This window comes from Ursus americanus, chromosome 2 (genome assembly GCF_024610735.1).
Source record: "Ursus americanus isolate L20-20 chromosome 2, mUrsAme1.1.p, whole genome shotgun sequence".
Taxonomy (NCBI): domain Eukaryota; kingdom Metazoa; phylum Chordata; class Mammalia; order Carnivora; family Ursidae; genus Ursus; species Ursus americanus.
Genome location: NC_142128.1, coordinates 52,803,320 through 52,947,498, shown reverse-complemented (window position 1 = coordinate 52,947,498; position 144,179 = coordinate 52,803,320). Strand labels below are relative to the sequence as shown.

Below are 144,179 nucleotides of genomic sequence, written 5' to 3'. Positions count from 1 at the left end.
ATAATGGCTGCTTCAGGGTCAATGATGGCATTTTTTTTTTTTTTTTTTTTAGTTTCACTTGGATTATTCATTCTTCCTTGGAGCTGTGTTTATTTTCTGGTTTTGTATGGGTAGCAAAATAGATTTTGATGGAAATGTTTGAGTCAGAGACTCCATGTAGATACTCTCACCTTTGATTGTAAACAGAATTTTTTTTTCTCACTTTGTGAATTGAGAGTATTTTAAAATGTTAAATTCTTGGAGAGAAGTAGGGGACAAAATGGTTGCCTACAGTATGTACTGGAAATAGAATAGCCAATGTCCTTTAATTATACACACCTACAGCAAAAAGGGCAAAAAGATGTCAAATGCAACATGCTTACCAACACTACCCTATATTCGCTAGCACATAAGTATGATCCATGATAATAACAAAAGAAATAAAACAAAGAAAAGACCATTTGCCTTAGTTTAGACAAAGCAACCTGACATTTGGGATGGATGCTAATTAAAGAAATAGATAAAATTCAGTCAAACTTGACAACTATATAAAGCAGCACGGGTTTCCTTTAAACAAAAAGGGAGGTGGCTTGAAATTAATACTGGGCTTAGCTCATCGCCTCTCTCTTGTGTGAATTATCTAGTACAAATACAATGCATGTGAAGAGCTTCTAGGAGTCCATTATCACTTGCTATTGGAATCTCTGCATGCGCACTTGATGAAAACTTTCCAGATCATCTCATGAAACTCAATCTTTCCAAACTTCCTTTCTAGTGGAAGGTCTCCTTGCCTTATTATATCACCTGGTCAAGATTTTGAAGTAGCCACAAACTTTTATTCTCAGTAACCTTAGCCTCCCTATCTGGGAACATAGCGAGCTCCTTTGCTCTTGCCTATGGGACCAAGATCTTTATACATCTACTTATCCCTCATTTCATATGTATCACCTGATTTCATTCATGCTGAGAAGAAAACAACTGACAGCTTAAGGGTCAATATTTTATCAGGCACTAACAGAGCCAAGTCTTAAAAAGATGGTGGTTCAGAGTATCACCCAATGCATCAAAGGATTTTAATATGGGTTTAGGAGAAAGATGGATACATATATAAAGAATGCATCTCTCCATTTACATGTGACGCTGAATGTGTAGGTAAAAGGACACATGTAATGCAACTGCCTTTTCAAAAAGTCTTAAGTCACATCTTTTTAAGAATAAATAATTCATAAAGGAACAAATTAACATTTCCCTATTTCTGCCTCCCATTGTCACAGACTCAATTCAAATCATTACTACATAGCTTATAATAAGGCAAAAGCCTCCGGATGAGATTCTAAGTTTTCAGGCCTTCCATATCACCTCCAGATGCATCTTTCAAAAATAAGTGTTATGTTTGGTTACTTCTCAAAATTCTACAAAGTTTCCCAGTTACCCGTATAAAGCCCAGATTTCTTATGATGACATAGCAAACTCTTTCATCAATATAAATCACAGCCTATTCAGCTCCTACTCAGCCATAGTTCCTAAGAATTTTTTACTTCACATACTCAGCCCTGACCAGGTTTGGAATTAATCCTGGATGAGTCAGTTATAGCTTTTTCAGGGGATCAGACCCTTAGGAACTAATCTTGCTGTCCTAAGATTGGCAACAGGTATTGGGGCGCCTGGGTGGCACAGCGGTTAAGCGTCTGCCTTCGGCTCAGGGCGTGATCCCAGCGTTATGGGATCGAGCCCCACATCAGGCTCCTCCGCTATGAGCCTGCTTCTTCCTCTCCCACTCCCCCTGCTTGTGTTCCCTCTCTCACTGGCTCTCTCTCTGTCAAATAAATAAATAAAATCTTTAAAAAAAAAAAAAAAAAAAAAGATTGGCAACAGGTATATCCTAGTTTAACCTTCAACATGCACAAGCCCAACAAGATTCAGCCTTCTCACTAACCTTCCAATATTTATCTCTTCCTTATTACTGTGTTTAGATTTTAATTTCCTAGTTTACCCCCCAATTCTATCACCAGGACTCCAGCCTTATCCAAAAGGCCAGCTTAATTGGATAGGTCCATAGAACCCCATAAGCCCAGGGCAAAAGCCATATGACTGGATTTTCACCACTGGCTGGAGATCTGACCCATCCTAGATAGTCACCTACAAGACACCTTGTTATTACTATCACCTTGAGATTCTTGTTGCCACATTCTGTTCAATAGGCTAGATTTTTTTAGCACATCACTGCCAACCCAGATAGCACCAAATGAGCCTTCTAAAGCCTGTATTTCCTGAATCCTAGCCCTACCTGTTCCGGATTACTCCATCTTTACTAGTTTGTACTTAAGAGGTCCCAAAATGCTTTTGGCACATTCCATGTAAGTTACGGCTGTAAATCTAGCCCCTGATTCTTGAATGCAACATGATGCTCTTTTTACATCAGTCCTGGCCCATGTTATTTGCTCTTCTTGGACTTTCCTTACCTTTTTCCAATTGACTAACTTACCAATCCTTCAAATGCCATGCTTATGAAGTCTTCATTAAAACTCTAAAACTTGCTCCCACTTGACATATGCCTTGATTATACAACTACTCAGATTGCATTGTAATTTTTTTGTTCTCACATATGTTTACCCCAAAAAAGACTGAGACCTCCTTAAGGACTAGCTGAGCCCTTAACAGCTCCTTCCTCACTCACAGCTGAGACCATATGTGCCCTATAAAAATGTCCCTGGGGCTACTCCAACATTTCATGGAGTATGTCCAGGATTCACTCCCACTCTTTTGTCCAAATCCCGTTTTAGTCTAGTACTCACTTGCCTCATATCCAAATGCCTTCTTCTTGGATAAATGGTGGGTTCTGCCCCTCTGCTTTGCCTCTTAAGTTTGAGCCCTTAAACTGTATTCCTGGCTTTCGATTTTGGTTCCATCCTTGGATCTACTCGAGCAACGTGCTCTTATATCCACCGGCCAGAAACACTCCAGTCTGCGTGCAGCCTTGCCTCTGGGGACCCTAACATAGGTCCTGTTTGTACAGGCATAGAGTTTGGACAAAATAAATAAACATATTTGAGATTTGTGAAGCTTTTCCTAATGAAAGAGAACAAGACTTCTCCTTCATAAGGAATAGTTATTGATTTATGTCTTAAAAAGTAGGATGATAAGATATCTGCTCCACAGCCCATGATTTCAAGCCAAGCCAAGGGCTTTAGAGTTGCACAGATGAAACCCAAAGTGACATAGGGTAAAAATGAAGACTATTTCATGTATTAATTTATTTAGTGAAAAAGACCACAATATGAATAATAGAAATACTGGAATCATCATTTCAACCCTCATACTTCCCACCCCTTCATACTGACCTCTCTATGTTCCTCAAATGTGACATGGTTTTCTCGTACTATTGAGCCTACTATAAACACCTCACACAGTCTGGCTTCTACTGTTTTTTTCTTCCCCCCTGATCAGATCACTTTCATCTTTCAGATTTCAGGTAAATACCATTTTTTTTTCTTGGAATACCTTTTGACTTCCTTCTTGTACACGGTACTTCTCTCACTAAACACATTTCTTCTTAATTTACTTGCAACTCTTACTAGACTTTAAACACAGTTAGGACAGGGATTATGAGTCCAGATATCAGAATATCTGGTACAGGGTGTGGCATTTAGTTCATGTTCAATAAATATTTGTTGAGTGAATGAATGGACAACAATCATTGCTATCTCTTAAGTATGATGTGGCTAGTCACAGGAGGAATGACAGCATGTGTACAGATGGAGCTCAAGTGACTGGATGTGTTTACTTTTGAGGAGGAACAATGGGAAAGTGGGGGAGAACAGACAAAGACTATTGATCCAGTGAGACACTGAGCAGAGACTGTGATGACTGGTAGAAGATGTCATGGCCAGAAGAAACTGTTGGTATCAAAAGATATAGCTGAGATCACAGAAGATACTGTAGATGAGAATGAAATAATAAAGAAACTTTGATTTGCCAATGTTTACTAAGAGTCAGGTAGTGAACTTCAGAGGTATCTCTGGGAAAGCAACTAGTGCATAGTAACAAAAATGGAAAGTCAGTGCAACATTTCAATTATCCCATAAGCCCACAGTTGTGATAGAGAAAGCCTGGGGAACTGCACAGTTCAGCAATGTCTGTGTACAGTAATGGAAGGGGGAAGGGCAAATATCCAGTTATAAGAATCATGCCACAAAATAATGACTTCATGTCAAGAGCAAGTTAGAAGTCCGGTTATTATGTTATATAGAGGCAGTGGCATGGAAACTCATCTTCCAGCTTTTTCTCTTTCCTTGGTCAGTATCTACTAGATACAGAAGCCTTGGCTGTCCCTTTAAAATGTAAATCAGATTCCATTACTTTCCTGGCTAAATTCCTTTAATGGCTTCCCATCACACCTAAAACAAAGTCCAAAACTTATGGCTACAAGAACCCAACTGGTTCTGGCTACTGTCTGCTTCTCTAGTTTTACCCTGTAATGCACTTTTTCCTACAATCTCAGCTCCAGTTATTCTATCTTCTTCCACACCTCAGACACACCAAGTTTGTCCCAGTCTCAGGGCCTTTTAGATATGCTGTTTTCTCTATCTAAAATCCTTTCCTTCAACAATTTAGATGACTTCAAGTCAAGTCTTAGGCAAATGTCATCTTATCAGAAAGAGCCTAGCTAAACTAAATGTCATGGCGTCATGGCATTACCTACTTTACTCTTTATCCCCTACTGGGCTTCATTTTTATAGTCCTAGCATACCCTAACATCACACTATGTATTTATTTTATATCAGTTCTCCAAGAAGAACATAAGCCAATGAGGGCACAAGCCTTGTCTGTCTAGCTGATGACTCTATCTTCAGTGCCTTGTGCACTGTAGGTACAGGGTAAGTATTTATTAAACAAGAATATAAGTTTTCCTACTTCTTTCATTGCCAATTTGTTTTCCTTTTCTTTCAATGCTGCATCTGGAATGGGGCAACCACAACAATTCTTTTAAAAATGCTTTTCATTGTTAAATGTGTTAAAGAAGAGAGGAAGTTGTTGGAGACAAAGGTAGAATCCAGGGGGGGAAAAATCATTGCTATAGGAAGAATAACGATCACTATGTATTAAACTACAGGTCTGGATTTGGCAATGGATAACACCAACTGTAGGGAGGCATCTTGAAAGAGAGCAAGACTCAGAGGGAGCAGCCCTGCAGATGCAGTGCTTCTAGGGGATAAGGACATGAAGACAGAGGGTCATTACCTCTCTACAAGCAGCAGTAAGAGGAAAAGAAGGGAGTAAGAAGAAAATCCAGGATCCTATAGAACAAAATCAAGTCACAAAATATGCCAACCTATACCCATTCCTACCACCGATATCATCCATTATGGAAATTAGGCTTCACTGTTGTGAGAGAAAGATTGCTACTAAACTAGAACTTCAATCTACAATATTATTGTAAATAGAAAAAGGCAATCAAATTTCCATGTAAGGCTACTTTTTGGAAAAAGCAGAGGTTGAGAACCAAATTATTTTGCTGAATGAAAATTTCTAGAACAAATATGAATTACTGTAATACAGCACTCCAAACTGAATTTAATAAATGAAAACAAATAATTAAGGACTTAAAAATTGGACATTTAAAAACTAATGTCAAAATGGACAAAAACATTAGGGAAAATGGAATGTGTCAATTGATCGACACCCTAAAGGATATTAAGGTAAAAGACAAAACCATTTCAGAAATTTATAATAATTTTTAAGGTACCAAAGGAAAATCTAAATGAAATTTGAATGAAATTATAACAAGAGGCATTGAAGAAAACCAAAGCAAAAACAAGAGAATGAAAATGAAGTAAAAAGTAAACATAACTCAGTTTACAAGTGTTGAAATGAAAGAGAATAAACACACATGTAATAAAACCATGGAACAGAGCTAACAATTAGTGCAATAATATCAGAAAACTCTCCAGAAATAAAAGAGAGAACCTAAATCCATATATTGAAAGGCTTAACCATGAGAATATCAGGAAAAATGACCTAGAATGATCCATTTTGAGACAGTATAGTTATATAGTAAAACTATACAACTTTAAAGAAAAAAGAAATTCTTCAAGACCTTCAGGCAAAAAAAAAAAAAAAACAAATTACAAGGACAATAAAATTAGATTGGCATAAGGCTTCTCTAAAGCAACATCAAAAAGCATAATAGTGATACAGCATTTTTAAGAAATTCAAGAAAAGAAAATATGAACCAAAGATATTTTTATGTACAATAGAACTCTTCTAGTTTCACAGAGATAGAAATATGTAAGAGCTAAGGTAATATTGTTTTCACAAACTCTTTCTGAGAAATCTATAAGAAAAGGGACTTTATCTCACCAAAAGATGACTGGAGAGACTTTGGCAAAAGGACTGAAAGTGAACATTTAGTATGTGTAATTGCAGATCCATAATGAAAACAACGATGAGTCTATGAGTCCAAGAATAGTATAAAACTGTTATATGTTCCAATAAATAGAAAATAGAATATGATCATTGATTTTTCCACAAGTACTGAGAGTCAAAAGATCAAAACTAAAATTTATAAACCAGAGTGAAAATGATAAAACGGGGATTAAAGGAACTATATAAAAGATATGGATCCAAAACGAACCATTAGGACAACAAAACAAAAATCCTTTTTATTTTTATTTATTTTGTTTGTTTTTTAAAAACTTAAGCTTTATTGTGGTAAAATTGATACATAAAATTCTAAGATATTTAAAGTGTACATCATGGTGATCTGATATACCTATACATTGTGAAGGGATTCCCCTCGACTAGTTAATAAACACATCCATCACTTTATTTATTTATTTATTTATTTATTTATTTATTTATTTATTTATTTATTTATTTATTTATTTTTGGTGAGAACATTTAGGTTCTACTCTTAGCAAATCTCAATTTTTAATTGTTATCAACTATAATCAACATGTTTTACATTAGATCCTTAGACCTCATTCATCTTATAGGTGAAAGTCTGTACATTCAGTTTCTCTGCCCATTTTTTAATTTTTTTTCCCTGTGGAATCACATCAGTCCTTTATATATTTTGGTTATTAACCCTATATCAGATATATTTTCTCCCACTACAAAGGTTGTCTTTTCATTTTGGGGCACCAGACATGTGGCACGCTTTTTAAAAAGAATTTTTTTAAGAGAGATAAGAGATATACCTCATAAAGAAAGAAACATAGTATATGTTAAATTAAAGCAAAATTATACCATACAATAGGAGTCAAGACTAAACGATATCAGTAAAATCAGTAAATATGAAAAAGATTAACTCACCAAAAGAAAAAATGTTTTCAATTTGACTCATTAAGTAAAACCAAACTCTATGATAGATGAAAGTGACACTTAAAATGATTCCAAAAGGCAAGGAAATGAGCAAATTGCAAAAGATGCAAGTAGAGATGAAAGAAACACACAAATCATAGTAGATTTTAATACATCAGTCCTAGGACATGACAGGTCAGGTGAACACAAAATAAGAAATTTAAACAACATAATTAATAAGGTAGAGTTTACTAGATTTTACTGCTATATAAAGAATATATCTTCTTCTACACCACAATAATACAAATATCCTTTTTTATCAATGGCACAAGGAATATTTACAAAAATTGAACATGTATTAGATCACAAAGAAAACACCTATAAATTCATAAAATAAACATATCATTAACGACACTCTAACCATAATGAAATAAAAAAATTAGAAATAAATTCAAAATCAAAGGACTTTCGCCTTGAAATTTTAAAACCTATTATGAAAGACTTTTGAGTAGGAGGGGAAATACAAACAGAAATTATCAAGTTTCTGAAAAACAATGAGGATAAAATTACAACATATTAGAATCTATAGGATATGATTTAAAAAGTGATGAGAGCAAAATGTATCACCTTAAACATCTATAACAACAGAATAAAAGAATGCAAATTAGTGAAATAAACTTAACTCAAAAGGGGAGGCCAAGATAAAGTCAACAAAGAAAGTTCAAGAAGGAAATGATAATGATAAAGCAGAAATTAAAGAGATAAAGAAGTGGAAAAATTAAGTTAATGAATCAAAATCCTGGTTCTTTGGAATTCAACAAAATACAGAAATCACTAGCTAAATGGATTGAGGTAAAAGGGAAGAGCGCACAAAAATGTAAGAAATTACATTGGGAAAAAACTATTGACAAAGAGGAATGTTTAGAAGTCATGGCAAACTATTATTTACATCTCTATGAAAATAATTTGGAAAAACTAGATGAAATGGATAACTTCTTAGGAAAATACAGTTTATGAAAATTATCTCCAGGACAGAAAGTAAGCTTAGTAAGATCAATTTGCATAGAAGAAATAGATAAAATTATCAAAAATAACTCCACAAAAATGTAAGAAGACCAGATGGTTTCCTAGGAAAATTCTACCATACATTCATAGAACAGTATTGGGAGAATGAATCTGTCATGGATCCTGAGCTTCCCTGCACATTCTTGCTAGGTATGCCAAGGATGCAAGACCCTGACCATTTCTGACTTGAGCCATTTCTCTGGATTATGTTTCCAGTGACCAGCTTTGATGAATCAAGTAACTTCTCCCACACAAAGAACTGGTTTGTTTTTGATTACTATAAAAGCAGTGATTCTCTTAAGCTCAGTGCTCCTCTCCTGTAACGCAACCTACTGTTATTGTAGGCAACCATTTAAGCCCACCAGCATTGCCCCTGTGGGATTTATAGAGATTGATGGGGAAATGAAGCTCTGGCTGACGCTTTTGCCAATAAAGTTGTCTCTGACCCAATAATTTCATGTCTTCTACTAACACCCATGAGACAGGAATAGGCTAACTCGTTAGCTTATGCATAGGGAAAAATTACAGACCTGTATAGCTGACAACCAGATAGTCCCAATCCTATATAAAATATCTCAGAGCATGAAAAATGAAAGAAAACTTCTAAATTATTTTTACAAAAAAAGTAACATCAATATCTAAGCCTAATAAATATAGCACAAAAATGAAAATTACAGACCAATACACTTATTAATATCAATGTAAAAATAATACATGAAATTTTTACCAAGACTCTAAAACCATGTTAAAAATTCAAAATGATCAATTGATGGGATTTATATCAGAAGTGTAAGAATTATTCAATATTAGGAAATCTAATAATGTAATCAACTACATTGATAGATATAAAGAGAACGTAATAAAATTATCTACATAAATGCTAATAAAGCCTTTAATACCATTCAATATCCATTCCTATTAAACCTACCAAAGGCTTCTTCCTTAATATGAAAGAACATATATGCCTCTTTCCTAAACCCAGTTTATTGCTTAAAAGGGAGTGTGTGACTGGGATACCACCTTACGCCAGTTAGAATGGCAAAAATAGACAAGGCAAGAGACAACAATTGTTGGAGAGGATGTGGGGGAAGGGGATCCCTCCTACATTGTTGGTGGGAATGCAAGTTGGTACAGCCACTTTGGAAAACAGTGTGGAGGTCCCTTAAAAAGTTAAAAATTGAGCTACCCTATGATCCAGCCATTGCACTACTGGGTGTTTACCCCAAAGATACAGACGTAGTGAAGAGAAGGGCCATATGCACCCCAATGCTCATAGCAGCATTGTCCACAATAGCTAAATCGTGGAAGGAGCCGAGGTGCCCCTCAACAGATGACTGGATTAAGAAGTTGTGGTCCATATATACAATGGAATATTACTCAGCTATCAGAAAGAACGAGTTCTCAACATTTGCTACAACATGGACGGCACTGGAGGATATAGTGCTAAGTGAAATAAGTCAAGCAGAGAAAGACAACTATCATATGATTTCTCTCATCTATGGAACATAAGAACTAGGATGATCAGTAGGGGAAGAAAGGGATAAAGAAGGGGGGGTAATCAGAAGGGGGAATGAAACATGAGAGACTTTGGACTATGAGAAACAAACTGAGGGCCTCAGAGGGGAGGGGGTGGGGGAATGGGATAGACCGGTGATGGGTAGTAAGGAGGACACGTATTGCATGGTGCACTGGCTGTTATACACAACTAATGAATCATCGAGCTTTATATCGGAAACCGGGGATGTACTGTATGGTGACTAACATAATATAATAAAAAATCATTTAAAAAAATAAAAAATAAAAAAAATAAAAGGGAGTGTGTGTGTGTGTGTGTGTGTGTGCATGTGTGTGTGTGAAAGGGAACTACAGGCATTGCCGTTAAGGAGAGAAATAAGGCGAGAATACCCACCAGCTCCACTACTATTTAACAGTTGAACCAAAAGTATTAACCAATGTAATTAGATAAGAAAAAATAACGAGAGTTATAAAACTTAGAGAAAAACTATTTGGAGATAACTGACTATAGCTAGAAAATGTAGAAAATGAATAATAAAATGAGGTAAAACAATAAAAGAATTCAGTTACACAGTAAAATATAAACACACAAACAGTAAAAGATTTATTGTACATGAATAACAAACAGAAGATATAATGAAAGAGAAAATTCCACTTGCAACATCTTCATTAAAATGAATAGAATAGTCAGGAATGAACCTACAAGAAATGTACAAAACTAACATGAAGAAAACTATAAAACACTACTGGAAAACCAAAAGTAGTTGTGAACAAATAGAAGGATCTCCCTTGTTCTTAAATAGTACATCATCAATTATATCAGTTATCTCAAAGTTAATTCAAAAATTAAATATAATCCCAATAAAATACTAATAAATTTTTTCCTTGAGCTAGGAAATAGGTGAGATTAAAATTCATTCTAAAAATAAACATACAAGAATAGCCAGGAAAACACTAAAAAGGAAGAGAGAAGAGAGGTAACTACCAGACCTTAGAACATACCACAAAGCCTCTTTAACAGCACTATCCAATATAGTAGTCATTAGCCACATGTGACTAAATGGAAATTTTCTATATCCACACTGTCCAATATGGTAGCCACTAACCTCATGGGGCTAAATGAACTTAAAATGCAGCTAATGCAACTAAAGAACTAAATTTTTAATTTTATTTAGTTATACTAAATTTAAATAGCCTTATGTGGCTAATGACTACTGTATTAAATAAGGAAGCCTTATCATTAGGTAAGAATGGTACTGCAGGGCACGTGGGTGGCTCAGTCAGTTAGGTGTCTCCCTTGGCTTGGGTCATGATCTCAGGGTCCTGGGATCGAGCCCCTCATTGGGCTCCCTGCTCAGTGGGGAGTCTGCTCCTCCCTCTCTTTCTGCCCCTCCCCCTCTCTCTGCCCCTCCCCATTGCTAATGCTCTCTCTCTCTAAAATAAATAAAATCTAAAAAAGAAGGAAAAAAAAAAAAGAATGGCACTGGTGCATAAACAGACCAACTAAGTGGAATATCATGTCTAGAAATAGATTCTCATATAATATGAACACAATATGAATTTGAATAATATGAATATCTATCTATTTATATATATATTAAAATTTGCCATGTGAAAGGTATCATTGCAAATCAATGGGAAAAAGAACTTTGTAAAAAATGATGCTGATACAACTGGATAGTCATTTAGTAAAAGGAAAAACTAGATTTATTCCTTATGCCATAATCAAGAATAAACTCCAAATATATCAGTAATGTAAATGTAATAAATGAAACCATACAAGTATTAGAAGGAAACATGAATGAATTCCTTTTTATTAACCTTGGGATAAAGGAAAACTTTCTATTTATCAAAATTCGGAAGCAATAAAACACTGATAAATTTGACTATATAAAAATTTAAAACTTTCGGGGCGCCTGGGTGGCACGGCGGTTAGGCGTCTGTCTTCGGCTCAGGGCGTGATCCCGGCGTTATAGTATTGAGCCCCATATCAGGCTCTTCTGCTATGAGCCTGCTTCTTTCTCTCCCACTCCCCCTGCTTGTGTTCCCTCTCTCTCTGTTCAATAAATAAATAAAATCTTTAAAAAAAAATTTAAAACTTTAAAATGGCAAATCAAAATATCCTCATAACCAAATCAAAGACAAACAACAGAAAAAAATCAGAAGAAATATTATTTGTAACAAATATCAGAGTAAAATATTAATATCTCTCAAATATAAAAAGCTTTGAAAAATTGAGAAGAAAAGATTTTATAAATGCTATGGGAAATGAGCACAACTATAAAAATATAATTGACCAAAAAGTGTCATTATTTTTAAATACATAAGATGTATTTAAAATACATAAAGATGTTTTTAAATACATAAGATGTTCTATTTTAAATACATAAAGATGTTCTTTTTTACTCAAAGGAAGAGAAATACACATTAAATTTCACTGAGATAACTATTTTCATCCATTGTACTGACAACAAAAACCTCAAAAGCTTACATGCGTAATTGTCAAGACCTGCTCACATATTGCTGATGGGAAGGCAAAATGTCACAACTCTTGGGGGGGGGGGATTTAACAGTATTTAACAAAATTCTATATGCAGTTGTCTTTTAATGCAGTAATTCCACTTTCTGAAATTTATACTAAACAGCATGAAAATACATGCAAGAGGTTAATATGCTTCATTATTTGTAATTGCAAAATACTGGAAACTACCTAAATGTTCAAACATAGGAGATTGGTTGAATATACTACATTACATGCACACAATGTAGCAGAGATTCTTTTTATTTTTATTTAAATTTAATTAACTCACATATAGTATATTATTAGTTTCAGAGATAGAGTTCAGTTGCATACAACTCCCAGTGCTCATTACATCAAGTGCCCTCCTTAATGCCCATCACCCAGTTACCCCATTCCCCCACCTACCTCACCTCCAGCAGCCCTCAGTTTGTTTCCCACAGTCAAGAGTCTCTTTGTCTTATTTTCCCTCCCTTCCCCTATGATCCTCTGCTTTGTTTCTTAAACTCCACATGAGTGAAATCATATAATTGTCTTTCTCTGATTGACTTATTTCACTTAGCATAATACCCTCTAGTTCCACCCATATAATTACAAATGGTAAGATTTCATTTTTTCCCTGATGGCTGAGTAATATTGCTTGTATATGTATATACCACATCTCCTTTATCCATTCTGTCAATGCATATCTGGGCTCTTTCCATAGTTTGGCTATTGTGGACATTTCTGTTATAAACATTAGGGTGCAGGTGCCCCTTCAGATCACTATGTTTGTAACCTTTGGGTAAATCCCTCATAGTGCAATTGCTAGGTCATAGGGTAGCTCTATTTTTAACTTTCTGAGGAACCTCCATACTGTTTCCAGAGTGGCTGCACCAGCTTACATTCCCACCAACAGTGTAAGGGTTCCCCTTTTTCTGCATCCTCACCAACATCTGTCATTTCCTGACTTGTTAATTTTAGCCATTCTGACTGGCGTGAGGTGGTATCTCATCTAGGTTTTGATTTGTATTTCCCTGATGATGAGGGATGTTGAGCATTTTTTCATTGTGTCTGTTAGCCATTTGTCTGTCTTCTTTGGAAAAATGTCTGTTCATGTCTTCTGCCCATTTCTTGACTGGATTTTTTGTTTTTTGAGTGTTGAGTTGGTAAGTTCTTTATAAATTTTGGATACTAGCTCTTTATCTGTTAAGCATTTGCAAATATCTTCTCCAATTTAGTAGGCTGTCTTTTGATTTTGTTGACTATTTCCTTTGCTGTGCAAAAGCTTTTTATCTTGATGAAGTCCCAATAGTTCATTTTTGCTTTTGTTTCCCTTGCCTTTGAAGATGTGTCTAGCAAGAAATTGCTGTGGCTGAGGTCACAGAGGATACTGCCTGTGTTCTCTAGGATTTTGGTAGATTCCTGTCTCACATTTAGGTCTTTCACCCATTTTGAGTTTATTTTTGGGTATAGTGTAATAAAATAGTCTAGTTTCATTCTTTGGCACATGGCTGTCCACTTTTCTCAACACCATTTGTTGAAAAGACTATCTTTTTTCCATTGGATATTCTTTCCTGTTTAGTGGACCATAGAGCTGAGGGTCTATTTCTGGGTTCTCTATTCTGTTCCATTGATTTATGTGTCTGTTTTTGTGTCAGTACCATACTGTCTTGATGACTACAGCTTTGTAATACAACTTGAAGTCCATAATTATAATGTCACTAACTTTGGTTTTCTTTTTCAACATTCCTTTGGCTATTCGGGGTCTTTTTTGGTTCCATACAAAATTTAGGATTATTTTTTCCAGCTCAGTGAAAAATGTTGATGGTATTTTGATAGGGATTGCATTGATGTGTACATTGCTCTAGGTAGCATAGACATTTTAAGAATATTTGTTCTTCCAATTCATAGACATGGAATGTTTTTCCATTTCTTTGTGTCTTCCTCAATTTCTTTCATAACTGTTCTATAGTTTTCAGAGTACAGATCCTTTACCTCTTTGGTTAGGTTTTTTTCCTAGGTATCTTCTGGTTTTTGGTGCAATTGTAAATGGGATCAATGCCTTAATTTCTCTTTCTTCTGTCTCATTGTTAGTGTATAGAAATTCAACTGATTTCTGTGCATTGATTTTATATCCTGCCACATTGCTGAATCCCTGTATGAGTGCCAGCAATTTGAGGGTGGAGTCTTTGGGTTTTCAACATAGAGTATCATGTCATCTGTGAAGGGGGAAAGTTTGACTTCTTCTTTGCTGATTTGGATGCCTTTTATGCCTTTTTGTTGTCTGATTGCTGAGGCTAGGACTTCTAGTACTATGTTGAACAACAGTGGACATCCCTGTCATGTTCCTGACCTGAGGGGAAAAGCTCTCAGTTTTTCCCCACTGAGAATGATATTCACTGTGGGCTTTTCATATACGGTTTTTATGATATTGACATATGTTCCCTCTATCCCTACACTGCGGAGAGTTTTAATCAAGAAAGAATGCTTTATTTTGTCAAATGCTTTTTCTGCATCTATTGAGAGGGTCATATGTTTCTTGTCCTTTCTTTTATTAATGTGGTGTATCACATTGATTGATTTGCAGATGTTAAACCACCCTTGCAGCCCAGGAGTAAATTCCACTTGGTCGTGGTGAATAATCCTTTTAATGTACTGTTGGATCCTATTGGCTAGTATCTTGGTGAAAATTTTTGCATCCATGTTCATCAGGGATATTGGTCTGTAATTCTCCATTTCGGTGGGGTCTTTGTCTGATTTTGGGATCAAAGTAATGCTGGACTCATAGAATGTGTTTTCCTTTCATGTCTATTTTTTGAAACAGCTTCAGAAAGATAGGCATTAATTCTTCTTTAAATGTTTCGTAGAATTCCGCTGGGAGGCCATTTGGTCCTGGACTCTTGTTTGTTGGGAGAGTTTTGATTACTGCATCAAGTTCTTTGCTGGTTTTGGTCTGTTCAGGTTTTCTATTTCTTCCAGTTTCAGGTTTGGTAGTTTATATGTTTCTAGGAATGCATCCATGATGGGTGTGTGTCTATAAAAGACTCAAGACATAAGAATATAAGTATAAGATACAGATAGTGACCAGATTGACTTCAGCACCACATGACAAAGAGTGGAATGGGTAACCACTTAGAACTAAGAGAGCAGATTGCAACCCTTTCCCTTGGCAGGCCCAGCCAGGGGAGAAAGAAGATGAGGGAAGTCCAGAAGGAGAAATGGCCATTCATTCTTCCATTTGATGCGTATTCATTACCATAAGAAAGTGCTTATTTTTAAACATGTCTAGAAAGTATATCCTCAAATTATTAATAAACACCTCTTTCACAATTCCCATATACTCAGTTGTCTATATGCCAATGCACCTGTAAATTATTTTAATTAAATAACTGTTCACTCAACAAATATTTATGAAATACCTAAGAAATGCCAAATATTACTCTGTCCACTAGGAATATAAGCAGAAAAAAAAAAAAAAAAAGAAAAGGCAAAGACAAAATCTCTATCATCAGGAGTTTCCATTCTAGTAGGGAGTGATAAAACTGAAGGACATATCTAAGTCTCTGTGTGTGTGTGTGTATCTTTTTTTTTTTTATTTTATTTTTAAGTAATCTCTTTACACAATGTGGTGCTCGAACTCACCAGCCTAAAAATCAAGAGTTATATGCTCTACTGACTGAGCTACCTAGGCACCCAGATGTATTTAAGTATTAAACATGGTGTCCTGGTGGTGGTAAAGAGTGCAGAGAAAAATTAAGTATGAGGAGGAGAGGAAGGGTTAAGGCAGCTGCAATTTTAATTAAGGTTTTCAGGAAAGTTTCAATGAGAAGGTATTTGAGAAAAGACTTGAAGGATGTGAGGGATGAGTCATATAGAGAGCCAAGAAAATGTGTCTGGAAAGGAAGAAGGGAGTGCCCAGCACTGACCTGGTGTGTCCACAGACAGCAAGGAAGGCAAGCAGAAGAGTAGTTGAAAGAGTCAGCAAGGAGCCTGAGCATGAATCTTGACCATTTTAGGTAAGGATGAGGGCATTTATTCTGTGTAAACTGAGGAGCCAAGAAGGATTCTGAGTAAAAGAATGACAACATGACTTATGTTTTAGAAAAATCACTCTGGTGGCCATATAGAGAATAGATCACAGGGAAGCAAAATAAGGAGCAAGAAGACCAGTAAGGAGGTTACTAAAATAATCCATGAAGGAGATGATGCTGTCTAGGTAAAGGGACATGCAGTGAAGTGGATGTATTTTGAAAGTAGACAGAGAATTTTTGTAATCAATTTGCTTTCCTCTTAGAAGAAATATTTACATTAAGGGAATAGGTTTTCTATGAAGCACCTGAAAGGAAGGAATGTGTGGATATAGGGTAAAAAAAGGCCCAGGCTGCCTAAAAGACACAAAAGGAGCACCTAGAAGGGAAGAATGGATACAGAAAGGTAGGAGCACTTCAAAGAGAAATTGACAGGGGCGCCTGGGTGGCTCAGTCGGTTAAGCGTCTGCCTTCAGCTCAGGTCATGAACCCAGGGTCCTGGTATGGAGCCCCATGTTGCGCTCCCTGCTCAGTGGGGAATCTGCTTCTCCTTCTCCCTGCGCACCGCCCCCCCCCAGCTTGTGCGCTCCCTCTCTCACTATCTCACTGTTTCTCTGTCAAATAAATAATAAAATCTTTTTAAAAAAATTTTAAAAAGAGAGAGAAATTGACCACTTTGTAGTTTTTCCTAGGGACTGTGTGACAGCAATACCTATTAGGCCACTGGGTTTTCCCCCAGTTTTTGGCAGATAGCACTCCCTCTTAACCCCAGTTTAACGCCTCTGGGAGAGCATTATTAGGTCTGTCACTAGGAGTCTTCATCAAAGTGATCAGGGAAGGAGTAAAAAGAGAGAGAACTGAAGAGAAAAACAAAGAAGAAATCCAGAGAAAAGGAATAGAAAGAGGGGTGAGAAGGAAAGAAAAAGCTTCAAGAGGAAAAGAAAGAGAAGCATGGATACTCTTCTAATAGTGTCACAAGCAATTGCTTCAGCTGCTGCTCGGCGGCACTCATGGTTCCAGCAGCCAGTGTCTGATGGAGGGCATGCAAGAGTGTGGTTAAGCAAGGAGAAAAAGATTTCTGCCTACACCGATTTGACAAACTTTGTGCATCTAGGTAGGACAGACTATCTGGTTCTATATCAAATGTAATCATTGACTTTTTTTTTTTGTAATAGCAGAATAAAGATTAAAATGCTTTATACTATCACTAAATTAACTCAAATTGTTTTAATTCCCTTTGATTGTACTGTTATTTTCAGCTACAGATGTGGAAAATAATTGAATATAGAAATCAGAACTGGATGAAATTCAAACCAAAACTTCACTGGAATTTGGTTAATCCAATCAATTTAGACAGCTAAACTAGATAATTCAAGCTTCCAAGTGGATTTTTTGAATCAAGTAATCATACAAAAATGAGAAATCCAGTTTGGCTGTCAGAATTCATCAAGCAAACTGGATAATTGCAAAATTTCTCCCTTATTTGTGCTGTATAGATACAGTTCAATTGTAGAAAGGTAGCTCTGAGAAAACCTAATGGAATTACATTGGCCATGGAGTTTTTAATTCTCAGCTCTTCTCTTAATGGCTTGTTTAAACAGAAATGTGGTTTGCAATCCAGGGTTAAGGACAAATGGTGCTGGAGTGTTTATTATTATTTTGTGGGTTCTTTCAGCTTTTTATCACAGTTCATGTCCCTGTCATGATCCTAACACAGGTTGCTAGGTCATTACTTTTCTTCCTCCTCTTCCTGACACACATCTGGAAGCTCACCAGCCTTTTTTCCTATCCAACCGCTGAGTAGGCCTATTTAGAAAGTCAGTGCCAAGTGGCAATTGTGAGTAACCGCCCTTCTCCCTGCTCTTGAACTTCTCCCCTTTTTCTCCCCCTGCACAAGCTCTGCACTCCTCTACCTGGTTCTACTTTGGGACTGACACAAGGGAAAGACACCAAGGCAATGCAAAGCAGTGTCAGGAACAATGGTGCCTCTACACATCTGCCTATATTACACTCTCACCCTCTACCACCTCTTTTCTATCTCTTATGGGCCATAGGCCCTAAAACCCATTTGTTTCCTGCTCCCCATTATATAGTTGCCTTGTTTAATAGCCAGCACATCAGTGCTTAATAAGAGCCAGGTACTGTTTTAGCCACAATATACATATTATATATATTAGCTCATTTGATCCTCATTCAAGTACTGTGCAATAGACACTATTATTGGCCAACTTTTATTGATGAGAGAACAGAAGTACCATTAAATAACTTGCCCAAAGTCACACTGCTCACAAGTAGGAACACAAGGCCCCATGATCTGGCTGCAAATTCCATGCTTTTCACTATTCTTCCTCAACTACATCTCAGCAGATCCTACTACAGCTTTGTGCACATCTCCTGGCCTGGCAAACAACTGAGTGGTTTTTCTCTGCTGGTTCTCCTCTAGGAGTACAAGAAGCATTCCTCCAATGCATGCAGAGAACTTGGACACTTCCTCTCTTCCCAGGGCCTGGGGGTCACAAATGTACCCCATGCCGCCGTGAGAGTAGAATCAGGACCAGCACTGACATTGCTGGAGCCCCTGCTTTCCCTAAGTTCCCCTTCCCACTCTTCTGAAAGGCTGTGAAAGCAATGGAGGAACTAATGAGCCATTATAAACTGCTGAATTCCCATTCTGGTGGCCAAAAAAGTCACAGGTTAATGTGTAGATGTAGATTCCAAGGTCTAGCTAAAAGGAAGCCCACAGAGCTGTGGAGTCACTCCACCACACTTACTAATGTGCCAGGCACTAGACCAGCTGTTGGTGTTCTCTGTACCCTTGTCGGTTTCATTCCATGATAATCATTAGCCCTTCTTTCTTTCACTCACCTTGTTTTATTCACTCATTAATTCATGTGGCTTTTTTAAAGACCTATTGGGTAGCATCAGATAATGTGCTAAGGTGGAGAATACAAAGTTGAAATGTAATCTCTGGACTGCAGTTCCTCATAACAGCTGAGGAGTCATTGCATGGTGACTCATACCATACTTGATATCCTTTCTGGCTGTAGTGCATGTGTCTTCATTCATACAGGCTCAAAAAAATAACTCCCTGAGTACCAAACCCTTGACCATTAAGAAGCCCTTTTAATACTAAACTACATCCAATACCTGCAAGTCAGAATGGCTAAAGTTAGCAAGTTTAGGGCTTTCATTTCTCTGATCTTTGCAGAATTCTCCATTTAAAAATGTTTGTTGTTATTGAAGCAGAAGAGAGGATAGAGGCTATGGGTCAATATATATGTCTCAGTAATTGTCCCAAACCAGTTTCTAACTGAATCAGTTTGAGAAATTAATCTTTGAAGTCTTAATTTTCTCATTTGTAAAATGGGATAAGAATGTCTAATTTGAACATTATAGTGAAGATTAAATGAAATAATGTGCATAAGATGCCTTATAATGGATACTAAAATGGCAGTGGAGAGGGGCGCCTGGATGCCTCAGTTGGTTAAATGTCTGCCTATGGCTCAGGGACCTGGGATTAAGACCCTTGGAATTGCACTCTCTGCTCAGTGGGGAGACTGCTTCTCTCTCTCCCTCTGCCCCTCCCCCACTCATTCTCTCTCTCTCTCTCTCTCTCTCTCAAATAAATAAAATCTTTTTTAAAAAATGGCAGTGGAGAAAGAGGAAAGGAAAAGGAGAGAATTTATGCCATGTGATTTTTGCAGGAGTAAACATACTGTGATAGAGTAACCTCTATGATCAGTGAAGTATCAGGATGATGACTTTCATAAAGAAACAAAGGGCTTTTTGGTTGGTTGGTTGTTTGTTTAACTTTGGAGATATTTTTGTCAAAGTACAAGAATCTTTTCTATATTTTAAGTGCTTTAATTATACTCTTTCTTGGCTTTCTGTTCTCTCTTAGCCTAAATCTGATCCCCCACATTATTTGGGAAATTTTCTGTAGTCCCTATTCTTCCAATCCCTCACAGGAATACAGTGCTTTATTTTAGCATGTGGTGCTTTTTTCTCTTCATTTTAAAATACTTCTGGGACAAGAGATGAGCCCACATATTTCTTTTTAATAAAACAGCAGTTCAGAAAGTCATGGTGACAAGTAGATTAAGAAAATGCAAGATTCCTGGTTTCAAAGGTCCACTTTTATATTAAGCAAAAAGTATTTGAGACCAAGAAACCACAAAGAAAAAGGGAAAGAAACATAAATATATTTTATCCACTTTTAGGAAAATATACATAAGATGAGTAAACATGAGTTCAATAGCCAGCTCAGAACATGATAGGAATAATTAGAGAGCTAGAAAGACTAAAGCATTCTGACCTGGTTTTCTCGGGCTCCTGGGAAGCTTACTATAAGAGATGAAATATATTTAAGAAACTGCTAAAGATCCAGCAATTGAAAATGTTTCAAGTTAAAACCAACCAGAGTAAGAATAATACAGGCCACTACAGTAAAGTGGGGAAAGGGATATAAAACTTTTATATGCAGAAAGCCTTCAAAAATATATATAGAAATCTAGTACAAGGGGCTTGGAGGTGCCATATGTAAAAATAAGTAGAACCAAGGCCAGAGATTTTAGCTTTAGCAATGACTGAAAGGATTATATGCCAAACCACAGGAAAATATTTCAGTGGAAAATAATGGGCTCTTGAACTATATTTTCATAATAAAGGAGCAAAGGTAAAAGCTGTTCTCCTGACAAAATATAATGAGGAACTGAAGACGGGGGGGGGGGGGTGACATGAACAGTAGTAACCCCAGCGATTGTTACTTCCTTGAGAAGGAGTACCAAGAGAAGGGGAGCTGGAGTACCAAGAGAAGGGGAGCTGGCCAGCACTGGGAACCCATTTCCTGGAATTACTGGGAAAATGTTTTAAAGCAAAGTAGTAGAAATCAAAACCACAGTGAAAAGGCAGAAAACTGATAAGGCAAATATACACCAGGTCTTAATAATATATCATTATTATTAGATTGATAGCATATTCTTCCACTATATCAAAACCTTTTGTAGTAAAGGGATCATGTAAAAGGATCAATAAAACAACTCTTTAAAACAATAAAGCAAACATATTCCATATGTTTTAGAGGAAATGAAGAAAAAATTAGTTAAGATTTAAGCCTATTTAGGTCTCTTTTGCCAGGTTAGATTAGTAAAAATTCAAAACAGAAGTAAACATTATTTTTCTAAAGATTGGGAATTTAAAATCAAAGGAGGAGCCCAGGCAATATGTACTGAAGATCTGGCAGTTTTCTGGTTAATTTGTTTAAAGTGGATAGCCTCCAAATCTTTTTTTTTTTTTAACTTGTACTATTAAAAATTATCTTTCTATAATATTAACTATGTATTGCCAAGTTTCCACTTTGTGCTTTATGAATAAAACGTGGGATTTTTTTCAGCAATATTTGCACCAATAAATTATGTAATAAATCCACATTATACAAATATTATATATTAAATTCTGTAGATATAATGAACAAGGGAAAATACTTACAAATCTAAACCCTTTCCATATATATTAACTTATTTATTCCTTATGAAAAGCCTCTAAAGTAAATTCTATTATCATCCCTATCTTACAAGTGAGAACACAAAGTTTCCAAGATTAGAGTGAATTGCCCAAAATCACAGAGCCTGTAGCTTCGATTTGAATCTAGGTTGTCTGGTGTCCATCGTCTCCTACCCACTGTTATGCAGCTATCAAATAAACAGGGAGATACATATATTTATGAAATCTCTTTGTTGAAAGTATGAAAACCATGGTATGAGGGGAAAGGAAGGCATAGCTTACTGTGTGGTGGGAGGGAAGCAGGGTTAGGAAAGTCTTCGAAAGTTTAGTAGGAAATCACTTAGGTAGTAAGTTGGAGAACGACATTTCTTGCAAACGTAAACACATGGTCTGACAGAGCATGTATTTTGGGGAAAGGGAGATTACAAATACTTAAATGTCACTAGTGTACAAACAGAAGCGTGTATATTCACTATTTTTTTTTTTTGCAAATGCACTGCAAAGTGAGTTTTCATATGCAAAATGTATCCTCCTTAACCAGAAGCCAAAAATGTATCCCCCTCAAGTGAAGCAGACTTACATATTAATTCTAAGTGATTATAACTGACTGGTGTGCTGGAGGTAGATTAAACTTCTTCAGGATGGCTGATCACTTCAAACTCCAAATATTTTGATTTTACCAAAAAACAAAAAGATAAAATACTTGACCAGTCTAAACTGCACAGAGACAGAGATTCAAAAATTCAGGTTTCTTCTATATTCTCTCTGTGTAATCCAGCCTTAAGAATATTCTATCTTCTTAGTGAAAACAGTTCTCTGTTTCCTTTAGCATGTCTGCTCTTATAGTCTCTGTTTTTAAGTTATTTGAGCATTTACAAAATACCATACTGTGGTCTATTTTCTAACAGAATCTTTAATGAAATAAATATGAATACAAATACAGAACACAATATAATGAAGTAACTTGGTATTATTAAAATGGATTAGGCTGTTGACTTTTAAATCTTTCTATTAGCCCTCCCATACTTAAAATCACTGCAGTCCTTTTTCTTTACTTCTTAGGAAATGAATCATATTTTCAATGAAATAGGTTTCTTGAAATGCCTTAGAGTTTTCTCTTAAAAAAAAAGGAGTTAATGTTTAATGTTCTAGTGCATAACCTGTGTCCCAAATAAACAGAACTGGACAATTAGTTTTGAGATTGACCAAACTGCATGAAAAGCATGGTTTGAGGGCAAAGGAAGTCATATCTAAGTGTGTGTTGGGACAGGGAGAGGGTTAGGAAATTATGTCACTTCTGTACATATTCTCCCCATTTCTTGGGGGGGGTAACAGACTCTTCTCCACTTAAGAAGAGTCACTTTATGAAGAAATCCTATAAAATTGCTTTAAGCTGTGTAGTAAGGAACACCAAACCTCTGAGTTTATAATAATTTAACACAGGCTAAGTTGAAGTCTTGTAATACTCCATGAGAGCATGACCCATGTCTGTTTTATTTATTTTTTTACATCTGCCTGCCCCCAAACACCTAGGGACACTACTTTAAGCAATACTAAATATTGATGATAAACTAAAAGAGTTCATGTATTTGAAAGGATTTAAATTCAATATAACGCCAATTTCACCATGTCACAATTTAAGCTTCTTTGTAGGTGGTCCAAGTTCCCTATAGTTTTTAATACATTTGAATTATGTCTAACTATGGTATCATTAGCTGAGATAAAGTTCATTACTTGGTATTAATATAACGAGTGAGATTGGTAAATTCATTGTCATATATTATATTTATTTATGGATCTATCACATCCCATAGAAAGGTAAGTTTAAAGCAACAGAGAAAACACACTATTAAAGGAGAATAAACTGGAATAGACACACTAGAAAATGTTAAACTTTTTTGGTGGATTTTGGTTTTGTTGAATTCTTAAATATGTTTGGCCTAACACATTTCCCTTTAATTCCCTTAATATACCCTGTGGATTTCCACAGAAATGTGAACCGTATGTTTCTGATTCATTTATACTTAACTCATCAACATGTTTGGTAAAAAATGATTTGAAGCACAAAGCCCCACGAACAGTTTTTGTGGGCTCTTTTATTCTAGTTAGTAAACAACTGGAATGTGAACCCAGAAATCTTGGGGCTTCGTGTCATACTCAAATTCTATAAAGAATGAGGGAGTTCTTAACTGGATCAGGCATACTTTGCCTTTGACGGCACCTTGCTCCAAATCTTGCAGCTGGGAGGAATTATTTTGATGGTTTACTCTATTTCTTGTCACTTTTATTTTGGAGAATATAAGCCTTTGATGGTGCAAAACGTGTTTGAGTTCACGACTAGATGACACCCCATCAGCTGTGCTTGTTTATGCAGACCTAGGTAAGCACTGTAAGTGCCCTGGGAGCCTGCTAGCCAAGGGAGTCTGAAGAAAGGAAGGCTTTTGTCTCTCGGTAGAAAATTAAGAGTAGCAAGCAGTGTAATTCTGTAATTTCTCAGGACCCACCCACTACGATTTGTTTATTTATGTAGGGAGAGAAAGAGACAGAAATTTGTACCTGACCCTCTTCAGGATGCGAGGGAACAAGTATAAAACCATCTATTTAATAACTATTGTTATCAAGCTAATTATTCATTGGTTTTCTAGACTAACCCCAGCATCTTTGATAAAGCATAGGGACACAACCATTTACTCTCTCCCAGCTTGGGAAAACATACACAAAAGGTCTATGTCTGAGTATTTAATGAAAAATGGTTAGTCTCAACATTCTGGCTAGCTGCTCTCTGCCATTAGTCTATCACCCTGTGGGGGTTTATTTTTCTCATTAAAATGGCTGACATCTTGTTTTTTTGGAAATTAACAACCACACCTCCTGTTCCTTCTCCTTCTTCACAGGCATTCCTCCAAGAGTTGTCAGATCCCAGTTACCCTGTGGTTTGTATTTATAAAGACCTTAACATTCTGTAAAACATTAGAGATAATCTGCTTATACTGATGTCTACTTTCCCTCCACCCACCCCCACTACCCCATTATCCAACCCCACACCTTCCCTGTTACTTCTAAGGACTCCTTGGGAAACAAGATCTTAGGTCTAGAAGCATTCCTTTCCTTCTGCTACTCATTGCAAACTAGAGAAAAAAAATCCTCTGGCTATGAGATATATGTAATTTCTGTAGAAGAAACTTAAAAACAGAGGATTAGCGTACTGAAATCAGAATAATCCGGAGGAAATGCCTAAGGAGAAAAACAGCTCCCTTTCATCAGCTCACTTTGGAATTAGAGATAGATGAAACAGATACGTGTGGTATTTGCAGAAAAAAAGAGTGCTTTTCAACACGGGGCATAAAATCTACCTTCTAAATTTCATAAGCAAAGGTTCTGATCATTTATCAAACTAGAGTGGTTTAACTTATCAGGAAAAAAAAATACAGTGAAAGAAAACTGTGGGGAAATGGGTCCTGAGCCACTCATTTAGAAACATTTCTGGCCCAAGGTACTGTAGAAAACAAGGCATTAGATGGAAGTGTGTTGCCCATCACCTATAATCATTAAGGACTTTTTATTCCCCTATTTGCATAGATCATTCTGCCCTACGAAAATAAAAAGTCTGAACGGCCTCACTTTCCAGTTGGGGAGAGGGAGAAATTCCTAGTACATATATATAAATATGTACTATTACATATTATATATATATGTATATATAAAAATTATATATAATTATATAAATATATATTACTTATAATGTATATATTTATAATATATAATATATAAAATTTATAATATATAAGTAATTTATATATGTATATATAATTTACATAGAGAGATTATAGTTTTAATATATTTTATATATTTTATTTTTAACTCTGTCTTCCAAAATTTTCTTTTAAAATGTATTGTATAATGTGAAGAATACACTAGTTGTGTAGTACATATATACATTTAACAGATAAATACACAGATATTGAAAGAACAGGATCAAAATGCCCTTTGTTTTGTTTTGTTCAACTAACAGGGAGGCATACTCAAAACTACGTTTGGAGCTGACTGACATAAAAACAAATCTTGGACTGGTCATTCTGGATCTGAAGCATAGGTCCAGACCTGTTACCACTTAGGTGTTTTTCCCTGGACAACTCACTTAGGTCTCTCCAAATCTCCATGTGAAATTTCAATATTAAATTAGATACTGCCTAAGGTCCCTACTGGCAAACTGCTAGTCACATGTTGTACACATGCTGGTTAAAACCAGTAACTTAAAACTCATAGTGACTTGCAACTGAACATGTTATAGATGTGAACAAGACAGTCGTCAAAGAGCTGGGAGTATACCAGTAGAAAAAAACTAAAAATCTTCTATTCTAGCCTTAATGAGGAGGCCACCAGGAACAGCTCCATTCTACTGTACTAGATGGTTGCATGTTGGATTCAACACAGTCTCTGTCTCAGGACTTTGGTGGTGAGTTTATGGGCATAGCTTATGCACACAGCATAGGGAAAGCTCTTAATAGTCATAAATTGGGAGAAAATGAAGGCTTACCTGTTAAAGATAAAGAAAGAAAACAGGTAACAAAATTTAGAGCCAGCTTTGGTAAGTATTCTCCTACGCCTTCATTGTTTGCATCCTCATATTTCTATTGTAGAGAATTTTTTGGACTTTATGGTATATTCAAAGCCATTTTCTTAAATTCTTATAATTCATGTCCTTAAATTGAGATTTTTTGGATGTATTTCTTGTGAGTTCAGGAAGTCAGTTCTTATGTTCACTCAACTGATCAAAGTCTACCCTCTAAATTACATTGATCAACTATGAATCATAAGAAGTACATTTCACTCATTTCCTTTTAAAATTCAAAGATATATATGTGACATATTTCCCTTATTACATCTTTGATTTCTTGAAAAGAAAAGTCAGTGTTTAATTCACTTTGGATCCTCCAAAGCACCAAGCGTGATATTTTTCACAGAGCAGGCACTCACAACATATACTGAATGAGTAAATGAATGTGCAAGAGGAGAGCAGTATCTTTCCAAAATCTAGAAGAGCTTTCCCAAAATGTAATCTGTGGACCATCTGAATCATTCTCTCTTTGAGACCTTGTGTAAATGTACTTTATTGGGCTCTGCTTCAAACCTATTGAGTCTCTCAGTAATAAGCTCACCAAGAGATTCCGGGCATGCAACCTTTTGGGAACCACTGACCAAGAGCAATGTCAATGTGGTAATCTGAAACCAGGGATTTTTACCGTAATGGTGCAGGGCTATGGGGTCAATTGAAAGTAGACTGTAATAATGGCTACAATGTATTGAGTATTTATGACATGTCAGGCTTTGTTTTAAGCATGTTTCATATAGATTTATTTATTCAATCTTCATATTGACCCCTATTTATAAAGTACTGTTAGTAGGTCCGTTTCAAGAAAACAGAGGCACAAAAAAGGATAAGTAATTTGCCCATGGTCACATAATTAGTAAATGGTAGAGCCGGGATTCAAATCCAGGCAATGTGGTTCTAACATCCACACACTTAATCACTAGGTTAACTCCCTGGCAAGAGAAGGTGGGAAAGAACAAAGTTCTAAGGAGTACAAGGGAGAAAGAGATCACTGTGTTGCCATAAAAAGACTTCTTGAGAAAAAATTAATGATGTGCTTCAGTGACTGTGAGCTACTAAAAGCCATTGTGAAGATATGACTTGATAGCCTTTGCCTGAACAGCAGTTGCTTGGCTGCTCATACACCCACGACAGCCCGATCACAAATGTCATTCTTCGAGTTGATGGCTCTAGCTGATCTTTGTATGAGCTGTCACCCAGGGGACCTGGGTTCTTAGTGTGGGGGAAAGTTTAAGAGTTATAGGGAAGTTTAGACAAAAGATAAGATACCTAAGTGGAATTAAGGATTCCATATACAGCATAAATAAAAATGTAATTTTAGAAAGACATATTCTTCACTGTGGACACTTACAGAGTGGGAACAAGAACTTCCTACATGCCTTGATGCTGGCCCACATTATGAGATTTATCAAAATGAAAGGAATGTGGAAATAGAGACTCCAGACTAAATCATTTTCACCAGCCCGAACAAAATGCAGTTTCCTGGGGGTTGGAAAAAGTCACTTACTTGGGTTTAGGGTAGCTGTACAGACGGAGGAGGTGCTGATAGGCACTTCACACTTCAGTCCTCTTGGAATAGGAAGGGCTGAGATCCATTCGCTTTCCTTTCTGTCTAGCTGTGAGACCCAATTGTCATCAACAAGAGGGATATAATGTCAAATATGTCCTTCTGAGGCAGCTTCCTGATGCTTTGCTTAGTTTCAATAAGATATGAGGAACTTTTATCTCAGTAGTCAAGTGGTACAGGTTTAGAAGAGAACTAAGACCCAGAATTATCAGTGTCATTGAGATGGACACACACATCTAGTCATCAAGTTTTTTGAATGCCTGCTATATGCCAGGCATAATGCTGGTCTCAGTGGGAGAATTTCCTGCAAATCACATAAAAAGTATCGAATAGGACAAGAAGTAATGGGAATAAGCCAGATTCTGGTCACTAGATCTGGTGAAAAAACACAGGAGAGCACATAAAGTAGATCATTCTTCTCAGGGATGCCCTTGACCAGATTAAAGTCCCATGGTAAGGTTTAAAAAAAGAGAGAGAAGAAAAGTAGTGTTCTCTTTCCCTCAACAAGGTAGGATGATTTTCAAAAAGCAAATACTAAACATAAACTTGACAAAGGGGAAAGGTCTTTGAAAAAATATGCACCAAAAAGTAGCTTTCAGCATGAATATTTCAATATAACTCAGCATGCATTCAAAATGAAATGTGAATTATTCACCATCAAGAAAGTTCAAAGCCCTCCAACTGAATTTGTTTGACCTGTTTGGCAGCAAAATAAATATGATGGGTGGTCTGATTCAGGCACCTGTCCAAGTCCAATCCCATTTTCATAGTATCAACATTTAAAAGGCCCATTCCCGCTGCATCAACAACAGCACATGGGATCATCTCCTGAACACATGGCAACCAACACATTATACAAACACGTTTGCTCCACAAGTCAGAGTGTAGTTTTCCAGAAAATGCAAACTCAGCAAATGAAGAAGGGATTTTCATGTTACAACTCAGAGCTCTACCACTTGAAATACATCACATGGATTTGAGGAGTTAGGATTCACCTCATTAATAGTATACTTTGCAAAAGCATGGACATCATTTTCCAGCTCAAATGGCAGAGAAGAGGCTAAAACACAGGTTTTCTGACTTTTAAATCAGGCTATTTTCTATTACACAGGATGCTTCTCAGTTCAGTTTTCTGTATCACTGAAGCCTGGTATAGAGCTACTATCTACCAACTTTTCCCCTCTCCTTTAACGCATAAGGTGTAGCCTATAGGTCAAGTAACCCAGATTTGAGTGCATAACTCTGCGATTAATTCTGTGTACCCAAATAAGTCTCCTAAGTTCTCTTAAATCCATTTTTTTCTAGCCTAACTATATTGACTAAATTGAAGAGGTTTTGAAAGGACTGTATGAAGACTCTCGAAAATTATAAGCACCGTGCAAGTATGTTAGTATTAATAATAATAATAATCTTTCTGAGGTTAAGGATTATATACACACTTGTTCAACTGAAATATTCTGTGTATAATAGTAATAATAACTCAACATTATTAAATGCCTGCTATGCATCAGGCACTGTTCTAAACTTGTGTAAACTGATTTAATCTTTATCACAAGCTTATGAAAGAGTTGCTATTATTATTCCCATTCTACATACAAATGTCTGAGGCTCAGAGAGGTCAACAGAGGAACTAAGATTTGAGGCCTAGAGGCCCCACTGCATGGTCACTATTACATAAGGTGTATGATATAATTAATAGCACCGGACGAGTAGTCACCAAACCTCCCCTCTGTTTCTGGTTTGAAGGACCTTCTAGCCAGAGCCTAGAACCAAACACACATTCACGAAACACTTGCCAAACTCACTGATGAGCAGCATGTTCTTTCACATGTCTCTGAACCCTACTTTACCCACCGACCTCAATGATGTGTGTGAGGCTCAGTGAGAAAACACTTTTTGTACAGATGTAATGGGCTATTAGTGGTGTCTGCTAAGAAACAAATGCCTCGAATTAACAGCTAGACTGGTTTGTTCCACTCTTGCTTTATGCCTTCTGTGGTCTAGTCCAGCAGGCGGTGATTCACTTTTGATATCAAGGTAGAACCTGCTGATTCTGTTCCCATGCATGTATAAGTCAGGAGATGCGGCCAGACATGCAAGGCCGTAAGACTGCTGCAGGTCCGTCCAATGATTCTGCCATGCCATGCAAGGTTCAAGGAATGGCTCCACTGACAGATCACTTCCTGCACCATATCCTGAGGTCTCCACAATTTTAGCCAATCACCCCAGTAGGCCCTCCCCTTTACAACTGGTCTGACTGACAACTTTTAAGGCATGAAATAATGCAAGCCTGAGACATTATCATGACCACTTGTAGCGGGTTGAATATTGTCCTCCCAGTACATAACTTTACTTGGAAATAGGATCTGTACAGATGTAATTTATTAAAAATTTTGAGATAAAATGAAACCCAACGATGGTGCTCCTTATCAAAGAAAGGACAGGGAGATTTGGGCACAGAGATACCTAGGCAGAGAGGAGACAAGGATATAGGAAAGAATGCCAGGGGAAGATGGAGGCAGAGATTGGAGTGAAGCAGAACAAACCAAGAAACACTCAGGATTGCCAGGAGCCGCCAGGCGCTGGAAGAATCTCGGAAGAATACTTCCCTAAGGCGTTGGGAGGGAGGATGGCTCCCACTTTGATTTCAGACTCTGGCATTCAAATCTACGAAGAATAAACTTTGTCTTTTTAAATATCCCAGTTTGTGGTAATTTGTTACAGCGGCCCTAAGGAATTAATGTACCACTCCTACTGCTTATTCTATAAAGATTTATAAAAGGTATTTCAATGACTTTAGAGTTCACCAAAGAATCAGAGATTCTAAATACAGGACTCAGTTTAAAATTCTGTAAATCATACTCTGCCTGGGGAAAAAAATTATGTTAATCATGCTTCACATACAGAAAACACAAGCCATTACTGGCAACATTTCTTTTCACTTTTGATGGTCCAATAATGAGAACAAAATCTATTTACAGTCAAGAGACTTTTTTCCCTTGTGTAGCATACTTCTACATAATTATAACACAGCATGCTCTTAAAAAACACATCCTACAAAAATAAACTTAAAGGAAATATTTTAGAAAAAATTAATTCCAAGAATATAATAAAATACTGTCATATTTCTGCCATCAAACAACCATTTCAAGACATATTTTCATTACTTTTGGTTACTACTATCTAGCCCAGTTTTCAATCTATTACACAGTAAAGTTCATTTAAAATATTAAATATTAAATATTCACTAATCCACATTTTTCCACAACCTAAATAACCAAGAACCATCAAAGATGATTTTTTAAACACATTTTAACTGGGTCCATTTATGCATTTTGGACTATTTTGTCCTGGATTATTACCCAAATGAAACATAGACGAGACACCAAATTTTCACTTATTAGGGAAAAAAAGCCTGTAAAAATTTTATGCTTTGCAATCAAAGGTAGTGCTCCCAGCATGGTGCCTGCTACCCATGTGCAGCTGTGAATGAAAAAAATCAAGGTGTGATTAAACGGTCTTTTTCATATTATCCTCCCTTAAAGGTTTTTAAATTGGAACACAGCCATCATTAACAGAGCCTGTTCACCAGAAGTCTTTGCTCCAAGTGACGAAAGGAGCCACCCAACTTCTGACTTCTTGCCAGGCCGGTGCCTGCTACTGACATCTCTCAACAGTGTACCCATGTCAGTTTTAATAAAGGAAATAACACAAAAATAACTCTGTTTATAAGCTTTTGACATCCTGTGGCTTCATAAGAAATTTCATTTTCACAGCACAAACAGGAAGCACTAGAGTAGATCTTCTCTCCTCTGTACAGACACCGCTCTCTCCCAACCCCACTCTGTCCCTCCTTTCCCGTCTCCCCCGTTCCTTAGTAGTAGGACTGTGTTCTCGGGCCTGGCCTGAAAACTTCAGAACCGCTTTTGTGCTTCCTTCTGTGTGTTCCCTGCATCTAATTTGTCGTCAAAACATCCCTTAACTGAAGCTGTGCCCATTTGTGTCACGGCTTGAGCTCTCAGGTCTCCCATTTCCTCTCACCTGAGTCTTCTCCAAGACACCCTTGGGCAGGCAGACTCCTCCCTGATGGAATCCCTGCCACAGCTTCCTTCTAGGCAAATATGCCTAAAACATTACTTTCTTCATGGCATTTCTCTGCTTAATATTTTGTTCTGGTTGCCAATTGTCCACTAGATAAAAGCACCAATCCCACAATGGGTTTTCAGATCCCTCCACAATGTCGCTCAATACATGTGTCCATCTTTCTTTTTCTTGTAAACTCCAACACACCTACTGTTCCAGACAGGTCAGTGTCCACACTACTTCCTTTCTAGTTCCACCTCCTCCTTCTCCAGGCCTCATAATTACTCTTTCCACCTGTCCTGGGTTCCCCTTTGAATTTGGGCAGAGAATGTCCTTCCTCTTACCCACCATCAAAACTACCAACTCTTAAAATCCTGCTCAGTCCTACTTCCTCAGGCAATCTTCTCACACTACTCTACGTAATAATTTTCCACCTCTGAAATAATTAACCCCTGTCCTTTTTTTATATGTATCTTCCTGTCTTCCCTCATGCTCAACTAAATTGGGTCAGACACCTGGCTGGAGACCTGCAGGCTTTATCCTCTCATTATTTTTCCAGTTTACCTGCCCTTTCTTGGCTTAATTCTTTCCATGTTCAGCGTATATAGTATCACATTCTCATCAATCTGATCCATAGTCCCATCTCACCTTGATCTTCAACCTTGCTATCTCTAATACTGATTAAATTGTTTATTTCTTCTGTTTCTTTTCAGTGGCTACTGGTACAATTTGATGGCAATGTAGATTAGCTCCTTCAAATTTCTTTAGGTATTTCTGTCTATTTACCAAACCTTTCCTGCTCTTAACTTCCTTTTCTTTTAAGCCTTTATAGAGTTTCTTAAGTGCTTAACCTGTTCGCTTTTCCTTTCATTCTTAGCAAATGGCCATCAGGAGGTATAATCTTGTTCAGTGTCACTATCGTCACATTCAGATTTGCCTATATTTCTTCCTAGTCTTAGAGGAAAAATGCCCCTACTATCCACAGCTGCCACTCCCTTCCCCTTCCATCTTCTTTGGGTTCCACTGTTCTAGTTCACCCTCCTCTCCCTTTGCTTCTTTTACCAATTTATAACATGCTCAAAGCATCCCTGTATTTTTTTTAAAAGATTTATTTATTTATTTTAGAAAAAGAGAAAGAGAGAGAGAGAGAGAGAGAGAGAGAGAGAGCATGGGTAGGAGGAGGGGCAGAGGAAGAGGGAGAGAGAGAATCTCTCTCAGATTTCTTGCCGAGCATGGAGCCTCATGTGGAGCTCAATCTCATGACCCATGAGATCATGACCTGAGCTGAAATCAAGAGTTGGACACCTAACGGACTGAGCCACCCAGGCACCCCAGGATCTCCATATTTTAAAATGTCCCTGTCTCCTTCTTGGCTTTACAAGTAAACTTGTTAAAGGAATAGCCATGTTCACTTTTTCACTCTTGATTCTCAACCTGAGCCACTGCAATCTGACTCCTACCCCACTGCTGTACTGAAACTACTCTCAGAAACATACATATGTACACAATGGAATGCTATAAAGCCATAAAAAAGGAAAGAAATCCTGCTATTTGCAACAACATGGATGGGCCCTGAGGGCATTATGCTAAGTGAAATAAGTCAGCCAGAGAAAAACAAATACTGCATGATCTTACTTACATGCGGAATCTGAACAACAAACTCATGGAAAAGGAGATTAGATTTGTGATTACCAGAGGAGGGGGGTGGGGGAATTGGATGAAATGATCAAAAGGTACAAACTTCCAGTTGTAAGATAAATAAGTACTGGGGATGGAATGTATGACATGATGACTATATGGTATATTTGAAAGTTGCTAAGAGAGTAAATTCTAAAAGTTCTCAGCACAAAAAAAAAGGGGGGGGGTTGTACCTATATGAGATGATGGATGTTAACTAAACTTAACTGTGGCAATCATTTCACAATCTATGTCAAGTCATTATGCTGTACACCTTAAACTTACACGATGTTGTAAGTCAATTATATCTCCATAACACTAAAAGAAAAAAAAATTCCTAGTCACCCACCTCCTACCTGCCAAATCCAATGGCCTCATTCCATCCTCATACAACACTCCACAGTTTTTTGCCTACATCTTCATTTTCATGATATAGCTCCATCTTTCCTTCTACCTTCATGATTCCTCCTGAGAGTTTTTCAGTGATTTCTCTTCCTTGGCCTAAACTTTAAATGTGGGTCTTTGAAAAAATTATTCCTAGGCTTTCTTCCTATGATTAATTTTCTCTCAAAATGATTTCTTTGATTCCTATGGTTTTATCTGACTCTTATGGGCTGACTACTCTCAAAATTTACTTCCATCCCCAAACTTTAGACCCACATTTCTAGCAGTCACCAAATTTCTGCTAACACCTCAAATAGCCTACAGAAAGTTGACCTCATTGTTTTCACATGACATTTGCTCCTTCCTCTGTATTCTTTACCCTTGTCAATAGCTTCACCAGAATACTTGGGAGATAGTCATTTGAGACTACTTCCTATACCACACCTCCAAGTCCCATGGGTAACCAAGTCTTTACCCATTCTACCTTTCCAATCTGCCCTTACCCCATCCTGAAAACCTAAATTCAGGTAAATCTTGAATCTCCCTAGTCTACTGAAAAAGACATCTAATGAGTCCCTCCTTCAAAAGAGTCCCTCTTTCAATCTACTAAATATGTCACCCCCAAAGTTATTTGTGTTGCTAGAGCTACCTTGTTACATACATGACCATGTCACTTTTTTATTTAAGAAAATAAACTCTGATCTGAAATATGTTTCTAAAAGCTAGTCTGTCTTTTATCTTCCGAAGGTAAAATAAGGTCTACCCATAAAGCCTGGTTGAGAAGACCAGTGTATAACGTTTGCCCGCGTGGTTTTTATTTGAGAGATGGTTCCTATTTTCTTCTATTATTCAAAGTACCAGGTGCCATCTGTGAAACCATTTTTTCCTCTTTCCAGATGCAATTCCCTCTACTCCAAAAAGGATCTCTACTCATCAGTGGTTACATACTTGCCTCATTTGCCTGCTGTGACAGTTGGGTTGTATCTCACAGCCATGGTTAAAAGATGGCATTTAGGCTTCAGTGAGCTCTCTTAAAGATGTCATATTTATTTCTACAGGAAAAGTATTTTCACGTGGCCATAAAATCAGTGTCACTTTTAAAATACCTGCTGGATATCTAATGTCCTGGCTTTCCAACTGGATAAGATGATAAGGATTAAAGGAATTCACCTAATTGAAGACGGCCCTGGATTTTCAGGGTTATTTTGGAAGATTTGCAATTGTTACTTTGCATTTTACATGTGCAAACAAAACCATCAAGCCAATTAAAGCTGCTTCCAGTTTACTCTGACAGCGCATGAAGGTGCTTATTCACTGTCCCTGCCAGCCTGGGCATCCTGCAAGTCTTAACACATGGATCTCCCCTCCCACCATGGCTGGGAGAATTATGATTTTTTTCAAACCTTGTTTAAGATGTGTAAAGGCTGTTCTTCCACTCTACCTTCCAATGGAAAGCCCTACTTAGTAGAAGACTGAAAGCCCGATTTTGTGTTGACTTTTAAGCCTTTCACACAACATAAATAGCAAAAGCTTTATCTGGGTTTACTCGTGCTGTCTCATTCAAGATGGATCTTAAAAATGCTTTAAGAATCTCCCCCTGGTTTGTCATGTGTTAGGGTGTGTGTGAGAGCAGGAAAGAAGCAGCCAAGGATTGAGGTTGTTTATCTTAAAATTTTTAGCTTGTAGTCAATCATTTCGTTTTAATGTGCTACATCATACCACAGTAATTATTTTAACCCATTTCTGCCACTCATACCAAACTGTCTGTGGAATCAACTTACTTTGTCTTTTTGAAACTGCTTTCCAGAAAACAAGGGAAATAAAGATCTGAAGTGATTGTATGAATAATGACATCAAAAACCCCCTATTTAAGTAGAGTTTGAGCTTGTATTTCTCTGTATTGACTCAAAATTTCAAGCATATTTGTCATGCAAGGCCCTGAGCTATCTATATTTTGCAGGATATAAAAACAATCAATTCATTAACTAATTAATTAAGTTTTAATTAATTAACTTTCTGCTTCACTTGTCCTCTAACTATATAGCTGTTAACATTTGTGTAAGGGAGCCAAATATGATATACTGGTAGTCATTTTCATAAGCCATTCTTCCATGTTACAGAAGTTTGGGAATATAAAATCATACAACTATAATGTCCTTTTAAAAAAAAAAAAGACACCCTTCCCCCATGCTAAAGAAAAGCTATAAATTTAGGCCAATATAAACTTGTCAGAGTTCTCCCTCTCAATTTCACACCAGGGCGTGGTGCTACACAGCTGGGGAGCTGAGCTAATAAGTGTTGAAAAATGAAAAATGCTGCTTTATGGCATCACATAAACTGGCAAAAAGATTACTTTTACCTCCACCCCATTTTTGACAAACAAATGCCAAAATGTAGATGCTGTAAGAATGAGACTTTATGGTTTTAGACCCCTGGGGCAAACAGAATTGTCTTGTGGGATTTTCTTTTTATTGAATACTATATGTAATAAGAAGTGGCATAACATTTATAAAATCTAATCACTTTTTGTTCCTTTTTGAACCTCAAAGGGGTCATTTCTAGGAAAGCTGTTGGAAACACTGCATAATGATCTATTTATCCAGTAGTGAAACAGGATTATCCCTCCTACAAGGAGACTGAGCTTTCCCCAACAGTACAAATACCATAATATGAATGCACAAAATGAGTATTTTGAGGAACATCGCATTCAACACATATTTATTAAGTAACTATAATAAAGTTCAGAGAGTGACGCTAAATGTGCTTTTGTAATTTACATTAAATAATATAACCAGGATCGAGCTGTTTTTCTTGGGCTGGTTTGTTTCCTAGCTGATGGCCATTCACTTACTCACTCGTCCCTCACTAGCCGTTCATTCAGCACTCAGTCAGCGAACATCTACTGCAGATTTACCATTTCCAAGTCAAATAGGCCTACTAAATCATGAGACTCAGCCATTACAACAGATATCCCAAATTTACCATAAGAAGAAACCCCTTTACTCAAGGGCTAGAAATCAACCTGATAGAACCAGAACAAGGTAAGCAAAAAAAAAAAAAAAAAAAAAAAGAGACGCAAAAGGGTACTTTGTGAGGAACATTCCTTCCCTGTAGAGACACATATTGAACCTCAGTGAAAGGGGGAGGAGAGAGCAGCTCAAGGCCCTATCCTCAGGCTTCTGTGTGTTGTTAAGGGTCCAGTGGCTGTGAATTTCTGATTATAATATTTAGAGAACTGTGGTTGTCTATTCTACCTATGCCTTCCTGATCTTCCATACCTAGAAACATACTCTTTCTCCTCTGAACTTGCTAAAATTTTACCTATAACCTTTTTATGGTTATTAGTACTTACCTTGTAAGTATGTACACCTTCTATCTCTCTACTAAATGTAAACTCCTTAAGGGTAGGACGTTTTATGTATCTGTCATTCACCAACAGCATTTAGCATAGCACATTATGAATATTCTATATAATCAAATACTCATAGCATCAGATAATACTTATTGTAATCATAAGTAAAGACAAAAAGTACTAATTGAGAAAACTAAAAAGCATGCCTCACATTTGGGAAAAGTACCATTTGAGTAGTCTAAATCATATGCTGATTAATAAATAATAGGATAAAATGAGGGAATTCTGATTACAGCTTTTAAAATGTGTAATTACATGAAGAAGCCACTGAAAAGCGACCTTCAAATTCCCAAAAGTATTTGAGTATATTTTATAGGAGAAATTGAAGCCTACAATTACATGAGCAGAGTCATTTTACCATTTTTATGTTCCATCATTTAATAAAAAGCATCACTGGAGTATTTTCCTTGCAAACAAACGCAAATTCTGCAAACGGCAGGTGGTTCTCCAGAATGAATCTATTCCCTGTCATTATTACTGCTGAGTTACTACTCAGTTCACAATTACATACACCAAAATGGTAAGAACAAGAAGGATTTTGGTTAATGTAATAGGTTCTAACAATTAAGCAGATAGCCGTAACGTGTGTTGTGTATTTTTTTCCTCATCATCCTGCTGCTATATGCTCTGAGCTACAAAAAGGAAAACATAAGGTTTTTAAGAATACAGACTTGTCCATCTATCAGTGCTATTAACATTTTACCTAATTTGGTTAAGTTTAATGAAAAGTTTCTACTACCAATCCTTAGGTAATAGCTAACTCCTGTCGAACTTTCAGGATGACTAAAAATGCAGAGGAGGTCACCACATCTCCACATCTAGGAAAGTGGCACCGATTCCTGATTTCACTCTGGAAGAGAGGATTATTACAGGTTTCTTTTCTTTTCTTTCTAAAGATTCGGACTGTTTAAATTTGGAAAGTGGTGAATTTTGGACGATTTTCTATTAACATGAGACGTCTGGATATGTGAGTAATCACCAATTTTGTATCACTTACAATGAGATTTTTTTCATTCACTCGAATTCAAATGATGATCACGGTACAGCTTCACTAGGCTAGGCACAAAATACCCAAAGGCTTATGTGAGCTTAAAGTGAGTCAACCACAAACAGCAGGGCCTGACAGAAACACTCTTAAGAGAGGCAAGAAAGCACTTCTTCAAACAACGTGGGAGGTGGGCAAGAAACTTCAGCAGAACAACTTGGAATGTAGTAATGTGGAATGTGGGGACATCTTTCGAGGAAAGGATTTAGTCAACCACAGGTCAAAAAAGACAGTAATTATAAACAATGACAACCTCTGAGAACAACAGCCATGGCCACAAATTGAAGTTCTGTCTTCAAAGGGCTTCATTTTAAGTTTCAGTTCCCAAAATAATTCCCATGATTAGCATGACCTTTGAATGTAAAGAATGCTCTTTTTTTTCTAACTTGTGATGTAATTTAAAAGAAAAAAAGTATTTGGTTCTTTACAGTATTTCTGTGCTGTCTTTTGGTTTTTGTTCTTGTTTTTTTATTCTTTTGAGCTCCTATGAATCCTTTAAATGAAGTCCTTAGAGAAGTTTCTTCGACTGACCCTATTGGAAATACCTCAGAGATCTGCAGAACACGGTTAAGAAATGGTTGTTGTTGAGTACAAAGAGTGTGGCTGAACTTTAAATATCACGCTCTGTATTTTCCTTCTCCTTCTTTTTTCCTTAATCAAAATGAACAAGTCCCCCCTTTTTAAAGATCTTATTTATTTATTTGAGAGAGAGTGAGTGAACGAGAGGAGGGGGGAGCCGACTCCCCGCTGAGCAGGACTCTGGGATCTTGAGCTGGAGGCAGACGCTTCACTGACTGAGCCACCCAAGCGCCCCCAAACAAGTCCCCTTAATGAGAGAAACTTGGGGCTTTTCGCAAAGCACAATTTGGAAAAAAATGCATGCTCCTTGTGTTTATGGCCAGGGACACAGGTCAAAATCAAAAGCATGTCCCACGTGAACTGAAATAATCAAAAGATTTCATTTGCTGTGCATTTTTATGTTTTCTGGAAGTTTGCTTTAAGAAGAACATATTTATTGATACTTCGGTCTTCACATTGGTCTGTTGAATGGCTTCAGACAATAAGGAGATTGGAGTCAATGTGTGTGTGTCAAAGGAAACCTGGGATTTGCCTTCTCTACCTCCATTCTGGTATGACGTCTCTGAACAGGCAACAAATTGGTGGTAGCTATTACCCCGAGTGGCTTCCAGATGCTAACCATGTGACTAAACAGAACTCCTCTCTGATGAGACGGGCAAGAGAGTGAAACTTAGTCTCTGCAATGATTTTACTAACAATGAAACGTACTTTTTTGTCTATAAGCTCCACCTGTATGATGTAAAAAACCTACATAAATGGGATACTTTTTTTGTGGGGAAGAGGAAGATTTAAATCTGTATAGCATATGTGAATCTACTCATTTTTTAAAAAGAAGAAATAGCTGACTAAATGAAAGCTGATTATTATTTCTTTTTTTAATGTTTTACTTTTTTTTTTTTAGATTTTCATGCTTTATAGAAAGGGATACACATTCTTACAATCTCTTAAGTTACGGCAAACCCTTTTAATGTTTTACATTGTCTAAGTAAAAATTTGCTGTTAAATTGTTTTCAGCTAAAGTTGAACATGATGCACTTTACATTTCTCCTGTCTAAAGAAAAATAAATAATTCGCACTTTTGCAAGTGAAGTATGTACTTCTGGCTTTCTTGAAATTATATTATTACTAGAAGCAAGTGCCAGCAGGCTTCATGGGTGGCATTTCTCACTGAGAAGCAAGACATGAACCAATATTTTTATTAGAGTCAACCCACTTGTCTTCATAAACAAAATATTATTAATGTTTTTCCATTTAGACGTCAATGCTAGTAAGAAGAATATACAAATTGTTAGAAGAGAGAAGTAAACTACCCTGGTAAACAGTTTTTCAAAGATCGTCATTGGTGCAAACTGAAGCAAGAAGTTGAGATTGTCAGTTAAAAAGTTTCAAGAGCTGATGTTTAATGTGTTTTTTTTTTAAAAATGTAAAGTATCAAGTAGATTGCTTATTCATCTCGTAGGCTCCCTATTGACACAACTGTAGTTAATGAGATTTTTGAACATCCTTTGTCTATTATGCATTCTATAATGACCATGTAAATATAAACTAGTGGAGAATATGGGAAAAAATTAAGTGAAAATTCTTTCTACACACACACACACACACACACACACACACACACACACACACCCCTACAGCCTGCCTTCAAGTGAGAGAATAATTACAAAGAACATAGCCTAGTGGCAGCATTAAATGGAAGCTCTTTATTTTGGTTAGTACTATTTTTTAGGGTCACAGTTTAGGAGTGGGAAGAGGGAAAGATAGAAAAGTAAAGGGTTAGATTTGCAAATGCTAGGTTAGTGGTGGCTGAGCTTACTGTAGGAGCAGGTATGAAGGGCATTTGGGCTCAATGAAGATAATCAGAGGAAGAGAAGATAGACTTCAGTTTTGAAGGACAAGTAGGCAAGTAAAGAATGGGAGAGGGGAGAGCTACTGGCCAAGAGATCAGAACGGTCAAAGCCACAGGGGCAAGAAGCAGCACAACACATCTGAAGAATTCTCTGAGTTCAACATGATGAAAGAACAGAATAGGACGAACAAACAAACACAGAGACAAACAAAAAACCAGACTCTTAAATACAGAGAACAGGCCGGTGGTTGCCAGGGGCGATGGGTGAAATAGAGGGGATTGAGAATGCACTTATCTTGATGAGCCCTGAAAAATGTATAGAATTGTTGAATCATTATATCATATACCTGAAACTAATATAACCTGTATGTTTATTATAGTTCAATAAAAAAGGAAAAACAATTTTTAAAAAGCCAAAAAAAAAAAAAATAGGAGACTAGCTGTCTTGGGAAATAAACAGGGTACCGAAGAGTTTTTTGAAAGCTGGTTTTGTAAAAATCAAACCTTATATTAGATATTTTAAAAATCTTTAAAAAAGTCAACTCTGTGAAGAATCCATTTATAAATAGTCTAGGTACTGGGAACATAAAGATGAAAAAAATCCAGTTTGTCTTCAAGAAGGTAAAAGAAATAGACACTCACTGAAATATAAATTATACCATATTTCATTTACCTTGTAAATTTAGACTTGGACATGTATATCATGCTTTCTTAAAATGAGGCATTACCATTAAGATAACTCCGTTTGCTTGTTATTTCCGTGCGTGGATTTGCAAGAATCATCCTAAAGAACAGTATTTTCTAAATAGGTTAACTTTACCTCAAGAGTGTACAAGACAAGACAATCCTGTCTTTTTGGAACATGGAAAGAAAATATTGAAACTTCTTGATACCTTATTTTTATTCCATGCTTTTAAATTTCTACTTTTGTTTGTTTTGTATGTATAGAATATATCACTGAATAGTGCATTCATATAACTTATTAATAAATAAATATACACATATAAGAAATGTGATAAAAACATTTCACTAATGGGGCAATATAGAGGAAAAATTTTGGAGACAATTACTACAGAAGTTAATTATTTTTCTCTTGCCAACTACACTGGCTGACATGGTAGCTAGACCAGATAAATAGCAGTGCTTTGGTTTGGTTGAGGGTTTAAGGCAAAGGGGCCTCCAAAAGCCTTACTTGTTGGGAATTGGAATGAATCCGTGGCCAATAATCATATGTGTTTTTGCTTTCAAAACTATAGAGGCCTGAAGCAGGGTCATGCCTGAGATCCACACATTTCTAGGAGTCCTTTGGTGACTTCACAATACCTCTAAAGTACATTGGAAATGGTGTGTGGGTGTGTGTGTGTTAGTGTCTGACCCTTTCTCTTAAGATGGCCCATAACTTTAAGCAGAATCTTAAGACACCATGAACATGCCCTCACCACCCTCACTACCATAACATCAATAGATTTACCACGGGACAACATCCTCTCTTCATGGGATGGCTGACTTCAGTGCTCCAATCACACATGCCACAGTTTAAGCAACTGGTCTTCCTGGATTATGGCTCTTTCTTTTCCTTGTCCTTTATGACCTCATTTTTCTTTTCACTCAGCGTCATGTCCTAGTTTTGTCTGATTCTCACCACAAGATTTCTTGACAATGGGCTTCATGTTTTTCAAAGAATTCTGCTTCCCAAGTGAAGATGGAAACCAGTCCTAATCTTGTGATCCTGCCCTGGCCCCGTCTGGTTTTCTCCAAGTCTTGGCCAGTCCACCTCCAGCTACTGCCAATATGGCCGATGACAAGCAGGTGCATGAAGGAGTGTAGAGTTTCACTCTTCATTCATTCTTTCTCTTCAAAATATAACTCAATTAAAAGCATACTTTAATTCCAACAAGTAATATTTATAATTCTGTTGTAGGTATTTCAAGAGAATACAAAGATAAATAAAACAGTTCCTGCCCTTAAGAAAGTACAACTTATGAGATCACAGAGCCAGCAGGATAAGTATTCACACTTAGGTTCCCTACCTCAAATCTACTGCACCTGTCACCCCAGAACACTGACAATTTTTTCTATAATTAGTTAGGTATCGTTTGTGGGATTTCAGATTTTCAACACGGTTTAATAAAGATCTTTATTTTCACTTACATTCTTTTACTCTGTTAACCTCTGTAAAGACAAATGAAACTAATGTACACAAATAAAAATGTATAAAAAATGCTAAATTAACATTCTAAATAATCCACTGCTTGAAACTCCTATTTTGTCATTTGCACCCATTTATCTATTGGGATAGAAAGCATTTAACACAAAATTTACCATCTTAACCATTTGTAAGTGTACCATTCAGCAGTGTTAAATACGGTCACATTGTTGTAAAACAGAACATTTTCTTCTCTTAAATATGAAACTCTATCTGAAACTCTGTATTCACTAAATAACTCCTCCCCTTCCCCCTGGTAACCACCTTTCTACTTTCTCTTTCTATAAACTTGCCTACTCTATATACGTCATATAAGCAGAATCATATAGTATCTATCCTTTTAAGACTGGCTTATTTTACTTAGCATAATGTTCTCAAGGTTCATTCATGTTTTAGCATGTGACAAAATTTCCTTGCTTTTTAAAGCTGGATAATATTCCACTGTATGTTTATACCACACTTTGTCTATCTGTCCGCTCATCTCTTGATCGACATTTGGGTTGCTTCTATCGCTTGGCTATTACAAATAACACTACTATAAACATGGATGTGCAAATATCTCTCAAGACCCTGCTTTCAATTATTTTGTATATATACACTTGCATCCATTTTTAACCTATATAAAGAAAATTTGCTCTTAAAGACTGACATTTTGCCAGAATTTTATAAGAAAGTAAATTATCTGAAAGTATAATACTACAAAGGAATGCTATATGTTTTTAGAATGTAAATTAAGGAGAATTTTACAAAGCTCCTTTATTTTCTTAATAAAACACAGATATGACAATAGAAAATCCTTTGTCCTACTTTACATAAAATAATTTCCGTTGGTCAATGATAGAAAGAGACAGATATACACACTTGCATTTATACATATATATTCTGAAAAGAATCCACTTTGGAATAAATTATACTTACTTTTTAAATTGCAAAGATTGATTTGTATTATCTGGTTATTTTTTTTTTAAAGATCCTTTTTAACTCTTTTGTGCCCACTGGCTTTTACTAACCAACTGGGAAAGAGTAAGAAGAGAGAGTAAGGGTGCTAAAGTCAGTCACGCAAGGAAGAAGGATAATTGCTGATCTTTCTGATACTACCAAATAGGAGTTTGTGCAATACAATTAAGGGTGTTGAGCCATAATTTTATGAGCAGAATTAAATATCAGAGGTACATTTATAAAAACACCAAGTGTTCCATTTTTAGACTTTCATGATCCTAGAATCATAGAATTTGTAAGCTTATCAAGCCCTACTCCCTTATTTCACAGTTGGAGAAACATATTCAAGAAACTAATGGCCCATCTAATGTCAGCTTGTAATTCCTGGAGCTGGAACAGGAACTCGTTAGTATCATTTCAAAAGTCTTCTTATTGGATACTATTACAATTACATATATATTTCATCTCCTTTTAACCGAACGTAGCAAGACATGGATGTTCAAACTGTATTGGCAGGGGAATTATATTTTTTGCTTTTCTTCCTCTTCTTTGTAATAGATGTATGGAATGCAATAGAGTGCCCTCAGCAAATGGGAGGGTTTGAAGATTTAACCTTCACTGCCCTCAAGGAAACGGGATCTGGTCAGGAGTTGCCAATAGTTATTGCTGTGAACTTGAAGAGCTATCGAGGTCTGTGGTAGGAGAGCAAAGAATGGATTCTAGAGTATATAGGCAATATGAAGATCAATGGAGAGACCCCAAGACTACTACGAGGACTTAGGGAAAATGGAATAAGAGAGTACCTTGGGAATATGAGAACTGGTCATGGGAGGTCCTCAAAGGGGAGACAATCCCTTTCCTAAAGAAGAGTCATGTGACAATGCAGAGAACACATGCAGGCGTCCAGGTATTTACACTGACACCCAGCCTATGTACAAAGGAGGAACTTCCGCAATCTTCATCCACGGCCTGAACACTGCTCTGGTGGGAATTACTCTGTCAACAGTGCAGCAGAAGTGATAAATACCCATGCTCCAAAACTGTATTTGGTCTTTATCTAAGAGTCTCATGTGCCCACTTCCCCAGTGCTGCCTCAGCCCAGCTCACAATGCCCACGTCACATAGGTGACCTATGACCATCTGCTCTAAAAGACCCCATCTAGTAGAAGCCATGCATATCTAGTGGAAGTAGATCTGTACCTAGAAGGACTGTGTCTAGAGTAACAAATGCAAGTTTAAGCTCCCTAGAACTGAAGCAAGGGCTATATTAAAGTCTAAAAACGCATACAACTGTTCCTTTCTAAAGAGTTCAGTTTTAGTGTTTTGTAAGAATTCAGGACCTTTAAATTTTTTCTAGTTTTTCTTTCAGAAATGGATAAGGGGAAGATACAAAGGACCTTACTTTGTTAATTTATAAAATTTTTAAAATTACCTAATGCTGAGACATTTTGTCTAATGTGTATGCATTATTTACATTCACGTGTTTCTCTGTCCTTTTAAATAATTCAACAGATAAAAACCAACGAGTGAAGAGGATACAATTTGATGCTCAGGAACCAGGAAAACAAGCTGCATAACTGTGCACTGTCTGTATGACGAATGAAACTTCATTTAACTGATATCATTTTAAAGTACCAAACATACTGCTGTCAATGACTAGTCTTTCAATCAATTTTTTTAAGCCAACAACTGTGCCCTCAAGAGTTTCTAAACACACAGTGGAAGAACAAACTAGATTCTGACCTTGCCTTTATATCTTTAGATTTCAATAGATATTAAAACCCTACAGAAAGGGAGAATTTTTTTTTTTACTTTTATTTTGTTCACTAGCTTTTCTTAGTTTAGACACTGAAGTTACCAAAAGTGGAATACATCAATAATGAGCATAGAGGCTGTCTCAAAGCAAATGAGTAACAACAAAAAAAAATTAAGAGATACACAAAGAGTGAAAGAATGCATGAATAAAAATCTACCAGGGAGAATTTTTCCCCCAGTTCAATAGGGCAAAAGATCCACCACAAAAGAAGCAAACAACCATTCTGAAACTTAATTACATTTCAAAGTAATGTAGTTACATGAAAGGAACAAAACATTTTTGTTCAATAGTTTGCCTACCAGATGGCACTTCTAAATATAGTAATCTAAAACCTTCTGTTTGTTCTATAAATAAAGATGAAAGGAATAGCAATAATAGCTAAGCATTTAAATCACTGGAAATAAAAGAGCACTTTGATTAGGTTTGGGAAAATCTGGTTTATCCTAATAAGGATCCTGAATCTGGGAAGACTCAAGTTCTAGATGAAACTCAGAATCCCAACCTTCCGGGACTGCTCTTCTATCTGCTCAAAATGGTTTTCATTCAGATAAAGAAACAAACCAGGAACAAATACCAGGAGATGGGGGGGGGGGGGGGATCTGAAGCAACATAACTCCTAATCAGTAGAGACTCTAAAGGACTACAGTCCAAATACCAGAAGTATTTGGAGGGTTTGGGCGTTTTGGTTTCGTTTTGCTTTTGAAATGAAATAGTTGGGGCCTGCCCTGTCTTATTTTTGTGAGCTCATGTGTAAATGTGTAACAGTTAAGGACCTGGACTTTGGAGTCAGGCCCAATACGTGAGCCCAGGATCTACAAATGGCTGGCAGGATGCTCTTCCGCCAAGTTCCTTACCTCTTTGAGTTTCACTGGCAACACAGAAAGCAATAGGACAGAGTTTTATGGGATTTTACTTATGACAACACTTGGCACCTACTAAGTCCCAATAAATTTCAGCTGTGTAGTATCGCTAGTAACAATACATTTTTAGCTATAATACATTATCAAATAATTATGTTTCAGATTTTCTGCTGTCACAAAGCATGGGATGATGTGCAGCCTGGTTCTCTGGCAGTAATGGAGTTCTAAGAGCAGAACTTAAAGCCTTACCTGGCGTATCTCCACGTGGTTTCTCCTAGTATAACGCTGCCCTCTTCTCACCTGGCTCTTGACAGTTACCAAGAATTCATGCGTGGAAGCCAGGCCTACAGATAGAAGTATTTTTTAAGAATTGGTTATCAGAGGTCAGTCCACCCCAGTCTGTCCTCTAGAATGACTTCATGCTCAGTACTCTCAGCTGAAGATCTAGAGGCTTTAGTGAAATGACTCAGAGTTCCTTTTGGATCTGGTGAACTAAAGGCATGGAGGACCATTCCCATAGACAGCATTGGTCCAACACTGTGATAGCATAGAGCTTATCTTGGCAACTGACCCATGATGTTAAGCAACTTAGTCACTTGGGAGTAGGGTGAGTACCACAAACAAATAAAAGATAAGTTGGAATTGCTTAAACATGATGCAAACTACAATGAATGGAAGACTGGTGTTTAATGGCATTTAAACTTCTACTCAGTTGTTTGATGAATTTTACAGGAGGAAACTGTCATTTGGGTCTACCAGCCCTCAGCATTAAAAGATGTCTATGGTTAGGTTTTTATTTAGACGGTAATTCCACTTCTTTTTAGTAGTTTAAAAATTGTGATAAAATGTACATAACAAAAAGTTTACCATTTTAACCATTTTTAAGTGTAGCATTCAATAACACTAAGTACATTCCCAGTGTTGTATAACCATCATCACTATTTCCAGAAATTTTTCATCATCAAACAGAAACTCTATGCCTGTTAAACAACATCTCCCCATTCTCCCTTCCCCTTTGCTTTTGGTTAATTGCTATTCTATTTTCTGTCTTTAGGAATCTGCCTAGTCTAGGTATCTCATCTAAGTGGAATCATACAATATTTATCCTTCTGTGTCTGGCTTAATCCACTTGGCATACTGTTTTCAAGGTTCACGTATGTTACAGCATGTATGAAAATTTCATTCCTTTTTAAGGCTGAATAATACTCTGTCGTACATATATACATTTTGTTTTCCATTCATCCACTGATGGCCGATTGGGTGGTTTCTACCTTTTGGCTATTGTGAACACTGAACACTGGAGTACAAATACCTGTTTGAGTCCCTGCTTTCACTTCTTCATATATAACTAAAAGTAGAATTGCTAGATCATATGGTAACCATTTAACTTTTTGAGGAACAACTAAACTGTTTCCACAGCTGCTGCACCATTTTACATTCCCATCAGCAGTGCACAAGGCTTCCAATTTCTCCACGTCATCACCAACATTTATTTTGTTTTTCTAAGTAATGGGTGTGAAATGGTGTCTCCTTAGCTATGCTGTGTAAACTATTTTTTTAAAACTACAGTTATTATATAATTTTCTTATTTTGTACATAAAAAGCTACAAACATCCTGCTCAAGGCCCAAAGTGGAACGTAAAATATGATTACATCTGTTAAATTTTGAACATAAAAATACCAATATTTCTCCAAATAAAAAGGCAATCCTGAATTTTGGGATTGCTGCTAAAAATCCGATAGCAAATAAACAGACCCCTTAGGCTTACCGAAGCTGTCACCTGCACAAAACCACCCTCTGCAAAACCAAACTCTCAGGGCAGCAAAAACTGCCTCAGACTTGACCCAGAGGCGGGACCGCACCAGCCCTACCGCGCACGCGCGTCTCCACGCGCGCCCCCTGCGTGCCGACGTGCGCGGGCCCGCGAGGCGGCGGAGGGGCGGGGCCCACGAAACTCGTCGGGCGGCAGCGATGGCGGCTGCGTCGGGTTCAGTTCGTTTGCAGCGTTGTATGGTGTCGCCGGCTGGGAGGCACAGCGCCTCTCTGATCTTCTTGCACGGCTCAGGTGGATTACGGTTTTACGTCCTAGTTTTCTGCTTGGGAATCGTCCTCCCCTCGCGTCCCTTAGAGTTGCCCTAGTGGAGGAGTCGCTGGGCCCCGATAGAACGCGGTGGACTCGGAGAGGGCGACCCTTCCCTTGCTAACCCCGCGGCTGTGGACACACGGCCTTCCACACCGTGTATTTCCATTTTCGATCTTGCGGTCATTGGCCCATCTCCCCCGCTGATGGCCCTTGTGTCCCATCACTGGGCCATCCTTCCATCCACAACATTGTCTCTGTTGCAGCCCTTGCTATCACCCCCACCCCCTCATTGTTCTCCCTCAAGTTTAAACAGAGCAAGTTAGTAAGGTAAGTTTTCTGCTGGAGACAAATTATTTAGTACTTTCCAGGGTCACCTATTAGTGATTCGGGTTTTCAACCGCCTTGAATTATTTGCCATTTTCTTTTTCCAGTTTCTCGTACTACTGTAGACAATTGAGACAGTAAACTTAGTATTTATTGAGTAGGTCCTTTCTGTGAGGCACTGTGCCAGGGCTGGAGTACTTTCTCCCTTTCCTCTCTTTCCTGCTACTCCTCCCTTCGTTTTCCTCTTTCCCCTTGTCCTTAATCCCCTGCGATACAGCATAGAGTCCACTCTTAGTCCCACAGGCAGTTACTCTCCTTCCACTGCCCGCCCTTAGTGGCGTGTGTGCTTAATTCTGTATACCGTTTCTTACACTCATCTGTAATTACTTAAGCCTGACTTTCCCACTTCACTTTCCCTTCCTCAAGACTAAGGACCCTTGTTTTAATCTTTGTATCCCTAGTGCTTGCCTACGGTAAGTTCTTGGGAAATATTTTTTAAAGAAATGAGATGCAGCCGGTGTCCTCAGGGCGCCTACCTAAAGTTAAAAACAAAAACAATTCAATTAGTTTGAGTCAGCAGTGGATGGGAGATCACAAGATGGTACATGATTTACTGCCAAGAGAACTGTAAGGAAAAAACTGTGGTTAGGCATATTAAGGCATTTGGAAGATGAAGAGCTTGTCAGATTTTACCGATTTGACCAAGAACGTGGGCTTTGAGCTGAGACTTTTGTAGGCTTAAAGAGGATGGTGGTTAGATAGTGGAGGGGATTGGAAAGGTACAAGGTGGAGACCTGGAAATGGCTAGTTGTGGAAAGTATTCTCATTTTAAAAATGAGTCCTGATAAGCTGAACAGCTTGCCCAAGATCACTTGGCTGTTACTGTGAGTGGTAGTGGAATTAGAATTTGCACCCAATTCGCTCTGACTTCAGAAGGGGTAAGGTGGAAAAACTCTGAGCTAGGCTGTATCATTTTGGAAATAGGGAAGAAACGGGCCAAAGATGTTTAAAGGGAAAGACTTGGATGATGAAATATATTTTAGAAGGTGAAGTGAGGTGTCTAAGGGGACACCTGTGCTTTACAATTAAGAGACTGTTCTGTACTATTTGGAGTTCCAACGGTGTTCATTTGTAAGCATCCAGAAATTTCCCAGTATTGTAGTCTTTGTAATAAATAAGTTAATTATTTCATAATATCTTTAGGAAATACTCCTTTAGGAAAAAGACCTTTCTTTTTTCCACAGGTCACTTTGCTTAAAGTACCATCCTTACTCGTTTCAATTTCAAATTATTGACATTTTTCTAAGTTGTAAACCCAGACTTATACAATATAACAATATGTTTTTTTCCCTTCGTACTTTGGAACAAAGAATTTATCCAAAGAATGCTGCTAATTATGCAAATGAAATGCAGTTCCCATATAGTTAGAGCTCCATTGTAGTAAATTAAAACCGTCACTGGAAGTATGATTTGACATTAGACTTTCCTGTATGTGGTTATGTTATAGATGTTTGGGTTCTGGTTAATCCAAATACAGGCAAACCAATTTTAACAGTTTTACCATGCTCTTAGAATAAAGTACTGGCTTTTTAAAAAGTGGGCCTTGTGAATGGATGAATGGATGTTACTTTGTAGCATTAGGTTTTGCTTTTCAAGGTTGAAAACGTGTATTTACAAGCAGTTTTTTTTTTTTTTTTTTTTAAATCTTAAAAGGCTGAAGTTCTCTTCTAGGATATGGCAGCCATAGAAGAACATACAGAAATGTAATTTATAGCCAACTTAATTTGAGCCTTTCCTACTGCTAGAAGTACCTTCTTTCAGGATGATAAAAACAAATAATAGTTTAATTAGCTTTGTTCAGCTTCCCAGCTTAGATTAATTCACTCTGTTGTTGCTCCTTTAGAACACTATGGTTCTTCTTTTAATGGTATTCATATTTGTAATTACCAGATCTAATGTCTGTATTCCACACCACGCTGTAAGGTTCACATAGACCCAAATCATGCATATCTTGCTTTCTCCTTATGGAGTAAGTCTCAGCAAACGGAATTGGCTCTTACTGCAGTTACTACTAACCTCTGTTGCTAAATGTGGGGAACATTTTTCAGTCATTATCTTATTTGAACTGTTCCCAACATTCAGTGTTCTCAAAACAGTTTCTTGCTTCTGCCTGTTTACTGCTTTTAATTGATTTTGCAAACTCATCCTGTTCTATCCGTCCAGTAATGTTGTAGCTCCTCAGAATTTGGTCCTCTGACCTTTTTTCATTTTGCATTTTTCTCTCCAGGCTAATGGGCATAATGCCAAGACTCTTTTACTCTATATGGTGACATAAATTTGTGTCTCTATTTTATTTTTCCTTTGAGCTCTGGATATGTTTATACAACTGCCTAATAATCATTCATTTATTAATCCATTCATTCAAGAAATATTTATTATATGGCCACTGTGCAAGGCACTGTCCTAGGCTCCAAGCATATATTAATGAACAAAACAAACAAAAATCCCTGCTCTTGTGGAACTTACATTCCAGTGGAGGAAATATTATATAGTGAATAGTAATAAGTTCTATGGAAAAAAGAAAGCAAGACAAGGAGGATAGGAGGTGTCGGGGTGATAGTTTTAGATGAGGTGGTCAGAGTACGCCTCACTATGAAGGTGGCACTTCAGCAGCTAGACTTGAGTGAGTGAATCATGTGGATGTTGGGGTAGACTGTTGCGGGCAAGGAAGAAACCAGGACAGAGGCCCTGAGGTAGGTTCCCTGACATTCATGGAAGAGCAGTCCATGTGTGCCCGGAGGGAGAGGAGTAGGCCAAGATATCCAAAGGATACTGGCGCAGGTGGTGTGAGACAGGGGTCAGCAAACTTTCTGTAAAGGGTCAGATAGCAACCATTTCAGGTTTTATGAGACAGATATGGTTTCTTTGACATTTTTCTTTTCTACCTCCCTTCCCTTTTCTCCCTTTTCTTTATGTTTTTAGCAACTCTTTAAAAATGTGAAAACCATTCATAGCTTACGGCTTTTGTCTTCCAGTTGGCTATAGTTTGCTCAACCCCAGTAGAGGACCTTGTAGGCAGTATAGGGAGTATAGACCTGCTGATTCATTGGTTTCCTGTCTTAGCATGTAGTTCACTCAGTTATCCTGGCCAGAAACCTCACCGTCATCCTTGAAAGCCTCCACCATTGACCCCTCATGACTAATCTATTACCAGTCCCTATTTATTTTATCTCCTAAGTATCCTTGTACCTATTGCTGTGCATTCTGTTGCTAGACCCCTAATTTAAGCATCTGTCTACTGTCCAGGTTGATCTCCCCACACCTACTTTTTGTCCCTCCTTTCTGTCTTCACACAGCTGCCAGAGTGACTCTTAGAAGATGGCCACCTTTCTGCCAAAAAGTAGCTCCATGCTCTTAGGATTTTTCACATCCCCACAGTTTCTCTAGGCTCATCTTGTGCTCACTGCTTTTTCCCTCATTCTTAGATGTCCTCCTCCTCCTTCCTGTAAAGGATCTTAGCGTTTGACGTATTCTGTCCGAGATGCTCTTTCCTCGTGCACTTCACTTTTCACCGTCCTGTAGATCTGAAAACTGTGTCAGTTTGTGTCATTTGTGATCTAGGTATTAAATGAACAAGTAACTCAGCAGATAAAATACAAAATGAACTTTGCTTTGCAGAGCTTATATTCTAGTAATGTTACCCCGAACTCCTTTGCTGGGTCAGTTTTGAATATAATAAGCCCTGGTAGCACCAAGTGTCTTTGCAGTGGTTACATTTGTCTTTCATGTTTATGTATGATTGTTTGATGCAGGTCTGTTTCTCACAATAAACTGTATCCTCAGCGAGAGAGGGGACTCTCTTCATCTTGCCATCACTGTCTCTCTAGCAGTGAGCACAGTGGCTGACACAGTAATAGGTATTCAGTAGATATATTTTGAGTTGATGTCTTAATGAGCTGATTTTAAAAATTAAGAGTTGTTACCTTTAAAGTTAACTCTTCAGGACTACATAACATGGACCTATATTTCCTTCCATTTTTCAATGAAAATATCCATACATTAATTCTTGCATGGATTTTGGTTATTTTTCAGCCTTGGGATCTGTAATCATCATGTAAACCTGTTATTAAAATTAAATTAAGATTTCTTCAAGTTAAAAATAAAGTATGCTAAATACCCCTTTTGAAAGATCTTGTTGTTTTTTCTTTTTTTTAAAGATTTTATTTATTTATTCGACAGAGATAGAGACAGCCAGCGAGAGAGGGAACACAGGCAGGGGGAGTGGGAGAGGAAGAAGCAGGCTCATAGCAGAGGAGCCTGATGTGGGGCTCGATCCCATAACGCTGGGATCACGCCCTGAGCCGAAGGCAGACGCTCAACCGCTGTGCCACCCACGCGCCCCGAAAGATCTTGTTATTTTAACCACGAAAATTGTTTTAGACTGTTCCAGCTACAAAAGTTTATATTCGCTTCAGAAATTTACTATTTTTAAGAGTAAGATAAGAAATGACTGTTTAAAATCAGATACAGAAAGAATTCTTTTTAGAAAAGATAATTTACTTCATGTATTTGTGCCTGTTATACCCTTTAAACAAACAAGGAAACTTAAACGAGGTCTTGAAAGTGGTCAGTGGTGAAGTTAGGAATAAAACTATGTAAATTATTTTTAGTTATTGATGCCTGATCAGTTAATTCATGTTGATAAATTGGTTTCTGTGCAGTTATTTTTATATATGGAGATCTTTTTTTTGTATTCCTTATTCCAGCCCCTGTGTGATAGGAAAGTTATAGACTGCTTTTAAATACACTGTGTTGTCAGAATGTTTTATCTTAAACTACATTTTGTGATCCATCAGGTGATTCTGGACAAGGATTGAGAACATGGATCAAGCAGGTTTTAAATCAAGAGTTAACATTCCAACACATAAAAATTATTTATCCAACAGCTCCTCCCAGGTATGTAGTAATTTATCTCACTGCTCAGTATAACTGTGGCATAAAATGTATATAAATAGATGTACCAGCTAAATGTTCTTTAAATTCTGTATTTAAAATATTTTGAATTGGGGTACCTTTTGTTCTAGAACTTCTCCCCCCCCCCCCCCCCCCAGTTCCACGTTTGGGCCAAGTTTTGCGAGGCGAGTAATTTCTTCCCTCTTTGTAAAGCGTTCCCTGAGGCTCTTAAACTTTGTCCTAAGCACAGCCTACAGAACTCGGCTTCCTCTGGCCATGCAGATGACTCATCTTTCAGATTCTCTTTTTCCCTTCATTTACCCCAAAAAGAAACTAATAGCTCCCAACAAGTATAAGCTTTCTAATAATTTAGTTATGCCAGAGTTCATAATCTCTGGGAAAGGGTTTTGTGGCATTCTTTCTAGACTTAAAAAGATTTTAAAACAATGTTAAGCTTTTTGAATCAGTAAACCATAATAGGAATATGGAATTGACTACTTAATAAACTTTGTTTAACAAAATACACAGTCATGAAATTGGTATAGTTTTGAAGTCATAGCGCTTCTCATAATTATTAAGTTAGCATCTGCATAGGCTTTTATCCTGAGCACATGCTTTAAGCTGGGGTTTGCAAATACTTTTTTGGGTAACCAAAATTATGTGCTGAGCTGTGCATCCTACTCTGATTTCCTACTATCTGTTCTTGATTTATTCTTATTAATTATACTGTGTGCTTATGCAAAGGCATTTTCTTTTTATTTTTCTATTAACTTAATGTTAAGGAGAATCAGAACCAGAACTTCAAGGACCTTTTTATGTGCAATTAAGAATTTACCTATCTCAGTTGATAGAATTGAAAGAGGTAGAACAATAAAATGATAGTTTTGTTGTAAAATTTAAGATTCAAAAAAGTTATTTTAATATAATTTTAAAGGAGTTAATAGTTCGATAGTGCAAATAAAAGACCTACTGACCTAGGGGTTATTTTTGTGTTGTAAGTTGAATGTCTTTGAAATGTCGAAAGAGCTTGTCATTTGCTATTGGTTTTTAGGGTAAGTGAAGTTTGGAAGGAGAAAAGACAGTGGTATTCGTATGGAGATGGGAAAGATAAGTTCATTTCAGCCTAAATATACATGTAATTGTCTGACTAAATTGAACGGAAGATCATTGGAAACAGATTCTAGAGTTAATGCTTTCAACTTACGAATTTTATATCATCACCAATTTTGATATGTGTTCCAGACCAGTGGACCTCAAACTTTAGGCCCAAAATATTTCTGAGAATCTAAAAATCTCCATGTGCACTCAGTATTGTTTGTGGGTGCTGTTATGTGTAAGTAAAATATAAAATCACCGAAATATTTCACTGAATTCATGGTAACTTTTTGGTATTATATATTTTCATAGTCAATACTTATTTGAATAGACCATCAAACATTTTAGACCATGCTTACCAATGAAATGTAATATGAGCTATGTATGTAAAGTTAAGTGTTCTGGCACTACATTAAAAAGAGGAAAAATAAACAAGTAAATTATTTTTAATAACATATTTTATTTAACCCCTTATATCTAAAATATTATCATTTCAACATGTAATCAATATAAAATTATTAAAGTGATAATTTACATTCTTTTATTCATTCTAAATCTTTGAAATCTGGTATATATTTTACATGTGCAGCACATCTCCATTTGGATGCTGATCGATCAATTAAATTTATATTAAATAAATAATTATTTACTCAAAGAAAACTAAAACATTAATTTGAAAAGATGGATGGGCTCCTGTGTTTATTATTGCAGGATTATTTACAATAGCCAAGATGTGGAAGCAGCCCAAGTGCCATCAGTAAATGAGCAGATAAAGATGTGGCGCGTGTATGTGTGCACACCCACACACGCTGGAATATTACTCAGCCATAAAAAAGAATGAGATCTTGCCATTTGCAACAAGATGGATGGACCTAGAGGTATTATGCTAAGTGAAATAAGTCAAAGAAAGACAAATACCACATGATCTCACTTATATGTGGAATATGAAAAACCAACGAACATAGAAACAAACGAAAAAACAGATTCTTAAATACAGAGAACAAAGTTTTGGGTTGCCAGAGGGGAGTTGGGTGGGGAATAGGTGAAGCAGATAAATGGGATTAAGAGGTACAAATTTCCGGTTGTCAAATAGGTCACAGAGATGAAGAACACAGCATAGGGAATAGAGTCAATAATGTAATAACATTTGACAGAGGGTGACTACATTTATCGTGGTGAGCACTGAGTTGTTGAAGCATGTTATATACCTGAATCTAATATAACACTGTATGTTACTTATATTTCAGTAAAAAAAAATCACATTAAAGTAAAAGTTCAGTAGCTGGTTAAACTAGGTACATTTTTAAATGCTCTATAGCTCTGTGTGGCTTGGAGTTACCATTTTGGGCTGTGTAATTTTAGACATTTAAAAGGAGGTCCCATACGTTTATAGTATGTTAGGGGTGACTATCCTAGATCAAACCATCATTTTTACTTAAATTTCTCATGGGTTCTAGTGCTTGAACTGGTACGGTTTTTTGTTTGTTTGTTTGTTTGTTTTGAAATGATGAGATGATTTAAATTGTTAGTTCTCAAGCAAGGATGATTCTCCCTCAGAGGACATTTACAATGTTGGGAGACGTTTTTGGTTGTCACAACGGGCAGGACAGGCAACGTAAGAGGCTCAAGCATCTACCGGGTAGAAGCCTGGGAGGCTGCTGACCATCCTGCGCTGCGCGGGACAGCCCCCACGGCAGACCGTTATCCAGCCCCAAATCGCGGTGGTGCCTAGGCTGAGACACCCCGCTTGAAATTACACCTCTGTCCCTCACGTACTAAATGGTTAGTATCTTGGTTCTCCATTAGGGGAAAAAATGTTGCAGTGTGGTCAGCTGTTTATATTTTAGAAAAACAAATATCTGAGGTAATTAAAGTGTGAATGGCATCATTGTCTTTGAATCAATATGAAAAGAAGTTGAGATTGCACCTAAGAACAGGTCTTTATGTACTAGGCTTTCTTTATTTTTAGATTTAATTACTCTAGGTCAGAAGCATTAAATACAAAATTCCACTTTCCTTCAGAATTTACTCTTGAGAGCATGGGATTGTGAAGCGTTGCTTCCCTGTCCTCACTGATTCTAAGATTCCTAAGATGAAGAAATAAAAACCTCACAATTGAGTAAACTTTGCAGTTTCCCATTCAGGAACTCGGGAGCCTTTCAAAAATTTTCAGAAAGAAATGTATAAGATATGTTTTTACTATAAGTAAGATCTACATCGTGGGATATTACATCTCAGACCTCTATCCTTGATTAGAGGCATCAAATAAGAGTGAAATGAAACACATGTGATTAAGGATACTAATGCCAGTTAATTTGCTATCGATATACAAATCAACTAAGTTTGTAAAATGTTTATTGCTCTCAAACGTAAATACCAGACCCCTCAACTGACTAGCAAACTTATTTTGTGTCAGATATTCAGCAAGTTGTACATTCTGTAGCTCTGCTGTATTTCATTGGTCCTTTTGCACATTGGAAATCAAATGTTACTGATCAAGGATTACCAATGGTCCAGACTTTTTGATTTTATGATCTTCTAAATGTCAGAAGGGATCTTATAACAGGCAAGTATAACAAGCAAGAACTGGTTCAGTGTTTTATTATATTAGAAAATCTATTTCAACATTACTGTGAAATCATTTTTCTTTTGTTCTATGACTAGTGCAGAAATCAGCAAGTCTTACTCCCAGATGTCTCAGACTCTCAGAGCAATTAGAAAGTGTATTTAATATGTAATTTAAAATTACAAGATCTGAACTATTTTCATTTTCTATGAACCACATCTCTATTGACTTGAGGATTTTTCAATCTTAGTTCATCTTACATCTCATTGTAGTTTTGGTATATGCTATTTCCTTTCTGTTTTAATTTCTTTCCAGATTATTTTTACTTAAGTACATGGGCATTAAAGGCATTGAATTGAAGTAGTTAAGACACTAGATAGTGTTTACGATTCAATAATATTTTTATTCTCTTGTCCTGTTGAAATTAGTGATGATGGTTCCTTAGTTTCATGGTGAATTAAATATAATACATTTTAAGGGTTTTCATATTTTTAGACCTAATTTTCTGTCCCACAAATTACCGTTTTTTAGTTTTTTCCGATTAAATTTTGTTTGGTAGTTATGTATTATGACTCCTGTTCACAATCTGGCCGCTTTTCCATATGCCTTTTCCAGACTATTCAATCAGTCCAGCCCTAATGCCCTCAGATTTTAGAACTATTAGTGGTGATTTTATATAAATATAGTTAATAAAAATTTGTCCTAGAGGAACAGCATCTTGGAAACCTTTTGCATTTTCCTAACTAAAAGTAAAAACTCGAGTAAACCACAAGTATCGTAAAAAGTAGACGGCCACTGTTAAGACTATCATCCTATCTTTAATATCTTTAATGTCTTATTTGTTTATTTAGTTTTGTAAATGTGAGTTCATTCTAAACATACAATTATAAATTATGCCTTTTTTCACTTAATACTGTATTTGTTCATTTCTTCCTGTAACGATTTCTCATTGAAATATAGAAAACTGTTTTAATAGCGTAGAATATTCTTAAAAATTTATTCTGTTGTAGACTATTTTAGTTCTTATCCTCAGTTTATCACTATGTATATCTATTTATCCTATTTCTGATTTTCCCTTAGGAAAAATTCCTAGGAAGTACTCAGAGGCCTTACATTCAGCTTTTTGTTTAGGGGATTAACTTTTCTAAAGAATGGACAGTTTGCATTATTACCAGCAGTGTATCAGGATACCCATTTCACTAAATACTTACTAACATTAATTTATTTTAAAAACGGTTTCTAATTTTATTACTAAGGCTCCCTAAGGGTTATCAGTTATCAGATAAACAATGCTTTCAATATCACTAATTCAGCTTAGCAGTTTACTAATCTAACATGTTTAGATAAAAAGATAGATAGATGATTTTTTTTCCTTATACACTCAAAATTCTTTAAATATTTTTTTCTTGGTCACAGCATTGTTGCTGTTACAATGATATCTACTTTATAATTTAACAGCCTCTAAAAGATAACAGACTGAGAAGAAAAATACATAGAAGTATCAAAACAGAAACAGAGTACTAATTTGTTGGCTATTTCTAAGCTTAGTTATGGATATAAGCTTTGGAAATATGTATAGTTACATTTATGTTTTATTCATTTTCATGCCATTTATATTAATAAAAGTAGAAGTTATATGATACATATCCAGAGTGACAAATATAGTAATATATAAGCAATAAAGTCACTTGTTATTCCTTCTGATTACTTTGAATCAGCAATCTGATATGTGCTATACAGTGTGGAATCTTTGAAAAACCAGTGCTTCAGTTAAGGAGGAAAAGTGAAGACTTTTAGAAATATGTCATCTAATTCTTATTTAAAGTAAAATTGTGAAGGCCGTTAATGAAGAATTTATCAGTTCTGGGTCTTAATTTTCAAATGTCTCAAAGGAACAGATTGGATTAACTTTTTGAATTTTAACTCCCTTCAGATTTTATGCAGCGAAGTAAGAACCACTAATGTAATACTCCCCTTTTTTGCCACAGTGTTAGACCAATAGGTCAGGGAAATACCCAAGATATAATATTGTTCAGTACACTATTGAAGAATTATTATGGTACAGTGGTTAAGAATATAATCTTTGGATTAGGCAAGCCTGGGTTTAAATCTAGATTTCTCTACTTAAATGCTCTAAGATCTTGAGCAAGGTATTTCACCTCTCTGATGTTGTCCCAATTTCCTGAAGTGCAAAATGGAAGTAATAATTGTACCTACCTCAAAGAGTTGTCGTGAGAATATATGATGTTATTGAATATATATGTAAATTTCTCAGCATGATGTCTGACATAAAATAAGCCTTGAATAAATGTTAGTTATTAATAGTAATCTATGATATCCTTGTGGGCAGGATGTAGAAATATTATCCAAAGAATTAATTGCTGATAATCCTTGAAGAAAGTTTCGAGACCTTTGTGTGTGGATTGTATTTTCAAGTAATATTTGGGTTAGCAGTTTTATTTTCATATATACGAGTTTTATTTTCACACTGTTCAAATTTCCAGATGATGAGAAAAATAGAAAAATATATTAAGAAAAATAATATATTGAATTACAAAATGGAAATCTGAAATGATCTGATAGTCTAGAGTAGGGTCAGCAAACTACAGCCCATGGGTTAAATATGGCGAACCACCTATTCGTACAAATAAAGTTTTATTGGAATACAGCCACACTCTCTCATTTACATATTATCTTTGGTTGCTTTTGTGCTACAAAATGAAGTTCAGTAGTTGCTGAAGAGACTGTCTGGTCCACAGAGCCTAAAATATTTACTCTATGGCTTTTACAGAAAAAGTTTGCTGACCCCTGGTCTAATGCAGTAAGTAGCTTTCAGAATTTTTAAACTCCAACTCACAATGGGCTGTATATTTTACTTGCTGATCCTGTACATACATTTCAGTGATTAAAGTATTATAGATACTAGAGTATAGCGTTGCCGGCTTTATTTAGCAAATAAAAAAACATATCTGGGACATACTTATACTTAAAAAAGTATTTATTGTTTATCTGAATTTAAAATTTAACTGGTGTCCTGTATTTTATCTGCAACTCCATCTGGTTGTTATCCCCAGAGAGTCTGATTTAATTGGCTTGGGATGTGGCCAAAGCAGAAAGATTTTTAAAAGCTTCATTTCTGATTCTTGTATGCAGCCAGAGGTGAGATCCACTGGTCTAGCAATCATAAAAGTCTGAACTAGGTCACTGTGGTGGAAATGTAATACAAGCATTCAATTCAAGAGAGATTCATACAGCAGAGACTGGGAAAAATTGAAAATTGGAGGAAAGGAGAAGGTGGTGAGGCTAAGGTAGGGAATCTATGAGAATATTGTACATGTAGTGATTGAACATGCAATGTGTTTTTGGGGGGGCATTTTAAATTTAGCATACTGGCCCAGTGTTCATGAGTCAGCACCCAATTGGAAGGATTTTTTTTTTTTTTTTTAGCTTTACAGTTAATTGGAAAATTGGAATTTTAAATTGGAAGGTAATTGTTTTTAAAATGTGCTGTTCCCAATGAGAATCATCTGGTATATCATTAAAATGTGGATTTTTAGGTTACAATGTCTTAGATTCTGATTGAGTAGGTAGGAGATAGAGCTCATAATTTGCGATTTAAGGAGCACCACTTCTGAATTAGGTAGATTAAAGTGTCTACCAGCCATCTGTACTCAAGTATACCAGCATATTTATATTTAAAAAAATTACAGAATCTTCCTTCCCACCTCTAAAAATGGAAGCAGATTTTTGGATGTTATCTGACTTCCTGTGTAGTTTTTCTGCATAAAAATCTGAGAGCCTTACTTTGGAAAATAAAGGTTAATTTGAAATGGAGTTTTAAAAACATTTTTGCAGGAGATAACTTTTTATTTTTTAATTTATTTTTATTTAAATTCAGTTAACATAATGTATTATTGGAGACAAATTTTTAAATGTCTTTATTACTTACATCCTTGAGATTGTTTGAGATATTATTTGTAAGTTTGTAAAAAGACACTAATCAAAACAAAGGAGAAGAGGGGGAAAGATATGCTGTATAAGCAGTAAACATAGGAAAGCTGAATCAGAAAGAAGGAATTCTCAACATTTGCTGCAACATGGACAACACTGGAGGAGATAATGCTAAGTGAAATAAGTCAAGCAGAGAAAGACAATTATGATTTCTCTCATCTATGGAACATAAGAACTAGGATGATCAGTAGGGGAAGAAAGGGATAAAGAAAGGGGGGGTAATCAGAAGGGGGAATGAAACATGAGAGACTATGGACTATGAGAAACAAACTGAGAGCCTCAGAGGGGAGGGGGGTGGGGGAATGGGATAGACCGGTGATGGGTAGTGAGGAGGGCACATATTGCATGGTGCACTGGGTGTTATATGCAACTAATGAATCATCGAACTTTACATCGGAAACCGGGGATGTACTGTATGGTGACTAACAAAATATAATAAAAAATCATTTAAAAAAAAAAACATAGGAAAGCTGACATACTATATTATTATTGAGTAAAGTATACTTCAAAGTATTACCAGAAATAAAAATGAACATTTATAAGCTAAAAGTAGATATTAAAGAGGAAGACAATAATCCTTTATGGGCATGTACTTAATAATATTGCTTATTAGTACATGCTGAGAAAACTGACAGAACTAAAGGGAGAAGTAGAGTAATCTACAATCAATAGTTGAAGATTTTAATACTCATTCTTCAGGATCTAATAGAACAATTTAGAAAAAGAATGGCTAACCAGATATAAAATTTGATTAGTATTAGTACTAAAACTACCTTGAACATTGACATTTATAGAACTCTATACAAAAAAAAGTTTGTAGGATAGTCACCAAGAGATTATATAGAAGGAAGACCATGCTATAAGTACCAATGAGTATCAAAAGACTGAGATTGTACAGAATATTTTCTGTGACAAGAATGGAATGAAATTAGAAATCAATAGCAATAAGATACCTAGAATACTCCCAAATATTTGGAAATTAACAACATTTTTCTAAATATGAAATTAAAGGATATCAACACAAATCCTAAAGGCAATAAAGGGAACTATCATGAACAACTTTATGCTAATAAAGTTGAATAATTAGGGAAAAGATACAAATTCCATGAGAAACACAAATGACCAAAACTGACATAAAAATAGAACAAAAATCAGGATACCCTCACTATTATGAAAGAAATTGAATTCTTTATCAGAACCTTTACACAAGAAACCTTCAGGTCCAGATAATTCCACTAGTAAATTTTATTAAACACTGAAGTAAGAAATAACACAAACTCAGGAAACAGGAGCATTTCCTAACACGTTATTAAAGAGACCGGTATAACCGATAACAAAACTTTACAAAGACATTCAGGAAAACTACAAATCGGTACCTTCATGAACACATGTAAAATTCCTGAATTTTAAATTCAAATCAAATTTAGCTACATGTAAAACGGATAATACATTATGACCAGATGGGGTTTACCCCAGGAATGAAAACTTAGCTTAACATTTGAAAATCCATCAGTGTAATCACTGTGTTAACAAAATGAAAGGTTAAGAAACATGTTTATTTCAAAGGATATGGAAAAAGCATTTAACCAGTTCATAAAGAAAACTCTCAGCTAATTAGATAAAGAATGAAATTTCCTCAACATAAAAGGTGCATAGATAAAAACTTGTAACTAACATCATATTTAATGGTTGAAATACTGAATGCTTCCCCTTAAAGATTACACAGAAGGAGGTCCTTTTCTTTTTTTTAAAGATTTTTAAAATTTATTTGAGAGAGAGAAAGTGCCAGTGGGGTGAGGGACAGAGGCAAAAACAGACTCCCTGCTGAGCAGAGAGCCCCAATGCTGGGCCAGAAGGAGGTCCTTGATTCTGTTCAACAATGTATGGAAGTTCAAACAAGCATAATAAGCAATAAGGCAAGATGATGAATAAAAAGAATAAAGGTTGAAGAGGAGAAAGTAACAGTGCCTTTATTCGCAGGTGAGATGACTGTTTACACAAAGATCATAAGGAATCTACTAAATAACTACTAGAAATAAGTGAATTTAGGAAGACAGCCGGATGTGAGAACAAGATACTAAAACTAAATGCATTTTTATGTACTCACAACAAATAATAATATAGTATGTCTTTTTTTCATCTTTTTACTTTTAGCCAATCTATATCATTATATTTAAAGTGGGTTTCTTACAGACATCATGTATTTGAGCTTTGTTTTTTCTCTTTAACTAATGTGGTAGTTTCTTTTAAGAGATTTGTTTAGACCATTTACATTTAATGTAATTAGTGGTAATGTTTGCCTTTAAGTCTACAGCTCTTTGTTTCTCTTTGTCCCTTTGCCATCTTTGTGGATAATTTGAATTTTGTTATATTCCGTTTGACCTATTTTTATTTTTCCTCAATTGTTCTAGGGATTACAAGATATATAGCGAACCTTTTACCTAGTTAGATTTTTACTTGACATGAAATGTAGGAAGCAGGGGCGCCTGGGTGGCTCAGTTGTTACGCGTTTGCCTTCGGCTCGGGTCTTGATCCCAGGGTCCTGGGATCGAGCCCCGCATCGGCCTCCCTGCTCAGCAGGAAGCCTGCTTCTCCCTCTCCCACTCCCCCTGCTTGTGTTCCCTCTCTCACTGTGTCTCTCTGTTCAATCAATAAATAAAATCTTAAAAAAAAAAAAAAGAAATGTAGGAAGCATGCAACCATATAGTTTCCTATATCTCTCCCTGCTCTCTTATGCTTGCCGTATGTATTTCATTTACATACATTGAAAACTCTATCAAAACACAGTTATAGTTTTTGTTTTCAATAGTCATACATATTTTAAAGAGCTTAAGAGGAGGACAATAGTCTATTATATTTACCAAGTTGTGGTATTACAGCATTCAGTATGTTTTGATTAAATTGTAAATTGCCATTTTGACTATAAGGTATTCCTTTTCCTCAACCCTATTTAATAGATGTTTTTAATCAGCTAAGTTGGGGCATATTAAGTAAAAGTCAGCAATTAACTTGCTGTGTTGATTTAAATGGAAAATATTGCTTCATTTTTTTCATTATTAATTTGGACTCTATTTAATTGAAGTGCTCAATAAAGATTTTTTTTCTAAAGCATACTTTAGTTGTATTTGTAATTAGAGGTTTTCTTGGTTTGGGCTTACTGTTAGAATTTCCATTTTAAAAATAATAGCAGTTTTTTAACAAGCCAATTAATAACTTATGATATAAATTGCTCTTGGTGTTTTGAAAAATTCTAACAGTAGTAAGATTTGCATAGTGCCTCTACTTTTTGATTTCTATTTTTCCAGTAAAGTGTTTGTTTATTTTTTATTAAATGTATTTCAGAACAGGGTTAGGTACTTTTGATTTAGGTATAGATAATAGTGGATTCGTTTTTACTCTGTCACTTGAAATTCGATTCCTAGTTGAAGCACAATATTGGAAGATCACTCTCCTGATACCAATAGAAATGTACTTCAAGTATACTTCACTGGTAAGGAACCTACTAAAAACAGCTATTCTGAAGAAATAGTTTTACTTCTTTGGTAATTATTTTAAATAGCACACTTAAATACCTATTAGTATGTAAAGACTTTTTTTAGAAACAGGTTGTTTGTTTTTTTACAGCAACAAAGGAAAAATTTGACCTTTTCCTAGAAATCACGATATGGATTTTACACAAATTAAAGTCAAAAGATATTCAAAGCAAAATAGACCAATATTAGATGTTCTCTTATTTCCAGCTGACCCAAATTATTTCTAGTGACACAAATGATTATTGACATGCATCATTCAACAAATACTTGTTCTTGGCACTGAGGGTATTGCTGTGGAAAAGATAAATGGAAAATATAAGAGTAACTAAATATATTCATTTCAAATAGTGATAAATTCTGATAAATAGTGAAATAGAGAGAGTGTGTGTGTGTGTGTGTGTGTGTGTGTTTTAGGGTAGAGGGGAGATACACTTTAAATTGTAGGGTCAAAGAAGACTTCCCTAAGGAGGGGACATTTGAGCTGAGACCTAAATGATCCGTGGAAGCCCACCATGCAGAAGTGTGGCACAGAGCCTTCCAAGTAGAGAGAATATCAGATGCCAAGCCCCTAGATCAATAATGAGGCCATCGTGTTTGAAGAAAAGAGGGAAATGTGCCTGGACCTGGTGATTGCTGGGGAGGTTCTATGAAATGACACAGAGGAAGACTGGAGCCACGTGATGTTATCTTAAAGGTTATGAATGACCTTTTGATTTTATGACTTTTAGAGAACACAGATCAAAACAGAACTCGGTATCAAGCTGAATGTCAACTCTTTTGTGTTTTAGCCTAGGATATTTTATTCCAGCTTAATATTTTACCAGTGTGTTTGATTGATTGATTGACTTAGGAGCCACACAGATGTTCTTTGCCAAGCATATTTATTTATTGTGGTAATGTCTGAGCTGTTTTATACTAGCTAATAAAGTGATTTATTTGAGGGAAAAGGTAAATGAGTATAACATATGTGCCAGTTTGTTTAGCTGTTTTTAAAGTCTTATTTTTATGCCTTCTTTAAAGGTTATTCTAACATAGTAAGAGAATTACACATTCTTCATTATGTTGTCTTAAAAAAGTTCTGAATTATTCTTTGTCTCATTAAATTTTCTCAATTATCTCTTTTGAACAAATTGCAATTCTCTTAGAGAATTGAGAACAAAAAACTCCTAGATTCATGAAATTTACATCGGGAGTCCACCTCCGTGGAGCATCTATGTCTGATTAAGTAAGGCACTGTCAAAGACAAAAAGTTAGTGAGTGTCATTTTTTTCTATTAATGGCTGAGTTCCCAGAATGATTCAGATTTTAGCCTATGATATCATCCTTATTTAAGTGTTTAGACAGACAAATAAATACTTAGAGAAATAGCAGAATAAAATGAAGAGGGATGTAGAAATAATTCAAAAGAGTAACAGCCTAATTCAGGCTTTAAAGTGAGTGCTGTATATTCAGTTTTCATTCAGAACATTGTGATTTCGATGACAAATTGAATGCAGTTTGGGATTTCATTTTGTCTGACACTGACATTAATACTAGTGGAAAGCACCTGCTTTCATTTCCAGAGTACTTTAAGAAAGTTAATCCTGAGAAAGGGATTCTGGGAGATGGGAGGCTTGAATGCTTTCTGTGTTCTCTCCCCTTCTGATTCCAATTTATTTACCTCTCTTGAGCCAAGCAGCTTCTGAGGTCAGAAGGCCTGCAGGAATGAGGGAGAAAGTAGGTTCTGTGGAGTCCTAGTAGAAATCTGATGCAGAATTTTATCCTTTCTGCACCTCTTGAAAGCCTGAAGAGCAATGCAAGAGAAGCCCCATATGAATGTGGCAGATCCTAGGAAGAGCTCAGTCTGCAAAAATCTTCTGTCCTGTTAGTTTTATGTCATAAAATGTTAATTCCCAGACAATAATGCAATATTAGTTAAAACTCCACAAGGACGTTTAAGGAAAAATCTTTGAAATTATTTTTAAATTACTAAATATGTGATTAATTTCTTAGATAAAAACAAATGGATGCCTGAGAATAGGCAGGATGAGTCTGAAAAAGAGTCTGGTTTTGATGATGGTAAGGAGAGAGTAACTAACATTACTCAACTTTAGAACTCACGTTAAAGCTACTTCAGTAAGGTCAGTATCATCCTAACACAAGGATAGATAAATACTTCAGTAGAACAAAATAGAACTTTTCTCAACCAGAGTTCTTCACCTGAATCACAGAGCTCGGGAAATGATTGCAGTTACTGTTTTCTTGATTTTCCCAAGGATAATACAGAACTAGGTACCATTCTAGATGCATTGGAGAGAAGCCCATTTATTGTATATAGTGTATGTGTTAGGAATCAGGGCTTCATTCTTTCACAGACTCTAGGCTGAGAGAGACTAGATAACTCAGAACTATAAAATTAAATATATGGCAAAGGTAGATTTCACTTTTGTGAAAGATTTTTTTTTCTGTTAGTAATAGTACAGACACAATTGACTATCCATGTAGGAGAAAATGAACTTGAACCCTTAATGGCACTTCATGTATGAAATAAATGCCAGGAAATTTCAAGACTTAAATCTAAAAATGGAAACAAAAATCTTAGAAGAAAATTTTGGAATTCCATGTGTAAAAATGTATAGATTAGGAAGATCCTCTTAAATCAGGAGACCTAGAAATTTTAGTTGCTTTTTTTTAAGGATAGATTATATCAAATGCAATGTCTTTTATCTGATTTTTTTGAAAAGACACCATAACTACATAGTGTCAATATGTAAAAATAGATAAAAAAAATACTTGAAATGCAAATGACAACTATTTAAGTATCAATTATAGACCAAGTGCTCTTCTAAACTAATAGGAGAAAAATCAAAACCACAATAGAAAAAAATAGCAAATGATACAATAGGTAATTCCATTTATGTAGAGTTCTAGAGCAGGAAACACTAATCTATAGTGATAAAAATCACTCCATGGTTGCCTGGGGCAGTTGAATGAGAATTGCTGGCAAAGGGGAAGGGTGGAATTTTCTGAAGTAAAGGGAATGTTCTGTGTCATCGTGGAGATGATCATATTGGCAGGTCTTGGACCTATATACTTCAATGTGTACTTTTATGTATGTAAATTATACTTTAAGAAAGTTGACTTAAAACTAGTTGATACCCTTAAATGGTAATATTTTAAAGGATATTAGCACCTATTGCTGTTAGGCCTGTGGACAAAAGGATGTTCTCCTTTCTTGCACAAAAGTGAAATTTATAGCCTTAATGGTAGCAACTTTGAAGCATCTAATAAGATCAAAATTAATATCTTTCAATCCAGTAGTCCTGTTTCTTGGACTGTTTCACAGGAGTAAAAGTCCCAGTAAAAAAAAAAAAAAAAAAAAAAAAAACATGTATGCAGATGTGTTTAATGCAGCACTGTTTAGTGGCTAAAACCTGCATACCAAATAAATGCCCATTAGTAGGGGAATGGCTAATGAAACTGTGGGACATTTTATCATATAGTATTATATAGCCATTTAAAAGGATGGGTTCAAACTGTATCAGGAAGGATATCCATACGTTACTGTTAAGGGAGAAAAGCATGATATGCACATCCGAAAAGCAAATAGTGCTCTAAAAAAATATCCTATAAAAATACATGTTTTAATATATGTGGAAAAAAAAACATTCAAGGATATATTCCAGATCCTAAACATGTTTTACCTACTATGAAGGGCAGGATGTGGGGGGAGTGGGAGAAGAGAGGAGCAATGGAGAGAAGGAGTAGTGCACAGAATAAGATTTATCTGAAAAGCATCAAAACAGCACACACACATATATAATTTCCCATCTTTCCAGAATTTCATGTATCTTCGTAAACCAGAGGGAAATTTAGGTTTTTATGTCCTGTCTTATAGGGATATTCAAAATATACATTCAAATTTCAGAAAGATGTTGCAAAGTAATATTTATAACATTCTTCTATTTTAGTAAATAAATAAGATCCTTTGTAGATGAGCTGCTGTTTTCAGATTGCTTTCAGTTTCTCTGAGAAACTCCAAATATAATCCTCTTGATTTCCAGGCGCCAGTGGATGTCCATTTATTTTGGAGTGGTATGATCAATATAGAAAAATTAGTTCTGCTTTCTCCAGTACCACCCATTTGGTCCCATAGAGTGGATGCTACTCAAGGGCAGGTTTTGTGGAGTCCTTTTGGTAACAGTGGATGAGAGAATAAGAATTAAATATTTCTAGCTCTTTGGGATTGCTGAGGTTCTGCTTGGTTTTTCCCTAGAGAACATGTTTTTCACTAGAGAACATACAGTGAGGCACTGTTAGGTCTCAGTTGGTGTCTTTCAGCCCTCTTTTTTTCCCCTTCCACCTGTACATTTCATACTTTTATTTCACTGACTTTGGAGGGTGAGCGTATACAGCTAACTCTGAGATGGGCAAAGTAGTAAATATAGAAGGAATTCTGCATCTGTGGTCAGCACTGGTTTAGATTTCTTTGAAATTATGATGGATACTTTTAGCACTGGTTGTGTTTTCTAGGGCTTTCTTGCATAGGACATAAACCCTGTTTTCAGTCATGTAAGGGGAAAGCACACTTTGCTTGTGGAAAACAGTTTCTTTGATTGAACCTTCCTACACCCCTCATCTTTGGAAAACCTTCGTTCTGCATGTTTATCTTCTGTATCCTGCTATACCTCTTTGTTTGCTTGCAGGAATATCTAAGATTGTTTCCGTTCCCCTTCATTTACCCTTACCAACATAGAAAATGAACACAGGAACCCTTAACCCCGCTGTAATTGATTCAAACAGAGCATTTGGAATACCTTGCCATATACACACACTCACTCACTTTAACAGAGCATTCTAGAGTAGGAATATACAATGAATGGGTTAAGATTCACTAATACTATAACCATCCCACCTCATATGTAAACATAAAGCATTTTGTAAGATCAGTTTTGTTCAACAGAGCACCCATTTCAGAGCATCTTATCGCATAAAAGATAAGTCCAACGAGGCACCCAGTTTGAGAACCAAATGATGCAAACAATAGGGAATAGCGGTTTGATGAGTGCTTCCAAAGATTATTTGTACCCCACTAAATTCTCATTTCAAGGTTCCTGAGAAGACCAAAAAAAGAGAAGTTTCAACTCTTGATTTAAAAAAAAAAAATTGAGCCCTCATTCTAAGGATGATCTGGATGTGATTAAGAAAGCTCTTAAATTATTAACTTCTCTTTTCATACTTAAGTGCTACAAATTAACCACCTTTTAAAAGCATTTTGGTGAATCATTTTTTTCCACTCTTGAGATATTAAACTTTCTGCAGGGACAAAACATTGCAACATTATTCAGTTGGCTATGAATACTAAAATATTGCTCCTACATTAAAGGGGGGGAAGGGACTAAAGTAAATCAAAACAGAAGTTGAAAAAAAAAATGGTAGACCTGATCAATTAGTCATTTAAGTTGAGCAGAAAAAAATAAACACACGTACACTATATATATTAATTATATAATTCTATGTTATATATATATAATTCCTTTTTTCATAGGAATTCTCTGGAGAGTTTATGAATCTGAAAAGATGGAGAGAATAGGGAAAGATGATGAATTGTTATTAGGAAATGTTAATGGGATCAGTGTGAGTATAGGCAAGTTAATACAATGTGCACGAGGCTGATTTCAGTATGAACTCTAACTTATAAAACTTGGAGGAAATTGAAATTATTCAACACTAGTGTTTTAGAAATTGAAACATCCATTTTAATAACATTCCCTTTTCCTTTGTTTATTTTTTTCTTTTTTGTTTCTTGTTTGTTTGTTTTTTTGGTTTTAAACAGGCCATATACTCCTATGAAAGGAGGAATCTCCAATGTATGGTTTGACAGATTTAAAATATCTAATGACTGCCCAGAACACCTTGAATCAATCAATGTAATGTGTCAAGTGCTGACAGATTTGATTGATGATGAAGTAAAAAGTGGCATCAAGAAGAATAGAATATTAGTAGGTAAGACTTTTAAATGTTGATAATTTAAATTTCTTTCAATTTGGTCTATTTCTATACATTGAACTTCACTTGGAATATTATTTAGAAATACTTGTATATCATTTGACCTCATCATAGTTTCAAATAGAGTTTACATATTGAGGGTTTCAAAAGTATTAAACAACAGCTCATGAAACTTTATTTTCTTTCTGATAATAACATAATTTGAGAATTCCATGTTTGATTTTCAATTAAGAGATTCTTCATTTTATTTTTTAAACTATTTTAGTTAGCTTAAGTTTTATAAATGTTTAAACTATTGCCACGATTAAGGTAGCATATACAGTCAAAATGTAATATAAAATGATAGAATTCAAAATGTGGGAATGTATGGCAGTCCGTCATTCAATCACGTAGCAAATATTTTCTAAGTTCCTGTTTTGTGCCAGGTGATGTTAAATGCTCAAAGGGACACACGGATAAATAAAAAAAGGTCTGTGTCACAACTGCTGACAACCCGGAAGAGTCCGTGAGGTAGTTACAATGATAACTGTAATGCCAGCAAGTCTGTGATGGGTGCCCTGAAGCCATGTGACTGACAGCCCTGTGAAGAGGATGATTGTGTATATGTATTACCATTTCCCAGGATGCATCACAATACCTGGCACAGAGCAGATGCTTAGGAAATTTATAATGAGTGGCAGAAACTGATCAGTGAATTGATGATGTAAGTAATTAAGTACCACAGGGACTCAGACGAAGCAGAGATCAAATACATGTGATCAAATACAGTGGCATTTGAGATTTGAGATGCACACCTAAAGAAAATATTAACTATAGTAGTGTGGAGGTCTAGGCATAGAGAATGATATGAAGTAGGAAAAGTAGCCTTTGTTTTTGTGTAGACATTAGATGGCCTTAGTGGAAAGCTTGTTGTCTGACGAAAATGCCTTGTTGACCCTGATAGCTGGGCTAAGAGACTCCAGAGCACGATGGCATAGTGACAAACATGGGTTCAAATGTGACGTCTGCCCTGTTACCACCACGTGTTACCCACACTGCTTCTCTGCTGCCTCTCCTGGAAAGTAGGAATAACTGTACAACATTTGTTTTGCTGGGAGGTGATGTTGGTCAGATACTTGGCTTATTCTAGGTTTCTCAAATTCTTTTTGGGTTCCCTCTGTCCTTTCTTCTGTGGATGATCAAAGAAGGTCTTTGAGTCCTACAGCTTATTAGAACTTTGTGTCAGGAAAACTAATCTGGCAGAAGTGTTAAGTGAAGAGATGCGAAGTTGGGTCCAGGAAAACCAGTTACTGAATTTATCATCGTAAGGTAACGAAGTTCTGAAGTGATATGATGACAGTGGGAAAAGAAAAGATTAGGATAAGGAATTGCTTTCAAATAAAATTGCAAAATCTTCACACATAAAAAAGTAGAAAATCTTCGAATGGGTTGAAGACCTTATCACGTTGACCTGTAACTGCCATTCCCCAAATCCCTCAGCAACTTCTTCTTATTCATCTCTGAAAAGAGACTGTGAGGACTACTGTAAGATCAGAGAGCTAATAAGGGTTTTGAATCAAGGTTTACTTCATTTCAAAGCCTATGATTGTTCCATTCAATTTAACCGGACAATTTTAAGACTTCTAATACAGATCGTCAAATTCCTGTCACAAAAAAATTGTACCCATTAATCTACCACCCCTATTAGAATGTCCATCTTATTACATCCTCACTGAATAATAATTGTCTTGAAAAAAATTGGCTAAAAATAAGGTAATTAATTTGCACTTAATTTGTTATTTTCTTCTGATTTAGTTGTATTTTAACACAGGAAAGCTTTTCTTAGTTGTCTGTTAGTCTTTTCTCTTACGATTTTTCTTTTCCAAATAAGGTCTCAGTTTAAGAAAGTCTCTAGAACTTGGGTAAATATTCAAATAGATTTTCTGCTGGTTTTCTATAGTGTGATTTTTTTTTTTTTACATGTAATTCTTTGATTCATCTGGAACTTACTTTGCTTTCTTTTTACCATGTTATGGAAGTATTAATTATTTTCTGAAGTAGCAGGAGAACCTTATTAAAAGATAGTCTTATTTATAAAGTGATCGGTAATATAGTCAGTATTTTATCAAAACTCCATTGAATTTATAACACCAAAATTTACTTTTGGAAGACTTTTAGATGATTACATTATAAAATGATTAAAACTTGAAATTTATGAGAAAGCCATATTAAAATATTTACATACATTTACATTTTATGAATATAAAAAGCTGGGAAAGTAAAAAAGGTATTTTTTTTAGAATTTGCAAGTTGAGCTGATTAACTTCTATAAGAAGGCCTCTTTCCTAGTTTGAGATGTGAAAGAGACCACAGAAGTGCAGATGCAAAGTAATTTGGTCTTGTTACCAGTATTGTTAGTTATTTAACTAGTCAGTGAACATAAATCTTCAGGAACGGTTCTGTAGCATTAAACATGTACCCCAAAGTACACATGATCTTTGATCTCTTATACTACGACAAAACATTAGTTTATTACCTCCTTTTTTGTGTGTGGGATTCTTCACGTGGGTTAATTCTTAATGCAGAGAGGAAATGGCATTCTAGTCCTGTGGGAATGTTTTTGTTGTGGTTGTTATTTGCTTGTCTTATTGACCTAATGGAACCACCCATTTGATCTCCAAATGGTTAGTAAAAATGTTAAGTCTTGGAGTACTAAGAAAACTATCAAAAATTTTGCAGCCTAATGAGGGAGATACAGAAGTAAGGTGTTCTAATACAGTGTATTATGAAAGTGTGTATAAGGTACATACAGTGTGAGCAGTGAGGAAAGGCAAGTAGATATTTGGGAGAGTTAGGGACTGCCTCTTAGAAGAGAGGACTCCAACCGAATTTTAAAGAATAAGTAAAAATACTACTGGTAGACAAAGAGGGAAACACATTCATGAAAGAAAGGAAGGGCACATCAGAATCTCTCGGGATATACTAGTTTAGCATGCACTCCAACCCCCAAGGATTATCAAATTACATACAGAGAATGACGTGCATTTCAGAAAGCTTATGCTGATAACGTGGTAGAGGGCAGGCCAGTCTGAAGGCCAGAATAGCAAGGTGGCAAGATAGATCCAAGAGAATGATGGCGATTAACACACACACTCTTTCCAGATTTAGGGAACACAAAGATGAATAAGGTTTATACTGAAGGACATGATAGTCAACTGCAGGAGTTAGCTGTGAAAACAGATTCTTAGTTTTCTAGTCATTAGTGGAAATATATTGCTTTTCTTAATAGAAAAAAATAAATTAACTTTGGTTAGATGGGAAGAATAGACAAAAAGTTCACTACCTATCCTAGTCCTGGGGTCAGAAACAGAGGAGATGGTCAAGAAACACCACTGTGTCTCTTGGAGATATTTGTGAACCCTCACTCTGTACATTAAGAATATCAGGCATTGGAAAGCTCATTTATTTAATTTTATGTATCTATACCACATGTAATTCTACAGAGAGTATGATAAAAGAGGAAACATGAGCAGTAAAGTAGCGACTTTAAATCACTTTCTGATTGTTGACAATGTAGTTACTATAATAAACTGTTGCTTCAAATCTTGTATCCTGAGAAAATTGTTAATAATGCTAGATTATCCTGTCTTCTTGTTTTATTAACATGTGGGGAGTGTCCATTGTGCAGAATGTAAGCAAATCCATAGTACTGCATTCTGTCTCTCTGTTAATGTCAGTGTTGAAACTCATTTCCCTCTGGTTATGTTTCTGTATAATGTGAGAAATCAAAATGGAGAAAGGTATATAATTTTTCCCATGTGTACTGTTGTGCTTTAAAAGTATATATAGTAGTAATACTACTAAAATAGTTGGTAATTATATTACACTTGACAGTTTTTAAATTGCCATTATTATGCATCATAATGTTTTATTTTCAGATAGTGTCTAAATTATAAGGTTGTTTTCATGCACAATATCTCTTTGAGCCTTGTGATAGGTAAAACAGAAAATTATTATTCTCCTTTCTGATATTTTTAAAAAAACAACTAAAATTCAAAGAGATTCTAGCGAACATAAAATCGAGTTAGGACTAGAACCCAGATCCTTTGACTTAGTCACCTTTGTACCAGGAGGGATTCCTTTTTTGGCCACTAGGTGGTGACAATTTGTTAAGACAAAACTGATAAAATTTAGGGTTTAACTTTGATCTAGGACATATAGAACCTGACAGATGATATAACTAGATTATAAGAATTTTGATAATATGAGCATACTGTCAGGATTTTGTAGCAGGGAGCATCAAATGCTCCTGGAATTACACCTGATTAATTTACATGGATGTTCTAAATACCCATCATGAAGAGAAATGGTTAAGGGAATTATGGTCTATTAATACAATGGAATACTATGTAATAATTAAATACTGTATGTACACATAGAAGGAATTTTACGAGTGTGTGTTCAATGAATAAAATTACAGATTTTGTAATTCTGTTGAAAGACTTAAGTGGGTATGATAGGAAAGAAAAGTAAAGTACAAACATTATACATGTAGAAAGTTTAACTATTAAAATGGACTTCTAAAAACATGTCAGAATTATGTATGAGTGGTGAAATTTTGGATGACTCATTTTCTGTCTGTATGCTGAAAACACTTTCTACACTGGATATATATCAATGTATTAATTTTATAATATTTAAAATAAAAATGAAGGGATAATTGGAATGACCAAGATGAGGATTAGCACCAAAATTTCCAGGCTTCCTTTGTCCTGACCTTACACAGGTTTCTTCTGAAGCTCTTTCTTGAGCTAAAACTTGAGGGAGGCGCCTGGGTGGCTCAGTCCTTAAGCGTCTGCCTTAGGCTCAGGGCGTGATCCCCGCTTTCCGGGATCGAGTCCCATATTGGGCTCCTCTGCTGGGAGCCTGCTCTTCCTCTCCCACTCCCCCTGCCTGTGTTCCCTCTCTCGCTGGCTGTCTCTGTCAAATAAATAAATAAAATCTTAAAAAAAAACAAAACAAAAACTTGAGAACGATAGCAGATTCCTGCTTTCTTTTTATATATATATATATGTCTTCATGAAACAACTTGTGTTTCTTCAACAACAATTAGAACTTTAAAGGAACTCCTGTTCCAACAGCTTTTTCTGGAAGATGATAAGTATTTTGTTTACCCTGTAAATTTTATCCTGTAAATATCAGAGAAAATAGACAAATATATAGTCCCAAACCTTTTAATACTTTATCACAGTTCAGTCTAAGTAACTATAATATGTAAGTTAAATGAAAGAACTGTTAAAATTTGAAGGGAGGGTAGATTTTATTACATTCTAAAAATCCTATTCTATTGATGGTAAACTTGAATTTGTAAGTATTTTTTTCCTCTGGATTTTGTTTTCAGATAGATTAGTTTTCCCAGTATAGTTTTTTTTAATACATTGTTTCTGTTTTATTTTATTTAAAGAGTTCATAAAAGCTAGGTTTATTATTTTTTTAACATGTTTTATTCAGCTTGTTAATCTTAAATGTATGTTGCAATGTTAACTCTTGACGTTTTAATACTTTGCCAGCAACCATAAATATACATTATAACCATTACCTACAATGAGTTTACTATTTGGTATTTACTTATTGAACAGTATATTTTATATTGCATTTTAGACATTTAGATGGAAATTGAATTCAAATAACTAGTCTTTTGTGTTAAATTTCCTTCTATTAGAAAAAAATACACAAAGTCCCTTTTCATAGTAAGTTGTGATGCTAAAGGTGATTGTATTGTCAAAGATGACTAGTGAGAAATTGCGATTACCTCACAAGATTATAATTGGGTAAAGGACTTAGATTAAATATTTAAATAATAAGATTTCAATGAGTACATTTATTTTATTGTAAATTATGAGTATTGAACATGAGGTTCAATGTCTGCAGGATGCATTTGTGTTTGTTCATAATGACATCTCAGATGTGGGAAAATGTTTCTTTCTTACTTTTGGTTTTGCTGTTGTTAGGCTGGTTTCATCCAGGGGGCTCTGAAACCACACAAAGTTATTAGGTTACCCTGGTCAATAAAAATGAAATGTTGGAGGGGAAGATTTAATCTGTAAAATTTTCTCAATATGGATGGTTTTAAAATAATTTTTAAGTTGTTTTTGCTTACTAAAACTGTTTTGTTCACCTTTTATCTTGTGATTTTTAAATCTCTATCATATTAAAAGTTCACATTTAATGATCTTAGCCTCAATATCTCTTTATGAAATGTTTTCTTTTTGTTCCATTTATGAATTGTGAAGCTTTTTTCAATTATTGATGAAGCTTAGATTACCTAGAACTTCATTGTCCAGTATGATAGCCCTTAGCACATGTGACTATTTAAACTTAAATTTAAACTAGCTAAAATTAAATAAAATTAAACATTTAGTTCCTTAGTCACACTGTTCATATTTAATATCTTCCTTAGGTACATTTGGTAAAAATATAATTCAAGCTCTTGAATTTCTCCAAAAAATAGAAACTTTGTTCCTGCAGGCTTTGTGTCTGTAACATATGGATTTCTTTTAAATCATGACCATATTTTCACTTTCTGTTCTTACCCATTATACCTAATCCTGAATTGTCTGCCTTGCAGCAATTGATATTTTTCTAAGACTATGATTCTCAAACATTTGATTTATGGGTAGGAGAGCTTTTAAAAATTAGACGTATACTTTGAGATCATGTTAGAGGACTGGGGCTGAGTCTGGGAATCTTTATTTTTAGGGAGCCAGATTTAGGAATCATTAGCTTGGTGCACACTAACCGTTCAACTCCTGCTTTTTCTAAGCTTTGCTTTTATATCCAGTCAGATCACCAAAGAGCCACATTCCCTGATGAAATAAATTTGTGACCTTACAGAAATTTTCTTATAGAACCACAACTGATATTTATTCATTTATTCGATACTTACTAAGTGCCTCCTATGTGCCAGGAACTGTTCTAAGCACAGGGAGTGTACATCAGTGAATAAAACAGACAAAAATAATCCCTGTTTGCATGAACCTTATAGACTACTGAACATTAAGTCTTTATGTCCCAGACTTATGTAAAAGGGTCAAAAGCAGAAGAGGCTGTATGTAAAATGTCTGGGTTTGAGTTTTATGTTTAATAAAGATCTCCTTGATAAATTCCACCCAGGAATTCAATGCTAGGAGAAGTTTCTAGTAGGATTTGGCATGATTCCTTCTGTTAAAGAATGTTGTCTTGCTACAGGGAAGCAGTTGGAAGACCAGCCGCACCCCTAATTGCTGCTGCCTCCCCATATTTTGGTCTGTCTCTCTGTCTTTCGTTCCTGATCTCTCCTTCTTCCAGCAACCCCATCTCACCCTCCCTCACATTTTCCCCTCATTTTAGAGATGTAGCTTTATTGTGAACAATGTGTTTGGTTGTAAGCAACCTAGAACTCATTTTGTAAGTAAACTGGAAAAAAAGGGGAGATCTAAAGCGATGAAGGAAGTAAGCATTTGCTAAGATTGGTTCTGTGAACTTGAAGGAAGGCTGCGGTTGTATTCTGGGAGATTGGGATTCTCATTCTTAAACTGAAAGTAGGCTTCTGTATTTACAGCAACTCTGTAAACTTTAAAGTCCTTGCTGTTTTGACTTTTACAAGTGATTATTAAGCATTTGTATATAATAGATTTTCAAACTTGGTGGAAACGCTGGGGCGTCTGGGTGGCTCATTTGGTTAAGTGTCTGCCTTCAGCTCAGGTCATGATCCCAGGGTCCTGGGATTGAGCTCCGAGTCAAGCTCCCTGCTCAGCGGGGAGTCTGTTTCTCCCTTCTCCTCTCCACTCCTCCTGCTTGTGCACTCTCTCTCTCTCTCCCTCTCTTTCAAATAAATAAATAAAATCTTTAAAAAAAAAAAAAAAACTTGGTGGAAACCCTAAAGATCATCTAGTCCAACTATTTAATTTTACTGGAAATGAGATCCTGGGTTTTAAATAATTTACCCCAAGGCAACAGCTAGAGTGTCACTGGTAGGATTAAAACTCAGTTTCCCTTTATTTCACTGTAGTCCTCTTTCCACCAGACTTTAAATTAGAAAATGTTTCGTGTGCCTTTAAATATGATAAATTTAAGAGACGTTCGTAAACTTCTTATTACTTTCATCCTCTAATATATGGTTTCTAAGAATTCCGCTAACAGACTTTCATTGAGCTGTCACCGTGTACCAGCAGGTGTATCACCACTGGGCACGGAAGTTGAAGAAGCCCAGCTCCTCAGCACACGCGCACCAGAGGGTGGGGACACCTTGCTGAGCTCCTCATACGCCCGCAACCACAGTGTGCTGATGGAAGGAAGAACTGTTGCTTACCCTCAAGGATTTCAAAATCTAGAGAACTAACTTAAGAATTGCTAAGTTAAAACTTGATAACAATTCTATTTCAGAGTGTTTGCTTTATAACCCACGTACCATATTACATAGAAAAACTTGAGAAAGAAAAAAAAAAAACAGTCTATTAACTAGAACTGTAGCAAAACCCAGTAAGTTTCACATTCGCTCTGCTTACTTAACACTGAATGTTTACTGGAGACGCTAATCTTGTCTGTCGCAAGCTCTGCGTATCCAGGTGGGGCATGCCATGTTGATCAATGTACACATTCACAGGTAATGTAGTCCAGAGGTTTTTAACCTTTTTGGGAATCTGATGCACATATGCAACTTTCACACTCAATTTTAAGACGTGTATGCTGCCTCCTCCCCTCCCAGGCCCGTTCATGATCTCTCATCAGAATCTGTGTCTGGGGCTGGTGTGGGGGATTATTTTGGAAGAGCCTTTCGGGTGGTTCACATCTGTGGTGAACTGCTGCTGATGAGACCCTATTCTTTCTTTCTGGTATGTCGAAAATCGCAGATGTAATATTTGTCATACACTGTCATTATTTACATATTATATACTTCTTAAAAATCTAATCTTCATTCATACGTTGTATCCTGGGTCCAAAGTAATATTATCGGCCTGCCCAAAATTATTAGATATTATTAAATAAAGAAAATATAAAGATAAAGAAAATTTAAAATCAGTTCTATTTTAATAAATACTGGAAGATAATAGAGAGTACATTAAGGCCTGTTGCAAGCAATCTGGATTCCAAAAGTCCTAGCTTTGCAGCTAAAATTGGCACATCCTTACGCAGGTCGCCTAATCTTGGGCCTTGGTTCACTTCGTCCGTAAAAGGAGATTGTAGTAAATTCAAATTTATAGTCTCTAAGGACTCAGCTTTATACTTCGTGAAGTGAAATAAAGCAGGAGGCTGGAAATGAGGAGATCTGGATTCTACACCAATGTATATTTTTAGATTTCCACAAGTGTGTGGCTGTGTGATTTACTTTCTATATTTATTTCTCACAAAATGTAAATAAGACACCTTTTAACTCTCGCTTAGGTGGGGGAATAGCATTCCAGGTCTCTAGCCTGAAGTTGGGCCCCGCATCACATACCTATCTCCATATTCTGTGATGTCTCCGGTGCCCCCTCGAGGACAAGGGCCTATGTATTTAGTGTATGTGCTCCAAAGGGAGCACGGGGACTGTGTATCTTAGTCTGCATATCTCCTCTGGCTAGCACAGTGTTCAGATACCTAAAAGACAATAAAAATTTGTTAAATGAGTAAGTTATTTTTTAACTCTTTTGAAAAAGTTTATATATAGGTACATGTTTTAATTACATTTCAATTATACCATCGTAAGTCAGTTTCCAACACAATGTTGTAATTCAGAGATGTTTTAACTAGCACACCAAATTTTTGATCATCTTCCCTAAAAGATCACTAAACATCTATTATATGGCAGGCCCTAGAAATGTGACTCCTCATGGGGCTCGGAGCTTGGCAAGTAAGACAAAAAGATGCATGTTATTAATTCTGGTTAACACAAGTATAAGCAAAATATAAGTAGACATTAGAAGTTTATATAACACTTGTGCCATGACTTATATTTTTAATTATGATAAATATTTTTAGTGAATGAGCATGATTTCTTCTTTTAATTCCAACTCGTTCTATAACAAGTCTCTTTACCAGTGATGACATAGATGAACCAGAGTTACTTACTCATTGCAACTATTTTTTTAATGAGCTCAAAAGTAGATTAATTTCTTTTTAGCACTATTTCTCTCTAAAGGTCTCCAAATATTTTAAAACATGCATGGAAGCCTGACACAGATGTATCTTGTTCTAAATTATTGTCACATATATTCTGCTTTTTCTGATAAGTGAATTTTTGCTGCTTTTAGGAGGATTTTCCATGGGAGGGTGCATGGCAATGCATTTAGCATACAGAAATCATCAAGATGTAGCAGGAGTGTTTGCTCTTTCGAGTTTTCTGAATAAAACATCTGCTGTTTACCAGGTAAGTTCCAGATTTTAAAACAAAAGAAACAAGCATGAAATATTCACACATTGAAACTAAAACCAAATTGATAAGCAATAACAGTTGGTGCACAGAGCACTGCTGGGAATCCGTCCCCCGGTTAGTTATACGAAATATTCCAGCTGGTCAGTAATGCCATAGAAAGAATATTGTTAAGCACAGTGTCAAAGGGGAAAGGATAAAAAGAATCACAATGTATGATACATATGTATCCCTTATACATAATAAAAATATGGATGATTATACCACATTTGTTTATTATGTCATGAATGTAATCAAGACCAGAGAATCCCTGGGGCGCCTGGGTGGCACAGATGTTAAGCGTCTGCCTTGGGCTCAGGGCGTGATCCCGGCGTTATGGGATCAAGCCCCACATCAGGCTTTTCGGCTATGAGCCTGCTTCTTCCTCTCCCACTCCCCTGCTTGTGTTCCCTCTCTCACTGGCTGTCTCTATCTCTGTCAAGTAAATAAATAAAATCTTTAAAAAAAAAAAAAAAACAGAGAATCCCTTACCTTCCCCATATCTGTTTCATCGTGACATGCTAATATATGAATACAGGACCTTATAGTGTTGTAACTTCGTACCAAATGTAGAAACAGCAGATACAGAAATGAAAACTAGGATGTAATTTTTCCCTTGATTGTCCCACTCTTCCTCCATCCTTCCACCCTACATGGAGAGGTTTGTCTGACTGAGTCACACAGTTTCTTCAGGAAACACTCTGACCATGTTTGAGACAATCCTGTACAACTGACTATAGCTCACATGGTGCCTGCAGCCAGCTAAGCCCCCAGGCCAAGACCACCAATGTACACCTTAGACTGCACCACGACTGCCTGTTTTCTCCCTTGGAATAGTGAAGCTTGGGTAAAATTGCAATTTTTCTACCCTGTTTGATTTCCAAGAACAGTGTTCTTAAACAAATTTCTTAAACATTCCCATTTTTATATCCTGTTCTCCAGGCTCTTCAGGAAAGCGATGGCGTTCTCCCTGAATTATTTCAGTGCCATGGTACTGCAGATGAATTAGTTCTTCATTCTTGGGGTGAGGAGACAAACTCAAGGTTAAAATCTCTAGGAGTGAGCACAAAGTTTCTTAGTTTCCCAGGTGTTTACCATGAGCTAAGCAAAGCTGAGTTAGAAAAACTGAAGTCGTGGATTCTAACAAAGCTTCCGGGAGAAATGGAAAGGCAAAGTGAATGAATCAACATTGATTTGTTAATCTACCTGTAATTTCTCTGTGAAAAGTGGTTTTTACTGCCAAATTACAATTAGATAAATGATAATTAAAATATTAATACATATCAACTGTACTGATTTATTTACTGGTTATTGAAATGCACCACAGAGAATAGCATCATCTTATCAATGGTAAATGTTAATTTAGACAAACATCTGTGGATTATTTTTTAGATGGATTTGTAAATAGAGACCTTTTGAATAATTAAATACTTAAATTTAAAAAATAATGTGAGTTTAAGGGCAGTGAGAAAAAATGAAAAGTCTTAACATGGCATTTTATTTAAAAGTGTCCTATCTGGTTTCCAAATATTTGGGACTATTTTAGGTATGTTATTGATTTCTAATTTAAATCCATTGTGGGCAGAGAGCATATTCTGTGTTACTATTTTGTCTATATTCATGAAGGATATTCTGTAGTTTTTTAGTTAATTTGTTTTATACTGTTTTTATCTGGTTTTGGTATCAGGGTAATACTGACCTCATAAAATGAATTGGGAAATGTTTTCTCCTCTTCTGTTTCCTGGAAGAAATTGTGTAAAATTGGTATTAATTTTTCTTTAAGTGTTTGTTGGAATCCTCTAGTGAAACCATGTGGGCCTGGAGATTTCTGTAAACTGTTCCCTTTTAGCTCACCACATTCTACCTTCAAGTTTATTGCACCTCCTCACACTTAGTATAGGACCTTCCATTTTTCCCTTCCTGGTCTTAATGCTATTTTTCCCATTTGTAAATATGCTATAAATAGCATTTACCACAAATCTCACAACGTATTACCACTATTTTATTTGAAGTCGGTTTTCCTTTAAATCAACTTAAATAATGAGGAAAACATCTTATATATCTACCTGTGTAGTTTCCACGTCTGGTGCTCTTCAGTTATTTTTGTGTTGAGGTGTGTTTCTGGTATCCTTTTCATTCTGCCTGAGGGATGTCCTTTAAATAATTCCACTGTAAATGTGCTGTTAATCAATTCTTTCGGCTTATATGTCTGAGAAAGCCTGTATTTTACATTTGTTTTGAAAAGATAACTTTCACTGGGTATGAAATTCTGAATTCGCATTTTTTTCTTCAGTATTTTAAACATGGCGTTCCACTCTCTTCTTGCTGACTTTATTTCACACAGTAAGTCTGTTGTTATTATCTTTGTTTTTCTGTATCTAATGTTTTGTTGTTTGTTTTTTACTCTTGATGTTTTTAAGAGTTTATCACTGATTTTGAGCAATTTGATTGTGATACATACTGGTCTAGGGGTTTAGATTTCTCATCCTTGTGGTTCCCTCTAATCTTTTTGGGTGGTTCTTTCTCTGGTTTCAGATAGTCTACTCACACATGCGTGGCATAAGTACTCTGCTGAATAAGCCAGGTAGACTTGGTGTCTGGCGTTCTCTTTCAGTGCAGCTCGCTCCTCTCTGGTTCACCATCCTACAAATTCGAGCCACCCCAATCTACTCAGACTCTCAGCTCTGCTTCTCAACACAGGAGTCCTCCAAGCTCTGCATGAAGTGCTCCTCTCAGCTCTGTGGCCTGGGAACTCTCTCAAGGCAACAAGCTGTCATAAGTCCTAAGGCTCACTTTGTTTCCTTCCCCTTCGTTGGAGACCACTGACCTTTATTGCCTGACGTCCAGTACTTGGAAAAACTTTGTTTCCAGTATTCTGCCTTTTTTCTTTTTCTTTTTGGTTGTTTCAGATGAAAGAATAAATTCATTTCCTATATTATATCAACGGCTGGAAGCTACACTAAATTATCCTTGAAAGAGATAGAATTTTTAAAAATTCTTCTATACGTACTTTTTCCAGTGCTCTTCATTCGTTAATGTGGTTTCAGACTTTCGTATGATATCATGTTCCTTCCGCCTGAAATACTTTTAACATTTATGATAGTGCAGATCTGCTGCTATTAAATTCTTTCAACTTTTGTATGCCTGAAAAAGTCTTATTTTGCCTTCATTTTTTAAAGATATATAAAATTCTAGGTTGATGATATTTTTTTCCTTTCATTACTTTAAAGATCTTAACTATTGTCTTCTAGTTTGCATTTTTTTCTGCTGTTTTTCTAATCTTTTTTTTCCTATGACTGTATTTACAATTTTCTCTATCTTTAGTTTTAAGCATATGATGTGCTTTGGTGTTGTTTTCTCCATTTTTCTTGTGTCAGGTGTTTGTTGAGTTTCTGCTTTTTAGATCTGTGGGTTTATAGTTTTCATCAAATTTAGACGTTTTGGCCACTGCATTTTCAAATATTTGTTTGCCTCTTCCTCTTCTCTTTTTTGGGGGACTTCAGGCTTACTGGTGCTTATTCCTTTTTTTTTTTTTTTTCATTCCTCCACTCTGCATTTCATTTTGGATAGTTTCTGTTGCTGTGTTAGTTCATTGATCTTCTGTAAAGTTTAATTTGTCATTAATCCTACCCACTTTATTTTTTATCTCAGATACTTGACATCTCTAGAAGTTCCATTTTTTATTTGTTATATTTATTATGCCTACTGTCCTTGAATATGTGGGACATAGTTAAATAGCAACTGTAATTTTCTTCTTTATTGAGTCTATCCTCTGTCATTTGTTAGTTTGTTTCTGTTGATTAATTTCTCCTTCCACTAAGGAAATTTTCTTGCCTCCTTGTAGACCTCATGATTCTTCGTTAGATCCCAAGCATTGTTAGCTCTAACTCATTAAGCACTGGGCTATTTGCATTTCTATAAGTAGGAGCTTTGTCAGTGAATGCAATTAAATTACCTAGAAAGTACTGAGAAACAGTTTGTTCCTTTCAGGCTTCCTTTTAAGCTTCCTTGGGAGGTTCCAGAGCCCTGTTTCTCCAGGACTGATTTTGCCCCACTCCTCAAGCAGCACCTTGTGGGTACTCCAGCTGACACTTGCTGGATTGTGAGGTTTTACAGTCCGGCTAGTGTAACACAAATGTCCCAGCTCTCTGTGAGCCCCAGTGATTCTTTCCTCTGTTCCTGGTGGTTCACCCGCCCCTCACACACCTCTCCTGGTGGTTAGTACTGGAGTTGGGGTGGAGGGCCCTCTGCAGATCTGTGGCACTTCCCGCTCAGCTCTCTCATACTCTGCTCTATGAACTCTAAGCCCCTGGCTGTCCTGGCCCCCTCTGGGTCTCACACTGCAGCCCAGAAACTCCCTTCACACAGTAAGCTGAGCATTTGTAGACCTCACCTCACTTGTTCTCCTTAAGGAACTGTCCTGTGCTGCCAGTGTCCAGTACCTGAAAACATACACATGGTTCAGCTGTGGAGCTATTTCAGGTTGAAGAATAAATCTGGTCCTTGTATCTCCACCTTGGTCATCGTGATCATAAGTGGAAGTCCCTTTATGCCTCTTGTATTTAAAGTTACCAACTCTAAATGTGAAAAGGGATGGTAGGAGAGAGAAAGACTGATAAAATGTAATAAAATCCAAAATCCCTTTGCAGAAGACTGTGCAGGGTTTTAATTATCCCAAGGTTTTAATGACCTTCAACTCCTTGAACTTCTAAATGTCTTGGCCTGAATATACACAGTATCACCCATGTATAAAACCCTCATGGCTGCAGTTTACCCTAAGAGTACCACATATACCTGACAAAAAGAAGGGTGTCAGGCCTATACATGTCAAGTATATACATCCCAAATATAGTATAAGGAAAGGAATCCACATCAGGCTCCTCCGCTATGAGCCTGTTTCTTCCTCTCCCACTCCCCCTGCTTGTGTTCCCTCTCTCGCTGGCTGTCTCTATCTCTGTCAAATAAATGAATAAAATCTTTAAAAAAAAAAATCTATTAAAATGGGGCGCCTGGGTGGCTCAGCGGTTAAGCGTCTGCCTTCGGCTCAGGGCGTGATCCCGGCGTTACGGGATCGAGCCCCACATCAGGCTCCTCCGCTATGAGCCTGTTTCTTCCTCTCCCACTCCCCCTGCTTGTGTTCCCTCTCTCGCTGGCTGTCTCTATCTCTGTCAAATAAATGAATAAAATCTTTAAAAAAAAAATCTATTAAGGAAAGGAATCCAGATTTTTTTAAAAGAATACTTGTCCTGTCACTGAATAATCATGTATTCTGGCATAAACCTCAGCCTGTCTCACAGTATACTCTTCTGTGAAATTGTTTCCTGAAGATCAAGCTCAATAGCATATGTAAAAGTCTTTAATAAAATATAAATCAAACAAACTTAAAGTATTTACTAGTATTGGGTAGTATGGTTATAAATGCATCTCCACAAATAGATCCATACCTGGAGGATATATCTAAAATGTTATGTGGCTATAACCTTCAATGCAATTCTTGCCCTCCCCCGCCCCCCCATTGGGCTAGTAGGATATCATATCATTGTGTTTTCGTGAGCAGAATGTTCAGGGGAAGTCCTCCAAGCTCCATTTCTCACTCACTAATCTTGAGGTACCTATTGTCCATATGCATGTGGTCTCTCAAAGCCAGGTTTTTGAGCTTGAAAAAATAATGCTAAGGCAGGAAACACCAAGGCTTAAGGTATCCTCCTAAAGAAACCAGGCATTCCTTTCCTGTCGCATCCCAAACCTTTCTGTTGCTTTACCCACAGAAACATTTCTGAAGGCAAGGGGAATTGAAATAGCTGTGATAATTTCTTATGTGGGAGAAGAAAAATGGCAAGAAGAAGAAAATGTAAATCAGTATCACAATAAATTATATATGTTTGTGTTGGGGAGACTGGAATTTTGCAAGGGAGGAGAGAGAAAGCTAGGATACAAGTGAAGGGAGACTTGAACTTTTCCCTCTATTTCTTCTGTTTGAATTTTTAGAGTGTGCTTTATTTTATGATCCATAAGTGAAGCAAAATGTTTATTGATAGTACTTTTTCTCAACTGAAATCTGAATAAGAAAGATCATCTTTAGTGGTAAGGAGCTTAAATGTATTCTTTATAGGAAGTTGAGTATTTCATTTGAAGTATAACAAAATGAACTGAGAACAAAATATAAAGTTTACTGACAATTTGGCTATTGATAATTTGTGGTACTTTGATATGTAAAAGAAAATGTCCAGATATCATTTAGCCAGAATGTATTTAAGCAAAAAGTCTTTATCATCTAAAGGGTTTTCTTAATATAAGAGGACAGAATTACCAAAGCCATGCAAACATTTCAATACCAAAAGCATGCAGATATTTCAAGAAAATTCGGATTATGTGGTACAAAAAGTCAGTTGGTTCACAAGACTTTGACTTAGAGTAATTTTAATGCTTGAAAAGTTATAATTGTATTTACAGAGAAGAAATGTGCTGTTGTGTGTATTTTAATTTTACTTCCCAGTTTGCCCTTTAAAAATATGTCTTTGTGTTCACATTGGAGACACTGTCACCTGTGCCCTTGACTGACGTAGGTCCCATTTTAGGGGGGCTAACAATTGTAAAGGAGGTGTTGTCTCTCTGGAAAACATGGTGACTTCCATCTATCATAAGAGATTTTCATAAACATAAAAGTATATTTATGTTTATGTAAACTCTTCTGAAGTAGCCTTAGCATATTCCTGCACTGAGGGGAAGATGCATGTGATATCTCTGTCCTATTTGTTAAATTCTGCCATTTAGCTGCAACCAAATTTGTTCCATACAACATTGTATTAAAGACTACTATGAACAGGATGAGGCCACCGTGAATGAGGCCACCGTGAATGAGGCACTAACCTGAGCTGTGTCCATAAGGTTCTGGTCCCATCCAACTGAACAAATCCCATGCACCATTAAGGGTTTACCTTAGGAGGCCAGCTGTCCTCCTCCTTAAGTTTCTATATTGACCTTCCCACTTGGTCATTAGCATTAATCCAGGCATCACAGGACATAAGAGCAATTACACAGACTCCATCTTGGTCTACAAGGATATCACCTAGGACGATGTGTCCTCCACAACATAGCCATGATTTGAATTGGTGCTAAATGTTTCCAGAAACAAGAGGAGTAATCTTTGATCATTTTAGCTAAAGACAGGCAGAAATTTCTTACCAGCTTTTTTAATTGGATGATTCTCATTGTAAAGGTCAGAGCCCTTAGGCTATCCATAAATAACAAATTGGTTATCCTCTCTAGATAGCTTTCTTGAATAACAAGGGTAACTTCATTTTGGAGCGATCTCTACAACCGTGTGAGAGCTATATGAGCTACTTGTGTTATTTCCAAAAACACTTGAAAATCTCTTATGATAGATGGAAGTCACCATGTTTTCCAGAGACAAGCTAACACCTACTTTACAATTGTTAGCCCCCCTAAAATGGGACCTACGTCAGTCAAGGGCACAGGTGACCGTGTCTCCAGTGTGAACTCCTGTCTAACTGGTAAGCCTTACAGTTTCAAGTTCTGTTCAGTAATTGAGTGTGGGGGCGCCTGGGTAGCGCAGTCGTTAAAGCGGCTGCCTTCGGCTCAGGGCGTGATCCCGGCGTTCTGGGATGGAGTTCCACGTCGGGCTCCTCTGCTGGGAGCCTGCTTCTTCCTCTCTCACTCGCCTGCTATGTTCCCTCTCTCGCTGGCTGTCTCTCTGTCACATAAATAAATAGAATCTTAAAAAAAAAAAAAAAAGTAATTGAGTGTGGTCCTTGCTTTTGCAGAGAACGCCCAGGGGCAGTCACCCTGTCCTGTTTGTGCACATCACCAGCGTGATGGCATTTGTCCATCACATAGAATGAATAAGTGACAGCTGTGGGAATAGGTGTGGAGAATATATCTGAAAGGCGTGTTGATAGGTGTTTTTTGTTTTTGTAAGGGAAGGGTTTGGAACCAGGGCCATCCTTGACTGTTTCCTTAGACTTCTTAGTAATGTTAAGAAAAATGGCAATCAAATTTTGAGTCCTCCATTGAGGAATGGCAGGCCCCGCAGTCAGTTAAATTTAAGTGCTTATAACAGTTTGGGAAGGCCACACCAGGGTGTTCTCATTCTTGAGGAAAGCTCCAGGGATGGTTCTGAAAGACAGTGCTCATTCCTTTTTTCCTGAGAAGCTTCTGTGGTCTGAGGTATTCTCCGTTTCCAGAATTACTGTTTTCCCTCCAGTTACATGTAACTGTGTCCCATTCCAGTAGCTGTAACTCCACCATTTGCCAGTTGTTCCTTCCTCGTACCCAGGCCTTTCATCTGGAAGGGTTGGGTACAAGAGGGACAAGGGCGTTTTTATAAAACTTCCAGAGACCCGTTGTGAGCTCCCCCTCCCAACTTTGGCCCACATGGACCACTATAGCAAGGCTTGGCAACTAACCAAAGAGTTAGTAATTATCTTTTTGATCTAAGACCATATTGATGTAACAAATGAATTCATATCTATAAACCAAAATAAATTTGAATCCCTTGCCTCCTTTTGGCTAAGCAGCCTCCCAGAACGTGTACCAACCAAGCCAGCCTGGGGTTGTCATAGGAAAAAAGAAGAATCATACTCAAGAATGATCAGGAGGAATCCTGAATTTTCAAAACAGTTCTATACAATCTCCTAACACTTTCATTCTGACTCTAATTCAGAAAACAGCTGAGAAGAGATGATCCCTTTCTGAAGACAATTGCATTCATCAACAAAACTGCCTTACTAAGGTGTATGGACCAGAAGAAAGTGAGAGAAGCAGAGCCAGACATTTTTGAGTCCGTTCTGGAGGAGAATGCCCCAATGCTCAAAAATACCAGATCCCAGTAAATTGCAGGGAATGGGAAAAGTCCACTAAATACTTAACTGTCAGCCCATTGTTGAACTGTTTTGTGATAAAAGGCACACTACTGTCAGGTTGGAAGTGGTCCAGAAATATAAACCAAAAATATCACACAGATTACTTTCACAAGCCACAATAGTGTGGCCAGGATAAGCTTATCAGACTGGAACAGCAACACATAACCTGAATAAGTGTTAATAGCAACTTATAACCCCAAGAAGAGGTCAAAGATAAGTTGTAATTAACGTGTTAGGAGCAAGTGCGGGTGATGCTCCATGCTGTGTGGTTTACCTTCCCTGAGAGGCAACTGGGTCAAATTTTGTTAGGACTCAAAATTTGGCATGCAATGGTAGCCTATGCTTTTCAAACAGCATCTTTTACTCTGTACCCAGTTGAATGGGTGATGTGTTACCATGTCTGGTATGATCAGGTAAGCAACAGTGGCAGGCTGGGTAGTGCAGGATTCCGGTCAGTTTCAACAGGAAATAGGTCCATCTCCATGAGTGACCCAGAGGGTTCAATCAGCAGTCACTATTTGTTTCCTTAGTGAGCAGTGCCAAAGAGGGGTGTCATTAATCTTCCAGGCTATACTTTTCCAAGTGACAGTCCAAATAGGCCATGGCACAACCCCAGAGTCAGTAAAAACATAATGAGGTTTACCAAGGGGAGTATTTGTCAGAGCTATAAGAACCGGCTTCAGTTCTGCCACTGAATGGAGTGACCATGGCCATTTTCAGTTCTGATCCGTTGGCCCTGAGGCTGAATGGTTGCAGCTGCCCAGTGGACACTGTCCGATTTCAGCTCAGCCAGACCATCAGTGAAGCAAGCCCCAGCCGGACAGGGAAACTCTGGGAACCAAGGGCCTTACGGAGCCAGGGACTTTGCTGCAGGTGGCGGAGCCGAACAGCTGCCATTTTCTCATGTAGAGCCAAGATGCGTCGGAGGCCAGGCCGGCTGCATTCTTGAATGTACCGTTTCCATTACTGGATCCTTTTCACTTTGTTAGTCATTGAGTCTGAGTCAATCCACCCCAAAACAAATATCAGGTTATAGTCACAGTTCCCCCAGGGGTCAGGCACTCAGCTTCAACAAGAGCCGCAGTAAACTAATAGCTACTTCTCAAAAGAGTCAAAACTGGTAGCTGTGTTGGCAATGAGTGCAAACCCCCAGGGGCGTCACCAAGGGCAGGTTGCCTCCCTTTGCCAGAGGCTCCATATGGCAACACAGTCAGTCATGGAGACTTGTAGCTCAAAGGGATCGCCGAAGAGGGAGGGCCCCAGAAGTATTAGTACTCTCTGTACCTGGCTCTTCCCAATCAGAGGAACCGTTTTGGTACTTAGGAGTATTTGCACATAAGCATGTAAGACACCAATACCAAGGCTACATGCAGCAACTGGAACCCAGAACAGCAGTGCGTTAACACAGAGGCCCCACCACCACGTTCATGCTGACTTCCTTCCCCACTGTGAGCTCTGCCCCAACCCCATCAGTTGAATTTGGGCATCCCATCACCACAGGGGACCCAGTAAAACGGTAATTCAGGTGTTCATACCCACCAGGGCCACAGCAGTGTGAATCCCTTTCCTTCCCAATATTCCCCAAAACACTCGATAGATTGTGGCCTTTCATCCCTTTTGGGAACAGGGAGATGTCACCCCAGCCCTAACCTCCTTTCTCCTTAAAGCAGCGGAGGTCAGTGAAAGGAGAAGGGATGGTCGCGGGGGTGTAGAGAGGAAGAGGACACCACACAGTAAGCGAATCACGTCTCAGCGCTGAGAGGCATGGCGGTTGCTTGCAAAAATTTATTTCGATGTCAGGTTCTCACTCTTCGTGGAATCCACCTCATCAGCATTGTAAGCCAAATCCAGGACAATAAGAGTTTTAATACCAGTCAGTGCCCTCTCTGTGGTTTTCCAATGGGACATTATTTCAGGGAAATTTTCCGAAAGGCCCAAAGCTTCCTGAAAGCAGGTAGGGCCCACAGCAGAAAAACAAAAACAAAGCTCCGAGGCCTTTAACCACCATCTTCAGATGGACCGAGGTCGGCGTGACCGACCACAGCAGAGGCTGAGCTGAAGATGACTCAGCTGTTGCTCCCGGTTAACAAGCATCCGGCACAACGCCCTCGTCTTCCAGGCGAAGCGGAGATTGTTCTAAAGATTTGCCTGGTCTCTGCGTGTAGGGATTTCATACCCAATGCAGGTATGCGTCTCTGTTAACTGTTTCTCAAGAGGACAGAACCTTTTGCTCGCTAGTTCAGAACAATGTTCACACTCATTCAGAGGGGGTGGGCCCAAGGCTGTCCTCCCGCTTGGACCAAAATTAGCAACAAACAGGGCATCATTTGGGTCGTTGTTTTGACCCCTCTCCTCAGCCTATAATCACTTCCCTAAATTCACCTCATTAAGAGGAAATAAGATGGAAGACCATTTATTGTCCAATTGACCATACGATTTGGTCAATATCTTTGCAACCATTTCCCATGGACTTCCTTCAAGTTCTGTTTAACCACCCCGCAAAGCGTTCATTCTTCTCTAGTACGCCAGTATTTCAGAAAATGAGAGAAATTTCATTTGAAATATTGAGTGGACTTCTACAAAAATGTAAAATGTTATTTTAAAGTGTATTTTCTTTGTGCTAACCTCAATGTTATTATGTAGATTACCTTTGTGATTTTATATAGGCCTTTGTTTTGGATTCGTTGTGAAAGACATGTAAGATTTTTGTATTGAGAATAGAATTAATGGTTCTATGATAAATAGAGCACATCCTGTTTTAAAGAAATATTTTGGGCAAAATGTCCATAAGAGACATGGTTTTGCCAATAATTTAGTTCAGAGCATCTGGAATCTTTCTTTCTTCCTTCCTTCCTTCCTTCCTTCCTTCCTTCCTTCCTTCCTTCCTTCCTTCCTTCCTCCTTCCCTCCCTCCCTTTTTCCCTTCCTTCCTTCCTTCCTCCCTCTTTTTTTTTCTTTTCTTCTTTCTTCCTTTCTGTCTTTCTGTCTTAAAAAGTGATGAGCAAATATGATGCCTTTGCATTTTATTTTAAATTCATTTTTGGGGTGATTTCAATATACCTCGTTACTTCATTTTTTGTTACTCTAACGAATTAATAATTGGGGTTTTGGTTTGATTTGGTGTTTCACTACCTACTCTTACAGGCATAGTATTACTTTAGTTAAAAATCACTCTGTTTTCATTTTCTGTTTCCCTCTTTCTTCCCACCCTAATTTTTTCTAGTCAGTTGTTGGCTTGTCCAGTTGTAACTAGAGATACACTTGACATATTAGTTACTTGACATATTAATTTTGGCCACTTCTGGTATGCTTTCTTTTGCCAATGAAATTATTGAAATTGAAAAATTGGGTGGGGGTGTCTATGAGAGACGGAAGTCTTTCCCCTGGGCATTAAGTATTAAGCCAGTTTCTCTATCACATAACAAGAGAGAAGTGTTAAAACCAAAGTTCACGGCATGCGACTGGCAGAAGCAAATAAATGGTTCCCTTTAAAAATTTCACTTCAACAGCAATAAATCTCTAGTTAAGTCTAAAAACAGGATTTTAAAATGGCAAATGAAGAATATATCGATTTCAAATAGCTGAAATGCTTTTTTTTTTTTTTTTTTTTTTAGTTTTCTTAATTATCCTGTGAAATGTGAAGTGTGCTTCAGGGCAGCTGCTGAACATTGTCTTAGTTCTGCCATCGAATCAAAGAGTTTTACTGCTGGAGGGAATTCAGATTATCATTTTACACATATGGAAACCGAGACCCAGAGAAGTTCAGTGACGCACTTCTCGTCCTGAATCGGCAGGGCTCAAACGTGATTGGTCTTTCTGGTGCTCTTTCCACAGTGCTGCAAAGCTATCGCAGTGGTGTTCAGAAAGTATAGCTACAAATTCACGTAAATTTCAAATACTTTAGATTCAGAGCCATTTCCTTTCCTTTGTAGATATTTTATACGCATGCTGCTTTTGGCACCATTTTTCCTGTTTTGCTGAAAGAATGCAGCGGTCTCTCCCTCTGCCTCAATGCAACATAGCAAGCCCAACCTAATTTTTAAGTCATGGTATAGATTTAAAAATTTTTTTCAGATTAGTAACCATTTTTATCAGAGTTCTAATTTCTGAATCCTATAGCCTGATTCAATCCTTATCTTACTTGATATCTTCCTAGGACTTGACACTGATTAACCCTGATTCTGGAAACGTGAACCCTCCAGTTTGGTTTTTCTAGTGTCTGAGGACTATTTCTCTGTCTCCTTCAGTGGCTCCTTTACTGTGAGCCCCTTAATATGGAGGTTTCTTTTGGTTCAGTTTTTCCTTTTTTTCGCTCTCTGAGTGATCTTCCACTTCTGTAGCTCTGGACTGCGAGCTCCGCACCTATGCCTCTCTACCTTCAGCTCTCCCCCTAGACCCACACCAGTGTTTTGAACATCCTGCTGGAGCTCTCCAGCTCCCTGCTGGTTGTCAGGCAGCCACTTACCTTGAATATATTCGAAACAATGCAAAATGTTCACATTGATCAAATGTGTGAGTTGGGTTAAAAAAGAAACCTAATCTCCAAGTTTCTGTTCTCCCAGCTGTAAAATGGGTTTGTTATGAAATTAAATGTGAAGGACCCACACAGCAGTTAAGAAGTATTGCTTCGTTGGGGTGCCTGGGTGGCTCAGTCCTTAAGCGTCTGCCTTCGGCTCAGGGCGTGGTCCCGGAGTCCTGGGATCGAGCCCCGCATCTGGCTCCTCCACTGAGAGCCTGCTTCTTCCTCTCCCACTCCCCCTGCTTGTGTTCCCTTTCTCGCCGGCTGTCTCTATCTCTGTCAAATAAATAAATAAAATCTTAAAAAAAAAAAAAAAAGTATTGCTTCGTTGTCCATTCCCAAACTGCTTCTCTTGTTGTGATCTCTTTTAAAGGACTTTCCTCTACATAATAATGTCTTTGGGTTATACTCTACTCTTCCCCACCTCTCATCATTACACCGCGTCAATTAGCAAATGCTTTCTTGTTCTATCAAACAAGCATCTTTCCATTTTGGCCTTAAGCCAGCCTCAAAGTCTCTGTCTTAGTTCCAGTCTTATCTTGCCTTTGGATGGGTCTCCTTGCCTCCGGTTTCTTCCATCTATTCATTCTCCAGCATGACATCAGAGTTATTGGCCTGCCCCCCTACCTAACAACATCCTGCTGGCTTCCCGATATCTTCAGAATAAAATTATTAGAATTTTCTAACTAAGCAGTAAATCCCTTCACAGTCTGGTCCCTACCTCCTATTTCAGCTTTATCTTTTGCCCCTTTTCTCTCTCATGTCACAGTGCACATGAATACACACACACACACACATACACACACACACACACACACTCCCAATGCTTCTGCCACACCCAAATTCCCTTGACATGCCACTTTGTCAAGACTTTGCCTTCAGTATATCATTCCCTCCATCTGGAAGGCTCTCTCCTCCCTCAACTGACAAACTCCTGATAGTTAAGACACAGGTTTTGAGCAACTCGATGCCTCGTCCAGTTATCTTTGGCAAAAGAAGTTGCTCTGTTTCCATGTTTCTATATGGAATCTTTGTATGTTGGTCCTCTACCCATTCCAAATTTTGATCTCAAACGCAAGGGCTAGATATTTGTTTTCCTCCTCAATAGTTAGTACTGTGATTGGTACAGAATAGACACGCGAGAAATAGATCACATAATTATCATTTCCTGCTGACTTCTTATCTAAGATTTTTTTGGATACTCTTTGGAACTTCTTTTATAAGACTCCAGGAATGTGGTCCTGTCTTCCATGTTAGCTTCCCCTGAGGTTAGATTTAATGTTTAGAAAGACAACATTTTGCAGTCAAGATGGGAAAAAACAGCAAACAAACAACAACAAAACCCACCAGTATGCATTCTGCTCCCCACGCAACCTCCAGCAGATATGGGTCATCAAGCAAGGCATTCTTCCCTAAGGAGCCAGGTAGATTCTTCCTTCTCAGCACAGCACTCCAGGAGCCACTATCAACTGAATGAAGTTGGCGGCTCATGGGGAACCTCACTGGGATAACAAGTCATTAGAAAACACAGGGTGGATATCAGATGACCTGAAATTCTGGTCCAGCTTTGTTGCTGACAGCTCTGAGATACATGTGATGGCACTTTATGTGGTGTCTTCCGTGACATGAATATTCAGCACTTAATTGTCTATTAGTGAATGATGATTACTGAGCTATTTTTGCCTCGTTTTCTCTATCCAAACAATAGGGCAGGTAATTTCCAAGCTACTTTTGATGGTTGGTATAAGAATATATGTAACGAGGAATGTGAATTAACTAGGAGAAAGTTTAAAATCATATAGAAAAAAATAGTTTCATTGAGTTAAAATATTATGTACAATGAAGTAGTTAACTTGTAAAACTAATTTAGTATCTTATAGTTGAGTTATAACAACTAGAAAGGTAGGATATACTGGTGCATATTTTTTTAAAGTTTAAATGTATATAAAAACCAGTTGTAAGTATAGTACAAATAAGTTTTTTTTTTCTGAACTATTTGCAAAAAAATTGCCAACAAAATGCCTTATCATATTTTAATACTTTGGTGTGTATTTCCCATAAAGAGGAACATTCTAAAGTTCTATGCTACAACCATAATAAGAAATTCAAAATAATGCATTACTGCTATCCAATCCTCATTAGATTAGATCCCCATTGAGCTTTTGCCAAATGTTCAATTATATCCTTTATAGCAAAACAGTCCATGCCAGATCATACACTGTATTAAGTTGTTAAGTTTCTTTAGTTGCCTTTGGTCTAGAGCAATTTTTCAGTCTTTCTTTGACTTGCATTACCTTAACACGTTTAGTCCAGCTTTTAGGCCAGTTATTTTTGTAAACTGGATTTTTCTGATATTTCCTTATGATTATATTTAATTCTTCTCATGCAGAAATATAGAAGTGATGATATATACTTTTCATTGTATCCTATCAAGTGAGTCATGGTTTCAATTTATCTCATTACTAAAAATGTTCACTTTGATCATTTTATCAATATGATTACTTCACTTTATAAAGAATTATTCACTATAAAGTTATCCTTTTCCTTTTTGAAATTAGTAAGTATTTTGTGATGAGGTTCTTTGAGACTCTGGTAATATCTAATTCTTTTTTTTTAATTATTTATTTTGAAGAACAATGTCAGCTTTATTTTATAAAGTTAATATACATCAACTTTTTAAATTTAAATTCAATTAATTAACATATAATGTATTATTAGTTTCAGAGGTAGAGATCGGTGATTCATCAGTCTTATATAATACCCAGTACTCATATCATATACCCTTCTTATTGTCCATCACCCAGTTACCCCATCCCCCACCCCACCCCTTCCAGCAACCCGCAGTTTGTTTCCTGATTAAGAGTCTGTTGGGTTCTAATTTTTCATAAAAGTTTTAATTTGTTTACTTACATCAGAATCAACTCATGGCTTCATATTTTATTCAGTGGGTTGTAACATGTCACAGTAATATGTCGTAAATATTTTTTTGATACTGACATTATCCCAGAATTGGTGATTTGGAGCCTCTTTGAGTTGGCTTTGGTGTCATTTTTACGTGTCCCTTTCATTCTCTGAAAATTGCAATATTTTACAGTTCAAAAAAATATATCAGGCTTATCTTGTACTTTTGTTGCCCAATCTCTGAATCAATCACTTCTCCAAGGACTTCTGGCTCCAATTAATGGAGCACTAGGTAGACTTATTCTTTCGGGGTATTGCAGTTCCCAGGCCCTCAGCGGGGAAAAACTGAGGATAAATGTATGAATATTCATATACACACATTTACAACTATACTTATGTATATTTATGCATAGTCTGTATTATGTATTTGTATTGTTATATATTATCCTTATGTAGTCTGTATTATGTCCATATATTTATATTGTATGAATCCATATATACATAAAATTTAGAATATATATGGAATATACATACATATAGAGAGAATACACACACACACATATATATATATATATAAAATGAGTTTATTCATGTACCTCCAATCCTAATAATAGTGATAGTTCTACTCCTGAGTTGTTTTAGAGCCAGTTTTACAGACTCCCAATTGTAACATTTTCAGAAATTTTGCAAATTGGTTGTTAAACCACCGGTAGCTTGAAAATGCCCACGGTGGGAATCTTTACACCACGGAAATTGTCAAACACTCCCATCTATGTGTCTGATTCACATATTGACAACTGAGACACCCAATTTTATTTTTGAATACAAGACCAGATTTTCCAATGACTTGCTAGGTATCTTCTCACTGATATTGTTGATATCCCATGAGCACCAACTCCAGGGTAGATAACCTGATCATCATTTCCCCTAATTCTACTCCTATTCCTATTGTTCATCTTACTATAGCTAAGAGGGCAGCTTTCCTCCCAGTACCACAAACAAGGAATGATAGAATCCTTTTTTATCTCCCTTTCACCTTAATCTTCCTAAATCTAATCCCCAGGTTCTGTTGAGTGCATCTCTGACCTGTTTCTTATGACCCCTTCTTTTATAATCCCCACTATTCATTGGCACAGACTTATTTTAGGCTTTTGCATTTCTCTTGCCTGCCCAACTGAATGTTTATCTTTCCTAAATTTCTTACCTTGAAGGAGAGATAGGTACGATAATGAAATAGCTTCTCACTTGTCAGAAACATATTCAAAGTGAAAGTTGTTAGGACAGAGTGATATGGTTGCAGAAAACCTGAGAAACTATGACTTAAATGGTAAAAACAGTTTCTAACCTCACAGAAGAGAGTTGGAGGAAAAGTGTTCTCAGTTTTGGTATAGCTGTCCAACACTATCATTAAAGACCCAGACTTTTTCATCTGTTCACTCTGCCATCCCCAGCATATTGACTTTTTTTCCTGACACTTGTCATTCTATGGTCACAGAATGGCTGCCAGAGCACCAAACAGTGCATCCTCACACCACAGAGAAGGCATGGCACGAGAAAATATCCTCACTTGTCTATCTTTTTTCAAGCATCGTAGTCTTTCACAGGGGCCCAATTCTACCACGGTTACAAAATATGTATTTATTAATTCAATGAGCATTCATTGAATATTATTTTCAGTGTTAGGATAGGGTGCTTGACCACAGAGACAGAAATTCCTACCCTGAAGGAGCTTACATTCTAGTGGCACGTCTGTTCCTCCATGAGAGGAAATCTAAATCTGAATCAAAGGAGGTCAGAAGACTTTCCAGAATTACCTTAACTTACTTCCTGCCACTCTGCTTTACTCTTTCAAAAACAGGAGCTGGGTGTTGATTCTGGTGTGTTTTGATTCTGACCTAAATTATATTTTTCCTGGCTAATATTTCTTAGCTTGTGAAATGAACTTGGGCTTTTTCCTACTTTTAAGTACTAACATTTGCAATGCTACTTTTGCATTTTTGGGTTCATTTTGGTCGATTATGGTGTTGAGGCTTTCATAGTCTTGCACTTTGAACAGCCACTCTTCTTTAAATTTAGTGTGTCCCATTTGAGAAGAAACTTATACTCTAAATGGAAACTTTTGCTGTACAACGTGGCTTTGGAAAAGTGCCACAAGAATGTTTTTAGATTGTATAGGACTTGGCAATGAAAATAATTGGTTGAAGAATGACATTAAAAAATAATCTTTGGATTTTGACACCTTATAGAAGAAAAGGGAAAGTGTTATTGTATCACTCTTTCTCCATGATATGGTTTTCTTAAAGGAGAACAGTATATGTTTAACTAAATAATAACTTACTCCTTAATGGCTATTTTAAAAGGACATTTTATCAGTTTGGATGCTTTGGAACAGCATGTAATAGAAAACACAGACTCTGTCTTAGTCCATTAGGACTGTAATAACAAAATACCACAGACTGGGTGGCTTATAAACAACAGAAATGTATTCTCACAGTTCTGGACACTGGAAGTTCAAGATCAATGTGCCAGCATGGTCAGGTTCTGGTGGAGATCTTCTTCCGGGTTGCAGACTAATGACTTCTGGCTGTGTCCTCCATTGTGGGAGGGACGAGGGAATCACTCTAGAGCTTCTTTTGAAAGAACACAAATCCCATTCATGAAGGTTCCTCCCTCATGTCCTAATCACCTCCCATAGGTCCCATCTCTTAATATTATCACATTGGGCATTAGGATTTCCACATATGAATTTGATGGGGGGAGCCACAAACACTTAGCTTATAGCAGACTCAAACTGAATGAAGAAATAAATGTATTGCTTCACGTAACAAGAAGTCCACAGGTTGGGCAAGCTCTAAGCAAAGTGTCCTCTGCTGTGCAAGCAGGCTGTTGGGGACCCAAGTTCCTTCCGTCCCTTGGCACTGCCATCCCAAGAGCTGGCTGTGGTGTCAGTCGTTATGGCTTCTGATGGCCTCGGCAGTTCCAGGCATTACATTCAGATACAACATCATCAAGAATAATAAGAAACACCGTCTGTTTTTCTGGCTTTTTCTTCTGAGTGAGAAACCTGCCTTAAAGGTCCCCAGAAGACCACCCTCTCACGTGTTATTGTCCAGACTTGGTTCACATGCCTATTTCTAAACCAGTCGTTGGCAAGAGAAAAGAAGTGGGGTTATCATGATTGGCTTTGTCAAATCAGGGTCCATTCCCTAGAGCTGGGGATAGGATCACCTTCTCATGATGCGTGTGGCTCTGTGGGGAGCAGATACCTGAATGAAACTGGGTTCTGCCAGGAAGGAGGAAGTTGGAAAGAAAATGTATGCCCAGGAGGCAACAAAAAGTCCTGGCATACCCACGGTAGTAAAAAACTTTCTTCTTAAGGGGCATCGATCACTACAGTTCATCACCTGAGATATATAGGATTGCTTTCCCCACATGATGTATTTAATTTGTTATTTTCTTTACTATAGTTACATGAATGTTCCCCAAGCTTCAAGAATGGGACACATACCTCGGTGTATCTCTGTGGTAAGTAGTTATCTGGCAGTTTTTTTTTTTTTTCAAGTACATTTCTAAACACTTTTAGCTCTTTTAATCTTCACAACAATCTTCTGAGGTAAGTACCATAATTATCCCCATTTTATATGTGAGTAAACTAAGGCACAAAATGAATTAACTTATCTGTCCAAGGCCACCCAGCTAGTAAATGTATCTTTAACTATTTGGAATCTAGATATTGGTCGGATCCTTTGCCCTGAAACCAATACCATCAAAGTCTTCTAACTACACAAACAGATTTTTGAAGAGTGCAAAATTCTCCTTCAAAGGTTGGAAGTATTTTTAAAAGGTGAAATTTAAATTTATTTTTAGGACAAACTGATGTTGTTAGGAGGACTGCCACGCCAATGGCTTTTTTAGCTATGTAAATAAAACGTGATAGATTTTTCTTTGAAACAGAGGCTTTTTAAGGTAATTTAGCTTCAGGGAGTTACAGTATTATGTAACCATTACATTCCATGCCATAAATATTTGTTGAGTGAGTTCTCTGGGCCAAGGGCCACAGCATGTGCTAGGCTTACAGAGCGGAACAACCAAGATATGGTTCTTGCCCTCATGGAGCTTCCAGCCTATTGTGAGAGACAGAAAATACACTAGTTAGTAAATGTTAACAATATATTAGAAGAGACTTTCCTACTATCTAGGTATTTTGCCAGAAATTCCAAGCCTGAGAAATCACCCATTCTAAAGAAAGGTGCTAATTTCTTGTTCAGATAGGAGAGACAGGGGTTTGAATTAGTGGTGAGTACATCTCATGTGAAACAAATAAAATAAGGTAACAAACTATAGAAATGATCCCTGAAAGTATAGTCTTGTGTAGGGATAGAGGGTACATTCCTCAATCTCATAAAAACCATCTATGAAAAGCCTACAGCAAATATCATTCTCAATGGGGAAAAGCTGGAAGCCTTTCCCTTAAGATCAGGAACACGACAAGGATGCCCACTCTCGCCGTTATTATTCAACGTAGTACTAGAAGTCCTTGCAACAGCAATCAGACAACAAAAAGGGATAAAAGGTATCCAAATCAGCAAAGAAGAAGTCAAAATGTCGCTCTTCACAGATGACATGATACTCTATATGGAAAACCCAAAAGAATCCACCCCAAACTACTAGAAGTTATAGAGCAATTCAGTAATGTGGCGGGATACAAAATCAATGCTCAGAAATCAGTTGCATTTCTATACACGAACAGTGAAACTGAAGAAAGAGAAATTAGGGAATCCATCCCATTTACAATAGCACCAAAAACCATACGTTACCTTGGAATTAACTTAACCAGAGACGTAAAGGACCTATATTCTAGAAACTACAAATCACTCTTGAAAGACATTGAAGAAGACACAAAAAGATGGAAAAATATTCCATGCTCATGGATCGGAAGAATTAACATAGTTAAAATGTCCATGCTACCCAGAGCAATCTACACTTTCAAAGCTATCCTGATCAAAATACCGAGGACATTTTTGAAAGAACTGGAACAAACAGCCCTTAAATTTGTGTGGAACCAGAAAAGGCTACAAATCGCCAAGGAAGTGTTGAAAAGGAAAAACAAAGCTGGGGGCATCACAATGCCGGATTTTGAGCTGAACTACAAAGCTGTGATCACAAAGACAGCATGGTACTGGCACAAAAACAGACACATAGACCAATGGAACAGAATAGAGAGCCCAGAAATGGACCCTCGGCTCTTTGGGCAACTGATCTTTGATAAAGCAGGAAAAAACATCCAGTGGAAAAAAAATCTCTTCAATAAATGGTGCTGGAAAAATTGGACAGCTACATGCAAAAGAATGAAACTTGACCACTCGCTCACACAATACACAAAGATAAACTCCAAATGGATGAAAGACCTCAATGTGAGACAGGAACCCATCAAAATCCTAGAGGAGAGCATAGGCAGCAACCTCTTTGACATCAGCCACAGCAAACTTTTTCAAGACATATCTCCAAAGGCAAGAGAAACAAAAGAAAAAATGAACTTGTGGGCCTTCATCAAGATAAAAAGCTTCTGCACAGCCAAGGAAACAGTCAAAAAAACTAAGAGGCAGCCCACGAAATGGGAGAAGATATTTGCAAATGACACTACAGATAAAAGACTGGTATCCAAGATCTACAAAGAACTTCTCAAACTCAATACACAAGAAACAAATAAACAAATCATAAAATGGGCAGAAGATATGAATAGACACTTTTCCAATGAAGACATACAAATGGCTAACAGACACATGAAAAAAATGTTCAAAATCATTAGCCATCAGGGAAATTCAAATCAAAACCACACTGAGATACCACCTTACACCAGTTACAATGGCAAAAATTGACAAGGCAAGAGACAATAATTGTTGGAGAGGATGTGGAGAAAGGGGATCCCTCCTACATTGTTGGTGGGAATGCAAGTTGGTACAGCCACTCTGGAAAACAGTGTGGAGGTCCCTTAAAAAGTTAAAAATTGAGCTACCCTATGATCCAGCCATTGCACTACTGGGTATTTACCCCAAAGATACAGACATAGTGAAGAGAAGGGCCATATGCACCCCAATGTTCATAGCAGCATTGTCCACAATAGCTAAATCGTGGAAGGAGCCAAGATGCCCTTCAACAGATGACTGGATTAAGAAGATGTGGTCCATATATACAATGGAATATTACTCAGCTATCAAAAAGAATGATTTCTCAACGTTTGCTGCAACATGGACAGCACTGGAGGAGATAATGCTAAGTGAAATAAGTCAAGCAGAGAAAGACAATTATATGGTTTCTCTCATCTATGGAACATAAGAACTAGGAAGATCAGTAGGAGAAGAAAGGGATAAAGAAAAAGGGGGTAATCAGAAGGGGGAATGAAGCATGAGAGACTATGGACTCTGAGAAACAAACTGAGGGCTTCAGAGGGGAGGGGGGGTAGGGGAATGGGATAGGCTGGTGATGGGTAGTAAGGAGGGCACGTATTGCATGGTGCGCTGGGTGTTATACGCAACTAATGAATCATCGAACTTTACATCGGAAACCAGGGATGTACTGTATGGTGACTAACATATAATTTAAAAATATTATTATAATAAAAAAAATTTAAAAAAATAAAAGCTTCTTCTCACACTCAGGCTAAAAGGAATCCACCCATTGTATAGTTTCATTGTTTACATTTAGATCTCTAATCCATTTAGACTTTTTTTCTGACTGTGGTCCAATTTTATTATCATATTTTTCAAGTGGCTGTTTGGTTGTCTGAACACAATTTCAATAAAGCTCTATCCTTGTCTCAAAAAAAAAACAAAATAAGGTAATTATTAATTCCAGGGACACAAGTTATATAAAGAAATGTAATCATGGAGGGGCGCCCGGGTAGCTCAGTCGTTAAGCGTCTGCCTTCGGCTCAGGGAGTGATCCCGGTGTTCTGGGATCCATCCCCTCATCAGGCTCCTCTGCTGAGAGCCTGCTTCTTCCTCTCCCACTCCCCCTGCTTGTGTTCCCTCTCTCGCTGGCTGTCTCTCTGTCAAATAAATAAATAAAATCTTAAAAAAAAAAAAAAGAAATGTAATCATGGAATATTACATATCTTGGCTCTGAATAGAGTTTACATATTCGTAATAAGATAAGCAGTAATCATTGAAAAAATACAATGTTACTCAAAAGTACACACATACATAGGGAAAGAAACACAGAGAGTGGAGACATAGACAAAGAGAAAAAAAACAGATGGGGGGAGGAAAGGAAGGAGATAAAGAGGCAGATAGACAGATGGTTAATAGGCAGGTAGACAGATGGAAAATAGGGGATGGAAAGAAGGGAAGTATATTGTGTGTGGTAGGAACAGTGACAGGAGAAAGCACATACAAAAGAAAAGGAAATCCACTCTTCCCTACTGAGAAGATGATAAAATCTAAAACCAAAAAATTAAAAAAAATAGTTAAAAACATGCTATTCAGAGATGTGTAGGTAAATACCAAAATAATCATAAGAACTAAGCAGGGACCACTATTTGTGTCACAAGACTTATAAACTAAATTTGAAATGTTAATAAAAATAAAAATGAACCTCAAGCAAACAACATGTGAACAGTATTGTATAACTGCTAAGACATTTGAATCACATCAGGATTTTAACTCATCAGAATGTTATGGAGAAGTCATGTTTCATTGTCCAGGAGATTCCTCTGTTGTTTTTCCTTCCGGCAATTATCTGAATCAGTATTACAGCTAACTTTTCCAAGTTTGCTCTTACGAACTATCCATAAACCGTTGTGTATGGAGGCCATTTTGAAAGCAAGAATAGACTTGAATTACTTGCACCATTCAGTCACTTAGTAACTGCCAAGTAGGTTCTTGCTGCTATTTAATTGATTTAGCAACGTCAATCCATTGGTCAAAAGAAAATTAGGTTAGTTAGAATTGTATTGTCTTAACCATATTATTTTCAATAGTGTCTAAAAGAAAAACCTAAGTAAAATATGTATGAAATGAATTTCATGTCATTAAAAATCTTAAGCGTAATTGTAATTACAGTTTAGCAGATGACTTCCAGTCCTCAACTGTAATAATCTGGCTCTGTGTCTCCTTTAACTTCATTCAGTTACCTCAGCTGGCTTGTGATGCCTGAAATGTTATCGAAGTGCTCAGCAGGGATCCACGTTTGCTCAGTTTCAGTTCCCACGCATTGGTGCAAAGAAACTTTGTAGGGTGCTGGTGGGAAGTTGTTTTCACAAAGGGCAGTTTTAGATGAGGAGCTGAATTCTGCAGGATAATCATGCCAGGGCAAATTCCAATCCCATATTTATGCCATACCCACAGAGTCCCACTCGGCTACCCACCCAAGTGGACACAGTTTTGATCCAGAAGTCATTTTAGAGGACCTTTTAAGAAATTACTTGTCAAAATTTAGTTATAGAAGTCCTTGAAAATAGCTAATAAAACCACTAACAATGACAGCTAACTTGTATAGGGCATTTCTAAAGAAACATAATTCTACTTTTAAATTAGTCCCTCTTGCCAGTATATTGAAATGCTTGGAATTTTAAGTAAATCATCCTTAGGGTCCCTTAACAATTTCGTACAGATGGCGGGCCACGTGGGTGAATATCTTGCATGCATGGGGATGAGATCCAGATGGTGAGAATGTAGAAAGGGTTGTTTGAAACATGTTAGAGGAGAGCATTGAAACATCAAACACTGTGATTGTAAGCAGTGGAAATAACTGTCCTAAACTCTAAAACAATACAAAAATATGAAGATGTCAAAAACCCATGGTATCTTCATTTAGGTTCTCTGGACTGAAAATATTAGTGTTTTCCGTTAAGAAGAGACTTGCTTGAATATATAAATATATTCATGAAAACATACAAATTAAAAACATACATATGTATGCAATATATATTACATATACAGTATATATTACATATTTATATTATTAAAATATTAATTACATATATTACATTGTGTATATGTGTACATATATGTTTATGTGTGTATTTATTTGTAGATAGGTGTTTTAGAAGACAAATGTCACTAGTAAATGATAGAAAATGTTCATTATTAAACTTTTGTAATTTTTTTAATGCCACCACCAAAGCTACAAGATATAAAAATAAAAAGGATCATCATTTTTTAAACAGATGGGAAAAACACTCTCTGGGGAGATCCAACCAGACTGGTGTTTTGTCTGCACCAATTTTTTGCAGACTATCTGGCATTCCTTGACAAGCTTGGCTTGCTTCCCTTACGTGTTCAACGTCAATATCTATGGGCCACTACATATATGTTCACACAAGGGTAAAGGCTATGTCAAACATCCACAAATTTGTATGTGTAATTATTTCTATGTGGCATATACCAGCTGCCTTATTTTCCCTAAATTTGAAGTTCATTCAGAAATAGAGGTTTTTCTTATGTTCCCCATGATACACAATAGAAAATAGTACAGAATTTTCCTGACACTGTTTCATGACATTATACATATGTTCAATTACACGTGTAATTGAAATTATGTGTGTTTCTAACTGCATGGTTATGGTTATTCCCCTAAAACTGGACATAAGTTTTCAGGATATAAGTTTTCCCTCCCTTGAAATTTTAAATTTTAATTTCTTAGCTGTCATCATGTATTTGTTTCAGAAACAAACACCCTTCCTTTTAAATAAGCACATATTACCTATATCATCTTAGGTCTGTGAAGTTTTAGGGAGATATTTACTACATAGATTCGGAATGAGGTGGTATCCTTTGTGTCAGATGACTTAGCAATTCTGTAACTCAACAGTAATGCTCAAGGTCAAATAGCCTCACTACAATTCATTTAAACACATACTTTAAAAAAAAATAGTGTAGCATGAAGTTGGACCCTTATGTTACATCGTAGACAAAATTAACTCAAAATAGAGCAAAGATCTAAACATAATAGCTAAACTACAAAATTCTAGAAGAAAACATAGGGGAAAGCTTCATGACATTTCATTTGGCAATGGATTCTTGCACATCAAAAGCATAGGCAATAAAGCCAAATATAGATAGATTGGACTATATAAAAATTAAAAACGTCTGTACATCATAGGACATAGTCAACAAAGTGAAAAGGCAACCTGTGGAATAGGAGAAAATATGTGCAAAGTATATGTCTCAGAAGCAGTTAATGTCACAATATATAAAGAGCTACAACTCAACAACAACAAAGACTAAAAATTGGACAAAGGGGTTAGACATTTCTCAGAGAAGATATACAAATGGTCAACAAACCCGTGAAAAGATACTTAACATCACTAGTCGTTCGGGAAATGCAAATCAAAAGTGAGTAATCACCGTATACCCATTAAGATGGCTATTAAAAAAAGCAAGTGTTGGCAAGGACATGGCGAAAACGGACCCTTTGCGCACTGTGGCTGCAAATGTAAAACGATACGGCTGCTGTGGAAAACAGTATGACAGTTCCTCGGAAAATTAAAAATAGAAGTACTTTATGATCTAGCGATTCTCCTTCTGAGTATATAACCAGAAGAATTGGCGAGCAGGGTCTCAGATATTTGTATGTCCACATCTGTAGTAGCGTTCTTTACAGTAGCCAAAAGGTGAGACAACTGAAATATCTCTTGATGGATGGACAGATAAACAAATGTGGGGTATATGTAAAATGGAATATTAAAAGGAAGAAAATATAATAAAAAATTATTATTAAAAATACTGAATCTGTTCTAAATTTTGTGTACATTACATAAATTTATACTTCAATAATACTGTTATCCAATTTAAGCCTCATATAGTTTTAAAATGTAACTTTACTATGGGTGAATTTCTAAATAAATTCTTCCCAATAAACTACTTTTTTAAAAAAAGAAAAAAAAAAGGAAGAAAATTCTAACATATGCTACAACCTGGATGAACCTTGCGGACATTATACTAAGTAAAATAAGTCAGTCATGAAACAACAAATACTGTATGATTCCTCTTCAGTGAGGCATCAGGATAATCAAATTCACAAAACAAAGTAGAACAGTGGTTCCCCCCAGGGGTGGGAGAGAGGGTAATGGGGAGTTATTTAATGGATGTAGAGTTTCAATTTTGCAAGATGAAAAAGTCTGGAGATGGGTTGCACACCAGTGTGAATATAATTAACACTATTGAACCCTTAAAATAGTTAAGATGGTAAATGTTACATTATTTTTACTGCATTTTTTTTAAACCAGTGTAACAAAATGCAATCAGTTACAATGAAAAAATGCTTTCCAAGGGAGTGATAATCTCTGCCTGTAATTACTGCTGTATATAAGGGAACAGGAGCTGTGATAAGCCTTCCAAAGAAGAGACGTGGCAAGTTTTGGGGGAAAGCAGAAAAGAATACAGTGGGGAAAAAACCTGTCACCTCCGGGGTCAGTCAAACTAAGGTTTGACCATACTAAGCATTACCATGCTAAGCCAAGGTTGCTGAACGTTCTAGTTCCTGGGTCCTCTGTCTTAAGGAGAGGCAAATATGTAAATCTTATAAGATTGTTTTGAAGATGAACTGATGTGAGTTTGCTGAGTTCCCAATACACAGCCTAGAACAAAAAAAGTACTAGTATAGTGCTGCTATTACTATAATTATTACTTTCTTCAAATCAAAATGTTTTTGCTTCAAATCAAAATTGTTTTGAACTTTTGGAGCAGCTGGGTGGCTTGGTTAAGCTTCTGACTCTTGATTTCAGCTCAGGTCATGATCTCAGGGTCATGAGATTGAGCCCCACGTCAAGCTCCGTGCTCAGCAGTCTGCTTCTCTCCCTCTCCCTCTCCCCCTATCCTACTGGCATGCATGTGTTCCCTCTATGACATAAATAAATAAATCTTTAAAAAATTGCTTTGAACTTTGGAAAAGAAAGTAATAATATACCAGAACTTATATTTAGTAGATAGAATTTTATGCACAAGTTATTGATTCAGTAAAATAGTGAAGAGTCTAAAAAAGTATAAATACATCTCTATAGAGAACTTCCTTAAAGAATAGTTTCTTTCCCTAATCAAATAAGCAAACTCGCAGAAGAGTCCTACATTTACTTATCCACAATGGATAAACTGAAGATAATCAGAAATGTTATAAATCTTAAATTAGTGAATATTGTAAGTTATACAAAATGATCATGAAAATCTGCACATTAAAGTAGAAAAAAAGTGATTTCTCCTCTGTGAGTAACTGTTTATAACTCAACTCTGTGGTCTGTCTTTCCTGCCCACTGCAAGAAAGAGTCAGAGACATCCGTCATCCTCTTGTAGAATTCTTACTAATTATTGAAATATCTTTTATTAGATTCCTTTGTCAAACACAACATTTGATTACTGAACTGGTATTGATATCACATAGGGACATTCGTTGAGGGCGTATTGTGGAGTCTCTAAGAGAGGGTGTATTTGCAAACGGATCATGGATGCTGGAATATCCAGACTCGAGTTGGGAGGGAAAATGAGAGTTGTATCTTTTCTGGACATGTTTAAGATTACTCATTTCTTTATCTTTGTACTCGATAAAAATAAGAATGTGATAAAGATCAAAGTCACTCAAAAGGACTTTTTAAAGGTATTAATTTTTCACACTGGCTTTCTTTGTGGTCCTTATATAATGTAACAAAAGGTCTCTCATTTGTATACATCGTAATTCACTTTGACTAAGATGTCCTGAGGAAAAGATTAATTTAATTAAAATGCTATCAGGGCATGACTGCTAAACATATGGTTTTAGACGGCTGACAAGACACTTTGCAGAGGTTGAAATAACCACACCATTAAATCACACATTGACTGATGAATTTCCTCGTGGCTACATCTGTAAGCAAAAATGTAAACATCTGAAAACATAAAGGTGACATTCTTGAAACACAAAACTTCTTTCACAGAGAATGTACACTTTCTAAAGTTAATACTGAGGCATCTTTGATCACTACCAGACCACACTGAATGAGAAAGTGAAGTTGTCAAGCCAAGCCTTTGTTTACAGAGCATAATCTAATTACCTAAGGATCAGTGTGGGGAAAATAGGCCAGGATCTGACTTGACATCAATGCACTTTTAATATTTCAGACAATCTATTTTATGTTCAGCCTTATGTGTGACTTGACCAAAGATGTTTTTGAAAAGTAGCCCAGAAATCCAGTTTGCCATCCCTACTGTGTCTGTGTACGCATAGCACAGTCACAAGTAAAATGACCTACTTCCTACATGGTTTTCTAAGACATATTCATTATGGGTGTGAGCCTCTGAATTCAAGTAGAGTCTTGGCATCAGGGAGACTTCTCAAAGCCAATGTGGAGAGTAAGTACACCATACTTGTTTTATATACGAATTGCCAGCATTTAATAAAGTTCCTGCCTACCTTCTGCACATTTATGTAGGAAGCCAAGAGAATAGGTTGACGTTGGGAAGTCCCATTATCAGGGAAAAGACCAAGGCATGGCTCTGGGGTTCGACATTTGTTTGGACTTCCAACAATATTGTTTTCATTATAGTGAGCTTAAATCAGCATTAGCGACCTTTCTATCAAAGAAATCAGTTCTTAGGCGAATGGCCTATAAATAAAATTGTTATATGGCGGAATAATAGGAGCATATAATGAAACTTGGTTTCCAGCCAAACAAACATATGGACATTAAAAATTTAAAAAAAAAAGAGGAAAATGTGTACTATATGGGTCCCGTGTGGGATGATTGAAGTCATCCACTAGCGTGTGTGTCTGGATTCTATCCATTTAGGAGTGCAAGATTCTTTCAGGCAGGGGACTGCTCTTACTGTCTAGGGTGTTGGACGTGAGAAGATGTGGTTTCCTGCGGGGAGAAAAAAGGGTAAGGCAAAGTTTTCAACAGTTACCACGGTTTTGTTCAACACATTTGATCGGATAACGGGATACTAAGATTCAAGACATTGCCAGATTAATAATTACAGCAATCACTGTTACCTCAAAGCAAGTAATGATGCCTCTATTTTGTTTGAAGGTTTATCTTAAAAATACCTGCATGGTTTTAGTTATCTACATCAGGCCTCCTCTTAATTTCATACATTCACTTATAGACATTCATTCATTCATTCAAAACCTTTATCGAACACCTACCATTAAGGCAATCTCCTAATAAATAAAAAAATATCACTTTATGAGTCTCCACCAAAATAGTCCATTCATTCATATAACCCTAGTAACAATACCTGGTAACATATGCTTCCAAGCTTCCCTAGTCTTCTGTGGTAGTGTAAAGTACCAAAATATTGAACAGAATTATAGTTGAATAACCCACTTGAACTTTCTATGAACTTTAAAATCAAGGAAATGCCACTTGAATATAGGAGAAAGCACTTTTTAGTTTTTTTCTTTTAACACCTAAAACTATATGGGTTCACAGAAAATGCTGTATAGAAAGTAATGCTGTGTTAACTGAGTATTTTGAACATAGAGGAAATTAGTGGCTAAAGCAACATAAAAAATCAGGTTAGCACAAATGGATACGTACACCCATTGGGAATTCCCTACTACAATTGAGGTTAAGAAAATTTTGAGTGAGGTATTATGCTACATAAATCATCAGTGGAACAAAATACGTATTTTATAAGCTTCAAATTTCATTATTTTATATTTTCTTTCCAGTAGGACAGAAAATTATCTTTTTTTTCCCCAGGTAACATTATTTTGTGTATTTTATTGACCACACTGTAGCTCTTTTTTTTTTTTTCTTTTTTTTTTTTTTTCTTTTTTTAAGCTGTTGCTCTTAACAAAGACTCAGACCTTATGTGTGGGAGAAAGAAGTGGTAGGGAGAAGCTAAGCTTACTACAGTTACCAAAGATTGTGTCGACACCTTTTATTAGATGATGGGGTATTGTGCTTCGTGACATTGACAGTATTAGTAATTACAACATATGGCTTTATCAGAGCAGTGGTGATGTCTCTGTTTTATATAGAGTTATATTAGTTATCTTCCTGTTGGGTCCAGTTTGACCATAAACTTTCTACTACTCTTTTCTCTCTCTGCCTTCTCTCTTCCCCTTTCTTTCTCTGTCTCCACCCCCACCCCACCCCCACCCCCGGCCCGGCAAGATTTCAGCTTAGTCTTCGTTTCCTCCATGAAGCTTTGGAGCACCAAGACTGAATTGGGCTTCTTCTGGGTTTTCTCATTACACCTGTACTTCCTCCTTCATTTCACCTGTGTTGTAATTCCTTGCTTAATATTCTGTGCACCTGCCCAGCCACAACACCCCCATTCCTCACAGTGTATGCTGTATTAGGGCAGAACTATCTTATTTATTACTTTCTCCCCAGAATCTATCACAATTCCTTACACATAAAAGTTGCTCAACATGTATTTACTGAATGGATGAACTGAGTGAATGAAAAATGAATGAATAGAGGTATGAATGAGAATCTGTAGACCTGGCTTCTAGATAATGTTATTAACTGTATGGCCTTTGGCAAATCACTCCCATCCCTCTGCCTTAGCTTCCTCAAGTTCAAAATGACAGCAGCAGACAAGATGATTTCTAAAAACTTGACCGACCTCAGTGCATTTGTTTCTGTGATGAACGCTTCAGAGTACTCCTCCCTTCAGAATACCATTTTGTTTGCCTGAGGAATGTTGTTCTGGACTTCATGTGCCATGTTGAGGAAGAATTGCTTCCATAAGCAAATTTGTAGCTAATAACCCAAATATAGAGCATTTGTTTAGCTTTTGAGGCAAAATCTTGAACTACTGCAGACTTAGTCCATACTATCCGCTATACAATGTTGAGAATATCACAGAAATTCAGTAAAATAAAATAGGGTCCTATTTTACCTATACCAGCACAGATAAATAACAATGTAAACTTCATCTCATTTAATTTTTTATTAGCCATTTAAAAAATAAGCTTAATATCAAACAAGACAATTGGGGTGCCTGGGGTGCTCAGTTGGTTAAGCGTCAGCCTTTGGTTCGGTCATGGTCTCAGGGTTCTGGGATCGAGCCCCACGTTGGGGGGGGTCCCTGCTCAGTGGGGAGTCTGCTTCTCCCTCTCCTTCTGCCCCTCTGCCCCCAACTTGTGCTCTCTCTCACTCACACTCCCTCTCTCTCAAATAAATAATTAAAAATCTTAAAAAAGGCAAAATAATTGGAGTATGAAGATGAATGTATAATCTCATTACCATTATCTAGATAAAAATGTTCTAGTCATTGTCTATACAAATTCAAACAGAAATTAAAGAAGAGAAAGAAACGAATATGGCAGATGTTATATTGAGTCTAGAGTGAATAACCTTGAGAAGGTGTTCAAATATGTGTGAATTATGTACTGATGAGGCTCTGGCCCAGGAAAGTAATCCATCAGGAGAATTACTTTATCTTTTTATTTGTGTCTTAACTGCTGTGTTCCTGGCCCAGCCAGGAAGACTGTCAGATAATAATAGCTAGCATTCATTCAGAGTTTACTATGTGTCAGGAACCATGACATGAAATGCATTATTATTTCCAGTTGATACATTAGGAAATTATAAAATAAGTGGGAGTACAGAGAATTGAATAGAAGCTATCCGCATAAAGCCCAGGCACACGGTTACCATGTGTGTTGCCTCTGCTACCTACTTGCTCTGATTGTATTTCCAGCATTCAACACAGCTCCTGGCACTTAGTAAGTGCTCAGTTTCTCTGTGTTGAATTAGTAAATGAGTAAATAGATGACTAGATGGGATTCCAGAAGTAGATAGAGAGGCCAGAAGTGTGAAGCCAGTTTGGGGAGTTGGTCAAGATGGCAATGAAGTTCCCTTTATCAGAGAACCACTATTTTTCAGTATAAAAAAAGGATTTTGTCACAGAAGTGCTTTTGCGACTTGCAATATGGACCGTGTGTGTGTGTGTGTGTGTGTGTGTGTGTGTGTGTGTTTTCTTATGCTAGCACATGTAATAATCTTAAAATGATAAAGTCTAAACTTAAAAGTGAGATTTACATATTATATTCCAATTTATAGCCAAACAAAATGTGACAGAATATAAACTCCTGACAGGTTAGGATTATAATGGAAATCTTGGCAATTCTTCAAGTATGCTTCTAGAATACATCATAATATTTTAACTCTTCATACTTAGGCCTGGAATAAAGTTAACTTACCACATTTTCCCCATAGGCACTTAATCCAATAATTATAATTAAATATGTTCAGTTGCTCATTTTGATATGATCACTGGGCTTTTCCTTACTCACCAGACAGTAATCAATGGATTGCAGAAGATTCGTTAAGATAAAATATTTTTTACTAGGGCAAAGAAAAGGGTCACAATTTTTCCAATATCATTAAGCACTTTTCAAACAATGACTCCAAGTGGGAAAAGACAATTTGATGTACTATGAAATCTTTAGGTCCTGGTTTTAAAACATATGGAAAAATATAAACTGGATTCTGTAACATACTGCACTACAGTTGTGTGTTGGTGTGGTTTTCATAATGCAGTTGTGAAAGAATCACTGCTGGAAAACTCTGATATTACTAGTTCCTTTGTATATCTTTCTGGACCTAAGAATTGGCAGTGTTAGGAAATTAGTGAAATGTGCCATGGAAACAGCCTAGAGGAAATAGAATTTATAAATGCGTGCATATTGAAACTATGTGTTTTTAAACAAGTATAGAGAAACTCTTAGAATTATCAAGGTATAACTTTAAAATGAAACTGTTCATGACATTATGGTAGACCTAGAATTTTACATGACTTTAAAAGATTTCCTGCGAAATGTATCTGAGCAAAAATTCATTGTATAGTGGCACAACTATGCCCCAAGTGCTTAAGCTGGGACATGTTCACATGCACAAATTCATAAGTGTATTTGCGTATAGACTAATTATTGTTTCCATTTAAGGTTATTTGAAAACATTGTTAAAATATAAGCAGAACTATAATATCAAGATGGAAATTAAGTGAAAATAACTTTTTGCTCTCTATGATTTTAAATTATAGAAGCCAAATTCCCCAAACTGAATATTTCAGAAGTAAGTCCTTATAAATTTTATTGTTTTCCAATGAATTGTACTCAATAGTTCAAGTAATATTTATTGGATACAGAGAGAAAACTGGTTGACCCTAAAGAACTTAAAAAAAAAAAATGATAGTGTTTTGTGGTAAGACTGCTTAGATGTTTCAAATTCTGTTCTCTCTTCCTGTTCATTAAAGAAGATTACATAACCCTTCCCCAATGAAATGTGGGCATCAGTGATGTTCATCACTTCTAGGCCTGATCCTTAGAATGTGCCTTAAGATCTTTCATGATGTTGACATAACTAGAAGTGAAGATATCCATGATAGTAAATCACAAAGATAGGAGAATCCTGGATCCCTGAGTTTCCTCTTAGAGGACAACTACCAAGGAGAACTCGTTGAACCTACATAAGACTCCGACACAAGTGATAAGTGTGATTTTATTGTATCATCCATTGAGGTTTGGAGATGGTTGATTATAACAGTCTAGTTTTAATTACCTTGACATACAGAAAAGTTTGTATCAGATGGGGTTGATGGTGAAACAAAAGCCTAAATTATAGGGTTACTTAGTATAGCAGTTGGACCTGAGCTTTGCAGAAACAAAGCAGACAGGATGGCTAGAAATTTGTAGCGTTCTTGAGCTGTAAAATCCAGTTACATTTAGAACTCGAAGAATAAAAGATGGGACTTTTGAGCCACGTTGGTTCAGTAAAACTTTTCCATTTCATAAGGTGGCTAATAACTGTCAATAGAAGAGATCATTGCTTACGATCTGAAACAAATAAGCAAACAAAGCCCTGAATTTATTGCTTGTTAAGAAGAGGAGAGCTATACTTGTAAGATATGTATAGTCCATGAGCAGAGACTGGCCTCAGGTACACAGGATTTGGGGAAGCCAGGAACTGGCAGGCTTTCAGAAACAGAAGGTGGAGATTGATCTTTAGTTATAAAATGAATAAGACTGTTGTTGACTGGCTTTCAGAAGGGTGTGCACTGGAGCGAGGGTGCTGTTGATTGGCTTTCAAAGTATGATTACAGATGCAAGGTTGTCATTGATTAAGTAGGATGGATTTAAAACCAGTTCAAGTTGTTACTCCTTGCTTTGGCCAGAAAACAATTCATCTTTTCTTAGGGGATTAGGAACTTTTTATTTGGGGGCTAAGATGAAATTTTTAAAATATGGTTTTCACACTCATGGTTTCCTGTAGTCCTAAAATAATCACTATTAAGTTGAGAGACAAGGGCATCAGAAAGAGGAAGTGAAGTATAGCAATCTAAGGACTTTATCTGGAAAAGAACATTAGGTATGGTTATTGACAAGTTCCACTGAACTAGGACCAACTGAATATAGGTCAAATAGGTCAAAGGCTTACTAAATTTTTTTTTAATTTTTTAAAATTAAATTAAAATTTTTTATTACTATGTTCAATTAGTCAGCATATAGTACATCATTAGTTTTTGATGTAGTGTTCAACGATTCATTAGTTGCATATAACACCCAGCTCTGGGCCACAGATTCCCATACAGCCATGTTTGCTCTGACCCTCTATAGAGAGGCCTACCAAGTTTCTGCAGGAACTGGATTGCCAGAGAACCATGAACATGGACTTGCATCAACCCTAGGCTTCCCCTAATGTCTACCTCCAATAAGTCCAAGGAGAAAAATAGACCACGAAGAACATACTGGAGAGCAGAGCCAGGGGCCATGGAGAACAACAGACAAAGTACCCCCTTCCAGCGAATGGAAGCAGGGTCTATTCAGAGAACTTTGAGTTGGGACCTTCACAATGCCTGCCTTGCTGGATTTCATCATTGCTACGGAATAGTAATTGTCATGTACCTTCCGCTCTTTCTTTCTTTTCTTTTTATATTTTTTTAAAGATTTTATTTATTTATTTATTTGACAGAGAGAGACACAGCCAGCGAGAGAGGGAACACAAGCAGAGGGAGTAGGAGAGGAAGAAGCAGGCTCTCAGGGGAGTAGGGAGCCCGAAGCGGGGCTCGATCCCAGGACCCTGGGATCATGCCCTGGGCTGAAGGCAGACGCTTAACGACTGAGCCACCCAGGCACCTCACCTTCCGCTCTTTTTTTACTGAATGGGAGATTTTAATTATGGTTTGCCAGTCTCTGCTGCATCACTATATGCTGATTGAGGGCATGTAGTCCCTATAAAATTGATCCCAAATGAGTCTATCTATAAAAACTGTTAGAAAATATTACCGTAGAAAAAAATATGAATACATCCATGAGGAAGAAGAGGGATATAACAATACATTAAGGAAATAAATCAGTAAGGATTTGTTGTCAAAACTAAGTATTGCTGTAAAAACAAATTAATATAGTTCTCAAACTAAAATCTCATGATTTTCACCAGTTATTTAGAGATGGACAAGTAGCAGTGGAAATTAAAAGGGAATTTGGCAGAACAATTTTTTGTTGCATGTACAGTTTTTCTCCATCAGATCTGCAGTTTGGGACTTTATACTGTGAAAGCATCTAGTCCCGTGTGGACTAAGGAGCACCAGTGTGGGTCAGACCAGACATCTGCAGGTGGGGCTAGCCCGGCTGTGTCACGTTTTAGCCCTCTTTACAAAAGCAATCAGGGACAGAGAAGAGAATTGATGGGACAGTGTGCTGGCCTCTTGGAGTCACATACTTTGACTTCAGGCTTTGTGCTCCCTAAACATATGGTCCCAAGAGGGATTTATACTTATTAATTACATGTGGTCTGATCACAGCTTTGGATTTTAGAGAGGTAAGGATTGGCTTCATCCACTGCTATGAACCAAATGTTTATAATCCACCCCCCAGATTCATATGTTGGAGTCCTAATCCCCCATATGATGGGATTTGGAAGTGAGGCCTTTGGGGGGTAATTAGGTTTAGATGACGTTATGAAGGTAGAGCCTCACAATTGTACTAGTGTCCTCATAAGAAAAGAGATCAGATCTCTCTCCGTGTCTGCCTCTCTCTTTCTCTGTACCTCTATTTGTCTCGGTCTGTCTCTCTGTCTCTTCTCTGTGAGGATAAAGCAAGAAGACAGACAGCCATCTATAAGCCAGGAAGAAGGTTCTCACCAGAATCTGCCCATGCAGGCATTCTGAACTTGGACTTGTAACCCCTAGAACTGTGAGGAATAAACTTTTGTTGCTTAAACCACCTATGGCTTGAACTCTAGAATTTGCTACAACAGCCCAAGCTAACCAAATACCCATGGAAGGCTGATGGATTTTATTTACAAATGAATAAAAATTAATGGAAATGTTTGTTTTTTAGGATTGGAGCAAAGAAACAACAATAAAATTTGTGCAAACCCAGAAGCAAAGGGGAAGATTGAAAAGCCCGATGTCTGGAACCCTATTTTCTAGGAATCAATTTTGATCATAAAATGAACAAGAAATAGACTGTCTTCAGACTTATACTTTTGTGGCACCTGAATGGTGCAGTTGGTTAAGCCTCTGACTCTTGGTTTCAGCTCAGGTTGTAATCTCAGGGTCGTGAGATGGAGCCCCAAGTCAAGCTCCAGGCTCAGCGTGAAGTCTGCTTGATTTCTCTCTCTCCCTCTGCCCACACACCCCACCCCCGCTCTCTCTTTCAAATAAATAAATCAATTTAAAAAAAAGACTTATACTTCCATCTTACTATCAGAAAGGAGCAATGGAGCAGTAGACTGAAAGCATAATGAAGGAAGACCAGTTTCATTAAGCTAGAAGAAGGAGATTTCCTTAGGAGGAATGTTGAGATTTTTAGGCCAGTGAGGCAGATATAACAAAGCAAATGATATCTGATAGTATGGGCTAGAATTTTGGAAAGGGAAAACATACCCAGGTGTAGCTACTTAAAAAAATAAAAATGTGGGGAGGGAGAAGACGGATTTTAATTACTCCTTTTTCAGAAAGAATGAATCAAGGCTCAAAGAAATTTACCAGAAGAAGACAGGCAAGATCTCAGAGACCAGACTGAAAAGAATTCCCCTAGAGGAACCATCATCAGGAAGCTAGTGATAGGCAACCTTATAAAGTTACTGGTAGAGTCAGTAAGTGCAATTGGAAAACCAGCCCTTGCAGATTAAACGTTGTTAAGGGACCTTTGTGGTGACATGGTGATAGTAAGGGGGAAGCAGTTATTGCTTATGCCTCCAAAGAAACAGACCCAAAAAGAAACATACAGGAAGACACAGGGAAGTAAAAACACCACCAGGCAAGCCAGGCAGGGCAATGGTTCACAGAGTGGGTCTAGGTTAGAGGTGGGTCTGGTGGGAGGATACCTCCTGAATAGAATTACCCAACTTCTGCCATTAACGTAGCATAAATTATTTAAGCCCTGGAACATTCCAAGTTAGAGAAGGAATTCTGCCTTGTGGAGCACATGGTGGGGGGAGAAGTCCCGAGAGGCAAGGCCTCAAAAGCTCTTTCAATGAGGGACGTGGGAAAGGGGATTCCCCAGCTGATACATTTTCTGTGGAGAAAATGTCCCTGAGAGTCTTGTTTTACTGTTCCTATGATTCCATACAGAGGCCACTAGAACAGCCATGATACAGTTCTTAGAAGTTTTATTTGCCATAAATATATTATTCATTCGTTCATTTAGGTTTAGATCTTGAGAGAGCTCTTCAGTATCACTTTACAGTTTCAGAATCACAGGGTAAAAAGGGGCAATCAAGTTACAACTTGGAAGCATTTGAATTCACTGGGTAGAGAGGATTAACATCCCAGGATGTTTTAGATCGCTCGACTTCTGGAGTCCTAAAGGAGCTTCAGCCATGCTCAGCTGTAGCTGCTGAGGGAATCCCAGTTCTACCCAGGTGCTGGAGTGACAGTGATAAATTGGTGGGGGGGGGGAGGTGATGGTTTTCAGATTTAATGATTGTGAACTTACATTCCACTGCATTTTAACTTAGAGCAAGGACATTTTTACTTCAATTATTTCCTGAAGATTTGATAACAGAATAAACTTTTTACTCAAATTCGAGGCATGTCTATGTTGATTGGCTGTGTAGAACCAGAGAATCCATTATTGCATCATCTTGTTTTACGCCTTGGCTCTAGCGAGCTGTATTGAACTACATAGCTCAACAGAATCTGAGATAGGGAATAAAGACAGAGTGTGCATCCCAGGATAGAAGCAGTCTTGGAGTTAGTGTGATTAGTACAAACTTTGACCCATGTCAGCGCTCCCTGGTAACAAAATCTGAACCACACACTGTAAAATGAGGTGCATACACAAGAGGGGTTAGGGGTTCATGAGGACAGGAGCTGGACTATCCTGACGAAGTGTGTGTGCGCGTGCGTGCGTGCGGTGGCGTGGTGGCTAGTCATACCTCTGGTTTATTTTAGGTTTAATGGTTAAGAAAAGAAAGTGCCAGAGATTGTTGAGAAGAAACTGCTTTTCCCTCTGCGTCCTGGTTCAGGGAAACACTTCTGTTAGTGCAGCACTTTGGGCACCTTGCTCATCTCTTATTTGCTCCTGAAGGAGGCTTGAGTGATCTAATTGGTGGATGACATCCATGGTCGGTATTTGTCAATTGAATGGAACTGATCCACACTTGGGTGAGCCCCCAACCGATTTGAGGCAGGAATTCTACTCTAGATCTGGATGTTTCCATAGGCAGGCTAGCCCAAGGTCTTGAGTTGAAATGGAGGAGCAAGTCCCTTTCATCAAGCGATCTAAAGTCGTGTTATCCAATTGGCCTTATCAGGAATAAAGCTGATATTTTCATCTCCATCTGGGTCTGATTTCTTAAATATATCTGAACGTGAGAGGGAAAGAAAAGAGTATTATTTACTGCTTCCCTGAACATCAACCCTCCTCCCTATGACTCCCGTGTTACTGCCTCAGCTTGGGATGACTGACACCAAAACTCCCTTCCTTTATGCAAACGAATGCCTAACTTATAAGTAGGCTTAACCCTAATTTACATTTTTGATAAAGTGAGGCACACCTAGGTCAGAACTCGGGGTCCATCGCGATGTGATCATGCGCACAGTAAACCATCTTCCCTGACCTTGTTTCCTCTCTAACAGGACTGTATTGATTCTTACATAAGACCTATTTTTAAAAAGCAGCTAACAGCAGGCCCAGTACAAGAAATGTTCAACAATAGATTTTTCCTTTTGAATAATAAGTGATAACTTCTTAAGCAAAAGCAAATTTTTGAGATACTGTGTCACACTTTCTAGGACATCAGAGCTGGTAAGTATTAATTCCATTTAGTTCAGTCTTTGCCCCTGAAGAACGAGTAATAGAATCCAAACTAAAGAAGTTCTGCTTTATTTGTTAAATAAAAAAGTGCAATGTAAAAATCTCATAAAGGAACATCTGTCAAGTGAAAGTCACACGGTCTTTACTTGGGAAAGTTCTAGTTTGTGCTCCATTATTTATGGTACAGGTTTAAGATCATGTTGGGTGGCCCAGCTGTTCCCCCTGTGCATTAGGAATGTCAGGCACCACAGACTTCTTAAATCCAAAAGCAATAGCTCTTTCCCTTATGATCCAGCTCAAGATGGAGTAGAGTTGGTTGGACAAAAAGTTGAGTGGGGCCATAAACCAAATCTGGGCTTTGCTTCGTCTAGTTTGCCTGTTTTTTGTGGTTTATAGTGTGATTGGTAACCAGGAAGCTCCATATAACCAGCTCATTGCATCTGGGTTAAGATGTTTGCAAAATTATAAACATTGGCAACAGCCTCAGCGGAGGAGGGGCACCATGTTTACTCAAGAATGTGGCATGATAGTAATCCAACTTCTGGCATATGATTTATTTTTTAAGGCCAAAAATCAAATGACCCATGTTAGAAGGCTTTTATTGAAGCCTCAGGCATGTAGTGCTTATTTGATTTTTAGAAGAAATCAAGGAGACATGTAGGTGAGTAAAGGGGAGAAAGGGTAGAGGGTTTAAAAAAAAAGCCTCTTGTTAACATGAAATCAATTTTAGAGATTTTTTTCTATCTCTGAAAGAGTGATATCACTGGACCCAATGATAGTCTCTCTATAAAGAAAACACTATACCACTTCTCAAAGTAATTCTTAATATGCATCTAAAGTTTCATTGTTAAAGAGTCAAATTTTCCAAATCAGAGAAAAGTATTACTTCATGGCTCCCAAGTTTCCAATCACTTACCATATGAAACATTGAAGTTTAAGAGTCGAGTGGTCCAAGTGAAAAGCATCTGTTTGATGTCGGCAAGGTCTCTGACAAATGCAGTGTTAAAAGACTCTTTGTGCTGCTCTTTGAAAATATATCACTTTATAATAAATCTCTGGGCTCTGACACACTCAGTGATGAGGTTTGCTTTATAGACTCATGCAGGAGATCTGTGCGCGCCCTGGCTCTCTGTGAGATGAGAGAGGCAGATTTGAAAACCTAAATTAACCGACGGCTTTACGTTTAGGTGCTGACCTAAGTATCTATATTCTTTACATTTTGAATACACATTCTCACACCAGTGAAAGCTCCTGGCCTATCCAACTTCATGTTTCTTCTCCATTTCTGGAGAAGAAGATACCAAATTGTAAAAGGTGCACGGAATTAAAGCTGCTGAAATGTTAACGATGGAAGTTGCTGAGGCCACGTCATTCTGGCCCGTGAATTCGGACATTGTGTGATTATTTCAGCCACTGTGGGGGCTGGTCGATTTTGCACGGGGAAGGAATTCAATGTAGAATATTCGATTTTGTGTTTGCTTCGGGGCGTGAAGGCCACAGTAAAAATGGGTATTTTACTCAACGTTGAAGAGTATTGTGATTGAATTGAAGACCTAAAAGTAACACACTTTTTAAAAAAAAGATTTTATTTACTTGTTAGAGAGAGAAAGAGAGAGAGAGTGCATGTACATGAATGGGGGAAGAGCAGAGGGAGAAGTAGAGGAGGAGGGAAAGAATCCCAAGCAGATTCCCCGCTGGTCATGAGCCCAAGTCAGGTCTTGCTCCCACAGCCCTGAGATCATGACCTGAGCAGAAATCAAGAGTTGGACTTGTAACCGACTGAGCCACCCAGGTGTCCCAAAAGTAACACACTTCTTTAGGAAGATTGTATTATATGATCACTCTAGAAGCTTTAGATAACACAGAAAAACACAAGGGAAGTGAATCCCTCTGCTAGAAATAACCACTTTGACATATATTGATTTCTCTCTCTCTCTCTCTCTCACACACACATACACACACACACACACATTTATATGTTTGTCTTTAAAAAAAATAACATAGACTCCTTCACATATTGTTCAAGGTAGTAGTTTTGTCAGATAATGTCAGGAACACCTTTCAGTTTCCCTGTGTGTGGTATGTGTGTCTACACACACCTATGTTCATTTTAATGGTTGCGTAATATTCCATTATATGGATCGTCACAATGAAACCATCACCCAGCCGAATAGTTAGATGATTACCGATAATTTAGGTGTACCGTCAGGTTGCTTACATATTTTATTCCCATTCCCTCCCACTAAAAGAAACCACTATAATGAGGTTTCTGGGTTTATATCTATCTCATTTTCTTACGTTAAAAGAAAAAAAAAGCCTACACACACACACACATGAGATGAGCAGGTTCAACATGTGGCTTATTTTTTCTGGTATCTGGCCTTTATAAAAACGGCATCATCTTACTTGTGGTCTTTCTTATATCACCTAACATTACTGCTTTTAAGATTCATCCATATTATTGAGTGTAATTCATTCCTATGAAATATATTCTGTGTGTTAAAAATACCACTGCTTATATGCATTCTGCTGTTGATAGACATTTGGGTTGTTAAGGGATTTGTGTGTGTGTGTGTGTGTTGTTCTTATGAACACAACTGACATGAATATTCTTCGTCATGTCTCCTGATACATGCACAAAAATATCTATTGTGATCCAGAAAATACCAGATCATAAATTATGCTAACATTTGGCTATTCAATAAAATGTCCATTTTATTCCTGAAATGAAGTGTATCCATTTCTACTCCCATCCGAGGTCCATACAAGTTCATGAAAGTTGTGGTTGCTGCATATTCTTACCCACACTGGACGGTTGTGGGTTTTTTGTTTTTTTGTTTTCATTTTAGCTATTCTTGTGGGGGTGTAGTGGTATGGTGTTGGGCTTTAGTATTTCTCTCGTGACTAGTGAAGCTGAGCACCTATTCATATGTTTATTAGACATTTGGATATTTTCTTTTGTAAGATGTCTGCTCATATCTTTTACCCATTTTCTACGTACTTCATACTCTGTTTATTCAACTGTAGGAATGTAATAACACATTCTGAGTTTGCTGTTGAATCAGTTGGTGGAAAATATTTTCTCCCTTCCTCTGATGCACCATCCTATTCATTTTATGGTATCTTTTGAGGAACAGAAACTCAATTTTAATTTAGTCCAATTTGTTTTATGTTCCTGTTATAGCTAGCATGTTCTGTGGAGCACCAATTGTGTTTAAGAAATATAGCTGCCTAGTCCAAAGTCACCAAGGTATCTTCCTATGTTCACTTCTGAAAGTTTAGCTCTATTACCTTTTATTTTTTTTGTTTATTTTTTTATTTTTTGCTCTCTTTTTATTTTTTATTTCTTTTATTTTTTTAATAATAATTTTTATTATGTTACCTTTTATAGTTAGAACTACATTTTATCTAAAATTGATTTTTGTGTATGGTGCAGGATTCACGATTCACATTTTTTCCATATAAATATTCGATTTACATAGCATCCTTGACTGAAATCACTATGCTTTCCCAGCAATCCCCTCTTACCCTTGTCATAATCTGGTGACCATATATATGTGAGTTTGTTTCCTTCTCTTCTATTGGTCTATTCTCACATCGGTGGCTCAAAATATTAATGTTATTTTATAATAGGTCTCAAGGGCTGGTAGTGGTAGTCTTCCAGCTTTCTAGTTATTCTTAGAGTTGGACTTGTTTATTGCAGGCTCTTTGAATTTCCTTATAAATTTTAGAAACACCATGTCAGTATCCACAGAAGAAGTTGACATTGTGACTGGAATTGTATTGAAGTTATAGTTCAACTTGGGAAGAATAGATATCATTACAATGACTTTTGCTTTTAATGAACATGGCATATGGTCTTCAAATTATTTAAGATAAGTTTCTCTCAATAATGTTTTGGATTTGTTTAATTTTTTTAGTTTTTAATGTAGAGGTCATGTATATTTTTACTATACTTATTCAGTGATGTATGCTGGGTTTGGATGTAAATGTAGTTTTAAAATTTAATTTTGCATTTGTTTGTTCCCAGTAGATAGAAGGATAATTGGTTTCTATTGATCTGGTATAAAGCACACTTGCAAATCTCCCTCATTAATTCTAATAGTTTGGTTTACATCATTTGGGTTTTCTATATTTAAAATCATTTTGTCTCCAAAAATCGCAATTTTATTCCTTCTTCTTCAATTCTTATGCCTCATTTCTGTTCTCGCATATTGCACCAAGGAGGACATCCAGATCATTGTCAAATAGAATTGACAAGAGTAGGCGACCTGTCTCCATTCCCAATACCAAGGGGGAAAAATAGCAAGTAAATATGATGTAGAGGTTTTGTAGATACCCTTCATCAAATTAAAGAATCTTCCTTCTATTCCTAGATTCTAGGTATTTATCATGAATGGATGTTAAATATTATTTTCCTATCTATAATGATGATAAAAATGAAAGAAAATCCACGTGATTTTCCTCCCCTTTTTTCTTAATGTGATAAATAATGTTGAGTTTTGAATTGAAACCCCATTTGGTCATGATGGGCTATTCTTTTTATGTATTGCTAGGTTTGGTTTGCTAATATTTTACTTAGGATTTTTTCACCTATTTTCATAAGATAAATTTGCCTGTAATTTTCCTTTTTGTAATATTCTTATCAGGTTTTTCTATCAAAGTTTAATTGCATCATAAAATTAGTTAGGAAGTGTTCCTTTTTTCCTATTCTCTAGAAAAGTTTTTATAATATTGGTTTTATTACTTCCTTAAATGTTTGGGAGAATTCACAAGTGAAACCATCTGGGCTTAAAGTTTTCTTAGTGGGGAAGTTATTTAATAACTGATCCAATTCATTAATAGGTAAAGAACTATTTTGATTTCCTATTTATTCTTGTGTTCATGCTGGTAGATATAATTTTCAAGAAATATGTACTTTTATCTAAATTTTCAGATTTATTGTTATAATTGTTTATAATTTTCTCTTGTAACATTTTTAATATCTATACAAAATGTAGTAATGACCACTTTTATCAGAAGGCTAATTTGAACCACCCCACTTTAATAATCAGTCTTACTAGTCTTGCTAATTTTCCTTTTGAAAGAACCATCTTGGTTTGTCTTTGTTGATCCTTCTGACTGCACGTTTGTTTTCCAAGTTCACTAATTGTTGCCCAACCTTTATTATTTTTCATCCTCTTCTCTATTTTGATTTAATTTGCTGTAATTTTCTATTCGTTTAAAATAGATATTTGATTATTCCTTTCAGCTTTCTTTCCAATATATGTATTTAAGTCTACATGCTTCTCTCTACCTATGGTTTTGTTACATTCTACAAGCTGTCAATTTTTCTTCTGGAACTCCAGTTCTACACACATGAATCCTTTTCACTGTGCCATATATATATTTTTACCTTCTTTTCTGTGCTTGTTATCTTTTATTTTCTATCTCTGCTTCAGTGTGGATATTTTCCACTATCTTCCAGTTTCTAAACCTTCTTCAGCTGCATGCAATCTGATATTAAACCCATTTATTAAATTCTTAATTTGGGTTCTAGAGTTTTTACTTTTGGAGTTTAAATTTGTTTCTTTTATATATAGATTCCAATTTTATTTTTTTAAAGATTTACTTATTTATTTTAGAGACAGTACATGTGTGAGCAGGGGGGAGGGGCAGAGGAAGGGGGTGAAGAGAATCTCAAGCAGATTCCCTGCTGAGCACCAAGCCCCACTCCCAGTTCCAGGTTCCATTTAATGACCCTGAGATCATGACCTGCCCTGAAATCAAGAGCTGGTCACTTAACTGACTGAGCCACCTAAGCACCCCTATAGAGTCCAATTTTCTGCTAGTATTCTTGATCTTGTAATTACAACTATTTTGATATCCACATTTGAAAACTCTAATTTCCCAATCTCCCGTGCACCTATTTCTTTATTTAACTTTTTTAAAAATTTTATTTATCTTTACATTCAACTTGGGGTGCAAATTCATGACCCCAAGATTGAGAGTTGCACACTCCACCAGCTGAGCCAGCCAGACGCCCCTGCATCTTTTTCTGTTGCCTATTTTTTTCTCTTGATTTAAAAAAAAAAAAAAAAAGATTTATTTATTTATTTATTTGAGAGAGAGAGCCTGGGAGAGAGTGAGATCAAGCAGGAGTAGAAGGCAGAGGGAGAAGGAGAAGCAGGCTTCCTGCTCAGCGGGGAGCCCAATGTGGGACTCAATCCCAGGACCCTGAGATCATGACCTGAGCTGAAGGCAGATGCTTAACCAACTGAATCACGCAGGTGCCCCTTTTCTCTTGATTTTTGTTCGGTCTTGTCCCTTGGAATGCCTGATATTTCATAGGAAAACATGGGAAATAATCTGATGCTTTGGATGATGTTATCTTTCTCCAGAGGGTTAACTCTATTTTATTAGGCAGTGAGCCTAGGAAAGATTATCATAATCCAATCATATATTAAGCACATTTAATTAGTTTTCAGCCTTCGTGAGATTTTGTCTATATACAGTTGATTGCTAACACCAGAGTGAATCCCTTCAAGGATCTAAGTGAAAATTTTACATGTTTAACAAAGCCTGCTCCCTTGGTTGTTTCCCAACTAAAATTTTTATTCCCCAACCCAGTAAGATAGAAAGATTTGCTCACCTTAGTAGCTTCTTCATTTATGACGTGCAAATTAGCAAACATCTTGAGGAGAAAAGTGGAGATGAATGTTGCTCTCACACCTCTCTGCTCTTGCCCTCTGTATCACCTCCTGTTCCCTCAAGTTCATGCTGCCTTCTAGTTGTCTTGTGTTTTAGAATGGATGTTTAAATTTGTCCAGTGTTTTTAGCTCTTCTCAGCTGGATGGTTGTGCTGCCATAAACTAGTCTAAACCTACTGCTAAATTTTTTAATATGAGGGAATTAATGAAATACTTCAAAGCAAAGAACAAAAATATAAAAAGAATGATTTCATGAGGTAAAGTAGGCAAGATCTGAAGAATAGCTCAAGGAAGCTAACATGAGAATACATTCCAGAGGAAGAAATAAAACCCACGAAAGAGGGAAAATAATTTGCCATGGGAAATTTATCAAGGATAAAATGATTTTTTCTTCTATATTGAAGAAAGAGCTGAATCTAAAGTTTAGACACACTCCATGTGTTCCAGGATGTGGGGACACAAGACACATCTTGTCATAACCTGAACAAACTTTCTGAACTCATAAGCTAATAAGGAAAATTCTTTCAAGCTTCCAAACAAAAGGAACTGGCCAGACATCAGGGAATTCAAATTAAAACCACAAAGAGATGTCCCTTCACACTCACTAGGATGGTTATAACAAAAAGCATGGATAATAGCAAGTGTTGGAGGAGATGTAGAAAAATTGGAATCTTCATATAATGTTGGTGGGAATGTAAAATAGTGCAGCTGCTTTGAAAAATAGTTTGGCAGTTCCTCAAAAATTAAACAAAGTTAACTATTAGCCCAGCAATTCCGCTCCTAGGTGTATATTAAAGAGAAATGAAAACTCTTGTCCACATAACAACTTATATATGAATGTTTGCATATTCCAATGTTTAAGTGAAAACAGTTATTTATGCATATCAGCTACTTCGTTTCTTTTTTTAAAAAGATTTCTTTATTTGAGAGAGAGAGAGAGAGAGAGAGAGACCGTGGAGGGGAGGGGCAGAAAGGGAGGGAGAAAGAAACTCTACGAAACTCTAGGCAGACCCCCTCGCAGTATGGAGCCCAACATGGGGCTTAATCTCACAACCCTGAGATCATGACCTGAGCTGAAACCAAGAGTTAGACATTTAACCAACTGCACCACCCAGGAGTCCCATCATTACTTTTTTTTCATTGAATTGTCTCCCACATTTTTCTTTTCTTTTAATCACTTCTATCCATGTCCTCAGAATCAGAATCTTTCAAGAGGCAGCCTGTATCCAGGTCTGCATCACACATTATTGACAGAAGGGTCAGCTCTGTTCTAACAGATGAATATTAATTATTGGTGACGGTGTCAGAGAAAGAAAGATAGATTGGTTTTTCACATCACAGGTTGGGAGGATAGAGATTTAGATACATCTTTTTTTTTTTTTTTTAACCCTTGGGCACATCTGACAGAATTTCCAGTTAATTGAAAATATATTTTTTTCCTGTAAAGTCCTTGTAAAAAGACAGAAAAAGCTTTTTGTTAGGCCTTTTTATTTACCGGTGGTTTACAGTGCGGAGGGAAACATGAAGTACCAACTTGAGCGAAACAACTTCATAGACTCGCCAAAGTAGAAATTATCCTCACCCGATGGCTTTACACTGATGGCTCCAGGTTGACCCCATTATCTTTGAGTCTGTCTCCGTGTGACACGTGGGTATGAACGTTTGACTGGGCTGGGAGGTGGGAGTAGTGTGGGTGGGATTCTGGACTAACCTGGCCTTTCAGATGTTCTTTTCTCTTATTTGATTTTTAAAATGTTCAGTGTGTGAACCACTTCAAGGTCTCCGACTGTGTTCCCTTGCATTTTACAACACCGGTGTGGGCTCCAGGAGGGAGCACATTTACTGTGTGTGCCATTCAATTCAGATTCTACTAGGGCAAATAATTATAACCACTCGGAGGAAAAAACTGGAAAATAAGTCCCTGATGTAAAACTGGTCACAGAGCCAAAACGGTAGTGCCAATTATGATTTCAGTGCCTTACACACGTTGCATTGCCAACAGCCTTTTAAGAAATATATAATTTATTGTTGGTTTGGGCGGGCATATTAATATTTGTTCGCAAGCAGCCAACTGTCTTTGCATTAAAAGTTGCTATTGAAAATTTCAGTTCACTTTTGCTAATTTTCCTTTGTTTTTGTTCTTGAATGAAGGACGTTAATGGCAATAAATTGGCCAAAAGAGAAAGGATGCCCAGAGGGCTGACTCAGCATGTGTGTGGACCTGGGGCACATATAGCACTGCCTATAATTTTCTAACTAATGTTCCTTTCCTTGATTATGTAATTAAAAGTGGCAAGCCAATCACTGAAATAATAAAAGCTTATTATATTCTTCTTTGGTTGAAGTCAGGGATCCAGGTCTCGTGAAAGTCTTAAAATAAAGAATATGATACCTGCTCCTATATGAAAGTTTCCACAAAGATGAATCATAAGCAAGTGAACGTTAAGTCATGATACAGTAGATATTCAATAGTCTACTATATAATAACAAAAAAAATAAGCAAAGAAATGCCTCATTGTTAAACAAACGGCATGTGCCAGTATTGGAATAAAACTGGAAGGATGTGAAAGATAAATAATTCTGTAAAAATGGTCCCTGTTATCGGCTATGTCAGAGAAGGATCAAAGTAAACTTCTGGATGAATTAGTTAATGCTGGAAAAGACCGCTTCAATTATTCTTTGAAAATAAACTTCAAAGTTGCAGGAAAACTACTTTTTGTAGGAGCATTCATAAACCCTGGCATTTCTTCTTAAACAGTGCATGAATTCTCTTTTTGTGTTTCCCAAACCCTAAGAGGAATCTTCTGGAGTGACACAATCAGAGTCCAGAGAACACAGGACCATTTCAAACACAACCACTCATTAATACCCCTGGCAACATACCACTTACGTATTTATATCAAAATGTACCCATCACATAAACTTAGGACATTTTCCAAAGAGCTAATAGCATGGAAGCTCTGGCCAAAGTCAATAACAACAACAAAATAACTGGCCAGCCTTAGCCAACCCTTATCTACTTCAAGTACAGAGATTAAATAGTTCAAGTCTGGATGAAGCCCCAGTAAGCGCAGCCTCGGCCAAACCAAGAAAACTGAAATGTGGACAGGATATGCCCCTGCTTCTCTGTGAGACGCAGCCATGCCTAGGGGGAACTAGGACATGAATATCCCTTAAATAAATGCCTCTTATGCCCCAGTCTTGTCCTACTTCCTGACTCATGGGATGCCATTTATAGACTATCCCTTTGAGGACCTCTGATTTATTCATTCACTCAATCATTGATTCACTAAACATTTGTTTCTATTTCGCAGATGAGGAAAGTCTCCTAGAGAATAAATGTCAACAACTAAGTTACTCAAGATCACCCAGTCAGCTAGTACACTGCAGAGAAGAGACTGAAGCGAGATGGATAGGACTCCAAAGTCATGTTCTTTCCTCCATTTGGGGGCTCTCCGAGAAGGCTCCATCACAATCATCGCGGACTCTCACATGTCTTTCTGAAGCTGATTCCGATTTGCTTAAAGTTTTCTGTGGTAGGGCCCAAGAATCGATTGTAAGAAGGGTTTCCTGTGATGTTGTTATGTAGCCAGGTTTAGGAAAAACTAAAACACAACACACTAGTTTTCTAATTCCAAATACTGATCCAAAACGCTTACTCAATAACGAATAATTTGGGGCGCCTTCGTGGCTCATTCAGCTAAGCATCTGCATTTGGCTCAGGTCATGATCTCAGGGTCCTGGGATCGAGTCTTGTGCTGGGCTCCCCATTCAGCATGGAGTCTGCTTGTCTCTCTCCCTCTGTTCCTCTCCCTGTTTGTGCTCTCCCCACCTCAAATGAATATTCACTAATGTTTATTAAGTACCCCCTGTGTCCCTGGCATTGTTATAGGCATGGCAGTGAGCAAAAATTCCTGCCCTCCCTCTAGCTTAGGAATAGGGGTGGGGCACAGGAGACAGATAAAAACATGAAAGATAAGCAAGTTGGACATTATATTAGGAGACAGTTTAAGTGTTAAGAAAAAAAATAGAGAAGTGTAAGGGGATCCATGTAAGGGGTAGGTATTCAACAGGTGATCAGTGTTGTCTTCCCTGCCAAGGCGACGTTTGAAGGAAGTGAGGGATGAGCCCTGTACATCTCTGGAAAGACTAAACAGGCAGACAGAACAGCTAGCTCAGAGGCCCTAAGGCAAGTATGTGCCTAATGCACCCAAGAAATATCAAAAGGGCCAACGTGGGTGGAGGAAGGGAGCAAGAGAGAGCAGTGAAAGTTAAAGTTGGAAAGGTAAGGAAGGGAAGAACCAGGTGAGGTCATGTTGGGTCTTACAAGCTTTTGCATGTACTTTTACTTTTGCTCCAAATGAAATGAGAAACAATTGTCAGGCTGTGATTTAAAAAGTTACGATTAGCTGATACATGAAAAACAAAGAATTCCATTTACAAAGACCAGAAGAAGATTTTGAAAGAGTTCTAGTCCAGACTTCTGTGAAAAGGCAGGTGTTTTTCTAGATTATTCCAGGGAACGGGTTAGAGTCTCACATGAAAGGAGGCTTCATTATTCTTTAGTCACCCATCTACTTCATTCAACTATTCATTAACCAAATATTTATTAAATCCACAACCTACCCTGTGTTAGGTGCTCTGCTAAGTGCAGAGGGCTTTATAGGATTTATGACTTGGCCCCCAAAGTGCTCAGCAGCAGTGTATATGGTCCAGGTTGCCTGTGAAGTAATTGTTTATCCCCAACCTAATTACTTCCATTGTAATTAAGCCCCCATTCCTTTGGCTGATTGTCAATAGGTGATGTAGTCCGTCAATGTGGTCACCAGGTTTATGTCTGTGACAAGCTACGACTGGCAGTCTCTTCTAAAGGTTTATTGGGAGGGAAAGGTGTTGTATGCATAGGTTTATCTGAACGGGAATACTGGAGATTACTGGCAGAGAAGAAGAAGTACCAGAACGGAGGACGTGAGCATGAGAAAGTGAGAAAGTTCTCTTGTTTCCTGGGGTTGAGGGAAGGGAAAAGGTGCTGCTTACTGCTTTGGGGGAATAAGAGAGAAGCGTGAGTCAAACTAACTGCTTCTACTTATATAGTATATATTTTGAACTTATTTTATTGCCATTGAGTAGGGAAATGCTTTAGAGCAAGAGCGAAACATGGAATGGAGCTGGGCCAAAGAAAAAACCTTAACACGGTGACTAATTCTTTTAAGATGATTCAGTGTTCAGGCTTCACAGGTAGTGGAAACAGTGTAGTAATGCACAACATAGCAGAGTAATAGCCACCTCAGTTTTCTTACTCAGAGGGATAGTCAAGGACCACAGATGTGATTAATATCTCGATTGTGCTTTAGTACAAGGACATTTGAGTGGCCACATTTAAAAGATTTTTCTTCGTGTTTTACCTTAAGGCCAATAAATCTATGCTAACTTTATGGCATAAAGATTTTGTTTTATAAATATGTCAGCTCAAGGAATGACTGGAGCACATCCTACCTTCCCCATCTAGTTTTTTATTCCTAAAGATTTAAACTGATAATCTGAATTTTTACTTTCTGCAGGGCATCTTGATTCTAAATATATCATAAATCATAATTATAACCACATCATACTATGAAGAAACAGGAAATCTCTCTGATACAGAAGACATTGTTTTCTAAATATGTTCTTGCCACTTGAATTTCAAGAATAAAGAAAAATACAATTTCAAGTAGAAATCATAAAGTCACCTAACTATTATCTCCCTGAAGTGGCAAAAGCGTACACGATATTTTAAATTACTTATATGAGATATAATACCTGGTTGATAGTTCAAGTCTGATAAAGTATGGCTCGCAAGCTTAGATATTGCTGATGAAAAATGGAACATAAAGGCCAATTCAGACCTCTCCCAGGTCCCTAGCAGAGTCCAGATGGAAGAGCAGCAGTGTGAACCCAAAGTATATGCTTCATTCTGCCTGAGAAGCTGAGTAGTACCATGATCAAGGAAAAAAAAAGAAAAGAAAAGAAAAGAAAAGAAAAGAAAAGAAAAGAAAAGAAAAGAAAAGAAAAGAAAAGAAAAGCTTACCCTGTCTTGCATATACTTGGAGCTGCTTTTTGTTCACTTATTCACTTACTTTCAAACAAGATTTTATAAAGATTCTCTTGCCTTTTTAAAAAATAGTGGGACTGGAGGAGTTTTGTCTTGAGCTAACCTGTCCTAATCCTCACAACATGAGTGGAATTGAATGTATATTCACTGGTTCATGTTTGTTAAAGTGTTTCTCTTTTGAAGACATTTTGCTTTAGGCATTTTCTATATTCCTGACTAGGAGGCCAGCTCCATGAGATTAAAGCATGGCATCAGGGAAATACAAATCAAAACCACAATGAGACACCACCTCACACCAGTCAGAATGGCTAAATTAACAAATCAGTAAATGACAGATGTTGGCAAGGATGTGGAGAAAGGGGAACCCTTACACTGTTGGTGGGAGTGTAAGCTGGTGCAGCCAGTCTGGAAAACAGTATGGTGTTCCTCAAAAAGTTGAAAGTAGAGCTAGCCTATGACCCAGCAATTGCACTACTGGGTATTTACCCCAAAGATACAAATGTAGTGATCTGAAAGGCCACGTGCACCCCAATGTTTATAGCAGCAATGTCCACAATAGCCAAACAATGGAAAGAGCCTAGATGTCCATTGACAGATGAATGGATAAAGAAGATGTGGTATATGTATACAATGGAATATGATGCAGCCATAAAAAAAGGAATCTTGCCATTTGCAATGACGTGGATGGAACTAGAGGGTATTATGCTAAGTGAAATAAGTCAGTCAGAGAAAGAAAATTATCATATGATCTCACTGATATGTAGAATTTGAGAAACAAGGCATAGGATCATAGGGGAAGAGAGGAAAAAATGAAACAAGACGAAACCAGAGAGGGAGACAAACCATAAGAGACTCTTAATCTCAGGAAACAAACTGAGGGCTGCTGGAGTGGAGGGGGGGTTGCTGGAGTGGAGGGATGGGATGGCTAGGTGATGGACATGGGGGAGGGTATGTGCTATGGTGAGTGCTGTGAATTGTGTAAGACTGATGAATCACATACCTGTACCCCTGAAACAAATAATACATTATATGTTAATAAAAAATAAAAAATTAATAAAATAAAATACACACACACAAGAATATGTCTAAATAGATAAAATTACAAATATATATTCAAGACAAAAACAATAAGCATAAAAAAATCTTTTTACAACTTTAAAAAGAAAAAGCTTGCATCTTTTTCTTTTGGACTTTCTGGTGGTGTACTGAAAAGAACTTGACAAATATTGTCAGTTAAAAGACCATACAGGAAATCTGGGAATAGGGAATTGGTGAGCTAATGTTTGTGTTTAATATTTTATAAAACTGAAATGCTAGTCCCTTTCTTTCCTTCCTAGACTCTTAGTAAGATCATACTGGCCTGATAGCTGACTATTTTTCCCAGGGCAGTATAGGTGACCACCTGCCAAGGAATGACACCCAGTACCACAGGTAAACCTTTAAAACCTCTCGAAAAGAACATGATTCTAGTATCAGGAATGAGGTAGCACTTCAGGTACAGGGGAATGAAGAGATCAGCAGATCCTGTCTCCCTAAAACAACTTTAACACTGGACAAACATAACAAAAATAATCATTCTAGTGAACTGGAAATATACCAAAGCAGTCTGAAAAGCAGCCGCTTTGCTGTTGAAGGTGGCTGGCTTGATCTGGAGTGGGAAAGGGAAAGCACACACCCAGAGGCAGCCGAGAAAACAAAAGACTGCAGGTCTCCTAGCCGGAGGCTGCAGTTTCTATTGGGATGTAGTGGAATACCAGCGGGCTAGACAGGGAGATTCTGGAAATGAGATAGGCACTGAGGGCCTTGATAAGCATTCCATGCATCCTTGACTGTCTGGAAGCCTGTACTCATGAAGTAGGGACCTCAGAGGGCTCAAAAAATAAGAATGGGGGCAGACTTGAAAAGTGCCCAGACCTGGAATGTACTCCCCAAACCAAACACAGGTCCACTAGCAGAGAGTGGGAGCCAGATAGAGTGAGATGTTTGAGCACAGTGCGTGCCAATCATTGACCACTAAACTGTGCAGATGTGGGGGTTACCTCTAGGAAGGCAGACTAAAAAAGAAAAATAAGATTTTTTTTCAAACTCCGATCAGAGACATCAGTAGCCATACACTGCGGGGGTGATAGTTTCTGTAGATTAAGCCTAGCCTAGTTAATTTTTTAAAATAAAATGAGAGAGAAAGTAAAACAAAACAAAAAAACCCAGCAACAACAAAAACCCCCAGGATAAAAATAAAATGAGAATGAGAGTTGTTATGTTATCTAAAATGTCCAATTTTCAAGAAAAATAATGAAACATGCAAGAAACAGAAAAATATGACCCATACTCAGGGAGAAAAAGAAGCAGTCAATGAAAACAGACTCTGGGAGGCCTGATAAGTTGGATTCAGCAGGTCAAAGCATCTATTGCTTAATGTTCAAAAAACATTTTAAAGAACCAACAGACAATATGCTAACAATGATCCAGCACAGAGGCAACACTGATAAGAAAATCAAATCTATTAAAAAGTACCGAATAAAAATACTAGAGTTGATAAATACAACCACCAACATGAAATATTCATGAGATGTTCTCCACAGCAGATTCAACATGAATGAAGAAAGATTCAGTGAACTAGAAAATGGATCAATAGAATTTATCCAATCTGAAAAGCAGAAAAACAATTGCAGACACATTAAACAAATCCTCTGAGACTGCGTGTCACCACCAAGCATGCCAATCCTGTGTGTCATGGGGAATCCAAGTGGGAGAGGAGAGAAAGAAAGGGACAGAACAAATATTTGAAGAAACAATTGGCTGAAAATATCCCAGAATTTGTGAAAAGCATTTATCAATGGATCTGAAAAGCTAAATGAATCCCAAAGAGATTCTCACCTAGACAGACCATAGTTGAATTATTTTTTTAAAAGATTTTATTTATTTATTTTTTGGAGAGAGAGAGAGAGAGAATGGTGGGGAGGGGCAGAGGGAGAAGGAGAGAATCTCAAGGAGACTCCCTGCTGAGCTCGAAACCCATACAGGTTTTGATCTCACCACCCTGAGATCATGATCTGTGCCGAAACCAAGGGTCGGACACTTAACCGACTGAGACACCCAGGCAACGCCCCCCCCCCCATCATAGTTGAACTATTGAAAGCAAAAGAAAAGGAGAACATGTTGAAAGATTCAAGAGAAAACTCTAGTTTCAGGAAGTTAGATGCCTAGCAGATGCAGTAATGATCAATGAGGCTGGAATGGATCTCACTCCATGAACCCAGATTCCTAGATCTTACAGTAAATACAAATGAAGATCTGGAGCCCTCTTTCATCCTGCATGATGCTCTGATGCGTATCTTTGAATAAGAGGTTCTATTATTTTTGGAAAAGAGATTAATAAAAGAAGATCCATAAATGAGTCTATATCCAACTTGACCTTGATCAAGTAATCTGATCAATAACAACAGTACTGATTATTTTAGCAATGTTCTAAGGAATGAAAATTCTACCAAGAACGATGATAGAATGAGTCCTAGGGAGAATGCCTGGGTGACCACAGGCAGCCCATTCTCCCAGGAATAAAAACAAACAGACAAAATTGATTCTGGACAGTCTGAACATGTGAAAACAGTAATAACCATGCTCTTTCCCAGGTTGCTAGAGTTTAATGGCCGTGGCATTTGAAAACATGCATTTATATGGGTGGATGGATTATGAGAGCAAAGTGTACAGCTGGTTTCAAATAAAAGAAGAAGCTTTGTAATTAACAAAATGCTCAAGGTCAAGTCCATACCTTCGTATTCAATATTAACAAGCAAACAAAAAACAAAGTTCTCTGATTCTTAATACCATGTGTTCAGGTCATTTAGTGTGTTTTGGTGTCCATATGAGCTCACTTTCTGGATAATTGGAAAGTTAAGTAATTGCCTAGAAAAGGTAAACATTTGTTAAAGTCCTTAAGAGGAAGCTTAACTTATTTGATACGACTGCAATAAAATAGTAGTTTGTGTCAACATAAAATCCTTCTTGTATCTATCATATGATGTCATGTGTAACTGCCAACACACCGTTTTTGATGTAAGACTTTTTCAATACACTTCATTCATAATCGGAACCTACATTGTGATATCATTTTTTCCCTAAACTCTGAATAAATAAAGTGCGTTGACTTTGATTTATTTGTGTTTTCCTTAGGTACCTGATGACGACAACAGCTTAAGAAGATTCAATTGGCTGGTGTGATTGATAGAATTAAGTGGCTAATGACGGAGGAGGTGGGACATTTTCAATTCCAAAGGAATAAGCTAATTCCTTCAGTATTTACGCTTTTCCTCTGGGCTCGTGATGTGCCACTGAACATGTGTTCCCAAGTATTCTTCCCTTTGTCAGTTTTCTTCATTTCAAGTGGAATGGTTTCTCTAAACAAGAGCTCTACGTTTCCTTCCCTCCTTTCTATATCTCTTATGGGGCTTTTTGAATGTGTTTATAAGTATTGCTGACTAACTGGCTGAAAAGCGATCCAGAAGAACTTGGCTATAGAATTTGAGCCAGATCTTGAAAAAGGAAGGATTTTGAACAAAAATGCAATGAAGTGGGGCGGTAAAGTCAGTTATTTCAGGCACTGACCACAGCATGCCCGAATAAAGAAAGGTAAGCTCGCTGCTTATAAAGAGGAACAACAGCCTGACTAATTGATCCGGGGCAGAGACTGGGACACAGGAGGAGACCCAGAAATTATAAAATAGAAAATGTGGCCCTTGTCATTCACCCGAAGAAAACTGGAAGCATGAAAGACTTAGTTTTGTGTTTTTTAGGACCTAAGTGGAATTAATCGGCATGTTTCAGGAGGTGGGTTCTATCTCCTATATTTAATTTCAAGGATTCCTGGTCTTCAAGAGCCAGCAAAAGGATGTGTTTTCCTGACATTATCATGTAAGATGATCCATAAAGACTCTCTAAAAGTTCACATGCCTTCCTCTTATATCGGGCTTTGAAAATGATTTTATTACTATGAGTTTTATATACTATTCTTCAAAGGATGACTCTTTTTTTCTTCTGTATTGTTTCATCAATAAGAGTTATTTCTTCTAAGTAATTCTCATCACCCCTTCAGTCTCATGAAAAACCTTTTTATAAACTGAAAGGAAGATATTGAGATTTTCAAAGATGGTGTTCAGCATATATTCTCAGTTTTCCTCTCCTTTCCTGCCTCCACCCACTCTTCTCCTCCTTACTTTGGGCAATTCCTTAGGGAAAAAAATGCAAGACTTTCCTGACTGTTCTCAACCCACAGCAAACTTCTCATTTCAAATGTCTTTGACTCCAGTGTCCATAACTCTACCACACTGGCCCTGCTCTCCTGTGTGCTGCCTGGTAATTCTTCTCCAGATGCTTCAGGGATACCCCTCCAAGCTCCCCACTGGTGTCCCAAGTTTCTCAAGGGCAAAAGTTGTGACTTCACCTCTTAAGCATCTCCAAGGTGATCTTGTATAATTTAGAAATGATTATCAACTCAATGCACAAACGAGAAATGCATCCGTAACTCCCCATGTATTTGGAAACATGGACTAAATGGTACCAATTCTAATCCATATTGTTCTCATCAAATTTTAAGTAGATTTTCCATTCTCCATTATTTCATTAAGTGAAAATAGCAAAGTCAATTTCAAAGAACATTTTCTTCTAAAAGCAAATTATAAACCTACATAAATCTTAAGGATATGTCATAGAGTAGGTCAAGACTATACTACCTATTAAGGGAAGCGATAGGTGAATAAAATGCATGTTTCTTCTCCAGTTATTAACCATCATAAACATTAAGTTATTCATAGAAAATTAAATATAATATGAAATATAATATAAAATTAAATATAAATTAAAAGTATTAAACTCATCTTAAAGCTCAAGTTTCCAGACTCTAGCTTTACTCTTTGTCCCCAGAACACTACTCCAACCAGAAAAGTCTTGAACCCTTGAACTTGATCTTTCTGCTGCTGCTTTTTCAAAAGAAAAATTGAAGTTTTTTCTTCCAGAGAATTGGAGCAAGCAACATCAAAGATATCGTCTGTGATTTTTCATCTTGACTAGTAGAAAAAGATAATCCTTATGCAATTGTTTGGAACGTTTATGATATAGAATATATAAAATTAAATAATGTCTCCTGCAGCTCCCCTCCCTTTGGATCTGGGTGATTTCCTATCCAATTTTCCTCTCGCTCAGTCAATTCATTTTTCAGCTGGGTCTTCTTGAAGAAACTAAGCATTAATTGGACTTGCCATTGTGTCTTGGACTATTTTGGTGACAATTTTCTGTGACAGGGAAAAAGAGTTGCTAATTCATTGCTTCAGGAAATGAAGGCCTAATAGCCTCACATCTGGTAAATTATGGTCTTCCTGCTCCTTGAGGCAGCAGCAATACACACAGCATTATTTGGAATTAAGAAAAAGCAGAGAAGGAAATCAATTTTTACATTTGCTGTGGACTTAAAAAAAAAGCCAATAACATATTCTTTAAAAAAGCATCCATTGTCTAAAGCATAGAATCAAGTCAGCCACAGGGTAAATTGAGCAAAAATCCCTCCAATATCCTAATGGAAACTCTGAGTGGTCTGTGGACTGAGATCATGTGGCATTGCTTCTTGCCCCCGTGGGTGGAGCCCTGTCTTGCCTCTGGGGGTGGGGCTATGTGTAAATTGCCGTATTTGCACACATGTAATAATATAGTCTTAAAGGCCTCTGGAGGAAATGACAAGTAAAGACTGATTTTGCTTTGAGTGGGGACCATGTTGCATATTGGATGGGAAAATCAGTCAGTTTCACTTCTACATAATGCCTGAACGTCAGTTTGCAAAAGAAGTAGAAAGGGGGGTACAGGAGGAAATTTCCCAAAGGACATATACAGGGTGCAGCAGCCTTCACTATGAATTGCAAGAGTTCAGGGATAGAAATAGAAGGGTCTTATACCAGTTACTGTCCCAACAGTGGGGTTGGTGCTAAATGGCTTTTATTACATGAATACCAAGTTGCACCATGGACTTGTGAAATCACCCCAATGCCTATCATATTTGTTTCTGCCCAGGTCCAAGGGAAAATGAACTATGATGACCAAAGAAGCAAACTGGAGGACTTCAACAGTAGATATAAGCAGTTGGTAAAAATAAGCCTAACATCTGGGAAGGGCACTGGTGCTTGAAAACGGGGCTCTTTCTGTCCTGACAGAGCAGTGACAGCATAGCCAACATAGTTTACTCCCACCTAATCCTCTGTAATCCTCAATTGGGACAACTAATTTCACAAGGGGTCATGCTCTCTTCCTATGGTATTTCTATTGGAAGCTTTACGAGGTGGACATGTGTCCATTATGATGCATTTTGACAGCTCCTTTCACCTGGAGGTGAGACTGTTCATTGATTGTGGTCAGTACATATTTGTGCTGTAAATGGAGTGTAGCTGAAGTGTTCCCTTGATCACAGATCACAGAAAACAGCATGTGCTTAGAGAGGGAGAGAGAAAGGGAGAACCAGGCTGTGGATTTAGAAATCATTTTGCTTGTCTAAACCTGGGCTTTGTTCCATACAGATGACACAAACAGGAAGTGAGACGAGAAGCAGAGCAGGCTCAAGTCAGGATGTCATACGAGGATCAGCCGGTTCCAGTCAGAACTAAGAGATGTAGGGAAGCGTTTTATAGGCTCAGAAACTGGAAAACACAACAGAGCCCGCCTAAGGCTTCAAACACCTGCTGTGTCTGACACTATTCCTCACTTGGTTTGACTGTCACTCACACAATGACTCATGTTCAGATGACTGCTCACCTGAAGGCATTTGACTAATTGGCTTAAATAATCGATATAGTATATCTAATCTCATCTCTTAAAACCAGAGAATTATCATTGTGATTTTTCAAAATAGCCTAGCAAAGCTTTGAAAATTAATTCAATCCATTGGCATATGTCCAGAAACAAATTTGAGGACTTCAAATAAGCTAGACTTTTCCAGTTTGACTGCTTTCAGGGAGATGGAAAATTCATTTTTTTAAGTTTTGGAAGGGATGTGGGAATGCAGGAAGATGTAAAATATGTAAGAATAAATATTATCCTCAAAGTTCAAATCTGTGATAATAAATTTTTGAATAGTTTTCACGTTCATAATATCACTTTATCCTTCTGGCAACGTTAGGATTTTGCAGGTGCCCATGTCCCCATTCTGCACATAAGGAAATGGAGGCCAGGCCTGTATAAGTCATTTTTCCAAGGCTCTTGACAAGGTCAGAACTAGAACATAACATAACCCTAGAACCCTAGGGTCTTCTCCATTAACCCCAGGATCCTAGGGTCTTCTCCATTAACCCCATTGCTGCTGAGCCTCATCTCTTTGCAGGGAAACCAGGCTTCTTCTTTTTTTTTTTTTTTTTTTTTTGAGAAATTCATCATGTGTCTGAGACACCTTAAGTGGTAGGAAGGGGGTTAAGTTGGGGGTGGGGGGTAAAGCTTACTATATAGCAGGCCTGTTCAAAGCACTTCTATATATAATTCATTTAATCATCGCTACAAGCTTATCATGTATGCACTGTTGTTTGGGGGTATTTTACAGAGGAGAAAATGATGCCCAAAGAGGAATTTGCCAAATTCCACACAGCTCGTAAGTGACAGAGCTGGGATTTGAACCCAGAGAGTCTGGTACCTGAGTCAGGTCTCTTGCCCCACATTCTTTATTCCCTCTCTAACTTGTGAAATTCCTTTTTATCTCTTTGATCTTGAGCACAATCTTTGCCACATAAAAAGCACTTAATATATGATTTGTGGATTGGGAAAGAATAGATGACACCCTGACATTTTTGTCTACTTGCCTCTGGACCTACGACTGGGTTTTTCAGCCGCTGCACTACTGATGCTTGGAGCCAAATAATTCGTTGTAGTGGAAACTGTTCTGTGCATCATAGGAAGTTGAGCAGCCTCCCTAGCCTCTACCCACTAAACACCAGTAGTTTCTCCCCCAATCCCTGCCCCAGTTACGATGATCAAATGTGTCTCTAGACATTGCCAAAT

At 37.0% G+C, this 144,179-nt stretch overlaps 1 protein-coding gene and 1 pseudogene across 8 annotated transcripts; one reads left to right on the top strand and one right to left on the bottom strand.

Moving 5' to 3' along the window:
• Positions 1-48,832: 48,832 nt before the first annotated feature.
• Positions 48,833-140,920, top strand: LYPLAL1 (lysophospholipase like 1). 8 transcript variants are annotated; one of them, XR_006781822.2, is made up of 8 exons: positions 48,833-48,986; positions 54,185-54,284; positions 71,302-71,471; positions 81,283-81,324; positions 81,725-81,840; positions 82,825-82,906; positions 101,651-101,708; positions 139,329-140,920. XR_006781822.2 is itself a non-coding variant. In XM_087856295.1 (8 exons), the coding sequence occupies exons 1-7, from the start codon at positions 48,893-48,895 to the stop codon at positions 84,181-84,183; spliced, it is 612 nt and encodes a 203-aa protein (XP_087712421.1). In that variant the 5' UTR covers positions 48,833-48,892; the 3' UTR covers positions 84,184-84,225; positions 84,418-89,637. The 8 variants fall into 8 exon arrangements, 5 of the variants coding, with proteins under 5 accessions (XP_087712421.1, XP_045665580.1, XP_045665582.1 ...); XR_006781821.2 differs by lacking the exon at positions 139,329-140,920 and adding an exon at positions 119,451-119,871; XM_087856295.1 differs by lacking the exons at positions 101,651-101,708; positions 139,329-140,920 and adding exons at positions 84,176-84,225; positions 84,418-89,637.
• On the bottom strand, positions 102,461-102,552 carry LOC123800183 (small nucleolar RNA U3; annotated as a pseudogene).
• Positions 140,921-144,179: the final 3,259 nt, after the last annotated feature.

Excerpts from the sequence above, each read along its gene's own strand:
- LYPLAL1 (XM_045809622.2), top strand. The coding sequence starts at position 48,893 with ATGGCGGCTGCGTCGGGTTCAGTTCGTTTGCAGCGTTGTATGGTGTCG. Across the intron at positions 54,285-71,301 it reads TATCCAACAGCTCCTCCCAG|GCCATATACTCCTATGAAAG; the intron begins GTATGTAGTAAT and ends GGTTTTAAACAG. Across the intron at positions 81,325-81,724 it reads TGGGGCTCGGAGCTTGGCAA|GAGGATTTTCCATGGGAGGG; the intron begins GTAAGACAAAAA and ends TGCTGCTTTTAG.